This window comes from Capra hircus, chromosome 19 (assembly GCF_001704415.2).
Source record: "Capra hircus breed San Clemente chromosome 19, ASM170441v1, whole genome shotgun sequence".
NCBI classification, from domain to species: domain Eukaryota; kingdom Metazoa; phylum Chordata; class Mammalia; order Artiodactyla; family Bovidae; genus Capra; species Capra hircus.
This window is the reverse complement of record NC_030826.1, coordinates 38,202,461-38,342,748: the sequence shown is the minus strand read 5'-3', so window position 1 is coordinate 38,342,748 and position 140,288 is coordinate 38,202,461. Positions and strand designations below refer to the sequence as shown.

Sequence of the window (140,288 nt, the reverse complement as noted above, 5' to 3'; positions counted from 1 at the left end):
GTCGCTCAGTCATGTCTGACTCTTTGTGACCCAATGGACTGTAGCCTGCAAGCCTCCTCTTTCCATGGAATTCTCCAGGCAAGAGTACTGGAGTAGGTAGCTGTTGCCTTCACCATGAAATCTTCCCAACCCAGGGATTGAACCCAGGTCTCCTGCATTGCAGACGGATTATTTACTGTCTGAGCCACCAAGAAAGCTCTAGCAATACTGGCGTGGGTAGCCTCTCTTCCCCAGGGGATCTCCCCAACCCAGGAACCAAACCAGGGTCTCCTGCAATGCAGGCAGAATCTTTACCAACTGAGCTACTAGGGAAGCCCGACTCTTCGCCACCCCATAAACTCCAGCACACCAAGCTTCCCTGTCCTTAACTATTTCCCGGAATTTGCTCAAACTCATGTTTAGGTCACTTCAGCTCTGCTCTTACCCCTCTGATTCACTATTGCCTTTGCCCCCCAACTTACTGATTTTGACATTTCAGTTGTGTAGTTTTTCATTCCCCACAGATTAGACTCCTGTATTATTTTACCAAGACAGTACTTGTTTGGGCTTACTTTTATGTTACTATTCATTTGTTCATTTTTCCTTTTAGCATTTCTACCTTTTTCTGATAAAAAGTGTCAGACTTTATTTTGGGGGGCTCCAAAATCACTGCAGATGGTGACTGCAGCCATGAAATTAAAAGACGCTTACTCCTTGAAAGAAAAGTTATGACCAACCTAGATAGCATGTTGAAAAGCAGAGACATTACTTTGCCAACAAAGGTCCATCTAGTCCAGGCTATGGTTTCCAGTGGTCATGTATGGATGTGAGAGTTGGATTGTGAAGAAGGCTGAGCGCCGAAGAATTGATGCTTTTGAACTGTGGTGTTGGAGAAGATTCTTGAGAGTCCCCTGGACTCCAAGGAGGTTCCACCAGTCCATTCTGAAGGAGATCAGCCCTGGGATTTCTTTGGAAGGAATGATGCTGAGGTTGAAACTCCAGTACTTTGGCCACCTCATGAGAAGAGTTGACTCATTGGAAAAGACTCTGATGCTGGGAGGGACTGGGGGCAGGAGGAGAAGGGGAGGACAGAGGATGAGATGGCTGGATGGCATCACTGACTCGATGGACGTGAGTCTGAGTGAACTCCGGGAGTCGGTGATGGACAGGGAGGCCTGGGGTGCTGCGATTCATGGGGTCGCAAAGAGTCAGACACAACTGAGCGACTGAACTGAACTGAACTGAACCTTTTTCTGGGATTATTTTCCTACTTCTTGAGCTAAATCCTTTGTATGTTCTTTTAGAGAGAGTCTCTTTGTAAACTCCACATGTGCTCGTTTCTTATAAAAATCCTTGGTTTTACCTGCACTAATAAATGAGATTTGCTGAGAAGATGATTTTAAATGCTTAGTAATTTTCTTCTTACCATTTAATACAAGTTATTCCACCATATTCTAGCTTTTGTAGCTGTTTGTGAAATCTGATGCTATTCTAATTGCCATTCTTTCATAGGTCATCTGTCTTTTTCTTTCTGCTTTCTAGATCTTCTATTTATGTTTGATGTCCAAAATATTCACTATAATGTTACAAGTTATAAATTTATTTTTCTTGCTCATTTTTAGGATATTTTGTGCTTCTGGATCTGTGCGCTCATGGTTTTCATCAGTTCTAAAAGTTCTCAGTCAACTATAATTTTCTAGTTGAAATATAGTTGATTTATATTATTTCATTATCCCTTAAATATTGCTTCATTCCATTCTCTTTAATTTCACCCTTTGGGACTTCAATCAGATAGATGTCAGACATTTTTATTCTATTATTATTCATGCCACACAACTCTGTGTTATATTTTTCCCTTGCCTTTCTTTGCTGAATTCTGGATAAATTACTGGGATATATTTTTAAGTTGAAGTCTACTTTCAACTGTATCAAATATGCTGATTGATTAGCCCATCCATTGAGGGCTTTTTTCCCCACAGTTTACAAAAGACTTTCTGTAAGTATTTTATATCTCCATTGCTTTACTTCAAAGTTATACTTTGCATTTTTATAGTTTTTTATTTTTTCCAATCTGTACAATCCTGATGATTTTCTGTTTTATAATTTCCTTATAATTGCCTTTTTTTGTTTCTGTAAACATTCTTTACACAGTCATTCTGCATTTTATATTTGAAATTTTCCACATCTGTTGTCTTGGTGAGGGTGGTGGTAGGGATACTGCCTAGATATGTTGTTTCCTCAGGTCCTCACTCATAGTGTGTTTTTGCACGCTTGATGGTCTTTGTAAGGTCATGTTTGACTTTTAAACCATGCAAATCTAATAAGACTAACTTGGGGAAACTTTCTTCCACAGGTGTTGCCTCTCATTCAACAGATGTGGAACACCAAGTAGCGGCTGGACTTTTCTTTCCAGCAATAAAGTTCTATTTCTTGGCTAAGGGCTCCAAAAGAGTGAGACAGAAGCTTCCAGACCACTAAGAGCCAAGCCTGAGACTGGGACGGCATCACTCACACTGCATTCTATTGGTTAAGACCAGACCGTATACAAGAGCAAGGAAAACTATTTCCTCTCAGGGTGGGAAAGTAACGTGTGGTGCCTAGTTGTTCTCTTGGAATCTTTCCTTCACCATCAGTCTGAGAACTCCTTTCTTGTCTCTCTGGTGTTGGATCTCCTGTCTCCTGGATCGCGTCTTTCCATTTCATTGTTTATTCTGTTATTTTACTGAAGGGCCTTTTTTATTCTGAAGGAGTTTTATGACGCGCAGGAGGTAAACTAACATGTTCGACATGTCTGGAAACGTCTTTATTTCACTTGCATGTCTGGCTGGTGGCTTGGCTGGATATAAAAGCCTCAGTTGGGAATAGTTTTCTCTCGAAATTGCCGAGGCATGTTTCCATTTTCTTTCAGTTTTCAGTATTGCTCTAAAGAAGTCTGATGCCATTTCAATTCATGATCCTTTGTGTTGGGTTTTTGGGTCCTCTCTTTATCCCCAGGGTTTTGAACATTCTAGATTATATTTGTTGGTTGGAAGCCTTTTTTTGGTCTTTTATTCTGGGGCATTCAATGAGACCTACCAATTCAGAGACTCTGGTCTTCATTCTTAGAAAATTTCCCTTCTATCCATTCTTTTTTGGTTCTCAATGTCTTAATCATATGGTAGATGTCCAAGGTGATTCTCTAATTTTATTTCCTAACTTTGATCCTTTTTCTTTCTATTAGTATTTCAAGTGAGCTTCTAGTCTTTATCTTCTGATTCTGTTATTGACTTTAAAATTTCTCTTATCTTGTTTTGAATTCTACAAACTCTCTTGTCTTCCAAAAGTTTTTATAGCACCTTATATTTGTCTTAGGGGTAAAATATCTTTTCATATCGCTAAACATAGTGATTAGAAGATGCAGATTTTTTTCCCTTGCCTCTTGCAATGTATCTTTTTTTTTTTCTCCAAAACTCTTTTTTTCTGCTTATTTATTTTAGACTCTTTTTCATAGGGGAGGCTTGGCTCAAATATTTAGTAATCCTTGACTGTGTTTGAGAACAAAGCACTATAAAGATAATAATTTTAAAGAGAAGCAGGCACTGAAGCTTACATGAAAGCACTTGTGTGTTCATGTTGCTGTTGTTGTTTAGTAGTAGCTAAGTCATGTCTGACTCTTTTGCAACTCCATGGACTGTAGCCCACCAGGCTCCTTCTCTCCTTGGAATTTCCCAGGCAAGAATACTGGAGTGGGTTGCCATTTCGTGGAGAAGGGATTAATCAAGCCCTTTAATAAAAGGGCTTCATTTCAGGGTTAGGTTGGGGACCTGACAATGGTGTGCTGGAGCTGGCTTATCCGTTCAGTTCAGTTGCTCAGTCGTGTCCGACTCTTTGCGACCCCATGAATCACAGAACGCCAGGCTTCCCTGTCTATCACCAACTCCCGGAGTTCACTCAGACTCACGTCCATCGAGTCAGTGATGCCATCCAGCCGTCTCATCCTCTGTCGTCCCCTTCTCCTCCTGCTCCCAATCCCTCCTAGCATCAAAGTCTTTTCCAATGAGTCAACTTTTCACATGAGGTGGCCAAATTGCAAAAGCCGAATGGGTACACATATCCCAGCTCTGCATTCAGCAGCATGAAGTTGGTAACTTGAAATTGTCTATGGGAATATTTATACCCAGAAAATCAGCAAATGCTACAAGCAAGGGCACACCTCCTCCCAAATTGTTGGCTGTTGAACATTTACTGCCATATCACTAGGTTGGGAACCTCACAGTGAAACCTGAGAGGCACGTCCAGAGGTCTTTTCTCCAAAGATACCATTCAATTCTCCAAAGGAGACTCAATTTTTTGCATGGTTGACAGCATTCCAGGAGTAGAATATAAGAAGAGAAATTAGAGGTCCAATTTTTTCTTTTATAAATTTTCATTTAAACTTTCTGCTTTCAGCTTTGCCTCACTCACCCTGCCACCTACTTTAGTATCCCCAAGTCCCATGTCTCTTCTCACTTTATTCAGAGAACAACACTCTGTTCTTTCAGGTGGTGGTAGATATCTTGATACTCATGATTTCAGACTTTTAGCCCATTCACTAATTTTCAGTTCCTTGCCTTAACTCCACCTGCCTGATATACTCCCAAGTCCTGAGCTTCTTAAGGGTTGCATGCCTGCTTCAGTCGTGTCTGACTTTTTGTGACCCTATGAACTACAGTCCCACCAGGCTCCTCTGTCCATGGGATTCTCCAGGTAAGAATGCTGGAGTGGGTTGCCATGTCCTCCTCCAGGGGATTTTCTGGACCCAGGGATTGAACCTGAGTCTCTAATGCCTCCTGCATTGGCAGGCAGGCTCTTTACCACAAGTGCCACCTGGGAAGCCCTTCTTAAGCGTTGCTGGGCTGGGCTTCATCGCTCAGCTGTGTCCAACTCTTTGCTACCCCATGGACTGTAGCCTGCCAGGCTCCTCTGGCCCTGGGGATTCTTAAGGCAAGAATACTGGTGTGCGTTGCCATGCCCTCCTCCAGGGGATCTTCCCAACCCAGGGATCGAACTCAGGTCTCCCACATTGCAGGTGGGATCTTTATCATCTGAGCCACCAGGGAAGCCCTTCTTAAGGGTTATTGGTTGGTAAATCAGTTCACCCTTGTTGATTCTGTTTGGAGGCATTTCAGGTGTGGCTACATTTCAGTTTGTTGCTCCCTCTTGCTTAATCGGATACTGGACTGCAAGGAGATCAAGCCTGTCAATCAGAAAGGAAATCAGTCCTGAATATTCATTGGAAGGACTGACGCTGAAGCTGAAGCTGATGCTCCAATACTTTGGCCACCTGATGTGAAGAACTAGCTCATTGGAAAAGACCTTGACACTGTTTATAATAGCCAGGACATGGAAACAACCTAGATGTCCATCAGCAGATGAATGGATAAGAAAGCTGTGGTACATATACACAATGGAGTATTACTCAGCCGTTAAAAAGAATTCATTTGAATCAGTTCTGATGAGATGGATGAAACTGGAGCCAATTATACAGAGTGAAGTAAGCCAGAAAGAAAAACACCAATACAGTATACTAACACATATATATGGAATTTAGGAAGATGGCAATGACGACCCTGTATGCAAGACAGGAAAAAAGACACAGATGTGTATAACGGACTTTTGGACTCAGAGGGAGAGGGAGAGGGTGGGATGATTTGGTAGAATGGGAATTCTAACATGTATACTTGTCATGTAAGAATTGAATCGCCAGTCCATGTCTGACGTAGGGTGCAGCATGCTTGGGGCTGGTGCATGGGGATGACCCAGAGAGATGTTGTGGGGAGGGAGGTGGGAGGGGGGTTCATGTTTGGGAACGCATGTAAGAATTAAAGATTTTAAAATTTAAAAAATAAATAAATAAATAATAAAAAAAATAAAAAGAAAAGACCTTGATGTTGGGAAAGATTGAAGGCAGGAGGAGAAGACAACGACAGAGGACGAGATGGTTGGATGGCATCACTGACTCAATGGACATGAGTTTGGGTAAACTCTGGGAGTTGGTGATGGGCAGGGAGGCCTGGCATGCTGCAGTCCATGGTGTCACAAAGAGTTGGACATGACTGAGCGACTGAGCTGGGATGCCTCTATTTTCTATATTCCAAAAATTTGCTGAAATTTATTGTCTGCTTCCTTTACCTCTGGCGCTTCTGCGGTTTTGTACATTAGGAAGATTCTTCTATTATCATTTTGGTACTCAATAAAAAATTTAATTTAAAGATAGTTGATGTACAATATTATGTTAGTTTCAGATGGACTACAGAACAATTTGACATTTACATATATTATGAAATGATGGCCACAATAAGTCTAGTAACCATCTGTCCCTAAAGTTATTACAATTTATTGACCATATTCTGTGCTGTATATTATATTTCCATGATTTATCTGATATGTAATTGGAGATTTCTGCCTTTTAATCTCCTTCATCTATTTTCTCTACTCTCTGCCCTCTCCCTTCTGGCAACCACCTGTTTTTTGCTCTGCATCTGAATCTGTTTTTGCTTTGTTTTATTTATTTTGTCTTTTAGTTTCCACATATAAGTGAGATAATGTAACATCGTCTTTCTCTGTCTAATTTCACTTAGCACTGCTCCTGTTGTGGCTCAGTCGCTCAGTCATGTCCGACTCTGTGCTAACCTATGGACTTCAGCACGCCAGGCTTCCCTGTCCTTCACTATCTCCTGGAGCCTGCTCAAACTCATGCTTCCTGAGTCGGTGATGCCCTCCAACCATCTCATCCTCTGTTGTCCCCTTCTGCTCCTGCCTTCAATCTTTCCCAGCATCAGGGTCTTTTCCAATGAGACGATTCTTCCCATCAGGTGGCCAAACTATTGGAGTTTCAGCTTCAGCATCAGTCCTTCCAGTGAATATTCAGGACTGATTTCCTTTGATTGACTGGTTTGATTTCCTTGCAGTCCAAGGAACTCTCAAGAGTCTTCTTTAACACCACAGTTCAAAAGCATCAAGTCTTCAGTGCTCAGCTTTCTTTATGGTCCAACTGTCATATCCATATGTGACTACTGGAAAAACCATAGCTTGGACTAGATGGACATTTGTCAGCAAAATAATGTCTGTTTTATAACATGCTGTCTAGTTTGGTCATAGCTTTTCTTCAAAGGAGCAGAGTCTTTTCATTTCATGGTTGCAGTCACCATCTGCGGTGATTTTGGAGCCCAAGAAAAGAAAGTCTGCAAATTGTTTCCCCATCTATTTGCCATGAGGAGATGGGACCAGACGCCATGATCTTCATTTTTTGAATGTTGAGTTTTAAGCCAGCTTTTTCACACTCCTCTTTCATTTTCATAAGAGGCTCTTTTGTTCCTCTTCATTTTCTGCCATAAGGGTGGTGTCATATGCATATCAAGGTTATTGTTATTTCTCTCAGCAATCTTGATTCCAGCTTGTGCTTCATCCAGCCCAGCGTTTCTCATTACGTACTCTGCATATAAGTTAAATAAGCAGGGTGACAATAGACAGTCTTGACGTACTCCTTTCCCTATTTGGAACCAGTCCGTCGTTGTTTCATGTCCAGTTCTAACTGTTGCTTCTTGATCGGCATACAGAGCTCTCAGGAGGCAGGTGAGGTGGTCTGGTATTTCCATCTCTTTAAGAATTTTCTAGAATAGCATTGAAACATGTATATTATTATATGTGAAACAGGTTGCCAGTCCAGGTTCGATACATGAGACAGGGTGCTCAGGGCTGGTGCACTGGGATGACCCTGAGGGATGAGATGGTGAGGGAGGTGGGAGGGGGGTTCAGGATGGTGAACACATGTATACCCATGGCTGATTCATGTCAATGTATGGCAAAAACCACTACAATATTCCAAAGTAATTGGCCTCCAATTAAAATAAATAACTTAAAAAAATTCATGTAGCAAAAAAAAGAAGAAACAAGAATTTTTCACAGTTTGTTGTGATCCACACAGTCAAAGGTTTTGGTGTAATCAATAGAGCAGAAATAAATGTTTTTCTGGAACTCTCTTGCTTTTTCTGTGATCCAGCGGATGTTGGCAATTTGATCTCTCGTTCCTCTGCCTTTTCTAAATCCAGCCTGAACATCTGGAAGTTCTCTGTTCACATACTGTTGAAGCCTAGCTTGGAGAATTTTGAGCATTACTTTGCTAATGTATGAGATGGGTGCAACTGCACAGTAGTTTGAACATTCTTTGGCATTGCCTTTCTTTGGTATTGGAATGAAAACTGACCTTTTCCAGTCCTGTGGCCACTGCTGAGTTTTCCAAATATGCTGGCATATTGAGTGCAGCACTTTAACAGCATCAACTTTTAGGATTTGAAACAGCTCAACTGGAATTCCATCATCTCCACTAGCTTTGTTCGTAGTGATGCTTCCTAAGGCCCACTTGACTTCACACTCAGGATGTCTGGCTGTAGGTGAGTGATCACATCGTTGTGGTCATCTGGGTCATTCAGATCTTTTTTGTACAGTTCTTCTCTGTATTCTTGCCACCTCTTCTTAATATCTTCTACTTCTGTTAGGTCCATACTGTTTCTGTCCTTTATTGTGCCTATCTTTGCATGAAATGTTCCCTTGATATCTCTAATTTTCTTGAAGAGATCTCTAGTCTTTTTCCATTCTATTGTTTTCCTCTATTTCTTTTCATTGATCACTGAGGAAGACTTTCTTATCTCTCCTTGCTATTCTTTGAAACTCTGAATTCAGATGGATGTATCTTTCCTTTTCTCCTTTACTTTTAGCTTCTCTCCTTTTCTCAGCTATTTGTAAGGCCTCCTCAGACAACCATTTTGCCTTTTTGCATTTTTCTTGGCAATAGTCTTAATCAATGTCTCCTGTACATAGTTCTTCAGGCACTCTGTCTATCAGATCTAATCCCTTGAATCTATTTGTCACTTCCACTATATAATCATAGGGATTTGATTTAGGTTGTACCTGAATCGTCCAATGGTTTTCCCTACTTTCTTCAGTTTAAGTCTGAATTTCGCAATATCTGAGCCACAGTCAGCTACTGGTCTTGTTTTTGCTGACTGTATAGAGCTTTTCCATTTTCAGTTGCAAATAATATAATCAATCTGATTTCAGTATTGACCATCTGGTGATATCCATGTGTAGAGTTGTCTCTTGTGTTGGAAGAGGGTGTTTGCTATGACCAGTGTGTTCTCTTGGCAAAACTGTTAGCCTTTGCCCTGCTTCATTTTGCACTCCAAGACCAAACTTGCCTGTTACTCCTGTTACTCACTTAACTTCCTACTTTTGCATTCCAGTCCCCTATGATGAAAAGAATATCTTTTTTTGGTGTTAGTTCTAGAAGGTCTTGTAGGTCTTCATAGAACTGTTCAACTTCAGCTTCTTTGGCCTTAGTGGTTGGGGCATAGACTTGGATTACTGTGATATTGAGTGGTTTGCCTTGGAAACAAACAGAGATCATTCAGTTATTTTGGAGACTGTGCCCAAGTACTACATTTCAGACTCTCTTGTTAACTATGAGGGTTACTCCCTTTCTTCTAAGGGATTCTTGCCCACAGTAGTAGATATAATGGTCATCTGAATTAAATTCACCCTTTCTGGTCCATTTTAGTTCACTGATTCCTAAAATGTCGATGCTCACTCTTGCCATCTCCTGTCTGACCACTTCCAATTTACCTTGATTCATGGACCTAACACCACCACTAAGGTCCATCTAGTGAAGGCTATGGTTTTTCCAGTAGTCATGTACGGATGTGAGAGTTGGACTATAAAGAAAGCTGAGTGCAGAACAATTGATACTTTTGAACTGTGTTGGAGAAGACTCTTGAGAATCTGTTGGACTGCAAGGAGATCCAACCAGTCCGTCCTAAAGGAGATCAGTCCTGGGTGTTCATTGGAAGGATTGATGTTGAAGCTGAAACTCCAGTGTTTTGGCCACCTCATGCAAAGAGCTGACTCATTTGAAAAGACTCTGATGCTGGGAAAGATTGAGGGCAGGAGAAGGGGACGACAGAGGATGAGATGGTTGGATGCCATCACTGACTCAATGGACATGAGTTTGGGTAAACTCCAAGAGCTGGTGAAGGACAGGGAGGCCTGCTGTGCTGTGGTTCATAGGGTCACAAAGAGTCAGACACAACTGAGCAACTGAGCTGAACTGAATGGACCTAACATTCCAGGTTTGCATGTAACATTGTTCTTTACAGCATCAAACTTTACTAGTCACATCCACAACTGGGTGTTATTTTCACATTGGCTCAAACTCTTCATTCAATCTGGAGTTATTTTCCAGTTGCATATTGGGCATCGACCAACCTGGGGAGTTCATCTTTCAGTGTCATATCTTTTTACTTTTTCATATTGTTCATGGTCTTCTAAAGGCAAGAATACTGAAGTGGTTTGCCATTCCCTTTTCCAGTAGACCAGGTTTTGTCAGAACTCTCCACCATGACCCGTCCATCTTGGGGGGCCCTGCACAGCATGGCTCACAGTTTCATTGAGTTAGACAGGGCTGTGATCCATGTGATCAGTTTGGTTAGTTTTCTGTAATTGTACTTTGATGTACTCTGTAGAAAAGTTACATAAGCAGGGTGACAGTATACAGCCTTGACGTACTCCTTTCCCACTTTGGAACAGTCCACTGTTCTAGTTAGAACATGTCTGGTTCTAACAGTTGTTTCTTGTCCTGCATACAGGTTTCTCAAGATGCAGGTAAGGTGGTCTGGTATTCCCATCTCTTTAAGAATGTTCCACAGTTTGTTGTGATCCACAAAGTCAAAGGATTTAGTGTAATCAATGAAGCAGAAGTAGATGTTTTTCTGAAATTTTCTTGCTTTTTCTGTGATTCAGCAGGTGTTGGCAATTTGATCTTTGGTTCCTCTGCCTTTTCTAAATCCAGGTTGTACATTTGTAAGTACTCAGTTGTCATACTGTTCACTTAGCGTAATACCCTCTAGATCCATAAGTGTGGTCAGAAATGTCAAGATTTCATTTTTAATGGTCAGATAATATTCCATTGCATAAATATACCACATCTTTATTCATTCATTTATTGATGGGCACTTAGATTGCTTCCATATCTTGGTTATTGTAAATAATGTTTCAATGAAAGTGTATCTTTTCAAATGAGTATTGTTGCTTTCTTTGGGTAAATATCTAAAAATGAAATTGCTGAATCCTATGGAAGTTCTATTTTTAAAAGAGCCTCCAGTGTTTTCCATAGTGACTGCAGCAATTAACAATGTCACCAACAGTGCACAAGTTCTTTTTTCTCCACATCCTCACCAACACTTGTTATTTATTGTCTTTTTGATGAAAGCCACTCTGACATGTGTGAGATAGTATCTCACTGTGGTTTTGATTTGCATTTCTCTGATGATTAGTGATCTTTTTAATGTCTGTTGGTTGTTTGTATGCCTTCTTTGGAAAAATGTCTATTCAAATCTCTGCCAAATTTAAAATTGGCTGTTTTATTGATGTTGAGTTGTATGAGTTCTTTCCATATTTTGAGTATTATCAGATATATCATTTGTAAATATCTTCTCCCATTCTGTAGACTTCCTTTTTGTTTTGTTGATAGTTTCCTTTGCTGTGCAAAAGCTTTCTAGTTTGGTGTAGTACCATTTGTTTATTTTTGCTTTTGTTTCTCTTGCCTGAGGAAACATATCCAAAAAGGCATTTCCAAGATAGATGTCAAAAAGCATACGGTCTATATTTTCTTTTTCTTAACAGCTTTATTGAATATAACTGAAGTAAGATAAATGGCACATATTTAAATTATACAGTTTGTAAGGTTTTGACATACATATATATCCATGAAACCAATACCACAATCAAGATAAAGAACACATCCATCATCCCCAAAAGTTCTCTTGTTCCTTTTTGTGGAGGGGAAGCTTTTTGGATATATGTATCTAAAATTAATTTGTTTTTAATTGAAGGATAATTGCTTTATGATATTGTATTGGTTTCTGCCATACATCAGCATGAATCAACCATTGGTATATGTATGTCTTCTGCCTGTGTTTCTTCTACGAGCTTTATGGTTTTTAGGTTTTATATTTAAGTCTTTAACCTATTTTGAGTTTGTTTTTGTATATGGTATGAAAAATTAGTCCAGTTTGATTCTTTTGCATGTAGTTGTTCAGTTTTCCCAACGCCGTTTATTCAGGAGGTTGTCTTTTCCCTATTGTATAGTCTTGTCTCCTTTGTCATATATTAATTGGCCATATAAGTGCAAGTTTATTTCTGGACTCTCAAATCTATTCCCTTGATCTGTGTGTGTGTGAGTGTGTGTGTGTGTGTGTGTTGTGCCAGTACCATACTTTTTTGATTACTGTAGTTTTGTAATACAGTTTGAAATCAGACAGCATGATACCTCTAACTTTGTTTTTCCTTCTCAGTAGTGTCTTTTGTACTTCCATACAAATTTTAGAATTATTTATTCTGGCTTCCCTGGTAGCTTGGACGGTAAAGCATCTGCCTACAATGCAGGAGACCCGGGTTTGATCCCTGGGTCGGGAAGACGCCCCCTGGAGAAGGAAATGGCAACCCACTCCAGTATTCACGCCTGGAAAATCCCATGGACCAAGGAGCCTGGTGGGCTACAGTCCATGGGGTCGCAAAGAGTCGGACACAACTGAGCGACTTCTAATTCTGTGGAAAATGTCATTGGCATTTTGATAGGACTTGCATTGAATCTAAGATTTCCTTGGGGAGTGGCATCTTAGCAATATTACTTCTTCCAACTCATAAACATGATTTATCTTTCCACTTGTTTGTATAGTCTTCAGTTTCTTTCATCAGTGTCTTAGTACATTGTATAATTTCTCTATTAGTACAGTTTCTTTCATCAGTGTCTGAGTACAAGGTTTTTGCTTCCTGCTTGTGCTGAGTCACTTCAATCATGTTTGACTTTGACCCAATGGACTGTAGCCCAGCAGGCTCCTCTGTCCATGGGATTTCCGAGACAAGAATACTGGAGTGGGCTGCCATTTCCTCCTCCAGGGGATCTTCCCAGCCCAGGGATTGAACCTATGTCTCCTGCATTGCAAGCAGATTCTTTACCCTCTGAGCCACTTGCGAAGCCCTCTTTTAATTCCTAAGTTAGATGTACTCCTAGGTATTTTATTCTTTTTATTGCAATTATTAGTGGAGTTGTTTTCTTTATTTTGCTATTAGTGCATTGTTAATATATAAAAATACAGTAGATTTGTGTGTATTAATCTTGTATCCTGCAACCTTACTGAAATCATTTATTATTTCTAATAGCTTTTTTTTTGGTGGGGTCTTTAAGATGTTCTCTATTTGATATCATGTCATGTGCAAACAGTGACAATTTGCATTCCTTTTATTACTTTATATTGTCTGATTGCTAAGGCTATGACTTTTAATACTATATTGAATAAAAGTGGACATCTGTGTCGTATTCCTGATCTTAAAGGAAACGCTTTCAGCTCTCTACCTTTGGGTATGATGTTGGCTGTAGATTTGTCATACATGGATTTTTTATGTGAAGATGTGTTTCCTCTGAACCCACCTTGTTGAGAGTTTTAGTCGTAAATGGCTGTTGAATATTGTCAAGAGCTTTTACTTAATCTATGGAGATGGTCATATAGTTTGTTTTCTTTCATTTGTTAGTGTGGTGTCTCATATTGATTGATTTGCATATATTGAACCACTTTTGCATCATATACCATGGCCAAGTGTATAATCTCATTTAACTATGGTGTATGATCCTTTTAATGTATCATTGAATTTAGGTTGTTAATATTGGGTTGAGGACTTTTACATCTATGTTCATCAGTGATATTGGCCTGTAAATTTTTTTGTCTGTGTGTGTGTGGTATCTTTTTCTGGTTATGGTATCAGGGTGATGCTGGCCTTATAGAGTGAGTATAGAAGCATTCTTTCCTCTTCAAATTTTTCTAATAGTTTGAGAAAGATAAATGCCAACTCTTCTTTAAATGTTTTGTAGTGTTCACTTATTAACTGCCTGGTCTTGGACTTTTGTTTTTTGGGTGTTGTTTTTTAATTATTGATTCAATGTTTTATTCAATGATTCAATATGTTTTATTTCACAACTGGTAATTGGTCTGTTTGTGTTTTCTATTTCTTCTTAACTCAGTCTTGGGAGATTATTATTTTAGGAATTTATCCATTACTTCTAGATTGTCCATTTTATTGGCATATAATTGTTTGTAGTGGTCTCTTACAATCCTTTGTATTTCTGTGGTGTTGAAATGAAACTTCTCTTTCATTTCTGATTTTATCTATTTGGGTCTGTTCTCTTTTTCCCCTTGATGAGTCTCGGTAAATGCTTGTCAATTTGTATATCTTTTCAAAGAAACTGCTGTTATTTCATTGATCTTTTCTACCATTTTTTTTAAGTCTCTATTTCATTTATTTCTGCTTTGATCTTCTTTCCTTCTACTAACTTTGGGTTTTGTTTGTTCTTATTTTTCTAGTTCCTTTAGGCATAAGGTAAGGTTTTTGTTTTTTTAAAGTTTATTTCTTATTCCCTAAGGTAGGCTTGTATCATTATAAACATCCCTCTTACAAGTGCTTTTACCACGTCCCATAGATTTTGAATTGTTGTGTTTCCATTTTTATTTGTCTACAGGTATTTTTTTAAATCTTCTTTGATTTCTTCAGTGACCCATTGGTTATTTAGTAGTATATTGTGTAGCCTCCATGTGTGTGCTTTTTCTTTGCAGTTTTTTCCCTTGGTTGATTTCTAGTCTCAAGCCATTGTGAGTGGGAAAGATGCTTGGCATGATACAATTTAAATCTTCTTAAATATATTGAGACTTGTTTTGGGGCTTAGGATATATTATATATTCATATCTTTATATATTGGACTTCCCTGGTGGCTCAGACGGTTAAGTGTCTGTCTACAATGCAGGAGACCCGGGTACAAACCCTGGGTCGGGAAAATCCCCTGGAGAAGGAAATGGCAATCCACTCCAGTACTATTGCCTGGAAAATCCCATGGACAGAGGAGCCTGATAGGCTACAGTCCATGGAGTTGCAAAGAGTCGGCTCCCTGCTGCGTCTCATCATCAACTTAAACTATTCATATTTTTATATTATGATTATTTTAAGTTGATGATCTCTTCAGTTCAAACTCATTATAAGCTTGTTATTGAAACTCCAACTAAAAATTTTAATTTATCTACTTAAAAGATAATTGTAATATATAGTGGAACTATGTATAATTTTGTTCTGTAGTTTCCAAATCTCCTTAAATGTGTTATTATACTTTCATAATTTAAAAAATTAAAAAAAAATTTTTAATCACATGCTAAAACTCTGCATTTTTACCTCCCCCACCACATTGAATGTTTTGGATGTCATTTTAAAATATCTTTTTGTTTTGTATATCCCTTAACTACTTACTGTGGATATAGGTGATTTTGGACTACTTTTGTCCTTTAGTAAGTGGTTGATCTACTAGCTTTACTGTATGCTTGCCCTTACCTATGAGATTTTTCCTTCCATTATTTTCATATTTTTAGTTATGGTCTTTTCCCTTCCACTTAGAGAAGTTCTCTTAACATTTCTTATAAAACCAGTTTGCTGCTGCTGCTGCTAAGTCGCTTCAGTTGTGTCCGACTCTGTGCGACCCCATAGACGGCAGCCCACCAGGCTCCCCCGTCCCTGGGATTCTCCAGGCAAGAACACTGGAGTGGGTTGCCATTTCCTTCCCCAGTGCATGAAAATGAAAAGTGAAAGTGAAGTCCTCTGATTGTCTGTAAAACTCTTCAAATCTGGATGATAGCCTTGTCGTGTAGAGTATTCTTGGTTGTAAGTTTTTTCCTTTTATTACTTTGAAATATGTCCTGCCACTCCCTCCGGCCTGCAGAGTTTCTGCTGAAAAGTCGGATGATAGTCTTACAGTAATTCTCTTGTATGTATTATAACTAATTGCTTTTCTTTTGACAGTTTTTAGATTCTCTCTTTACCTCTAATCTTTGCCATTTTAATCATAATCTGTCTTGGTCTAAATCTCTCTGGGTTCATCTTATTTGGAACTGTCTGTGCTTTCTGGACCGAGATGTTTGTTTTCTTTTCTAGGTTAGAGAAGTTTTCAGCTATTATTTCTTCAAATAAGTGCTCTGCCTCCTTTTCTCTTTTTTTCTCCAACTGGGACCCCTCTAATGTAAATGTCAGTACATTTGATGTTATACGATTCATCTCTTAGGCTATTTTCATTTGAAAAATTTGTTTTCCTTTTTTCTGTTCAACTTGAGTGATTTCCATTGGTCTCTTCGAGTGTCCTGATCTATTCCTCTGTATCACTTAATCTACTGTCAGTTTCTTCTAGTGGAATTTTTATTTGTTACTGTAGTCTTCAGCTCTGTTTGGTTTCTCCTTGTATTTTTCAAGTCTTTGTTAAAATTCTCACTGTGTTCACCCATTCATCCATTCTTTTCCTGAGTTTGTTGAGCATCCTTACAATCATTACCTTGAACTCTCTTTTTTTATTTAAAAATTATTTATCTATTTGATTGCACTGGGTCTTAGTTGTAGCACATGGTACCTTCAATCTTCATTGCGCCTTGTGAGAACTTTAGTTGCAGCATGCAGGATCTTTCGTTGCAGCAGGTGAACTCTTAGTTACAGCATGTGGGATCTAGTTCCCTGATCAGGGACTGAACCCAGGACCCCTGCAGTGAGAATGTAGGGTCTTAACCACTGGACCACCAGGTAAGTCCTGTCTTAAACTCTTTATTGGGTAGATCACCTGTCTCCACTTCACTTAGTTCTTTGTCTCAGGTTTTGTCTTATTCATTTGGAACATATTTCTCTGTCTCCTCATTTTGCCTAAGTCTCTGTTTATTTCTATGTATTAGGTAAGTTGACTACATTTCCTGGATTTGGAGAAGTGACCCCTATAGAAGACATCCTGTGGGGCCGAGCAGCATACTCCCCTCTGGTCACCAAAGGTATAGTACTCGTTCTGTGTTCTGTGTGGTCCTTTCTGTTGTGGTGGGACTGACTACTGTGGGCAAGTTGTTAGGCAGCCCTCAGTGTGGCTGGCTGTCAGGCCCTGCCTTGTGTAGTGGCTCCAGGCATGCTGGTTGACAGGGCTGTGTCCTGGTGCAGCTGGCTGTGTATCTCAAGGGTCCTGGAGCTGGTGCCAGTCCGCTGGTGGGTGGGTTCATGTCCTAGGGTGATGAGCTTATGTCCCAAGGTGGCTGGATGTGGAGTGAGGGAATGATGAAAATCACAAAATTGGCAAAGAAGAAATATTTTTTTAAATTTTTAAATATTTTTGTTTAAAATTTTAAAATATGTATCCATTTCTGAGAAGTAAGAATAAGCTGGAATCAAGATTGCCAGGAGAAATAACAACAACCTCAGATATGCAGATGATATCACTCTAATGACAGAAAGTGAAGAGGAATTCAAGAGTGCCTTGGTGGGAGTGAAAGAGGAAGGTGAAAAAGCTGGCTTAAAACTCAACATTTAAAAAACTAAGATCATGGCATCTGGTACCATCATTTCATGGCAAATAAAAGGGGAAAAAGTGGAAGAAGTGACATTTTATTTTCTTGGACTCCAAAATCACTGCAGACTATTACTGCAGCCATGAAATTGAAAGATGCATACTCCTTGGAAGGAAAGCTATGACAAACCTAAATAGCATATTAAGAAACAGAGACGTCACTTTGCTGACAAAAGTCCCTAGAGTCAAAGCTATGGTTTTTCCAGTAGTCATGTATAGAAGTGAGAGTTGAACCATAAAGAAGGCTGAGTGCCAAAGATTTCGTGCCTTTGAATTGTGGTGCTGGAGAAGACTCTTGAGAGTCCCCTGGACAGCAAGGAGATCAAACCAGTCAATCCTAAAGGAAATCAACCCTGAACATTCACTGGAAGAACTGATGCTGAAGCTGAAGCTCCAATACTATGGCCACATGATGTGAAGAACCAACTCATTGAAAAAGACCCTGATGCTGAGAAGGACTGAAGGCAAAAGGAGAAGAGGGCAGCAGAGGATGAGGTGGTTAGAGAGCATCACCAACTCAATGGACATGAGTTTGAGCAAACTCCGGGAGATAGTGGAGGATAGGGAAGCCTGGCATGCTGCAGTCCATGGGGTTGGAAAGAATCGGACATGACTTAGAAACTGAACAACCACAACAAAGGAAACCTTATATGGGATAACTTCTCTAAGACTTTTGCTTCTCTGTTACCATCTAATGTTAGCAGAACTTCTGAAAATTACATTCAGTAGTTGCTGTCTGTGGGATGAATACATGCAATGTTTAAGGTATCAGGAAAGATATATGGAATACAAAGAATGATAAGGGGCCCCCTGGACACTACTTTAGAAACTGCTTGTATAAATGTGAAGTGGTAATAAATATTTATAAATTATTAAAATAAAATAAAATTTTAAAATATTTATTTTAAATTGATTGTGAGATGAATGGAGAGAGTAGCAAGAAATAAGTTTTTAATTCTAAAAAAATTTTTTTAATAGGCTATGAAATGAGGCCCCTCTGTCATGCCTGACATTGTTTTTATTCCCCTCACCGCCCACCCCTGCCCCTGTGGCTAGAGGTTTATAACTGGTATTAATCTGTTCAAAGAAACTTTGATTCTACTGATTTTTTATTGCTTTTTCCTATGCTTTAGTTCACTAACTTTTGTTCTAATCATTAATACATCCTTTTATTTTCCCCAGATTTTATTTTTTCCTCTCTTTTAGCTTCTGAAGGGGATAGTTAGCAACTTGATTCTGCTCCATATTTAAGGTTGTTATGTTATGTCTGTTTTAAGTATTCATTCTAAGGGAGCATTGTCACATTGGGGGCCAGAGCTAATATACAATTTTTAAACTAAATACTCTTCATTGAGTTTGAATAGAAACTTAGAAACCTTTCACTCTTAGTAAGCTGGCCTTTTATCCCCTTATTAGGAGAGTTTTATTTAATTTTGTCTCTGCCTCTCATCCAGCGAGTATTTGTTTTTCAGGAACATCTGTCATTCTTTGACTTGATCTCTACTCTCTGTTTCTCTCCCTATGACTTTATCTCATCTTTTAAAGTTTATGTTCTGTACTCTGAGAGAGATTTCCAAGTTTGTCTCAGTTGCTGTTGTTCATCACTCAGTCATGTCCAGCTCTTTGTGACCTCACGGACTGCCGCACACCAGGCTTCCCTGTCTTTCACTATCTCCTGGAGTTTGCTCAAACTCATGTCGGTTGAGTCGGTGATGCCATCCAATCATCGCATCCTGTGTCATCCCCTTCTCCTCCTGCCCTCAATTTTTCCCAGCCTCAGGTCTTCTCCAGTGAGTCAGTTCTTTGCATCAGTTGGCCAAAGTATTGGAGCTTCAGCATCAGTCCTTCCAATGAATATTCAGGGTTGATTTCCTTTAGGATTGATTGCTTTGACCTCCTTGCAGTCCAAGGGACTTTCAAGAGTCTTATCCAGAACCACAACTCGAAAGCATCAGTTCATCAGCGCCTAGCCTTCTTTATGATCCAATTCTCACATCCATAACTCTGGAAAAACCATGTCTCTGACTATATGAACCTGTACTTATAATTTACATGAATGCCTTTGTGAATGTGTGTGGTTATGGCTATGTCTTTATATGTTATTTTATGAGAGTTGATAATGGCAACACTTCTAAATAGCGGGATATAAAAGTAACTGCTGGGCTTAAGATGTGAAACTACACTAAACACTAGTCTAGTCTTTTCTCAGACTTAGCAAAGCTCAGCCTGTTTGAGTTACTTATATGTAGATTACCAATGGTTTCTCCAAGTGGGGAAACGGGACACAGGAAATGCATCAAGAAATATCTAAAAAAGTATAACTGCCTGTGCTCATATTCTTGTATGACAAGTGTCCTTCTGTGATGAAAGAGAAATTGTGGCACGGATATATGGTTGAATCACGTCCAAACACACACACCAGTGTGATCATTTACTACACTGATTCAGTTTTCCCACAGTTCAGTCGTGCTCTTTAGAGCCTCCACTGAGAGTTTAAATTCTGATATTAGATTTGTTTCCCTTTTTAATTTTGTGTTATCTATCTTCCTCTTATCCTTGGATAAAAAGTCTCTCCTACCAGATTTCTTTTACTTAATTGACGATGCTGATAATTCCCTGGAATTTTCTTTTGGACCTTGAAATGGCAAGATAATTGAGTGAGGCAACTTACTAATTAGGATTATTAGCTACAAATAAGTTAAATGAGTAGATGAACAATAAAGGTTTGGGGGAAAAAATAGGTATGTGTCTTTAGATTATACTCCTTCTTTATGCAGACTCTAACCACAGCCCCTTCCCTTCAGGGGTAAGACCCTGAAGGCCATGTTTATATAGCGTGATCCTGCCTTCCCATCATAGCTGGTTGGAAGAGGAATTGATGCATGAAGGAACTGGAGTTGAGAATTGCTAGTTACTTTGGAGTACAGCTTGATTTAGATTGTGTAGACTGCAACGCAGCCAATTATATGAAAATACAAAGAGTGCAGTTCGTAGATACAGGAGCAAAAGATGTGCAAAGAGATACAGAAATAAAGGATGAGAGAGGGAGTGAGAGCAAGAGCAAGGTGACAGTGAGAAAGAATTTCCTTGTTCCAGTTCCTTGCAAGGTCCTCTTGAACTTCCTCTCTGTCCTCTGAGCCACATCCATGTGCTAACAACAATTTCCTTTTAGTTTCCAGCAGGATTCTGGGCCTAAGAGAACATTGATTAAGACATCCCTCCCTAGTCATAACATGCAAATTGTATCATTGTGAGTAAGAGGATGAAAAAGATGTTTCACATTCTGTTTTCATAGTGGGAGGTTGTGTATCCAGTTCATCCCAAAGCGATATCAACAGGATCAGGAAACAAGATGAAAAAATGTGGGGGTGGGTTAGAATGAGGGGGCAGAGACCACATCCTCATTTACCCCTGTGGAAATTATTTGCTGGTCCCTCAGAAAGTTGACACCCTCTTGCCTAGGACTTGTGAAGTATTGAGGTACAGGTTCCATATGAGCAGCAAAAACTTGTGAAGCATAGCTAATAGCCAATTCCTGATCATGGAGTTAAAGGTGAGAGCCAGCAATGAAAACTTTTAGCTTGTTGAGGACCCCAACCATAAGCTGAAGTGTAGAGTCATACCCAAGGTCTGCCTGCTCCTCTTGTTCAATACCAGCCAGAGAAACCTAGCGCCGCAGTTCAGTGAAAAAGCAGTGGGCGTACATTTCGGATGGATGCTGTGACTTTGGAGGAACAGCAGGTTGCCTTTTAAAAAGGAAGACTGTGAGATTCATCTGGATGGGAATCAAGCCTGTGGAACTGACAGCAGGTTGGCAGGGATCAAGGGCACTCTCCAAGGTGGCCCTTGAATATCACCAGGGCCAAGGAGTTTTCTTGGATGCTATATTCTGTAACAGCTTTATTCTTTAAAAATGTTATATTATGAAAAATTCAAACATACAACAAATGCTTCAGATTCTACCATTATTGATATTTTCCCATATTTTTTCCATCTTTCCTTTTCATATGTGTTTAAAATTATGAATATTAGGATATTTCACCTCCAAATATTTCAGTTGGCATCTCTTAAAAACAAGAACACTCTCTTACATAACCAGATGCCATTATCACACTGACAAAATAAACAATAATTCCTAATAAGTTCCCATACTAAGTCCTTGTCCCCAAAATGTATTTCATGATTGATTTGCCTGCACTGCTCCCAGAATCAACATCTTTCATTTGATTGCATTCCTCTTAAAAATGTTTTAATATGGAAGAGTTCCCCCACTTTTTCTTTCATGTTGTTGACTCTCTAAGAAGCCAGATCAGCTGTTCTGTAGAGCAGTATCCCATCTTCTGGATCTGACCAGTTGATTCTCATGGTATCATTTAACTTGTTCTTCTTTCTCCTTCATTTCATGCAAATATATATTTGTATATACTACAGTAGAATATAGTATAATATATAACACAGTTACATATATGGAGAGAGAGAGAGTCTATCCCATTAGAACGCAGTCTGCTTGTCCAGCTAGAACTTTTTGACCAACTTTGAAAATGAAATTTAGGCACAGTCTGGGGTCATATCTTCGATGATTGCTGTTGTTCAGCCTCTCAGTCACGTCTGACTCTTTGTGACCCCATGGACTGCAGCACGCCAGGCTTCCCTGTCCTTCACTGTCTCCCAGAGTTTGGTCAAACTCATATCCATTGAGTTAGTGATGCCATCCAACCATCTCATCCTCTGTTGTCCTCTTCTCCTCCTGCCCTCCATATTTCCTATCATCAGGGTCTTTTCCAATGAGTTGGTTCTTCGCATCAGGTGGCCAAAGTATTGGAGCTTCAGCTTCAGCATCAACCCTTCCAATGAATATTCAGGACTGATTTCCTTTAGGATGGACTGGTTTGATCTCCTTGCAGTCCAAGGGATTCTCAAGAGTTTTCTCCAGCACCACAGTTCGAAGGCATCAATTATTCAGCACTCAGCCTTTTTGATTGTCCAGATCCCACATCCATATATGACCACTGGGAAAACCATAGCTTTGACTATATGGACCTTTGTCACCAAAATAATGTCTCTGCTTCTTAATATGCTGTCAAGGTTGGTCATGGCTTTTCTTCCAAGGAGTCAGTGTCTTTTAATTTCATGGCTGCAGTCACTGTTCACAGTGATTTTGGAGCCCAAGAAAATAAAGTTTGTCACTGTTTCCATTGTTTCCCCATCTATTTTCCAAGAAGTGATAGGACCAAATGCCATGATCTTAGTTTTTTCAATGTTGTTTTAAGCCAGCTTTTTCACTCTCTTCTTTCACCTTCATCAAGAAGCTCTTTAATTCCTTTTCACTTTCTGCCATATCTGAGGTTATTGATATTTCTCCCAGCAATCTTGATTCCAGCTTGTGCTTCATCCAGCCCAGCATTTCACATGATGTACTCTGCATGTAAGTTAAATAAGCAAGGTGTCAGTAAACAGCACTGATGTACTCCTTTCCCAATTTTGAACCAGTCCATTGTTCCATGTCTGGTTCTGTTGCTTCTTGACCAGAATACAGGTTTTTCAGCCAATAGATAAGATGGTCTAGTACTCCCATCTCTTTAAGAATTTTCCACAGATTGGGATGTGCCCTCTAATCATGCCCAGTGGTGGGCCACCTACTCACCCTAAAATTAGAGGTCTCCAAAGGAGAAGAAATATGTTGTTTTCTTTGAACCACTGAAGTTCGAGATCTCTGTTACAGCAGCTTAACCTGTCCTAATCAATACATGCTCCACTGAGTTATCAGGGGAAATACATGCATAAAAGATAGCATTCATTATCATAGAACCATTTGTTGACTAGTCCTTTAGTTCATCATTTATTTGCAATGCTGTTCTTACCATATATCACACTCAAAGGTATACATGGGTATCTTTCTGGATATTTTCTTTTTAAAAATTCATCTATTTGCCCATTACAATTAATAACCTCAGATATGCAAATGACACCACACTTATGGCAGAAAGCGAACTAAAGAGCCTCTTGAAAGTGAGAGAGGAGCGTGAAATAGTTGGCTTAAAACTCAACATTCAGGAAACTAAGATCATGGCATCTGGTCCCATCAGTTCAGTTCAGTTCAGTTGCTCAGTCGTGTCTGACTCTTTGCGACCCCATGAACCACAGCACTGTGGTTCCCATCACTTCATGGCAAACAGATGTGGAAACAATGGAAACAGTGACAGAATTTATTTTGGGGGGCTCCAAAATCACTGCAGATGGTGTCTGCAGCCGTGAAATTAAAGACGTTTGCTCCTTGGAAGAAAGGTTACGACCAATCCAGACAACACATTAAAAAGCAGAGACATTACTTTGCCAACAAAGATCCATCTAGTCAAAGCTTTGATTTTTCCAGTATGGATGGATGTATGGATGTGAGAGTTGGACTATAAAGAAAGCTGAGCGCCAAAGAATTGATGCTTTTGAACTGTTGTGCTGGAGAACACTCTTGAGAGTCCCTTGGACTGCAAGGAGATCCAACCAGTCCATCCTAGAGGAAATCAGTCCTGAATCATTGGAAGGACTGATGCTGAAGCTGAAACTCCAGTACTTTGGTGACCTGATGCGAAGAACTGACTCATTTGAAAAGACCCTGATGCTGGGAATGATTGAAGGCGAGAGGAGAAGGGGTTGACAGAAGATGAGATGGTTGGACGGCATCACCGACTCAACGGACATGAGTTTGAGTAAGCTCTGGGAGTTGGTGATGGACAGGGAAGCCTGACGTAGTGCAGTCCATGGGGTCGCAAAGAGTCGGACACGACTGAGTGAGTGAACTGATTCAATAACACACTGTAAATGACATTTTACTTTGAGATAATTGTAGATTCATATGCAGTTGTACCTGGAAGAGGGCATGGCAACCTACTCCAGTGTTCTTGCCTGGAGAATCCCCATGCACAGAGGAGCCCAGTGGGCTACACAGTCCATGGGATCACAAAGAGTTGGACATATATTTGTAATTGTTATCAAATGTTTTATCAGTATATAGTTTCCTTCTTTGTCTCTTGTAACTTTTAACAAAAATTTAAATTCTACTTTGTCTGACAATAGTATAGACACTACAGCTCTCTTCTGGTTACTGTTTGCATGGACTTATCTTTTTCATCCTTTCACCTCAACCTCTTCATTGTCCTTCTATCTAAAATTAATCTCTTGAGGATGAGCAAATAGATAGATCGTATTTTTTTTCACTCTGTCTGCCAATCTCTGTTGTGTAATTGGTGTATTTAGATCATTTAGACCATGTTTTCTTTTCTATAAATTTCTCTCTCAAGCACTGCTCTATCTCATGAATTTTGATATGTCTTTTCATTTTCATTTAGTTCAGTGCATTTTAGGAACTTCCTTTGAGATTTCCTCTTTGATTCATGGATTATTTAGACATATGTTATTTAGTTTCCAAGTGTTTGGAGATTTTCTTGTTTTCTTTCTGTTATTGATTTCACTGTGGTTTAGAACATATTCTACGTGATTTCGATTCTTAAAAAAAAAATTGACTTTGTTTTATGACCCAGGATGTGGTCTCTCTTAGTACACATTTTGTGGGCACTTGAAAAGAATATGTATCCTGCTGTTGTTGAGTAGAGTGCTCTATAAATGTCAATTAGATCCTGTTGGTAGAGGGTATACTTAAGTTCTTCTGTATACTTGGTTTTCTGTCTAGTTGTTTTATCAGTTGTAGATAAAGTGATGTTGAAGTAGCCAATTTAATCATGGATTTGTCTATTTCTTCTTTCAGTTATATAATTTTATTTCCTTCATCCACTTTTCTGCCAGTTTTATTGAGATGTAATCGACACAAAGCACTGTATAAGTTTAAGGTGCGCAGCATAATAATCTGACTTAACATACATCATGAAATGATTACCACAATAAGTGTAATGAAGTATCTGTCACCTCATATAAATATCAAATTAAAGAAGTAGGAAAAAACAGTTTTTCTTTGTGATAAGAACTCTTAGGATTTTACATTCTTAGCAACTTTCATATATAGCATCCATCTATGGGTTATGTTTATCATGACACCAGTTACATAGCTAGTCATTATTTGTCTTATGACTGAAAGTTTGTAACTTTTGACCATTCATCCAATTCCCCCTCCCCCACATCCCACTTCTGCTAATCACAAATCTGATCTCTTTTTGTATGAGCTTGATTGTCTTTGAAGTATAATTGACCTACAACACTGTGTTAGTTCCTGGTATACAACATAGTGATTTGCCGTTTCTATACATTTCAAAATGATCACCACAGTTAAGTCTCGTTACCATCTGTCACCATCCAAAGATATGACATAGTTATTAACTCTATTGGCCACATTGTGCATTTCATACCCATGACTCATTATTCTACAGCTAGAAGTTTGTGCCTCTTAATCTCCCTCACCTATCTCTCTCCTTCCCCTCCCCACCTCCACTCTCGGGCAGCCATCTGTTTGTTCTCCGTAGCCATGACTCTGCTTCTGTTTGCTGCTGTTTGTTCATTTGTTTTGCTTTGTAGATTCCACATATAAGTGAAATCATGCAGCGTTTGCCTTTCTCTATCTGCTTATTTCACTTAGAATAATACCTCTTTAGACCCATCCAAATTGGCACAAATGACAAGATTTCATTTTTTTATGCCTAGGTAATATCCCATTGTACATGGATACCATGTCTTCACTATCCATTCATCTATTGATAGGCAGTTAGGTTGCTTCCGCATCGTGGTTATTATAAATAATGCTGCAACGAACATAGAGATGCATATATCTTTTCAAATTAATATTTTTACATTCAGTTTTTGATTCATTCTGTTTTTTTATTCAGCTCTGTTCTTTGGTGCACACACATTTCCAGTAGCTATGTTTTGTGATGGATTGACCCTTTTATGTCTGCTTGGTAGTTTTCTTTGCTTTGATGTTACTGTAGCCACACCTGTTTTCTTTTGATGTTTTCATGATGTATCTTTCTTCATCCTTTTATTTTCAGCCCGTCAACAGCATTATATTTGGTGAATTTCTTATAGACAGCATATGCAGTTGACACTTGAACAATGCAGCTTGAACTGTGTGGGTCCACTTACTTGTGGATTTTTTTCAATAAATACTTATAATTAACTGAATCAATGGATGTGGAACTGCAGATATGGAGGGCTTACTATGGGACTTGAACATTCATGAATTTTGGTATTGATAGCACGTCCTGAAACCAATCCCCCACGTTGTTCAACAGTCAGTCTAGTTAGCTCATATTTTTTCATTCACTCTGCCGAACTGTCTTCTACTTGGTGTATTTATACCAGGGGTTCTAACTCCCAGGCCACTGGTCTGTGGCCCCTTAGGAACTGGGTCTCACAGTAGGAAGTGAGTGGTTGTCTTCCACAAAGCTGGTCCCTGGTGCCAAAAAGGTTGGGGACCACTGACTTATATCATTCACATTTAATGTAATAACTGATATGTTATGGATTAAATCTGCCATTTTTTCACTTGTTTTGGTTTTAGGATTGTTTTCTCTGTATTTCATTTCTTTGCTTTCTTTCTCTTGTCTCCCTGTAAGTTACTTGAACATATTTTAGAATTTTATATTGATTCGTCTGTACCTTTTTAAAATATATCTCTTTGTATATTTTGGTAGTTGCTAGTTATTGCACTATACATTATATATATCTAGTCACAATCCACTAGTGTTGTCATTTTGCCAGTTAAAATGAAAAACAGAAAACTTACCACCCTTGGTCCCTTTACCTTCCCCATATTTAGTATAATTGTCTTAGATATCTCCTCCAGGTACATTTAGTACCACATTAGACAGAGTTACAATTTTTGCTTCAAGCATCAAACATAATTCAGAAAAGCCAAGAGAAGAAGGAAAGTTTGCTGAATGCACTCATAAATTTTAAATTTATTTATTTATTTATATTTTGGCTGTCCCGTGTCTTTGCTGCTGCACCGGTTTTCCTCTAGTTGCGGCAAGCAGGTGCACCTCTCTGGTTGCAGTGTGGGGACTTGTCATTGCGGTGGCTTCTTGTTGCAGAGGACAGGCTCTAGAGTGCACAGGCTTCTGTAGTTCTCGGTAGTTGTGGCTCCCAGGCTCTAGAGCACAGGTTCAGTAGCTGTGGCCCACGGGCTTAGTTGCCCCGAGGCATGTGGAATCTTCCAAGATCAGGATCAAACCTGTGTTTTCTGCAATGGCAGGCTGATTCTTTACCACTAAGCCATCAGGGTAGCCCAAACTTACTTATATTTTTGTTTTACATGTTCTTTATTTTCTGATGCTCCAAAATTCCTTTTTTTTTTAAATTTTCGTTAATATTTAGAGAATTTTCTTCTGTCTTTTTTTTTTAAAGGGTAAGTCTGCTGGTAACAAATTCTGTTAGTTTTTCTTCATCAGAGAGTGTCTTGATTTCCTCCTCATTCCTGAAGGACATTTTTGCTAAATGTAGGATTCTGGGCTGACACTGCTTTTCTTTCAGCACTTGGAAAACATGCCACTTCTTTCTGGACTCCGTGGTTCTTGATGAGAAATCCACTGCCGTTCAAGTTGTTTTTCCCTTGTAGGAAAGATGTCATTTCTCTCTCACTGGTTTCAAGACGTTGTTTTGTTCTAGTTTTCAGAAGTTTGACTGTGAAGTACCTTGGTGCTGATTTCTTTGAGTTTTCCTATTTGGAGTTCATTCAGCTTCTTGAATCTGTAGGTTTATGTATTTTGCCAAGTTTGAGACATTTTCAGCTGTCATTTCTTTGTGTACTTTTAAAATCCTACCTTCTTTCTCCTTTCTTTGAGACTCTGATGACAGGAGTGTTAGAGATCTTTTATTATAGTCCCTCCAGTCCTTGAGACTCGATTCATTTCTATTTTGTCTGTTTTCTCTCTGTGGTAGTTATTTTTCAATCTTCTAGTTCACTTGTTTTCCCCTCTTATTCCTTCTATTTTGCTGTTGAATGCATCAGCCAAGTTTTAATATTTCCACTATCACATTTCTCAATTTTATTGGCTCTTCATGTCTCCTATTTCTTTGCTGAAACTCTGTTTCTTCGCTGAGGCTTCCTATTTATTTTGTTTGTTTCGAGCATGTTTATTGAAGCATTTTTAAACTCCTGGCAGCTTTACAATCATGGTCATATAGCATTAACATACCTGTTGTCCATGTCGGCATGATTTCCTTTTTTTTCATTCAGTTTGAGAACTTCTCGATCTTGAAAGTGACTTTTTCCTGAACCCTTTTTCCTTTTTCCTGTAGCCTTTGAGTATTATGTTATGATACTCTGGATCTTATTTAAACCTCCTGTTTTAGCTAACATTCTCTGACACTGCTCCAACAATAAGTGTTGACACCCCCTCCTTACTGCCAGGTGGAAGTGGAAGTCCAGATTCTTCACGTCGTCTCCACTGACGCTGAGGAGTAGGAGACCGCCCTCAGTGGCAATGAAAGTCCTGACCCCTTATTTAGCCTGTCCTTGACCTCAGTAGGTGAGTGGGGGAAAGAGTCAGTTGTCTCCTTACAGTCTGGCAAGCCTGGGTCTTGACTCCTCACTTGGTCTTTGCATGTACGGAGATTAGGTCAGTTTCTGTTGTTGTTCATTTGGGGGAATATTTTGGTAGTGTTTGGCTGCAGTAAAGTGGTTATTGTTCAAATTATGTCTATATTGCTAAGCTGTCCTTTTCCTGATCCTTTAGCTAGAGAGAGTAGATTTCCATAGGGTTTGCTTATTATTTTGTGGCCTGTTGGTGTTTCCAGATTGCTGGCTCAAGACCCAGTCTGGGATATATGGAGCAAAAAGGAAACCCACAGAACTCACCTCTGTGTATTTTTCAGGTCACAAGGTGCCTATGACGGTCTACCTTCTTCTCTCCACTTTTCAGAGTTTTCTTATGTTGTTTTATGTAAAAGATCCAGGGTTTTCAGTTTCGCTTAGCAGTAGGAAGAGGGGGAAATATGTCCACTACATTTCCTTGGAAACTGAACCATCCCCAAGAATATACTTTTTTTTTTGGCTGTGCTGGGTCTTCGTTGGGGCACATGGGGCTCTTTGTTGCAGCGTGGGCTTTCTCTAGTTGCCGCCAGCAGGGGCTATACACTGGTTGTGGTACACCGGCTTCTCGTTGAGCTGGCTTCTTTTATTGCGGAGCACCCATGTCCCCTGAATTGACAGGCAGATCTTAACCACTGGACCACCAGGCAAGTCCCCCCAAAAAGACATGTCTAATTACTGTAGTTTTATATTATGTTTTGATTTGATAGCAACACCTCCTTCATTAGTTTTCTCTTTAAAGAGTTGTCTTGGTTATACTCATGCTTTTATCTTCCTGATTAACTTTAGAATCAGTGCTTTCAATTCCCTTTTTAATAATCCCACTGGGATTTTTGATTGGAATTATATAAAATTATAGATTAATTGAAGATGGTATCCACTGCATTCGAATATTAACTTGTTGCATCTGAGATCAAAATCTATTTTTGCTCATGCTCTATTTTATGTTCTTCACTGAGGATCCATAGTTTTCTTGAACACTTTTCATTAAATGGATCCGTACAGTTACAGGTGCTTTTAAAGTTGTAAATGAGATGTTATTAACTAGCAAGTTCAACCGGTAAATGTGAGTGCCTGTAGAAGCATTGTTTTCTACTCAATCTTTTTATAAATTTTTTTCAGTGTTTTTCTTTTTCTCTTCTAAACATCCCCTTCCCCATTTCTTCTGGTAACAGATACTGGAGTGCATATATAATCCAGTACAAGTTGATCATAGCATCTTACACTCCTGGATGAAAGGTGTACACATGACCCAAGATAAACCAATCAAACCCCTTCCTGGTATTTTTTATGGTTGTCCTTGACAGGAAGGAGGTTTGCTTCTTTTCTGATCATGGAGTTGTCAAGTACAATCCTGGATGCCATGGGTGGCCAATGTTTTCTAATTTGCTTAGAGAAAGCCACCCTAACTTGGAAGACAATGAAGCTGAAACAGAACATGAAAGGGAGAGAAAGTATTTCTCAACTGAGAAAGAGAGAGCAGTATTCCATCCCCGTTTATAATATACCCCTGCCCTTCCCATCCCATGAGCCAAAAGCCCTCTCTTCATTAAATTGCTTTGAGTGAGGTTGCTTTACATACAACTAAAAGAATCTTGACCATGAAGAACTGGTACAAGAAGTGGGGTGTTGTATGACACAGAATTAAAAATGTGGACCTGGCCAAGAGGTGTGGAAAGCAGTAATAAACCATTCTTTCTAATCTCATTATCCTCATGGAAATGGATCAGCTTATCTAACCATCTCCTGTTATATTTTAGGGCTCAGACTATGTGCCCAATGCTGTGGGAATTATTGGAGATTTCATTAAAAATAATATTTTTATTAGATACTGAATGTGATGACTACTAGTGACCTTCATGTGGTGCTGTGTGAGTGCTAAGTTGCTTCAGTCGTGTCCCACTGTTTGTAGCCCCGTGGACTGTAGCCCACCAGGCTCCTCTGTCCATGGAATTCTTCAGGCAAGAATACTGGAGTGGGTTTCCATGCCCTGCTCCAGGGGATCTTCCCAACCCAGGGATCGAACCCCCATCGCCTGCATTGCAGGCAGATTCTTTACTGCTGAGCCACCAGGGAAGCCCTCAGATGGTGCTACAAGATGCCAAAAATCTTTCTTCTAAACTGGACCATCAGAGGAGGTTGTATAATTAAGATTTGTTAATACAGATCTAACCAATGATCTAAGTCCAATCATCTAACATCACTTAGAGACAGTTGTGAGCCACCTATAACTGTGAAAGTGGAATTGTATTTTCAGTGGTAAAGTTAAGAGTGCTCAGAAGAAACAATCCATTGTAACCATAACCTAATTTTTTTTCTTCATCTTTTTATTCTGTTTCCTCAGTGTTGGATGACTCCCCTCATAGTCCCAACAGCTCTCATGGCTGACAGCAGCTCCTGGGGCTACAAGCTTCCTTGTTTAATATCATCAAGAAAGAACACATCCATGTCCCAGCATTTTCAGCAAGAGTCCTCTGATTAGTTCTGATTGGGCTACCCATCTACGTGAGCAATCATTTTGGTGAGAGAGATGGGGACATACTTATGGCACCTGCCTAGACTTAGAGGTAGGAAACAACCCCGGATTAAATCTCTTGGCTGAGAATGAGAAGGGGAAAGCTAGTTCCCTCAAAGGAGTTTCAAGATCTCAGTCACAAAAAGGATGCTGGGCTGTGAACCCCAGATGACCATATGCCAAGGAAGACTCTTGACCTAAGGCCTAGATGGATAGTCAGAGCCCCCAAGCCTGTTGCTAAGAGACGAGCCACAAGAAGTGGGTTCAGAAACAGGTTTCATGACTGGGCAAGATATCTGACATTGGTTACTTGCACATGGCATCCCTAGGAACTGAACTGGCAGACAGCCAACTAGGATTTCCGGGAGTTATGTCACTAGAGAAATCCCAAGCCTGGCAAACAGAGGCCTCTGACTGCTTGACCCTGGGATAATTCCAACTCTGTCAGCAAGAAGTGGAGCACTTGAGCAAGACACCTCCAGAGAGGGGAATGCTCTTTACACTCCTCTCAGGTCTGGCCATGGAGGACAGTGGGCAAGATAATCCAGGCAGTGGACAAAATCAGGGGTGATCAGACTTGCGAAGAGAAACCCTATTTCACTGGCAGGAAAATAAGACCTCGCAGATCCTTCTGCCTGTGGCATTTTCCAGACTGAAGACCGCCGTCTGTTATTCCCCCCTATTGTTTTAAAAAATGCACACTAAAAGATTTTTTTTAACAAAAATAATAAGTGCTCACTTTTATAACACCACATAATATAGTAAGTTATAAAGAACGTGAAAAGTGAAAGTTAATCACTCAGTCGTGTTCTTGACTCTTTGCAACCACTTGGACTGTAGCCCACCCGGCTCCTCTGTCCATGGGATTCTCCAAGCAAGAATACTGGAGTGGATAGCCATTTCCTTCTCCAGGAGATCTTCCCCACTCAGGGATCTAACCTAGGTCTCCTGCACTATGGGCAGATTCTTTTCCATCTGAGCCACCAGGGAAGTCCCCAGTAAGTTATAAAGTGAAATTTAATCTGTCCCCAGACCCTCCTCCTTTGGGAGTGCCTACTCCCTGAGGTTTATGTCGTTAAGAGTCAGGTCTGTATCCTTCAGCTATTTCCCTGTGCACATCTACACTGTACCTAGAGAGAAAAATTGAAAACTTAAAGTCTTCCTCCATCGATCCTGAGGCCTATTCCCCAGAAGTAATCATGTTACACCATTTCTCCTTTTATCCTTCCTGATGGTTCTTCCACGGTGCCAGAAAATATGCTAATATCTCTGCGTTTAATTCATCAAGTTTAAACAGTATCTCCTGACTCCCTGCAATGAAAGGTGATGAATTTAGTTTGCTTTCACTGTTTCCTGTCTTTCCCTGATCCTTACCAGTCACCTATTTATTTACTCCTCCTATTACTTATTTTTAGGGCTTTAAATAATACATTTAAACATCTATTTCCTGACTTCTCTTTGAATTGTTGTCTGTACAAAAATGATTTCACTTTATTCTCACACTTGATTGATATGCTGGCTGTAATTCAACATCAGTCTGAATCAGGTTTAGTGCTGTAAATAAGAGACCTAAAATAGCAGTGTTTCAAACAAGTTGAAGTTTTTTTTTTTTTCCTCATGTAAAAGCCAGCAGGGGACTAGGCTCCTCCCAGTTTTCTGGCACACATTTGATGTGGTTGTTGTTCTCATGGTCCAAGATAATGGCTTCTTATTGGCTTTCCAGGCAGCAGGATGGATAGAGGAAGGAGAGGAGGAGGAAGGAAGGCACGGCTGAAATTCACTCACATGGCCAAACAGCATCAAGGGAGCCTGGAAACATAAACTGGATTCTGGGTGACTCTGTGTACAGCTAAACACCGAAGGTTCTGTCATGAAGGGAGAGTGGGGGGCAGACGCTGGAGACAACTAGCAGTCTAGCCATGCCCCCCCCTGCAGGATTTGCCCTAGCTTCTCCTTGCACGGGGGCTTGCTGAGGAGATGTCTGTTAACAATCTAGTTTTCATTCCTTTGCAGGTAATCTGTTCTTTCCCCTTGAAAGTTTCCAGTGAGAGAGAATTGCATCTGCAGAGGCCTTGGGACCTGAGAGCACAAATCATGTTCTCACCATGTGCCGCTGACCTGCTTGTCCTTTTCTCAGACATTTTCCTTCTTGCTTCCTCTGTGTCCACCCACTCAGCCAGCGTGGGTGTTCACAGCTTTCCTCTCACTCTCCCTGAGTGACAGCATCCTCCCGTGGCTTTTGCTACCACCCACTGGGATGAATTCCAAATTTATATCCACAACATAAGCCTTTTTCTCAACCTCTAGATCCAAAACAACACACTCATCTCCTGGTCTCTCCACCCGACCGGCTCACAGGCCACCAGATTCTTCATTGCCGCTTCCCTTTCTGCCCTTTGCTAATTTCTTGTTCATCTTTCCTATTTCAGTTGAGGGGCAACTTTTGGAGGCATGTGCTTTCTAGTTTATTTCTGTCTGTGTTGGGTGCTCCTCTCTTGGGTTCTCAAAGTGTCTGGTGAGTCCCTGTATCTCCTCATTATCGTGATAATTTCCAACCCTCAAACCCTTATCTGAATGGGAGTTATTTGATGGCAGAGACAAGACCTTATCTCTGAATTCCCAGCAGCTAGAGTCTTTGGCAGACAAAAATGGAAATGACTTTTTTTTCCCAGTCTGGATTATCTCCTCCTGATAACAGAATCCCCTTTTCTTTGGAAAACCTCCTCCTTTATTCCATGTGGTCCTGAGGAGCTGTGAGTGGGGGTGCTTCCTCTAGAGAGGTGAACATGTGACCCAGCCCAGGTTAATTACAGTCTCAGCAACAGTGATTAGACCAATGGGTGTTACTGACTGAGCAGGACCAATGACACCCTCCCTTGGGGTTAATATACAGACACAGGAAGGAGGTCCTCTCCATTTTGGGAGTGCTGCTTGAGATAACACAGGCATGGGGCTCTGGGTGGTCACCTTCCCTCCGTGAGAAGGGGTCTCTGCTGAGCAGAGCCAAGCAGAGATGGAGACGAGCCACAGGCGGGCAGGATGGGGCTCTGATGGCTTCCTTCTCCTCTTTAGGCTCTCACGGTGCCATCCCCAGTCATGTGAACCAACAAATCTTTTTGTTTAAGGTGGTTTGAGTGGGTCTCTACCACTTGAACCAAAAGAGTTCTGACTAATAAAGAACTTCATAAAAGTTTAATGAAAACATTAATAAACCAGTGGACCAGTGCCTCTCTCGCCCACAGGCTCCCTCTGAGCATGGCGAGTTGCCTCCTCATCTATGCTCTTTGGCAAGGTCAATACCACCCCCTGCCTGCATTTATGATGCCGGTTCTAAACTCCTCAGCCTGGCAAGTGATCTGACCCCAGCTTCCCGGGCAGGCTCCTGTCTTCCTCCGAGACAGGCTCTGTGCCAGCCAGACAAATGTTCACAGTCCTGCACTTGCTCTGCTGCTTTCAGCTGCTGCGTCTTTGCCTGAGCCTCTGAGCCTCAGCCTGGAATGCTGCCCTCCCCATGAATCCCAATGCACCCTCCGAGACCAGTCTCAAGTGGCACCTCCTTCAAATCCTTCCCGCCCCTCCCCCAAGCAGAGTCCAGCCCTCTTTGCTGCAGCAGTCGCCTCCACCGTCCACCTGTCACACTGAATTGCAGTTTACTCACCCATCCTTCCTCTACTAGACAGAGCTCCTAAAGGGGAGTGAGCTGCACTTTATCCACCTCCGTGCCCCCATCACCCATCACCCACAGCACATTGTCAAGTAACACGTGATGAGTGAGTAGAGGTCTTAGGAAGAAGGTTTATTTCCTTCTCTGTTCAATGACAGAGAGGGAGTTCCTCTGACCCCATACACCTCCAGGTTTCAGAAGAGCGGTGGGTCTTGTGATCTCTTCCTGGGACCCTCTCCATGCCAAAAGGGTAGGGAGTGGGAAGCCAGTGTGAGTGCCATCTGACTGGCCTGTGTCTACACTGGCTTCTGGTTCAGGACCATGTTGCCCTGGAGAACTCTGACTCTCCCTGAGTTTTGCAGAACTTTGAGTAGCCTGTCTCCTCCCTCACTGTCCACTTTGCAGAACCAACAAGGTCAGAGAAGGAAGGTTCTTGGGAATCTCCTGGCCCTCCATTCACGGAGCAGGACACGATCTGTGAGAGGTGTCGGGTGAGCTTTGGGGGAGTCAGAGGAGCCTGGGGACATTCTTTACTTTGCAGCACACACATCCACTGTCTGTGCCTGAGTCACTGGGTGAGGCTTCCCAAACGATGAGAGACAGCATGGTGGAGTCTGGAATTCAGAGTTGCTGGGTGACTTTAGGCAAGTTACTCAACTTCTCTATGCCACAATTTCTTCATCTGTAAAAGAAAAATTAGTACTTACTTCATGAGTAAGCTTCGAGGGATATGAGTTGATATTTGTAAAGCATATAGTAAGTGCTATGTAAACACTTGTTTAGACTATATTAGGGTTTCATGTCTTGAAGTCCAATCATAGGATTCTAGAACCCTTTTTGCCCTTAATAGAGAGACCACCCCCCCTACCCCCCCAAATGGTCTGTGAGTGCATAGGCTAGAGGGTAGACATGGCCATGAAACTATTCAATATTTGGAGAATGGAAAAGATCTAGTGAATTTCCTCAAGTATCCACAAGAGGGCACCCAATTTCCTGAAAGAGCCCACTCCATATGGAGAGCCTGACGGGGACTTACTGCCTTCACAGGCCATAGTGAAGGAAGGTTCTGCCCAGTGGTGATAAAGGACTCACAGAATCATCTCCAAACTCAGGCTGTGTGCATCTCAATACACAGCACCTCTTGCTCCTCAGAGACCCAGATATCCTCCACCTTTAGCGCTGTCCCTGAACCTGCTACCCTGAAGTCTGGATATTTGGGAAAGGGAGTGTCTGGTGCCTGGATCCACTGCTTGTCTCATCCCCACCCCCACCCCCGGAAGTCAGACCCCTCCACTAACTTCACCCACCAGGCCCTCAAAATGGTCCATAGCCTTATGCCATCACAGGCCCCTCACTCACCCCACCACCTGCCCCAGCTAACTGAGCTTGGCAGGAGTGTGGGCTGGGTCATGTGAGTCCAGCTCTGGTCCTCACAGTCCCTGGTTTTCCAGAGATGGCATAAGTGGAGGGATTGTGAGGTGGTGAGACCAGAGACTTTCTTTGGCCTGGCGCTGGCTGAGACAGTGAGGGTTGGGATGGGGAGCTTGGGTCCAGGGTCTGATTCAGCAGAGAACTCAGGACCCAGTGGGACGGCATTGCTCTTGCATCCCTCTGGTAAAGGGTAGAAAAGGTGGGATGTAGGGAAGGGAAGTCCCACAGACTCACCCTCTCCACCTCTCTTCCTCCGAACAGTTCAGGCCCAGGGCCACCTTTCCTGCAGCCACCTCTGAGGGGATGCAGCCTTCGGGTGCCCAGTCAGGGCAAAATCACTTCCAGCCCCTCCCTGCTTCACAACAAAGGAAGCCAGGGGGAGAGGAAATGACGCTGGCTTTACAGGAAAACTGGGTTCTATGCCTGACACCGTCATCGACTGCTGTCGCCTCTCCGGGTCTGCGTTTCCTCATCTGTAAGGTGGGGATAAGTGTGCCACACAGCTCAGGCGATGGGAGACTGTGGCAGACTGGCTCCTGAAGATGTAGCTCGATCTTGGAAGGCTGGAAGGAATAGGGATCCTGACAACCGCAGGCGGGAACCCGAAACACTTCCTAAAATTCCCTAACAGCTGAAACAGAGCAGGTGGTGACCTGGGGTCTCTCTCAAAAATGAGGTCCTTCACCATCAGTCCGAGAGGGAACACAGCATCCCTGTGTCTGTTAGCCTGACCCCCCTCCCCAATTAAGGAGCCTCAGGCTGTGAGGAGCTTTTGACCCACCTGCATCAGACACTCCAGGCTTAAAGGAGCCAGAAAGTCCTGGAAGGGCAGCACATCCTAGGCGGATAAAAATGAAGGTTAAGGGGGCAGAAATGGGCACCAGGCATCACCTTCACTTTCACCTTCTTCTTCACCTGTGGCACAGACGCGGGGTGGCCGGGGTGGGAGGAGGCCCCGACGCCTGTGGACACCCAGCTTCTCATGAGCACTGGTGGCAGGGCTGCGCTGCTCAGCTTGGCCGCTCGGGTGTAGCTGGGGCCATGGCCGCGGGGCGGAGCCCGAGGACGGGAGACGCCCGAACGCATGGCCCTGGCAGGGCAGGAGGGAGCGGAGCTCCGAGTCCTCGGTCGCCTCTGCGCTTCCCTGGGGGCTGCGGGGTTCTGGGCGCGGAGGATCGCGGGTCCCCGGGGCCCAACACGCTCACTGGGCGCTGCGGGACCCGGGACCGCGCCTCGGCAGGCGGCGCTCCCCCTGCAGAGAGGGCAGGCTACCAAGCAGATGCGGAGGCTGCAGGATGACGAAAAGGCACCTGGGTCCTGTGAATTAAAGGTGTACATTTGTATACTGTGGGGGACCAGCAGCTCACACAATTCTCTCACCTGCTTTTGAAAATATAATAAACCATTTTGAGGAAAAGGCACATTTACTGTAATATGACAACTAATCAAATCACAATAGGAAAGAAAGTAGAACCCGGGAAGATGAGTGCCTGTCCCTGCCTCCCTCTGTCCCCAGGCCTGCTCTGTGGTCACATGATATAAGCCTGGTGATTCCCTACGAGGGTTTGGAGGACAGACCCCTAAAGCTGGGGCGCTGGAGGGGAGACCCCAGAGCAGGCTGGTGCAGACGGAAGCCATCATCCCAGTGCCATTACCATCTGAGATTCCAGGAGGACAGGGACCCTGAGGGCCTGGGGAAAGACTGGACTCTTTCGTGGAGCCTGGAGCAAAGACTTTCAGGCCAAGCAAGCTGAAGGGTCCTGCCCAGACATGGCCACCACTGACCTAGCCACTCTGTCAGGCTGAACTGCTCTCCTCACACCCTCCCCTAGGAGTCTGAGGGCCCAAAAGGCTTCCTCCAACCTCCTCAGGCAGTAAGACACTCTTCTGTCTCCTCAAAGCTGAGGAAATTTCCAGGAACTGACCAGCAAAGCAGAGAAACCACAGGACGTGGTGAGTGTGGACAAAGTGAGATCACAGGTCACTTAAGATGACTCAATACTTCGAGTGAGAGAGCGTGTTAGGAGGGCCCCCTGGGAAGGCTGCACCAGTGAAGGGGACCCCTAGGCTACCCAAGCCTTAACCATCCTCAGGGTCTGTGGCAAGGACAGGGGATGAGAGCAGACACCCGTGGGTCAGCCAGTGTCGCCCAGACCTATGTGTTTTGGGGCTCTGAATGGTGGGCCCCTTTCAGACTGGCAAATCTGGGCTTCTGTCATGCTTTGGGTATGGCTGTGTGTGTAAGGAATGCCCATCCTCCCCCTCCCCCGTGGCATTCAGGAGAGCAGCCTCCCTCAGGCCTTTGGAAAGGTTGAGCACTCGCCTTGCAAGGTCTCAGCATTTTCAGCCCCTTGGGCCTCCAACCCTGTGTCAGCTCTAACCTGCCCTTCAAGGCAAAAATCCTTTAAGGAAGCCTCCACCGAGGATTATTATCCACCATGTTCCAGGTGCCCTGGCCTGGCCTGGCTCAGGAGAGAGCTTCAGTAAGACCTGAGTTCACTCCCTGGTTGGGAAGATCCCCTGGAGGAGGAAATGACAACCCACTCCAGTATTCTTGCCTGTAGAATCCCATGGGTAGAGGAACCTGGTGGGTTACAGGCCATGGGGACATGACTAAGCAACTAAGCAACTAAGCATGATGGTGCTTGTAGAGATGTGAATTTTTCACTCTGCACACTGATGGTAATAAGTGCAATGACATGGGCTCCCTCCTGCTCTTGTGATCTGAGGGAGGAGTTGACATCCTCCCTAGGACAGGCCCCCACTCAGTCATGGGCAGGTAAATAAGCAGATGACTGCACATCTCAGCTCACTGTTCCTAAAGTACTTAGTTCCATCTTATGTACCTGAAGTTAGACTTTAGTCAAGGATTTGAGGGGTGTTCATCTTGCCTAGTAAATCCCATGGACGGAGGAGCCTGGAAGGCTGCAGTCCATGGGGTTGCTAAGAGTCGGACATGACTGAGTGACTTCACTTTCACTTTTCCCTTTCGTGCATTGGAGAAGGAAATGGCAACCCACTCCAGTGTTCTTTCCTGGAGAATCCCAGGGACGAGGGAGCCTGGTGAGCTGCTGGGGTCGCACAGAGTCAGGACTGAAGTGACTTAGCAGCAGCAGCAGCAGCAGCAGCAGTATTATCATAACAATTATGTTCCTTTTCCCTAATTTGTTTGATTGTTCTTGCTTTTACAATGAATGAATGTATTTTTTTCTTACAATAATTTATTTTCTTAAAAAAATTTTTTTAATGATGTTTTGGTTATGTGATCTGCTGTGCCCCGTCTCTACAAATATATACCTTACGTATGTTCATCTTTCAATGCATACGGAAAAATCTTGAACCTTTACTACAAAAATGTGAGCAGGGACTTCCTTGGTGGTCCAGTGGCTGACTTCCTGCTCCCAACGTAGGGGGACTGGGTTCCATCCCTGGTCAAGAAACTGGATCCCCCACATGCTGCAACTAAGGGTTCTCATGCTGCAACTAAGACTTCCTGTGGCCAAATAAATAAATACTTTCTTAAAAATGTGAACAGTGTCATGTCTGAGGAGTTACAGTGAGAGCAGATCTTCAGTGTCTTCTTTTGTACCCTTTAGGATTGCTTACATATTTTATAAGTACTTCTTTAAGAGTTAAAATAAATTTGAGAAAAAGTATTCATAATATTTCACTCAATGATCCTAAAATAATAAGCCTCTGTTGGCACAGATTCATGTGTAAGGATGTTGGCTGCAGCATAATTTAGAGAATATTTAGAAACTAAGAACCTAATCTTCCATCAATAAAGAACTGGCTAAATAAGTTGTCATCTAGTTTTTCAATGGCAACCCACTCCAGTACTCTTGCCTGGAAAATCCCATGGATGGAGGAGCCTGGAAGGCTGCAGTCCATGGGGTTGCTGAGGGTTGGACACGACTGAGTGACTTCACTTTCACTTTTCCCTTTCATGCACTGGAGAAGGAAATGGCAACCCACTCCAGTGTTCTTGCCTGGAGAATCCCAGGGACAGAGGAGCCTGGTGGGCTACCGTCTATGGAGTCACACACAGTAGGACACGACTGAAGTGACTTAGCAGCAGCAGCAGCAGTTTTTCAATAAAATATAATACAACTTCAAAAATCCCACTTTTATAAATTACTTGATATGGGAAAATGTCCTTGATATATGCCCTTACGTTTTAAAAGCAGGATACAAATTTAAATACAATTTATAATTTTCTTAATTTTGTTGTAAATTTTCTCAAATAGATTTGCATCACTTTTATCTGCAAATGATTTAATTAAATGAATGCAAAGAGCATTTAAGCCTAGAAAACGTTCATAGACCTTCCAATCCCTCCTTCTAACGATGTGCGGGTTGGCTTTTTCCGCCTGTCCCCACCACACCTTTCCCTCCAAACTCCCCTGCCCCTAACCCAATCACCTCTTGACCCTCAGTCCTTTTCACGGGACCTGAGGTGCCTTTTCGTCATCCTGCAGCCTCCGCATCCCCTTGGTCACTAACTCTGAGGGTAGAAGATCCCAGGACTCCGTCCCCGGCCTGCCCTCTCTGCAGCGGGGAGCGCCGCAGGCGCGGGCGCGGTCCCCGGTCCCGCCGCGCCGGCTGAGCGTGTTGGGCCAGGGCATCCGCGATCGTTTCGTGTGTGCCGAGGGAGAGCGCGGAGACTCCGGCCGCCCCCTCGGACCCAGTGTCTCCCTCGCGTCCGGAGCCCTGCAGCCCCAGGGGAAAAGCAGAGGCGGCCGAGGACTCGGCGCGCCGCCGCTCCCTCCCGCCCGGCCCTGGCCGGCGCTCGGGCGTCTGCGGTCTTCGGGCTCCGCCCTCCGGACACTGGGCACTGCAGCGCAGCTCTGCCCCTGGGTCTCCACACACCCGCGAAGCTGGGTGTTCACACACGCCCGGGGTCACCTCCCACGCCGGGCATCCCGTGTCGGTGCCGCAGGTGAAGATGAGGGTGAAAGTGGAGGTGATGCCTGGGGCAGGTGCCCATTTCCGCCCCCTTAACCCTCGTCCTTGCCAGCCTGGGACTCGCTGCCCTCCCCAGATTTTCTGGCCCTCTTTAGCTGGGAGTGTCTCTCCTCTGTTTGAGGTGGGCGGGTCAGGAGCTCCTCACAGCCCGAGGATCCGTAATAATTCGAGAAGGAAGTCAGATATGAGAGATTAGAAATACAGAAGATACTGTGTTTTGTCCGCGGAGTGCACTTGACAGGAGCCAGGATTTGGGGCCCCTGCCGGACCAGCAAAAGGCGTGGGGCCTTGAGCCCAGCGTGTGGCGGGCAGCACAGCCTAAGACAGCCCAGGCTGGTGACTAGTCTGGTGACTCCCAGAGCCCCACTTACCACCGGCCCCTGGAGTTCATAGTTTATTCAGTACCACCATCCTCTTTGACTCCTCTGTCAGTTCCTGGAGGAGAGTGGGAGAAGGAGGGGCCAGATAGCCAGGGCTGAGCAATGGGTTATCCCAGGCCTACCTGGTGCCCTGCTTTGCCCGAACATGGTTACCTGAAGTATGGCAAATCCTTGCGACGACTTTGCATTGCCATGGTAGATTAAGCACACCTCTGCACCCCATTTCACCCCAAATCCCACAAAAGGACAGAAAGATGGGAGAGGGAAATAGTATGAGCAAACTGGAAATGTCGACGAGTTTCTTCAACATGGAGATCAATCTAGATCAGTCTCCCATGAGGAAGAAAATCATGACATCCCTGGTGGCTCAGATGGTAAAGAATCTGCCTGCACTGTGGGAGACCCAGGCTGGATCCCTGGGTGGGGAAGATCCCTTGGAGGAAGAAATGGCAACCCACTCCAATATGCTTGTCTGGAGAATTCCATGGACAGAGGAGTTCGGTGGGCTCCAGACCATAGGGCCACAAAGAGTCGAACACGACTGAGCGACTGATACCTTCACGCTTTACGCAGGGAATGGCTCTGGAGCTGGAACCAGGGTGATTAAATGCTGCATCCGGAAGAGTGGGCAGCACCGCATCCCTTTAGTCACTACTGCTGAGCAGCAGGCATGAGAGATGCAGAAACGGTAAAACAAGTGTGGGCCCTGTGACTGGAAAGTAGGGTCAAGGCGTCCTCACACCCAGAAGACAAACTCCCAGCTCATCCCTCTGTTATATCAGCACACTGTGTCTAATAGCCTGAGAACTGAGAAAAATGAGACATGTGAAGAGGTACAGTTAGTATCTCCAGAGAGATGGCTGGCAATCTGTCACTTGCTCAGTCTCTAAAGAGCCACAGCTCCTGCTGAGCCTGTCCATGGTAGTCCCCTCTCACGTTGGCTCTGGGCTGGCCAGGGACCTGCTCTAATCAGAGCACTATGACAGAAGTGTGCCAGTTCTGGGTTTAACCTTAAGAAGGTCTGGCATGTTCCCTGTCAGTGTTCTTGGCAGCCCTGAGCCACCATTTAAGAAGTCCAGCTACACTGCTGGAGAGATCAAGTCGAGTCACTTAAATTGCATACAGCAAGTGAGATCTGGTCATCCCCGCTTAGTGCAGCTGTACGGACCACTGGCAAGACCAATAGAAGAACCACCCATACGGCCCTGGCAAGAGGATGGAATCATGAGCAAATAGTTGTTTCAAGACACTGAGATCTGGAGTAGTTTGTCGTACTGCAGTGAATGACTGAAAACCAAAGGCAAGATATCTCATACACACACACACACACACATACAGCCAGAAATCCTAGAAATTAAATATTTGATTGCCAGGGGGAGAAAAATTCAAAATATGGTTGAATAACACTTGGAAACAGCTAATTAGTTAACTGAAATATTGAACTGAAGAATCTCCCACAATACAGTGCAAAGGAGGACGAAAGTGATGGGAAGCGTAAGTGAAAAGCTTAAGGTATTTGTAGAATTTCCACATCCATCTAATAGAAGTTCTATAAGAAGAGAACAGAGGGTCGAGGGTGGGAGAAGCAATAAAGAAATACAACAGCATTTCTTCTACATCTTCAATTTGAGAAAGTCCACCAAGTCTAGTGGAGGAAGAATTAAAAGGTCAACCCATATACACGCTGGGTTGGCATTTAGAGTCCAGTGATGTTGAGAATATTCTAAAACCAAAAGAGTGGGGAAAGCTAAGGAGCTAACAGAGGTGGGAGGAGAGTTGGCCTCAGAGGGGCAACCCAGGGACTTTTTGAAGTGATGAATCTTACATGTCTACACTGCTGTAGTGATTAATGACTTATACATTTGTTAAAATTCAGACATGTTTACCAAAAAGGGTGATTTTTACTCTACGTAAATTTTTTAAATAAATAATTTTTAAAGACTATGTAGATAGATCATGAATCAGAATGACTTGCGTCATGAACACAACACAAAGCTGGAAGACAAGAGAGAGAAATAGCCTAAAAGTTCTAAGGGAGATTTTAAACTTGAAATCTTAAATGCACCCAAATAACTTTCAAATGAGGAGGCAAAGTAAAGAAGTTCTTGGGTATGCAAACCTGAATAAAGTTTAACACGCATGAAGCGCTCAGTTGTTCAGTCTGCCCCACTCTTTTGTGACCCCATGGACTGTAGCCCGCCAGGCTCCTCTTGTCTGTGGGATTTCCCAGGCAAGAACACTGGAGTGAGTTGCCATTTCCTCTTCCAGGGGATATTCCCAACCCAGGGATCAAACCTGACTCTCCTGCCGCTCCTGCATTGGCAGGCAGATTCTCTTACCACTGAGTCGCCTGGGAAGCTTACATACTCTCTAAAAGAATGGTTTGAGGATGCACCCAAGAAGAAAAGGCAATGAATCCAAAAAAGAGGACGATGTGGGGTAAATAAAGGGCAGGGGACAAAGAAATTAGTGTCCTTAAGTCTAATTAATTGTTGATAAACAAAAAGGGAAAGAAATAACAAGCTGAGAAGCACATCTCAGGCTATCTCACTGTGGGAGTTGGCAGCAGTACTGGTTGGGCTCTTGGGACAGGATGCTTCTGGGGGTCTTATTTAGCCCAGGAAATTATGTATCTGTTGAGATGACTGATGTAGTCCTCCTCATATGCAAATAGAAAGATACCCGAAATATACTATTAGGTTCAAAAAGAAACAAAAGTTATAGAAGGATATTTATAGAATGATTGCTATTTTAAATACAAACACACAAATACATACACATATGTAGTTTGCATGTGTAAAAACATCTGGACGATGCAACTGACATATGACTCAACAATTGCACTCCTGGGCAGTTATCCCAGTGGAAAAAAAAAAACAACATGTTTACACCAACACAGGTATGTACATGAATGTTCATAGCAACTTTGTTTATAATACAAATAAATAGAATGTAAGTCAAATGCTGGAGGAGGGCATGGCAACCCACTCCAGTATTCTTGCCAGGAAGATCCCATGGACAGAGGAGCCTGTCAGGCTGCAGTCCATAGGGTTGCTTTTGAACTGTGGTATTGGAGAAGACTCTTGAGAGTCCATTGGACGGCAAGGAGATCAAACCCGTCAGTCCTAAAGGAAATCAGTCCTGAATATTCATTAGAAGGACTGACACTGAAGCTGAAGCTCCAATACTTCGGCTACCTGATGCGAAGAACTGACTTGTTAGAAAAAATCCTGATACTGGGAAAGATTGAAGGCAGGAGGAGAAGGGGACAACAGAGGATGAGATGGTTGGATGGCATCACCGACTCAATGTACATGAATTTCAGCAAGCTCCAGGAGTTGATGATGGACAGGGAAGCCTGGCATGCTGCAGTTCATGGGGTCCCAAAGAGTCGAACACGACCGAGTGACTGAACTGACTGACTAAAGCCAAATATTGGAATCAGCTCAGATGTACTTCAACAGATAAATGGTTAAACAATTGTGATACATACATACCATAGAAAACTACTCAGCAGTAAGAAGGAATGAACTATTGCCACGGACAACAACTTGGATGAATCTCCGGTGAATTTAAAAAAAAAAAAAAAGAGCCTTTCTCAAGTGGTTGTATATTGTATTATTCCAATTATAAAATATTTAAAAATGACAAACATTTGGAAATGGCAGTCAGATTGTTGTTTGCCAGGGGGTTAGGGATGGTGGGGAGAAGGGATGGAGGGAGGGAGATGTGGTTATAAAAGGGCGGCGGGAGAGGATCATTGCAATATTGGGACTGTTCAGCATCTTGACTGTACTGGTGAATACACAATCCTGCACAGGTGGTAAAATGGTACAGAACTAAACACAAACACACACAAATGACGAGAACAAGTAAAACTAAAGGATTCTGGAAAAATTGCATGGATGGTATCAATATTAACATCTTGGTTGTAATACTATGACACTATAGTTTTGCAAAATGTTACCAGTGGGGGAGACTGGACCAAATATCAGATCTCTCCATTATTTCTTTTAACTGTAAAATGAACCTATGATTATCTCAATAAAAATTGAAAAAAAAAAAAACAACCTTGAACACGTTTACTGCAAAATGATAAGACTGATGACCTTGAAAAGTGGGGATAGGAGGAAGAGTCACTTATACATTTTATTTTGTATGCCTGTAGTGTTTCAATATATTCTACGTCAAGAAAGCATCACTTCTGTAACAAAACAAAAACAAAAACAAATCTTTGTCTAAATTGCTTTAAAGATGGATATATAAACATGAATATGTTAATTTTATTTGTTGCATTGACAACATATTTGCAGTTTATCTTAGTGTATCGTGTTTGGTAAAAATCTGACTTTATTTTTGACCAAAATGGTTCATAAACTACTGTAGTATTGTTTGTCAAACTCTTCTTTCTTTCCCATTGATTTATGATGCTGCCTTTAGTACAGGCTAAATTCTTACATGTGCTCCTGTCTCCTCTGCTCTGTGTTATTTTTCATAATCCATTTGATGATTAGTAAAAAATACATTTGACCTAATTAATTTAGAAAATATTTTAATATCTGATGAAAATTACTTAATTTTAACATCTATTTCTCAAAATTTTTTTCTTAAGTGGTCTCATGTTTATTCTTTCAGACATCTAGAAAATCAATAGGATTTAGAATCACATCGGCATGTTGCAAAGAAGAGGCCATTCTTAATGTTTTATTACAAAATAATTTATGTTCATAATAACAATTCAAACAATGCAAAAGGCGTAAAAACCATGATATCATTTCTCTCTCTCCCCACCCTATTCCATCCCTCTGACATAACTACTGTTTAGAGTTTAATGTGTATCCCTACACACCATTCTTTATGCTCATGTGAAAATGAAAGTTAGTTCGCTCAGTCTAACTCTCTCAGTCTACTCTCTGGGACCTCATAGACTGTAGCCCACCAGGCTCCTCTGTCCATGGAATTCTCCAGGCAAGAATACTGGAGTGGGTACCCATTCCCTTCTCCAAGGGATCCTCCCGACCCAAGAATCGAACCCAGGTCTCCTAAATTGCAGGCAGATTCTTTACTATCTGAGCTATTTTATGCTTATATAAACAATTAAATATACATACATATTGATTACTTTTTTATTTTCATTTAAAAAATGGATCATATCATTTACATTACTCTGAATTTGCTTATCTTATTCAAGAGTAAATAATAGAAGTGTTTCCTGGTCAACAAACAAATCTTATTCCTCATTTAATTTTATAATCTAGCTTTTCTATCTTTTTGTCATACAGTAGTTTAAAGAACTGAATTGTTCTGGCAGATTTGTTATGAAAGCTTTAGCCTCTCACATCCCCTATTCTTTTTTCCTTGGAGGCAACTGCCTTAACTCTCTTAACTGAAAATAATATATTCATATAGCTACTAATTTGTTTTTCAATTTTGATACATTATCTATTTACTTCCCAGGATGGAAAATAAGGATTTACCTTCCTCACCTCCAACCCTACTCATACATCCTCACTTCTCCACATAATTATATCATAATGTGGCTGAAACCTGATTGACTAGATCAGTTGTCCGTGTTTACATCACTGGGACCATGTAAAGCCCTATTTACAGCTGAAATTCACAGAAGTCCTATGAGTACTTTTCCTTTTCTGAGCAACTCTTTTTGCCCTCCAAAGTCAGTCATTGTTTTTGTTTGCTTTTTTCCTAGAAATATATCACTACTTCAACTCCAAACCTTCTGCCAGGTGTCCAAATTGTTTCTCAGTATTTTCAGTTGCATCGGGTAATCTGATCCTTACATCTTATGGAAGAATCTTTCCTGAGCAGAATATTTGCTTCTGCTCCAGTCTGGGCTGGCCACTCCCCCAAGTCATCCTTCTGCTTCTCCCTTGGGTTGAGTTCCTGGTGCCCGTTTCCCCTTTCTTAACTTCCACCCTCATTTTGGTAGAATATATCCTCTAGTAACTTCCTGAGAAGGAGGACATGGCTTGTATTTTCAGAATTTGTACATCTTGAATTCTTGGTTTCAATTCATGTTAAATTGGTAGTTTTTGTGGGTACAAAATTCTAAGAATTAACTCACCCTCAGAGAAGTAATGGTTCATTTTCTTCTGACTTCCGGTGTTATCTTTGGGGTTTAAAGCTTTTCTGGTTTACATTTCATATGGTAAAAAATTTTCTTCTTTCTCAGGAAACTTGTAGGATCTTTTCCCGGTATTTGGGAATTTTGAGATCATGTGCTTTTTTCACGTGAATCTGTTTCAGATTTTTTAGTCGGTTTATAGTTTTTGCTACATGGACTTTTCTCTAGCTTGGTGAGCGGGGGCTACCCTCTAGTTGCAGTCGGTGGGCTCTCATCGCGGAGGCTCCTCTTGATGAGGAGAACAGGCTCTAGGGCACTCAGGCTCAGTAGCTGTGACACACAGGCTTAGTTGCTCCGAGACATGTGGGATCTTTCCGGATGAGAGATCGGACACGTGTCTCCTACACTGGCAGGTGGATTCTTTCCTGAGCCACCGGGAAGCCCTGATTTTTTAATCAGCTTTATCTTCTTTGAAGAAATCTCTTCTGGGAATTCCCTGACGGTCCAGTGGTTAGGACTCCTCACTTTCACTGCCATGGGCCTGGGTTCATGGCACCTCTCCACTACCTAAAAGAGAAATCCCTTGTAAAACCTTCTGGTCGAAACTCACACCTGGGAAAGCCTTGTCACCAGACTTTTCCAAGAGCAAGTGACCCTTTTGTCTGCTTATGTTTGAGAATAGGACACGAAACACTTATTGGAGTAGCTGAGTTAGAGGAGTAGCTGAGCTTCATCTACTGTGGGCTCATGTAGTGATCTAGCTGGACCTTTTGAATATTTCCTCATAAGCTAGTCAGATTCTCTAAGAACGTCCCCTGGACCCCTTGCCTATAAAGTTTAAACCTTGAGGCCAGTGTCTGGGTGCTGAGTAGAAGAAGAGGTCCAGGAAGGGGGTCTCAAAATTTATCATATCTCTTGTTTCCTGAATCATAATTCCATTCTCAGCTACATCTGGGACCTCACAGGGCAGAAACTATTTATTTTAATCTCTCCACACAATAAAACTCCATTTTTCTTTTGGGAACTGGAAGAGGAAGTTGTTCATCTGTGTTGAGTATGAAGAAAATCAGAGGATGCAAATGTCTCTTAAACAGGGTTTTAAACAATCTTCCTTTTCCTTTTTTGAATCTTACCTTCTACCTCACTTCCAGAAGCACCTGGTGCCTGCTATGCCAGAGCCGTTGGGAAAATGTAGAAATCAGGTTCCTTACTAGGCTTTTCCCACTGCTAGCTGTATGGTCATTACCAGTCACCATTTCTTCCCAGTTGCCAAAATTTTGTTGATGCTGTCTCCTATCTCAATTACTATGTTTTTCTTTTAATATCTATAAATAGCTGTTAAAGATAACCCATGAATGTGACAAGCAGACTGAAGTTTTGCTCCATTGAAGAAATGGAGAATGGTAAAAATGGTAAAAACTAAAGTAACAATAGGATTATTTTTCCTTATTTTTAATCACTCTAAAAGAGAATTTACTTTAAAAAATAGTTCAATAAAGATCACAAACCTCAATATAAAACTGTAAAACTTCTAGAAAATATAGGAAAAATTATTTTTTAACATTAAGTTAGGCAAAAATCTGCTGAATATTATACCAAAAGCAGAAAAAAAAGAAAAAAAAACTGATAAAATTGAACTTCCCTGGTGACGTAGTAGATAAGAATTTGCCTGCCCCTGCAGGGGACACAGGTTTGATCCCTGGTCCAGGAAGACTCCACCTGCCACAGAGCAACTAAGCCTGTGCACTGCACCACAAGCAAGCCAGTGCTCCAGGGCCCACCAGCTGCAACTATCAGGCCTGCATGCTGCAGCCACTGAGCCCGTGCTTCACAAGAGAAGTCACCGCAGTGAGAAGCCCATGCACCGCAACGAAGAGTAGCCCCCGCTCCCCTTCACTAGAGGAAGCCCGAGAAAAAAGCAAGGAAGACCCAGCACAGTCAAAAGTGAATATATAAATAAACAAAATAGATAAAATTGGACTTTATTCAAATTAAGAACTTATGCTCTTCAAATAATACCTTTAAGAGAACAAGAAGACAAGCTACAGACTAAGAGAAAATATTTGCAAGATAAATATCTGATGAAGGACTTGACCCTAAATATATAAAGAGCTCTTAGAATGCAATAATAAAAAAACAGCCTGGTGATAAAGGGTCAAAAGATTCAATGAGATGCTTCAATAAAGGAGATATATTAATGACAGGCATATGAAATGCTAGGATCACTACTCTTTAGAGAAATGCAAATTAAAACCACAATGAGATAACACTACACACCTATTATAATAGCTCAAAAATGGGAATTCCCTGGAGGTCTGGTGGTTAGGACTTGGCGCTTTCACTGCTGTGACCCAGGTTCAATCCCTGGTCGGCAAACTGAAATCCTATGAGCCATACAGCTAGGCCAAAAATAAATAAAATAGCTAAAAACAAACAAAATTTAAAATTCCTAATAATACAAGTGGTGTTGAGAATGTGGAGCAAGTAGTGATCTCATCCATTCTGAGTGGGGATGCAAAATGGTACAGCCACTTTGAGAAACAGTTTGTAGTCTCTAATAAAGTTAAAGATATGACTCAGCAGTTCTACCCCTTCATATCTATCCAAGGGAAAAGAAAACTTTAGTTCACACAAAAATCTGTACATGGATATTTATAGTGACTTTATTCATGATTGTCAAGAACTGGAAATAATCCAAATGTCCGTCAACTGGTGAGTGGATAAACTATGATACATCCATACAATGGAAAACTACTCAGCAATGGAAAGAAATGAACTATTGATACACCCAACCACATGAATCTCAGATGCATTATGGTAAGTGAAAGAAGTCAATTCAAAAGGCTATATATGTTATACTATTATTCTGTTTATATGACATGTTGGAACAGGCAAAACTATGAGACAGAAAACAGATCTAAGGTTGCCCAGAATAGGGTAGGGGAAGGAGCTGACAACCCAAGGGCACGAGAGAACCTGTATGTGAGGGTAACAATATGCATTTGTTGAAAATATGTAAAGTAAAAATGCATAGAGAAAATTTAAAATGAAACTGTACTTCTAAAAGGGTGAACTTTACTGTATGACTATACTTCAATTATTAATAAATATTGCCCAAATGATTAAATTTGATTTATTTAGTGGTGATTGGCAGAGAGAAACATCATGCACACGTGTACAATCTGTCTTTACTGAAAGCCATTTCATACACATGTGAAAAGCAGCCTTTCAATTTCTATTTTGCTGGACTAATCCATTTGGGCCCATGTGGGATAGTAAGGTTTTCACCATCAAAACCAAAGCTGTAATAAATATCTGCTTCTTGTTTGTGCTTTTACTATATGGGACGTGACTTTAAAATTAAAAAGTCAGAGGGCACTTCTCTCTCTGAGTGGATGAAAGCATACAGGGAAGCTTCTAAACCTGAGTAAGGGGCCTGGAGTCTGCTCTCTGACACAGCAGAGCTCTGCGTCACTGCCCAGCCCACCCACCTAGGAGGACATCAAGCCTCTTTCCCAGCGACTGCCAGCCCTACGCTACACAGGCTCAGAAGTTTTGGTAACAGTCAAACAATTAGTCCACTGCTGCAACTAAATTGATGTGTATGAAGTTTTAATAACACCTGTAAAATCTTTAGTGGTATTATAAAAATGTACATTAATACGAACACAGCAAGGAAACGTGAATGCATAACATGGAAAGAAATGATCTAAAAAATAGCATTTATCATTGCCTTTGGAGGCAGGAACATGAGTGATTATTTCCTCCTTTCTGTATTTCTGCATTTTTTCTATATATTAAGTGTTAGTCAATCGGCTGTGTCCACTCTTTGCGACCCCTATGGACTGCAGTTTGCCAGGCTCCTCTGTCCATGGAATTCTCCAGGCAAGAATACTGGAGTGGGTTGCCATTCCCTTCTGTAGGGGATCTTCCCTATCCAGGGATCGATCCCAGGTGTCCTGCATTGTAGGCAGATTATTTATTGTCTGAGTCACCAGGGAAGCCCGTATATTAAGAGGATCAGGTTAATTTGAAGAAGTTTCTTTCCATTTAGAGTAGTCCATCCACCCTGTCCTTACCCTTCTACTATTAAAATTATGTTGTTGAAGAAACCAGGCCAGTTATCTTGTAGAATATCCCATATTCCAGATTTCTCTGTGCTTTGGGGATGGCATTTAACTTTTCCTTTATCCTCTGTTTTCTATGAACTTGAAATTAGGTCTAAAGGCTTGATTCGATTCAGGTGCAACTTTTCTCTTGGATAAGAACATTTTAAAGGTGATACTAAGTCATTCACATCACATGTCCCCAGAAGGTACATAAGGCACTTTTCGTATGAAAGGCTGATGAGCCACTTTACAGTGAAGGCTTCAAGCTGTTACCTCCTGAAGCCACAGGTCAATATTGGCACCATGAAGAATGGATCAACCTGACATTATGAGCCTTCTGGGGACATACGATGTCCAGGACATAATATTAACAACATATTCAACAACATAGTATTAATAGTAGAAGGGTGAGGATAGGGTGGACTACTCCAGATGGAGAGATAATAAGAGGCATCATCAAGTACCGTGTGTGGACCTTGACTGAATCCAGATTCAAACGGCCCAACTGTAAAAAACATTTTGGAACCCTTGGAAAATTTGAAAATGGACTAGATGTTACATGACACCAAAGAATTATTATTTTTTAAGGCATGATAACGACACTGGAGTTTTGAAGAAAACATCTATGTATTAAGGACTTCCCTGGTGACTCGGTGGCAAAGAATCTGCTTGCCAATGTAGGAGACTCAGGTTTGATCCCTAGATTGGAAAGATCCCCTGGAGAAGAAAATGGCAACCCACTTCAGTATTCTTGTTGGGAAATCCCGTGGACAGAGGAATCTGGAGGGCTACAGTCCATGGGGTTGCAAAGAGTCGGATATGACTTAGCGACTAAACAACAATCCATACATTAATGATACAGACTGAAATTTATAGAATTGAAAAGAGTTTAAAACAATAATAGGAAGAATAGATTATGCAAGTGTGGGAAAAATTGATAATTGCTAGTTCTGAAGGATGAGAATATGGGGGTTCATTTTATGTTCCTTCTACATTGTTTCATAATGCTTCTGTAATAAAAATTAAACATTTATAAAATACTTGGTTATATTGTAAAGATCATGAATGGTGAGTGGATATCTTGGGATAACATTTCCAGGGACAACATCATACATGAGGCAAACATTGCTTCTCCTCAAGTAGCTCGGATAGAAGTGCTCAAACAGTCCCAGTAGTGAAAATAAGTACAATGATACCAAAGGAGCAATTTGGATCAAAAAGTTTCATGAAATGAGAATGACAAAGAAATAGTTCTATTCTAGTCTACAATAATTTTATATAATGACACTTTCAATATAAAAGTGTAAAATTAGCAATTTAAATGTTTTTGATAGTAAAAAACAGTGTTAGAAATGAAAAAATAAAAGCTTTCATTTCTTTCAGTACGAAGTAAATACATCCCTAGGCTTAATTTTTTTCAAGATTCTTTTAAGGAATATTCTTAATTTTCATATCTTTTATATTGCATTTTTGGTTCATGTAAAAAAAATACATGTGACATATGCCTTGGACTTAAAGTGTAATATTAAAATAAATGCCTATGAATCAAACACTCAATTAAGAACCAAAACAATACCAATATCTTTGCATCTATCTGTGTCTTCCTTCCCTACCTATATGCCTGAGTCTCCTCCAGAGCTTACCATTCTCCTGAGTCGTGAGTTTATTACTTTTTTGCTTAAAAAATTTTAATCCAATGTTCATATATTCTTAAATTATTATTTATTTGTATTTCTTTTTGAGCTTTCTAACTCTTAGAAGTTCCTTGGGGTTCTAGTCTATTTGGTCTAAGACATGATGCCTTAAACTTTATTTTCACCAGGGTAAGGGAGGAGTTTGGACCCTTCTTGAGACAGGGAGCCATAAAGCCACTGGAGCTAATTTCATAATTCGCCTCAAATCTTTCCAACCTGTTCGGTAGCATGGCTTGTGAGTTGTCAGCACCCTGGACAGATCAGAGTCATCTCAAGTGCTCTGTTGCCTTCCCTTCTTCTGAAAAAAAAAAAAAAAAAAAATTTTTTTCCTCCTCGTTTCACCCCTCGGGTTTTTGCAACATTATCCTAAATCATCAGTGTTCTGAATGAGGGACCCATTGACTCTTCTGGTTCTGGATTTTGCCCAAGTTGGGAGCCAAAGGATTTGTACTGAGTCTAGGCTTGGAGATAAGATGTCTAAGGCTTCCACCTCTCCTCCACCTGATATTTTTCTCATATGTAAAAACATGCAAGAAAGTATTTCCCTTTTAATGTTGACAATATGATTTTCTAGTGTCTGAAAACGTACTTTCCGTCCATGTAATGTTTACATCACATTTCAGGCAAAAATTGACCTCTTCAAAATCCTGTGAAATCACAGTGAGCAAAATTAACCCCCTTCAAAAATATTACTATTTGCTAACCTCACACCCATTAAAAATGGCTATCATAAAACCACAAGTGTTGGGGAGAAGAGAAAAACCTTGTACACTGTGGGAGTATAAACTGGTGCAGCCAATGTGGAAACATCCTCACCGACATTTATCTGTGATCTTTTCGGTGATAGCCTTTCTGACAGGTGTGAGGTGATATCTCTCTGTGGTTTTGATCTGCATTTCCCTGCTGATTTATCATGCTCAGCCTCTTTTCATGTGTATATTGGTCATCTGTATGTCTTCTTCAGAAAAAAATGTCTATTCACATCTTCTGCGGATTTTTAAATCTTTTTCTGCCTATTTAAAAATCTGTTTATTTGGTTTTGAAATTGAGCTGTATGAGCTGTTTAATATATTTTGGATATTAACTCTTTGTCAGTCATTTCATTTATAAATATTGTCTTCCATTCAGTCACTCGTCTTTTCCTTTTGTGGATGGGTTCCTTTGCTATGCAAAAGCTTTTAGGTTTAATTAGGTCCCATTTGTTTATTTTTGATTTGTTTCCTTTGCTTTGGGAGACATACCTTATTTGTATGTTTCTAACTGTCCAAGGATGAACATGCGTTATTTTTAACGGGCGGGTAGGGGTAAAACACAACCAACCAACCAACCAAAAACCAAGGAAAACCCAACAATCTAGAAAGGGAACTTGGTCACTACCTCCTCTTCTGACAGGGGTCTCTAAATTATCCTGCCTTCAGGCATCTCCGCCTCCATGCCTCTTATCCTCACCCCTTGCGGGCTCTTCCAGCCCACGCAGCTCCTTCTCTGTCCTCCCCTCGGTCAGGACTTCCTTTTCCAGATGGTCATCTATGGGACACATTTCATACCTATGAGATGGAGAGGATGAGTGGTCCAGGCTGTCGGGGGAGACTGTCCAGAACTGGGTCCCCAGGCCCCTTGCCCTCTCTGCAGCGGGAGCGCAGCAGACGGAGGCGCGGTCCCGTGTCCCGCAGCGCCGGGTGAACCTGTTGGACCAGGGGACCCGCGATCGTCTGCGCGGAGGAAGAGCGCGGAGACTGCCGCTGTTCAGCGGTTCCCTGGTCTCTCCCGCACCCGGAGCCCCGCAGCCCGCGGGGAAACGCAGAGGCCGCTGAGGACTCGGCGCGCCGCTCCCTCCCTCCTGGCTGGCGCCCTAGATCGGGCGTCTGCGGTCCTCGGGCTCCACCCCGTGGCCACGGGGCCAGCTGCACCCGGGCTGCACGGTTCGGGCCCCCAAGGCTACTGCGAATCTGGGTGTCCACACGCGCCAGGGCCACCTCCCACCCCGGCCACCCTGTATCGGTGCCACAGGTGAAGATGAAGGTTAAAATGAAGATGATGCCTGGTGCAGGTGCCCATTTCTGCCCCCTTAACCTTCATCTTCATCAGCCTACGACGTGTTGCCCTTTCAGGACTTTCTGACCACTTTAGCCTGGAGTGTTTGATGCAGGTGGTTCAGGAGTTCCTCACAGCCTGAGGCTCCTTAACTGGGGAGGGGGTCAGGCTAACAGACACAGAGGTGCTGTGTTCCCTCTTGGGGACTGATGGTGAGGGGCCCACAGAGTGGGGGGTGTCACCCTTTGCCCGCCACCAGTACTTGAACCTCACATCTTTGGGGGAAGATGCTTTGTATCCTTTTCTTGGCAAAAGTATTGGGAAACTAAAGGATGGACTGGCGTCTGCGTGCCCACACTTGGCCTCTGCTTCCTTCTCTCTCAGGAGGTCTTGTGCTACACTGGGAGGCAGCAGAGCTAGCGGTGACTCTGGTCAAGGTCATCTGAAGCCACCCTTGTCCCGAGTCCCACTGCTTAGAGAACGCTGGGTCCCACAATCTCTTTTGAAAAGGAGAGAAACTGGCCCATTATCATCATACCCACCCTGGTGGTGGTTTAGTTGCTAAGTCCTGTCTGACTCTTGAGGCCCCATTGACTGTAGCCCGCCAGGCTCCTCTGTCCATGGGATGTCCCAGGCAAGGATGTTGGAGTGGGTTGCCATTTCCTTCTCCAGGGGATCTTCCCAAGCCAGGGGTCAAACCTAGGTTTCCTGCACTGTGGGCAGATGCTTTACCAACTGAGCCACCAGGGAATCTCTGAAACCCACTCTACAGAAGGAGAACTGGAGAAGGGCAGCAATGGCAGAGCCAGAGCCAGAACTTAGACCTCCTGGTGCGAAGTCCAGCGTTCTCACCTGCCCCCTATGCCTTGAAGGTGGTGGACGGGGAGTGTTCTGGCTTCTGATGACCTCGCTTGGAGGAGAGAGGCTGCCCTGGGCCTCTCTTGCTAGTATTGCTGGTGGAGGTGGGAAGGACTCCCTGTCTCCCACTTCTCTAGCTCCCTCCAGGGTCCTAGGCCAGAGGACTTCCCACAGCAGCCAAGACTTCTCTGCTAAACGGGCACTGGCCTAGCTTCCTTCTCATCCCCAATCTCATCCTTCCCAGGAGGCACAATGACACCCCTTGACACCCCCCCCCACACACACACCGTGCATACACCTTTGAGAAACACAGCACATAGAGTCTTCCCAGGCCCAGGACAGGAGTACAAATGCAGACCCTTATGTGTGTGTACTAAGTCGCTTCAGTCGTGTCTGACTCTTTGTGACCCTATGGGCTGTAGCCCACCAGGGATCATCTGTCCATGGGATTCTCCAGGCAAGAATACTGAAGTGTGTTGCCATGCCCCGCTCCAGGGGATCTTCCCGGCCCAGGGATCGAACCCTCATCTCCTGCATTGGCCGGTGCGTTCTTTACCACTAGCACCGCGTGGGAAGCCCCTCGTGTATTAAATACTATAAACCAAGCTAACAAATAAAATATGTTCTATTGTCCAAACTTGACAAAAGGTAACTTCATTATGACCTGAAAGGTCAGGTTCCAATTTAGAATTTCCAGACTCCTCCAAGTTCCTCACCAGTGAGGGGAGACCTGGCGCTAGGCCAGTGGCAGACCCCCATTTCTGTCATGGGTTGGAACTGCTCATGCCAGCAGGCAGTTGACCCTGGACACGGTGCGCCTGGGAAAGATCCCTGCACTGTGGTCTAGAAGCCAGTTGGTCAGGAATTCCGGCCACCGTACAGATCCCTTTCCCCGTGGGAGGGGCGCTGTCAGAGGAAAGCCAGGACCAGACCTTTCAAAGCTGAGGACGCTGGCAGGGGCACCTCCTGTCTGGACTGAAGGGTGGCCCTCTTCCTACTCTGCCTTCTACCTGCCTTTCTCTTTGAAAGTTCGAAGTTAGGGGACAAGACTAATTCAGAGTTTCCTGCCCCAGTGTGTGATGGATCTAAGGGCTACAGAAGCAGGAAAGGTGTTAATAGAAACTTAGTGGAAACTTAGGGGCAAATTCTCTTATGAGGGCTCTGCATGGGGGGGGGGGTTGTCTTAAAACAGCCCCTGGGGCAGTTGTCTGACAGTGAGGAGGCACCAGCAGGCAAGGTTTGGTCACGCCCCCAGACCTGCAGGGCAGTTTCTGGGTGTGGTTGGGGACACTTGGGTTTCCCAGGAAAGGGGGTTTCCTGGCCCAGTGAGTGTTTTCTGAAGAATAAAGTGGGGACTTCCCTGGTGGTCCAGCGGCTAAGACTGTGCTCCTAATGCAGGGGGCTCGGGTTTGATCCCTGGTCAGGGAACTAGATCCCATATGCCACAACTAAGAGTTCGCATGCAATAACTAAGACCTGGTGTGGCCAAATAAATAAATATTAAAAAAGAAAAAACAGTGAAGGTGGACAGGTATTGAGGGCACTGTTGATAAATGGTGTCTGTGTTGTGAGCTGGGCGCCAGCCACTGAAAATTGTAGGGTTCTGATACTCTGAGCCAACAGTGGGTGCAGCCAGCTACTCAGGATGTGCCTGCTACTGCTGCTAAGTCACTTCAGTTGTGTCTGACTCTGTGCAACCCCACAGATGGCAGCCCACCAGGCTCCACCATCCCTGGGATTCTTCAGGCAAGAACACTGGAGTGGGTTGCCATTTCCTTCTCCAATGCTTGAAAGTGAAAAGTGAAAGTGAAGTCGCTCAGTAAGTGTCCGACTCTTCCTGACCCCATGGACTGCAGCCTACCAGGCTCCTCCGTCCATGGCATTTTCCAGGCAAAGGTACTGGAGTGGGTTGCCATTACCTTCTCCGCAGGATGTGACTGAATCGGTCCTTTCAAGACACCCAGACGCCCTCCAGAGGATGCTTGAAGAATCTCACTGCCTCCGTCCTGGATATAGGGCCAGCTGTATCTGAGGCCAGCTCTTTGAATTCTCTCTCCTTCTGGCTCCTGTCCAGACCCTTCCAATTTCTTCTTCCACCTACGACCTCTGCCATAGTCCAAACCCACCTGAGAGGCCTCTCCTATTAGGTACCAGCAAGGCCCAGCATCCCCAGCATCCTGGCATCATGGGGCATAGTGCCAACAGTCTAGATTTATCCATAGGAAAGCACCCCTCCAAATACATTAGGTCCCAAAAGCATCTTCCAGCAACCTGAAGATTTTGTACTACATGATGACATATGTTCATGAGACATGGATAGTCTCATTAACTCCAATTTTCACCGCCAAGATTCTCTCAGCCCCCAGGGGCACCCTGCCCAGAGCCCCATGCCCAGCTGACCCTGTTGTAGTGGGGATCTTGAGAGCTCTCAATAATCACTCTTTACATAGGCTCTTAATGAGCAGGTGAGGGGAGGATGGCAAGAAGCAGGGTGGATCAGTCCCTGAACTTTTAGGTCAATTGGCCAGGTGAAGAGTCTGAACAAGGAAGAGGTAAGCAAGAGTCAGCTCAGGCCAGCCTGTGAGGGTCCCTGTAGAGTCGTCCTGCCCTCCCTGATCTCCTAAGGGGCACAGAGTCAGCCCCAGAGGGGAGAGCACTAAGCCCCATCTCCTCCTCTGCCCATGCTGGAACCAGAGGGCCTCTGAAGGGGAAAGTCAGTTGATCAGCGAGTCCTTTCCAGGAAGCGGGTATCATTAAACTAATGACCAGCCACATGGGGCCCCGTGAACTTTCCCTAAAAAGGATCCCAGGAAATGTGACCCAGGATCTCTAAGGTGCTTGTGGAGAACGGGACTAGAATGAGAGCACCGAGGACAGGAGAGCTGTGTACCCTTTTGGGAACAGACTGAAACCTGCGGACGTGGAGTCAGGCACCAGGACCTCTGCATCCTGAGTGGGCATCGGTCCGACCCTGAGGGCATCCCCACCGCCGCCCGATGTGGTGCTCCTCCTCCCAGCCGTGGGGCGGGTGGGAAAGCCCCTCTCATGACCACGTGGGCTGCATGATGTCGGGGAGCAAGGAGGGGCTGCCTCCAGCTTGAGGGGATCAGATCCACACTCTGTTCTCCAGACGGGAATGTGAAGTGCCCCCTGAGAGCTACAGATCAGCACACAATGACTCCACCCAAACACCTGCACTAGGAGGTGCTCAAACCCAGGCCCTGCGCCCCTAGGCTGACCCCAGCCACCCTCAGGATGCCTGTCTGGGAGAGCTCAGTGCTGCCAGCAGAATTCACTGCTTGTTCTCGCCAACACCTGACCCAGGCCCCTGACCTCCCTTTCCTAGAGCATTTGCTAAACAGGGCTTGTCATCGTGATTCCTTCCTCTGTCCCTCCTCCTCCAACAAGAGTGTTTTTCACAAGAACCTGGAGGCCACTTCTTGAAGTCACTCATCAGGAAGGATGGAGGCCATGTCTCCTGGTCTCTCTCAGAGGACAGAATCCTGAGATAATTGCCGCTCGTGGGCACCCTGGCCTCATCACACTGACACTCCTAACGCTGTAGTTTTCTCTTTTCCGAAGCTGCTTGAGACCCCGCTGCCCTTCCCCACTCCTTCATGCTCCCCTTAACCGCCCAGGGTCCTCTGCACAGATCAGAACGGAGCTCAGCTCTTTCCCCTTCTGTCGGTAGTCAGTGAGGAAAATCTGTTTTCACCACTTTATATATTTTTAAATATAAATTTATTTAATTTAATTGGAGGTTAATTACTTTACAATATTGTATTGGTTTTGCCATACATCAACATGAATCTGCCACAGGTATACACATGTTCCCCATCCTGAATCCCCCTCCCTCCTCGTACCATCCCTCTGGGTCATCTCAGTGCACCAGCCCCAAGCATCCAGTATCATGCTTCGAACCTGGACTGGCAATTCGTTTCATATATGATATTATACATGTTTCCACTTTAAAGTTCGACTATGTTTACTTTTGACACAGGCTCCTGGCCTAACCCTGATTCAGCACTCCCTCCCCTCTGCGGTTCACTACAAACACACACACACACACACACACACACACCAAACCACCCTTTATTCAGAAGATATAGGGAATGGGGCGTGGGGGCAAGTTTTAAGTGTTTCTGGCCTTTTTTTGCCCCTTGCTACCTGGGTATCCCCAACAGCAACTCAGTCATTACGGTTTTTTTTTTTTTTTTTTAAAGATTAAACCACTGATTTGCAACTTTGATTAACAAATTTCATCTATATCTATGAAAACCAAGATAATTGATAACTTGATTTCAACTCAAGTTTTGACAGCCGTTGAAGTTTTGCATTAAAAAAAACTGCAAAATGTCAACTGAAAAAACAGACAAAATGCTGGGACATGAGTTTGTACTTAAATGCTACCAACTTCAACAAATAGAGAACGGTGCCTATCAATTCACATCAGTCTGGTTCGAAACACACTTTCCACTGGACACGTCTTATTCACTCTTCTGGGCGGGCGCGCAGGTGGCTTCTTCAGTCAAAAGACAACTTTAATCTCTCTAGGTGGAGCGATTTGGGGTTGGAGGGTCCAGGCAGGTGAGCTGAAGACTGACAGCTCTTGCCTGCCTCCCTCACCCTCTGCCACCATCCTTGGGCCGTGGTTTTCCTCTGCTGTTCAAGCTCTGATCTTTGCTCATCCGGGGAAACAGGCCCCTGGCTTTACAAACTGGTGTGTCCCATCTTGCCTCTTTCCCAAGCTGAGTCAAAATATGGGCCGTTGAGCCCATATCCTCCCCTCTGCCTGGGACTGCCGCATCCTCTGAACAAGGCCCGGGGTCTGGGCTGGGCTGCCCTGAGGCCCACAAGGAGCAGACTCCCTGTGCCTCCATCCTCAGACTGGATGGAGAGGGCTTAAGAAGGAGGCCTGGCCTGCCTTCCTCAGAGCAGACTAGAGCACCATCCAGGCCTGTCTTCCTGGTGCCCAGGACGTGGCCACTGCTGTCTGTACCCACAGTTGCTTCCTCCCCTTCTGCAGCCTATAGTCAGAAATCCAGGCACCCCTCTGCCTGGCCTGAGCGCCCGCATCAGCAGCCGCACACCAGACCCTGACTGGGTGGGGAGGGCTTCTGAGAGACAAGGGTCCTCCAGTAGGAATGCCACAGCAGGAGCAAAACCAACTTGAGCACCTTCCCTCCCTCCGTTGAGCTGGCACTGGGGAGGAGAGAGGATACTGGTCTCCATGGCAAAAGCCACAGACGACCTGGTTCCTGTGGGCAGAGGAGTTGCGCCTAGTCTCCTGTCTCCATTAGAAAAATACCTTTGGAATTCTGTCTATTTGAAACTCTAGTTCTTAAAACACGTGGGAGTAGAGCACAGGCTGGTCGGTCAGGCTGTGTGTGATTCTGGGTAGAAAGGTCGGGGAGGAAGAGAGCACACCTTGTTTTAAAAAGATCCTGAATGTGTGCGGGCTTCGGCTTTTTCTGGAATGGGTTGAGGTTATTTCTGGTGCGTGGTGTCAGGACAAATTTCTTCCTTTTAGCACCTTCTGTAAATAAACTGTGGAAATGTGGACCACACTCCAGGGGTGGCGGTGGGCGGGGTGGGGAGGGGCTGGGGGCGAGGGAAGAAGAAAGGGATAGCACTGGAAAGGCTGTTTTAGCTCAGGGGACACCCTCTGTTCCTGCTGTTCCCCTGAAAGAGCATGACCTCCTCTTGGGACACCGCTTACACCAGAGCAGAGCCTGTGGGGGCAGTGGGGTGGGCTGAGGGGCTAGGAGACCACTAATGAAATCAGAAGGCTGCACATATGTTCTCTTCTAAGACACAAAGGAAGCCAAATGAGGGAACAGAGTCTCTGAACAGAAAGGTGAAGCGCTTGGTCAAGGTCAGAACAACTCTGGAGTAACAGCGCTGGGGTTTGAACTTGGGAGGTGGTTGGGGGTGCGGTGGAGAAACGCAGCTTGCCCTGTCCTCCCAACCCTTCCAGTACCTCCCCTCGCTGCATCCTTTCCTTGAAAAGTCACTGAGGGAGTGAGAGGGTGAGCACAGACCTGACTAAGGATGCTGGGGGTTGGGGACAGGGACCACACAGGTTTCTGCCTGGTTGAAGAGTCTGGGTTTTCCCTGAGGCACTCAGAAGCAATGGATGTATTTGAAATTTATTTCTCTTTTAAAATATCAGCCCAAAAGCCAGCATTAAAATGGAAGTGACTGGAGGTTCTGAAAGTGAAAGAAAGTAAAGTCACTCAGTCGCATCCCTCTTTGTGACCCCATGGGCTATAGCCTACCAGGCTCCTCAGTCCATGGGATTTTCCAGGCAAGAATACTTGGAGGATACTGCAACAGTCCAGGTGAAAGTTGATGAGGGCCCAGTCTAAGCCGGGTATCACTGGGGAAGGGGCCAGAGCTGAGAGCCACTGAGGCACAATCGAGGTGAGGCTTAGGGAGAGAGATGACACTGGGCCTTTAGCCCAGTGAGTGGGGAGCTATGGACTTCCACTGAGCTTGAGCCTGCCTGCCTACTGCCTGCTTGGTTGAGTCTGACTCTTTGTGACCCCATGGACTATAGCTCCAGGCTCCTCCGTCCATGAAATTCTCCAGGCAAGAATACTGGAGTGGGTTGCCATTTCCTTCTCCAGGGGATCTTCCCACCCAAGGGATTGAACCCGAGTCTCTGTGCCTCCTGCATTAGCAGGCAGGTTTTTTACCAGCTGAGCCTCGAGGAAAGCCTGAGCTTGAGCACACATGTTTTTAAAGGAATGGTCACAGGCCAAAGTTTGAGACAGTCTTTATTGGAGCTTGGAATGTCATAGCAATTCACCTTTAACAGAGGCAGACTGGTAAGATGAGCAGCAACAGCAGCAGGACGTCCAGCCTACATGAGGAATCCTGCTCGCCCGCAAGCAGGACACAGACACACACACAGCACACACACACACACACACACACATCTACACAGACACGCACACATGCTCGCTCACTCCTGGTGGGTCAGAGGCCAGGTACCCTTCCTGCCCTGCCTGCTCTGGGGGGATCCGCTGAGCTGAGACTGAAGGAAGCCACTTGAGGACCAGGGACGAAGGAGCTGGTGGCTGCAGGCGTTTGTGGTTTGGGAGAAGGGGATCCGGGAGGACGGGGGAGACTGCCAGGGCCAAGCAAAGGGAGTCCCCCTGGGCCAGGACATGGAGAGAAGATGCTGGAGATGGGGCATGGGAGGGACGGGGGTGGGAGAAAAGGCCATCCCCTCTCCTTCACTCACTCCAACCGCACAGCCTCACAGCGGGGGCCAGAGTCCTGGGCCGAGGAAGCCTGGGGAGCATCAGGGGGCCCCCTGTGTCCTAGGAAGGCACTGAAATGGGGAAGATCTTGAGGGCCTGGAGACTCCCCCAGGAACCCCAGGAGGGAAGGAAGGCGGATGGCAGAGCAAGGAGGGTCTTACATGCCGGTTGTCTGGGGGCAACAAGACTGGGGAAGCATGAATCCTGCTTCCCACCCCAAGCAAGGGGTGGGTGGTGGGCTGAGAGGAAGCCCCTCTGGCCGGCAGAGGGGAGAGGGCCAGAGCCAGGGCTGCCCCTTCGGGGTCCAGGGCAGCGAGTGGGAGAGCCTGGCCTCGTCCATGTGTCCGTGGGGGCAGGAGGGAGGGACCGAGGCCTCCTGCCCCCGGGGCCGGGGCTACCAGAGCACGGCCCCATCCAGGTTCCCGTAGCCCGGCTCTGCCCGCAGCCGCCAGTACGTGTTGTTAGTCACCCACCACTCCTTCCCGCTGCTGTCCGTCTGCCGCCTGGGGGAAAGGGGCCGGGAAAGGGGAGGGGTGAGCGTCCAGCACTGAGGACGCTGCCTCACACCACAGGCCCCACTCGAAGCAGCAAGGGACTAGTGGGGAGGGGGAGAGAAAGCAGGGGGTGGTGGTCGAGGGGGCATGGAGGCACCTGAAGAAGCGCGCCTGGTGGACAATGTTGTTCTCCTCCATCACTTTGCGCCTGTCTCGCTGAAGCTGCTCGATCCTTCTCTTCTGGGCCTCGGCCGCCTGTATGTTCCCCTCCTCCAGGTATCTGGGCACCCAGACTGCCATCAGTGGAACCGCCCCACCCTCAGGGGCCCCCCAGATCAATCCAAGGCTTCTGTCCCTGCCCAGTTCTGCCCTCAGACAGGTCCCATCTCCCTGAGGCAACACCAAGAAGGAAGGATACAGTCCCAGGTCTGTGCACAAACCCCCATGGGGTGGGAGAAGCCTGGCGCTTCCAGAGTGGCTCCCACCTGGCACTGACCTCTGGTCTGGCCGGAGCCGCGTGTCCGTGGAAGGCAGGGACCGTTTCAGCTCTGCGGTCAGCTCATTCAGCTCCAAGGCAAACTGAGTGAAGCCGAAGTTTCGCTCATAGTTTGGGGGCATTGAGTCTAGGGGGAAGGCAGGGGGCTGGGGCAGGTGGACTGTGCGCAGCTGCCCTCACCCCTGCCCAGCCCGCCCCGAGCACCTCACTTACTGGGCTTCCAGATGCACTGACCGCCCGGCTGGGGTCCACGGTACAGCCCCTCATGCCACTTTCCGAAGAGTCGGTGGAGGACACGGCCACTCCGGCTAAACACGGCCCCCTGTACCTCGTGGACATTGGAGCTCCAGTACTTGGCCTGGGGTGGGGTGTGGCAGGGGGCTTAGAAAGAGGTCCCCTCCCCTCCTAGTGGAGGGGCTGCTGGGGCGGAGAGTGGGGGCAGGCGGTCACCCACCTTGCAGAAGGTGAGCTTGCAGTGGCAGGAGCTGTCCTGCGTGTTTCGGATGAGCACCTCCCCGTAGTGCTCGATCCAGCGCTGGCCACTGAGGATGTTGTGAATGCAGGACGTCACCTTATTCCACTCAAAGTGGTCCCCAAACCTGAGAGAGAGAGAGCAGGGCGGGTGAGGGGCAGCTGGCTGGCCCTGGGGAACAAGTGCTACCCTGACCCGGGGAATGTCTCTCTCATCGGAGCAGGTCATGTGGGTCTGGGGAAGGAACCCTGGCATCCTGGTTCCAGCTTGTGGCCCTTCCATGAAGGATGACATATTTATTAAGTAGAGCAGCCTTCCCAGAGAGTACTCAAGTAACACATCTCCATTTGCTGAAAAAGCTCCTAAGCGCCTAACTCATGGGAGTGAAAACATAGACAGGGTCCCTGCTCTTGGATGCCAGGGACCTTGGTGGGCTGATCATATACAACAACCTGTTTACTACCCACTTCTGCTGGTTATTACTTATTACTCTTCTTTTATAGATGAGCAGACTCAAGTATTTTTGCTGCTGCCTAACTGTTAAGTGGCAGAACTAAGACTCCCACCCAGGCCTCTTGACCCTGAAGCCCAGGGTCTCCTGCGCCCCTCGTGCTGGCCTCTGGTTGCAGTTCCCCACCTGTAACATGAGCTAGATGCGGATGCTTCAAATATAGTTAGTGACTTGTCCTAAAACGACTTTAGGTTTCTGTGTGTGTGTGTGTTTGTTACAGTGCACTAGCTTCAAGTCTCAGATGCATTTCTTGCTGTGAGTCATAGTCAAAAATTGTGAAAGCTCTTGGTCAGATGGCCTTGACGAGCCCTTCCAGCTCTAAGACTTCCCCTTTCTTTACTAACAACTGCTGTAAACATGGGTGTAAAGTGTACAGACACTGCCCCACCCCGAGCAGCTTCAGGATACCTCCCCATCCCAGCCCGGAGGATGGCCTGTGGGCTGGGCCTGGCTGCCCAGCACTTAGGAACACTCACCTGGGCAGGCTCACGTTGACTGTCCCAACAGGCACAATCTCCAGGGATTTGCCCCAGAACTTGTTCTTCCACTTCATGTCTGGAGTTGGGTTGGGGGAGGGAGAGCGACAGCAGAGGTAAGACCAGAGGGTGTTCCAGCCCCTCCCCATCTGCCCTTCACTCCCAGCTCCAACTTTCACCTTGCCAGAAGATGAAGTTCTCAGATTCTGCATGGCACGCTGAGATGGGGGGGTGATGGGAGACCTTGAGGAGCAAAGAAGTTCTCTGGAGGCTGCTCCTGAGGACTGCGGGGTCTTGCTCCTGACCCCAGGCCCCCAACACCCCTCACTCTCACCCCCAGTTCCCCTGTGAACCAGAAGACCAGCTAGTTCCAGGTCTCTTGTCCCTGTCATACTTGGCCACCACCCAAATTCCATCATCCTCTCCTTTCCCACAAGCCCCAACTTTCTCTCTTCTCATTCACTCCCCTCCAGGGCTCTCCTTGCCTCTCCCCATCCCCTGGCGCCCACCACCGCCTGAGTGTTCTCTACAGAGTGCAATTCTAAGAATGTCGCTCTACTGCTTAAAACCCTCCCATGACTTCCTGTGACCTTCAGGATTCAAAAACCAACCAATCAACCAATCAACTGTTCCTTATCTTCACCCACAGGGCTTCTCAAGGTTTGGTCCTGCCTTGTCTTCCAGCCTTGTCTCTAACTCTTTCCAAATGTGCTCCATCCATCCCTTTACACTGCCTGGAACAGCCTGGTCTCCCACCTCCTTGCACACTTGGCCAACTCCAATCCATTCTTCAAGACTGAGCTCAAGAATAACCTTCTATGAGGTTCCTCGACCCAGAACACGATGCAGGTGTTTCAAGGAGTGAGGACCTCCTTTCCTGACTACCCATCAGCGGGGTGTTCTCACCCCTGCCCTGGCCCCTTGAAGCCTGGATCCTCCCTGGCCTCATCCACACGGCTCCCCCGCCAGCCCTCTTCTTCCTGGCCTGCACCTGCTCACTGATGAAGCGGAAGCCTCGGTCAGGGCGCTCACACTCATAGGTCTCCCCCAGGACAGGGTTGAAGGGCTTGCAGCCCGCCCGGTGGTACGTGGAGGAGTAGGCAGACACTGCGAAGGCTGCAATGTACACCTAAAGGGGGCGGAGCACCAGGGGATCAAAGGAGATGTTACCCCACGGCCACTGACCTGGGCGAGAATGGGGGCTGGGAGACGGGGTCGTGGGAGGTGGCAGCAGCCGGGGCGGGGCTGGGGCTGGGGCCGGCGTACCATGCGCTCGCAGGGGTCGGCGGTGCGGCTGGCCCGGTCTAGGAGGCTGCTGTACTCCAGCTCCTCGCAGAGCCGCTGCAGGGTGTTGAGCGGCTCGTTGAGCTGCACTGGCATCGACACCTTGGACAGGTCCTTGCCGATGTTGTTCCGCAGGATGTTCCACAAGCTCACGTCAGTGCCGGGCCCGCTGGCGGCCGGCAGGCATCGGCGGCGGGGCGGCCCCACGGCTCCTCCTGGAACACAACCCGCCTGTCCCTCTCCGCACACCACATCAAGGCCCCTCCTAAGCTCCTGCAGCGCCCGGAGGTGTGTTCACTCCCAGGCTCCAGGCTCGACTCACTACAAGGAGCCGGGGCAGGTGGGTGGGGGCTAACTCTTGAGGCGCTCCCGGGGATTTAGGTGGGCACAGGGCTAAGAATCAGAGGACGCTTCCCACTGTTGGAAACGGAAACTCTGCGCCCAGAACCTCTTCCTGAGTCCCATCCTTGGCTTCTACTCCCTTTCATAAACACAGAAACCGAGGTCAGGATGCAGACTGTCCAGCCCATTGTATAGACAAGGAAACAGGCGCCTGGGAGTAAAATGACTCTACAAAGCCAGGCTGCTATAATAAAAGGTGGCAAAGTGGGCTCTTCTGCCTCACGGAGGCCCACATGAGCCTCCTCAGAAGCCCAGCGTGGAGGCCGGCCCCAAGCTGAGCCAGCCCCACCCCCCAGAGCCACCGCTGGAACCCAGCTCACAGCTGAGCCTTCTTCACTTCCAGTCACCCCGGAGTCAACGTCCAAAGCCATCAGCCCACCAGACCTACAAGGGACAACTTCCCAAGGGGCCTGGGCCCAGACATTCTCCGTTTCTGGGCCCACCTCTAGCCCTCCCTCCTGCTCGCCGGGTGGGCACCTTTCTGACAGCGCTCGGCTCCCCGGAGATCCAGCACCTCCTCGGACAGGCTGGTGGTGACTTCACTGGTGCACGATTCCTCCTCCTCCGAGCCCTGGGCCGGGACAGATGACAGGCCGGGCAGACTGGGCCTCCCTGGGCAGCTGGGCAGTGCCCAGGGCCTGGCGAGAATCTGCCCAGCTAGCCCTTTGGTGGGAAGGGGAAGAGAACATATTTGGGGGGTCTGAACCCTAGGACACTGCCCCAGGAGGCCTGATGTCACGGTGTGCCCTGTCACCTTGGGAGGGAGAGGGCCCCCAGCTCAGGGACCTGCTGGTCATGAAGGGAGGGAAGAAAGGGATTCCTGGGATCCAGGGTTGGGAAGGCAAGGGTCAAGGGAGTGCAGAGGCTGAAATGGGGTCACAGAAAGATGACTGGTGGTGGAGCTGAGGCAGCATTTTCAGGAGAACCCGTGAAGATAGAGCACGTCAAACTGGAAGAAGGGTCCTCAGCAGAGATTTCTAAGCAGAGCCACACAAACCCAGCAGGTCTGGCCATGTTCCCAGAGAGAGCGGCCGAGCTGATTAGAAAGGACTTGGGGATGTACTGATTCTAGCCTCCCGGAATCCCAGCCCTCTATTCCCAGGGTCCCTCCCCTCTCATGGGCAACGTCCCCCCTCCCTCACCTCATTCTCAGAAGAGCTGGCAGAGAGGAGAACCTCACAGGCATCAAAGAACTCTGTGTGGGAGTCAGCAAGGGATAGGACGCTGCTCTGGGACAGCTGGGGGGTCAGCTCTCGCCCCTTCATGTACAGAGCTTCTTGCTGTTGGGAGCAAGACTGGTGTCGGCCTGAGGCCCAGCCAGGAGAGTCGGGCCAGGCTCCCCTGGCCTGACAGTTCCCTTGAGAGGAAGTGTGACTGGGGACTTTTACTGTCTGAGCTGTGCAGAGCAGGAGGAGATGTGGAGGGGAGTGAGCATCGTGCGGTGCGAGGCCTGGGGAAAGATCCTGGCCTGGGAGTGAGGAGACACAGGCTCCACAGTAACTGCCTGCGCTTCCCGCACTGGCTCTGAGCCCAGCTCCACGCCCTTGGCATGTGTAGGTGCCATTATCACCCGCCCTCGGTGGCTTAGGAGCCTCTGGGTCACGAGGCCGGCATGCAGTGCAGCCAAATGCAAACATATAGTGCAGGAGCCTGGGCCCATCATTAGATCCATTAAGGCTCAGTCTCCTTATCTGTGAGCTTGAGGGCAAGAATCGGCTTCCACACGAGGTCCTGACTTAAAAGCGCTCTACACACTATTAAGAAATGATCCGGATATGGCTGCTGCCTGTATTCTGTGACAGGGGCTGGAGTTTCGGGGCTGGAGTTTCAGGTCTGAAAGCGAACCCTGCCTTCGCTCCTGCTGAGAAAGGAGGGCCCCACTGCCCACCCAGCTCCCACCTCCTCGGGGTTGAGGGAGCTGAAGGAGTCTGCAGTGGTGTCGGAGGAGACGGACAATGAGTGGAGGCGCCTCGGGCCGGCTGAGGTCTCAGAGACCTGCGGGGAGAGAGTGAGGGAGCAGGTACGGGGTGGGGATGGGGGAGCCCCCCCAACACATTGAAGGCCTGTCAGGCAGGGCCTGCCTCAACCAACCCCCTTCCCGGTCCAGCCCTGCGACCACCCCCACGCCTGCCCGGAGCCTGCCATCTTCAGGCCGCTCCTCCCACTAACCGCCCCGTCCCCAGGCTCACCCCCAGCCTGGATGGCTCCGAACCCGAGTGCAGGTCCCTCAGTCGGTCCCGTTCAGCAGTGAGGGCAGCCAGGACGCTGCTGAGCGAGCTGTGCACTGTGGGGGCAGGGCCGGCCATCAGACTCCCTTCCTCTCTCTCGCCCTCCCGCAACCTACTCCCAGCCACCCCTCCAGCTCACACTTACCCTTCTGGGCCAGGGCCCAGAAGCTGCGCTGCAGGTGGGCATAGTCTGGGGGCGGCAGTCCTCGGGGGCCCGAGGGGTCTCGGGACTCCAGGTAGCGAGACAGGTTGGGAACTGAGCCATGGAGACGACCCACCTGTGGGTGAAGGGGAAGGGTGGAAGGGCCCAGCCTCCTTCAGCGCCTCCCACCCAGTGTCTCAGGGACCACCTCACCCGCCCGATGGTGTCGTCCTTGGCAAAGCTCTGCGTGCACCACATGCGGCTGGTCCGCTTCCCCTTCTTGGGTCTCTCCGTTGTCACCGAGGCCTGGCAAGTCGAGGTGGGTGAGTTTCGGTCTCAGGGTGGAGAAGACCGCCAAAGCCAAGAGAGAGGCGGACAGCCGTGGAGGAGGAAGACCGACAGCCTGGCAGCTGCCTGGGCACAGGGGGAAGGGGTCGCTCCAAAGGGGCAGAGAGACAGCCCGGAGGTGGTCTGGACACGGTGGGAGGGGCAACTGGGAGACGGTGGCTCTCCAGCAAGTGGCAGCGTGTAAGGGGGCAGGGGACCTGTCTGGGGAGGCGATGGAGATTAATATGGCAAGAGGGGAGAAGCCCGGGCGGGCCCCTGTCTCCGTCTGGACCTCACCTGGTGCGTGGGGATGACAGGGGCCGAGGGAATCCGGTGCAGAGACTCCAGGCTCTGGAGGAGTCTGTGCAGTTCCTGGAGCTTGCCCTGACACTCCGAGAGCTCTGCGGGAAGGATGGATGAGGAAGGCCCTCTCCCATCACTGGCCGGGCTCCCCTCCCTCCTCCAAAGACTTCACCAGCAGCCTGGGGAATCCCGACACTGCCTCCCTCTCCCGCTCACGAGCCCACAGCCGCTCCCGGCTCCCACCCTTTGGTTTGGCCTCCAGGGAGCATGTGCACCCCAGTCTGCACTCTGTCCCCAGACCACACTTCACCTCCGCTGCCTCCACACAGGCCAGGCGGCCCTCACCCTTGCTCTCCCGCCTTGGTCTGCATTTCCCTCTCCCGGGCCAGCATCACAGCACCCAGCTCTAGGAACCTGATGCCAAAACACACCCCTTCCCTGGCACTCCTCCCCAGACCCCTCCCTGTGGTGGCGCCCAGGACCTTTGTCAGGAGTCCCAGCCCTGTGCCCAGCTTTATGGCTTAGAGCACAGGCCCTGCCTTCTCTGTGAGCCTGAGGCTCTGGGGGTGGGGCCTGAGGAGACCTGATCAGCTAGAGGTAGAGGCTGTCACCCCCACTAGACAGGGGCTCCCAGAGCAGGAAAAGAGGCCGCATTTTCTCCTCCCTGTGACTGCTGATGCCACCGAGACACAAGAGCATGGGCCCTCCCCATGGAGGCTCAGGGCCAGGGATCCCTCACCGTGAGAGCAGCGGTCCAGCCCATCACTGTCCCTCAGCCAGGAAGACACCTTCTCCCGAGGTCCAACCCCTGGCAGAGCCGAGGCACTACCCACTGCGGGAGGCTGGGCACCAGCAACCTGTGGGACGAGTCAAAGGTCAGGAAGGCGCCTCCTCTGAATCCTCACGTGACTGGGTCCTGCCCTGGGGCCCATCTTACCTTCCGGTGGGTGGTGCTGGGCAGCAGGCTTCGGGGCACATCCAGGTGCTGGGCTGAGCGGTGGGCACGCAGCTGGGCCACCCAGCTCTGGAACAGGTCCTGGGACTTGATCTGCAGAGGTGATGGAGAACGAAAGGGACGCGTGAAGGGAAGGATTGCTTTCTAGGGGCAAGAAGTTGGGGCTCTGGACCCCAGGCAGGCAGGATCTCTCCCTACAGTACACAGATGGTGCAAAGGCCCCTCTCTGTGCCTGTTCACATAAGAACCAGCATGGCCAGTTTGCCATTGGCTCTTGTACATGGTGGGAACTCCCCTCTGGTCAAACTCAGATGGCCCTTCAGCCTCTGCCCCTCTCTCCTGCGTGACCCAGTGCCTCTGCCAGGCTGGGGGGACAAGCCCCCCCCGCCTCCCACGGATGTCACCTTGAGGTGGTAGATGTTGTCTTCAGTGTCAAGGTCAATGCGCTGGGCCTTTTTGTTGATGGACATGACCGACAGTCGGACATCAATGGAGCCATGGAGCTTCCCCTTTGTGATCTGGGATGGAGAGACCAAAGAGGGAAAGGGACATGAGTTGAGGCCACCGGGGCCACCACCCCCTTGAGGTCATGCTAGGTTCAAAGGTCAGGCAGCAGGTTCACCCTCAGGCTCAAGTGACAGTGTCAGCAGGACATGTCAGTCATCCTCCCATGCACTGGACAGCCTGCTATGTCACGTCACAACCAGAGCTCCAGGGAGTCACAGAGCGAGGAACACTTCCCACCCTCGGGAGTCTGCAGGCAGGGCTGAGGACGATGAACCTCCTGCAGACAGCCTGGGTGTCTAGGCCTTTAGTTTCTTGTACTTGCCTGAGCATGGTACGAGGATAAGGATGATAAAGCCCCTCGGTCTTGGGCACTAATCTGAGCCTGGCACTGTCCCGAGAGGCCTCACCAAACAAAGACTCTACAAGTGGGTGATCACTCTCTCTCCACCTTAGGGGTGAGGAGTTGAGACCCAGGGAAGTAACCTGCCCAAAACCCCACATCCAGAAAATGGCATACCTGGGATTTGGACCTTGCTCTGGGGGATTCCAGAAGCCCCCTGCCTGCCCAGGGCCCCCTTCTCTCACACCCACAGCTGAGGCCCCAACTCACATCTTGCCGAGTTGTCGCGTAGTGAAGAATCCCATCCTCAAGCACGAAGTATCTCTGTGAGGGTGCCCAGAGGGAACAGGACCAGGGTGTGGGGTGCGGAGAGGAAAGGGTGTGGAGCAGAGCAACCACGCGGAAGTCTCTCCTCACACACAGATAGCCTGTGCTGCCCAGGAGCCCCACATCCCTTCCGGCCCCGGCATCTGGCCCCTCCCTCTGCCCTGCCACCCTACCTTGTGCCAGCCCTTCAGAGGCCACTTCCTCTTCTTGAGCAGGTGGCCTTCCTGCCTCTCGGGCATGATACCCTCTGCCCCCAGCCGGTCCCGAGGCTCCTCCACCACCTCCCACAGCTCGGTGGCCTGCAGTCCAGGACAAAGGGCGAGGGGGTGGGGAGCGGTGAGGCCACCACATCTGTCTGTCCCCTGAGGGCCAGCCCCCCTGCCCTCCGCTCCCGCCCGCTTCCCACCCTCAGACCTGCTGGGCACTGCTGGGCTTTGCAGACTGAGTGCTCTCGGCCAGGGAGGGAGGGTCCCACTCTTGGAAGTCCATGGGGAAGGGAGTGACCACTCCCTGCTGTGGACGGAGAGCACAAGGGGAGGGACGTCACCTTGTCCTGAGGGGGCCCTTCAAGCAGAGAGAGAACCTGTTAGCACAGACCCCACCTCCACCCCCTCCTGCTCCCTCTGAGTCTTGAGAGCCCCAGCACATGTTCTGCTCACCTGCCAAGCCCATCCCGAGCCCATCCCCACCCAGGGCAGGTCTCCCTGCCCACACCCTCCGGCTGCGGCCACTGCCCAGAGAGGCAGAAAGCGCAGCAGGCAGGCCGGTGCCAAGAGAAAACCTCGAAAAGTCCGCTCCGCCCCACCTTAGGCACACACATTCTCTGGCTCTAGGACACACTGGGTGCTTTCTCTGGAGGATTCCCTGGGGGTAATCAGAGGTGAGCCGGGCAGTGAAGGAAGAGGCTCCAAAATAGGGCAGAGGGATTCAGGGACTGGGCAGGCGAGATCTCACCCCAGCTCCTCTTCCTCGGGATCCCGACCCCACTACCACCACCACAGAAGTGCAGACGCCCCTGCCATCAACCTTTTACAGAGCACCCCCCCAACCCTTGACCCCAGCTCCATAGAGGCCCCCAGCTGCCTGACCAACGGGCCTCCGTATCTTCTAGTTCACGGGCTCCCATTGTCCTGCCTGGAGAGACCCCTGATACAGCCTCCATTTTCCCCTGGGCCCCCCATCAATCATCCTCTTAGGATGCCCACTTCGGACCCTCGGCCCACCACCACCCCCTCCCCCCACCCCCACCCAACCTCCTTTTTTCCATCCCAGTCCTTGGGGCTCCTGAGATACACCATCCACATGGAGAGTGCTGGGGACAGGCTGATGGAGACACATGCTGAGGTCCACACTGGTCCCTCAGCCGTGCCCACAGGCGCCCTGGGCACCAGTCCTGGCCATCCTGACTTCACGAGGAGATCAATAATGCATGAGACTCTGTGTGTGAGAGATGGGGGAGGGGACTGGAGGGGGCAAGGTTGGCCTGAGGCCGGGGAAACAGCTCACATCTTCCGATGGAGCTAGCAAGCACCTGAGGAGCTGAGGTCAGGAGGGACAGGGATATGCGGGGTGCGGGTGGCGGGAAGGTCAGGGCAGAGGGGTCCATGCTACACTATGAGAGGCTGATCTGGGGGAAACTCCTGCATTTAGCCATTGGAAGTTCCCAAACTCTTCCAGTATTGGGACATCCCTGTACCCTCACTGGCCCCTCACTGCTTGTGTGTGGAGAACCAGACTCTGTTACGGAGGGCGCAGGTCGAGGTGAGCCAGGTGGGTGCCCTCTTTCCAGCTCCATTCCCGCCCTCATCTCCGGAGCAGTGATCCACCAGCTTCAGGTGGAAGGAAGCCCTCTCAGGGAATGTCAGCTGATGCCAGAGCAGCCCCCTTACCCCAGGGTCCATGGACGCCAGTGCTTCTTGGCCCGAGCACCGCTCCGCCTCTGAGTCACCGTCTCCAAGCCACCGGCTCCCTGCTCTCAGAGCTGAGCAGTGGCGGCAGCTGCAGCAGGAACCAGGAAGGAAGGAGACGTCGGAGCCTCCCCTCTAGCCGGATCTCCTCACCTCCCCCTCCTCGGCCCCTCCTCCTGCCGAGCTCCAGGCGGCCGCTCAGCTCTGCCCCCCTGCTCCCCGGAGGACTCAGGGCTGAGCTGACTCCCCAGTGTCCAGGCTTGGGAGTGAGGACAGAGTCCCCTTTGGGCACAGTTCCAGATAGATCACAGAGTACTGAGGAGTTGCTGGCCTCAAGCCAACGGTGGTAAAGAATTTACTCATACCAGCATGGCCTTGACCCGTTAGTACCCAAGGCCGTTTCCTTGTTAACCCCCGCTTCTCGTTTTACAACTGAAAATAGGTGGCTAGATTTGGAGCCAGCAGAGCTATCAGGTTGACAGGAGGGGAGGGATGGCCCTAGGGGACACAGTCGATGGTGCCAAGGGCACAGTCAGCAGGGCAGTCAAGGTTAAGAGGGCCACAGTGAGGCTGTCACTGGGGTGATGCGCCGCCAGGTCAGGACTCAAGGGGGCCGGAAGCACCTAGGTGGTAGGACACCCCCACCCACTCCCGGCCTACCAAGTCTGGATCAGGAGCAGGTCCAGGGCAGTAACCAGCTGGCTGGTAAAGGGCTAGCCCAGCCTCCCTCTCTGAGCGCCTTTACCCTTCTGCTAGAATAGTGTCCAGCTGCTCAATTCTAATTAAAAACTTGCTCTTGCTGAAGTCTGGAATTTATTCAAATGGATGTGAACTGGACTGACAGCTTTAAGTGCAGTACAGCCCCTTTCTAGAAAGTAGGTTTTGAATGGTGTGGCCTCAGGCACCGCCAGTGGGTGAAGGGTGCAGTCTGAGGTTCTTTGATTCCCAGTATGATGTGGGCCACTTTCCCATCCAGCTGTTGCCGCCTGGGTCTCGGCTTACCCTTCAGGGTCTTACATTGCTCAGAAGATGCGTGCTCTGTGTTCCATTCAGAACCTCAGCACAGTTCCTGCCACCCCAGGAGGGCGCTGTTGGCACCTGGCAGGGCTCTGGAGCCAGGGAGAGCACTGGGCAGCGCTGGCCAGACTAGCTCTGGCACCCAGGCACCTCAAGGGCCTTTTACTTCACCTTATGTTGACTGAGCATCCCTGGGCGAAGGGCAGAGCTGGGCACCGTGGGAAGCTGATCCCGGACCAGGGAAGGAAAAGCTGCCGCAGATAGCCACTGCCAGAGCAGCGTCTGCCCAGGACTGAGGAAGCTGCGGCACTGCTCCAAGTCCCAGAAACGGTCCATGGCCAACTCCGTGCATCGCCCGTGTCCACATGGAACGTGCTCCCATCAAGGACAAGGGCGGGCTCCAAGTTAAACATCCTCCATGAGAAACTTTCAGTTCCCTGAGACCTGGATGAGGCCTCTACTAAGAGCCTTCAGACCCTGTCATTAAAACAGAATCCTGGTTTCCCCCCGGCTCAGCTCTTTTTTTGAACCACCTGAGACATGTCAGCTACTTGGTAAAGCGGGCGGCTGCCTTCAAAAGGACATGCATGTAAGCAGTGTCATTTGTGAGAGCAGGTACAGGGAAGTGGCAGGCTTGGACACGGGAAGAGGAAGGGAAGTGAGTCAGAGATGACCCTGGGAATATGTCTACAGGGAGGATAAGCTTATAAACAGCAAAACACAGTTAAGAAATATGTATTTCACTTTATCATAAAGCAGTACTCCGAACTTTCCCATGACATGACACACCCCAAGGGTACAGCATTAACTCTCAAAGCACTCTTGGGACCCCAATGAGAAAGCTCTAGTGTAGAAAACCAGGGGAGCATCTTCACAGCTGAAAAGAGCCTGCTTCAGTCCCTGTGCTGCCTCTTACTAACAGCATGACCTTTCACAGGCCATTTAACTTCTTTTCCCCACAGTCTTCCTGTCTGTGAAATGGGGATAATTATGTGAGAAATCAAGGAACTAGCACATGTAAAGTGGTTAGCAGTGAGCCTGGCACAGCAGGCTCTCAACAGATGCCATTCTCAGCACAATTAACTACTCAGCTGAGCTATTCTGGCACGTAGGAGCCACAAGGGGCTAGGCTGGGAGGCGTGTGCAGCAAGGCACAGTGAAAGCAGAAGACAGGGCTTCTCCACCTCGGACCTGGAAAACGGAGAGAGATGGCTCCTATCAGGTCCCAAGTCAGGAAAACTAGGAACAAAGACAGTGATTACAAGCCTCTGTTCTGAAATGAAATTCCCCTACATCTCTGGGTGGCCATGTACTGGGAGAGATCATTGTCAGTAAAAGCCAGGTAACACCACCACTCCCTACCCTAAGTTCCCCATGTCTCCGACAGCCAACAGGGCAGAATGCATTTATGGGCAGGCTGGGTACAGGAGGCTGGCTATGAGTCCTGAACAGAGTTGGGAAGATCCGGCTGCGCGCTGACTGGCACGACGGGGTCCCCCTCATGCTGCTGTCTGGCGTACTGATCCAGCAGGGCAGTTAGCTGCAGGGGGTGGTGCTGAAGCAGGGAGTGGGTCCGGGCTGTGAGGAGGGTGAGCCCTCCTACCAGCTCCCCCTGTGCCAGGGCCAGGCTAGGGAGCTTGGAGTAGTTGATGAAGCCCTGCCTGCTGAGGATGGTGTCGTCAATGCAGCCACCTAGAAGAACACAGATCAGAGAGGCTCCCACACATGATTTTCCTCTTCAAAGACAATGGTTCCACCCTAGGAATTTGCTCTCCACCGCCCTTTTCTACCTCCCAGTCTTCCCCCAGGTCCAGTCCCCACCTGTGTCCCACCCCACTCCCAATGTTTCAGATCAGTCCCCTCCTCTCCTTCCTAACTCTTCCATGGAAAACCCTTCCATGTATTATGTAACCTCCACCACATCAGTGTTTCCTCCTAAATTTCCTTGAAGAACCATGGTGTGTGTACTGATGGAGGTGGGGGCAGGGGTGGAATTTGTATTATCTGTATTATATACACAGATTCCTGCCCCACCAACAGATAACTGTGAAATCAGCATTCTCTAAAAGAAGCGCCTCCAGGGTTTCTCAGCATCAGAGGAATCCTGTCCCTCAGCACCCTTCCCTTGGCTTGTTTAAGAATCTTCATCTGTGTAGGTTTCAACACCCACTACCCCCTTACTGGACTTCCCTGGTGGCTCAGTGGTAAAGAATCCACCTGCTAATGCAGGAGACCCGGGTTCAACCCCTGGGTCTGGAAGATCCCCTGGAGGCGGAAATGGCAACCCACTGCAGTATTCTTGCCTGGGAATTCCCATAGACAGGGGAGCCAGGTGGGCTATACTCTGTAAGGTCACGAAATAGTCAGACACAACTTAGTGACTAAACCAACAACAAAACATCCCCTGACCAGACTCAAGGTGTCTGAACTGCCCCTCCCCAGAGTGACACAGGCAGGCCCCATTGTGAGGAAGGGGTACCCTCCAAGCATGGCCACAGTTTTACCCACATGAGCCTTGAAGGTGACACCAGGCTGCTGGAGTACCCCCTCCACTTCAGCCCCACCCCCAACTGGCTGCTCACCCAGCAGCGGCAGGAAAGGCACACTCTTCAAGATTCGCACCATCTCCTTGACCTTGGGTTCTTCACTGACCAGCAGCAAGTTGTGCCCCACGAAAAGGGGCAGCAAGTTTTGGTATTTGGAATCCTCCAGGAAGGGCTTTAGGATCTGGACCGGCAGGAGAGAAGGGCTTACTGAGGTTGAATAGGAGGAAGAGTCACCCACCTTGGTCACAGGCCATACCAGGCTGTGGGCTCAAGCTAATGAAGGCCTCCTCAACCCCTAACACAATTCAGGCCCCGGACTAGAGAGCTGCCATGGAAGGGAGCTGGGAATGCCACTTCTTGGGAGAGATGCTGCGGTCTGACACGGGGGTGGAGTGGGTGGGGAACAAGGTGAGGAATGAAGGTCCGCTCGCTACCTGGTTGGGGAAGACCTTCGTCAGGATCTTGTGCTTCCGCAGCTGGTGCCGCATGAGAAGCTTGTCCTCTGCGCTCATAGCCACGTTCTGGCAGACAGCTATCATTCGGTTGTCTCGGAAAACTGCGGCTATCTCCCGACGGAGGAGCCGGATGAGGCCTGTCTCCTGAGGTCAAGAAGGGAGGACCAAGGGGCCATAAGCTGCCCCTTCTAGTACTCCTTACTCCCTCAGGGATGGGTGCCAGAGCTCCCAGTGATGCCCAAGTGAAGATTAGGGCACAGGAAGGAGAACCAGGCCCCCGACTCTCAGAAACATGTTCTCTCACTCCACCCTTTCATTTCCATTTGGTAACTACAGGCTTCAGAGCAGTATTTTTATTATTTTAAAATTTTATACTATCATCTTTTTATGGCGCCATGCAGCTTGTGGGATCTTAGTGCCCCGACCAAGGACTGAATGCAAGCCTTTGGCAGTTAAAGCGCAGAGTTCTAACCACTGGACTGCCAGGAAATCCCCTGGAACAGCATTTTTTCCCCCTCAAACGTTAAACTTTTTATTTTGTATTGGAGTGCAGCTGATTAACACTGTTGTGGTAGTTTCAGATGAAAAGCGAATAGACTCACCCATACATATATATGTAGCCACTCTTCCCCAAACCCCTCTTCCATCCAGGCTGGCACATAACATTGAACAGAGTTCCATGAGCCTAGAGCAGTGTTTTTAAAACCTGAGAACACTCAGTCCTTTTGAAATGGACAACAGTCTGACCCAGCTAATGTTATTTTGATAATAATATTGTCAAAATTACTTAATTAGCCCTCTGACACTGTATTCATGTTGAATTCTTTTACCAATTTAAATACTAGACTACTCTTTTGCAGTGTTGATTCAAAATTGAGGTATTTTCACAGAACAAGACTTCATTTTCTCAAGACAGTGTTTCTCAAAGTTGAGAACTTGGGGAACTGAGAACCACCATCAAGTTAATATTCTACTGATCTTTCTGCCCTTTTTCAAGGACCAAATACTTTGTATTGTTCCTCTAAGAAAACCTGGAAGCTTCAAGATCAGTGGGATGTTCTCTCCTATGTGGAGAGTTTCAAGCACACATTTTTGGAGACAAGAGTGAAGGAAACCCACACCTGTCTAATCCACTGAGTCCAAGAGGCCAACCAAGAATCAAGGGTAGATTTCATTTTAAAGGATCTGAACTCTGGGATCAAAGTGGGGAAGTAACAATGTGGATGACCATGTCCTGGAGTGCTACTTCATTATGGCCACAGAGACAAGATCACTTTAATCCACCATCCCACCACGGGGGACATGCCCAGCATCCTCCTTACCTCCTTCGGGGGGCTGGGAGGGGGCGGCAGGCATCTTGGGTTGACAACAGGTTTGGGGGCAATATACTCAGTCACAGCCATCAGCTTCTGCCGCTCAAAGTGCATCACACGACGGTGACGAGTAACAGCCTTGGAGCCATAGCGGATAATCTGGTGGGTGGGCAGCCGGCCTGGAAGGAGACAAGGGCCATGTGGTGAGATGTAGCATCCTGGAAGGCTTAGTCTGCCCCAGAGACAAAGAGCCTTAGTCTGCTCCAGAGACAAAGAATCTACCCTCTATGAACGGAGCTCACAAAGCTTGGCATTGAATGGAACAAGAACTGTCTGCTGGAAAGCCTGAATCCCCAGACCTTTTCTTCTCTTTAATGGGTGACCGTAGCTCAGGTGTTTCATCCTGGAGGAGCCCACTCCTCCAGCTCTTCTTTGTGCACAGAGATGAGGAAAAACAGGAACAAAGGAGAAAGATTTCAAACACATTTTTAAAAGGAAAGAGTTGAACGAACTTTTTCTTAAGTGACTAAACACAGATTTTATGTTTGAGAGCCATATGGTTTGTTGCTACTACTAAATTCTGCCACTGTATCGTGGAAGTAGCCATAGTCACTATGTAAACAAACAGATGTAGCTTGTTTCTAATACAACTATGGAGAAAAGACAGTGACCTGCCCTGCCATAATCTGCCAACTTTAAGCCAGTGGTTCTCAAAGTATGCGCTACCACCAACTCCCAACCCAACAGCATCACCCAGGAACTTGTTAGAAATATAACTTCTCAGGGCCTGTCCTCGATCTCCTGAGTCAGTAGCTCTGAAGAGGAGCCCAGCGAACAGTGTGTTAACAAGCCCCCCAAGTGATACTGATGATGGTGAAGTTTGAGGATCACTGCCCTAAGCACTACTCCTTCCCCCAGGATTTGAAGCAGGAGGGAAAAGTTACACTGTTCTCACATCTCCCCCCAAACAAGCTTTTCTCCTCTCTACTTTTCTTTTTTACAGGCATTGCTGCGGAGCACCCCTCAGAAGACAAGGGAGACATTCGAGATACCAAGGCCAAAGAAACCCCTTCATTCTCAATAAAAGGACTCAGGTTACAGCTTCCCATTTTCAGCCCTCCCCAAGCCTAGGATGGGATGTCAGGGAAAGTTTCAGTCAGAAGGTGGCTCTAATAATCAGAGAGCATGGAGATTTTGCTGAAGTAAGAGGTTTTCTTGCTAGTGGCCACAAATCCTAATGGTTGAGAGCACAAGCTCTCTATCAGATGGAACCAAATTTTTTCAGTTTTATTGAGATAGAATTGACACACATGGAGCCAATTTTCAATCTTTCTTCTGCCACTTACTGGCTGTGACCTTGACCATTCAACGAGTTTCTTCACCTGTAAAGAGGGGAAGAGAATGTCTTCTTCATAGGATGCTTTACGATTTAAATGAAATACATGTACTTATCACTGTGCCTGGTCTATATAAGGTACTCAAAATCATTCATTAAACAAATATCTATAGCATGCCTACTAATATCAAGCACCATGCCACCTGCTGGCTATGCTGAACGAATAGGGTTCTGCCTTGATGGAGTTAAAAGTCTAATTGCCTGGAAAATCCCATGGATGGAGGAGCCTGGAAGGCTGCAGTCCATGGGGTCACTGAGGGTCAGACACGACTGAGCAACTTCACTTTCACTTTTCACTTTCATGCATTGGAGAAGGAAATGGCAACCCACTCCAGTGTTCTTGCCTGGAGAATCCCAGGAATGGGGGAGCCTCGTGGGCTGCGGTCTATGGGGTCGCACAGAGTCGGACATGACTGAAGCGACTTAGCAGCAGCAGAGAGAACAAACTAATGCAAAATTACAGTTTGTGATGAGGCGAAGGGGTCAATAAACAGGGTGACAGATACAGACTTAACAGGGGAGACCTTCTTTGCAGAGGGTGGCTACGGGAGGCCTGAGATCTTCACTTCTGGAGGCAGAAAAAACTAGGTAATGGGTTAAAACCCTAAACAAGGCAGGGGGACTAGGGGATAGAGAATAAGTACTGTGGTTGTCCCCGACGCTTCTGCTGTGTTGCTGTTACTACTAGAATCTGGAATCACAGGAAATTAGATCAGGCCAGCGATCTTCATAGGATGCTTTAAGGTTTAGGCGAAATAATATATGTAAAGTACTTATCACTGTGCCTGGTCTATATAAGGTACTCAAAAATCACTCATTAAATCTACAGTCAGCGGGAGCTGTCTGGGATCAGAACTTTGGGGAGAGGACCAGCAGCAGAGGAGGAAGACGAGTCGAGAGCATCGGCCAGAACGCGCCACGAAGACGCGGGCCGCTCCTTACCCGCCTGGGGTAGGAGACCCCCTCGCAACATCCCAGCCACGGCCGCAGCCATCACCACCGGAAGAAGGACCGGGAGACGAGCGCGACGGAAATAGCTAAGTATTGTGGGTAGTACCAGGACCGGAAGCGGAGGGAGGAACCGCCGGCTGGAGCAGCAATCCGCATGCGCCAAACCCGGCACCTGAGAGCCTGCCCTCGCCAGGGCGTCGTCAGGCGTCCGGTCTCCTAGCAACGACGCCTCGAGTAGCTCTTTCCATCCGTCCGCACCGCTATCTACCTACAATCCCCCTGTAGGCGGCCTGGAAAGCCCCTATACACCCCTCAAATTCCAGATCCTCCACTTCGATTTACTTTCGTCTTCTGCCCCACCCCAACAGTTAGCTCTGAACCAACCCCTTTCCATTATCCCCCAATTCTCTGAGCTTCTCTCTCCTCATACCATCCTGGGTTCTTCCATTCTCAGGGGCTGTCCAAGCCGCTCTACTTTTCGTTCCAATCGCTCCGCAAGCCAGCAACTTTTAGATCATGCCTGGAGGTGAGTAAGGAGGTGGGATGGTAGGTAGAACAGTTGGTTAACAGTAGTAGAGTCAGGCCTCCAAGAACAAGGAAATGTAACAATTGGACTCATCTTTTGACAGCTAAACTTGCCCAGAGTCCAGAGGAAGTCAATGGCGTGTGCATTACTGAAGCCCTCATCACTAGGCGGAACTTGGCCTTCCCTGAGGATAAGGATCTGTCAGAGAAGATGTAAGTGCACCGGAGAGGAAAGGGGTGCTGGAACGTTGAAACACACAGAATGACCAGCAACCTGAGCTCTACTGATTTGTCAACTTACTTTTGTCTCTCTCTTTACTCACTCTACACATTCATTCAGTGGCAATGTCCAACTGATTCTTCCTCCTTAAAAATCATTCTATCTTTTTTTCACCATGCCCACTCAGTTGCTTTAAATAAGGGTCTAAAGTCATCACTTCTCAACAAACTCCTCATTAGTCTGTCTGCCTCCAGTCCAGGCACCCCATACTGTTGCCAAAATGATCCTTTTAAATAACAAATCTGATCAGACATTCCCTGGTAGGACCTTCCTTAACTTCCTAGCACCTCCAGAATAAAATCCAAACACTTTAGCCTGGTGCCTTTTCAACCTTATTTTTTGCCGCTCTCCATAAGTGTGATTCCTCTAAGACCCCATGTTCTCACAGCTTAGCACTTACTACTCAGGCCCACTTACTGAATCAAAATCTGCACTTTAACAAGACTCCCTAAGGGATTCATGGGCACATTGCAATTGAAGAAAGGCTGGAATCACACATACTATTCCTTCTGCTTGAAATGCTTTCTCAACCCCCCTCTCCTTCCAGTCTCACTCCTACTTATGTGTTATCTCCCCCAGGAAGCATTCCTGAATCCTCTGGATTCAATGTATAGTCCATGTACTCCCTTAGTCCTCTGCACATGCTTCTGTCATCCACTTGTCATAGATGTTTGGCCAGCTTCCCTAATAGTGATGGGCAGGGACTCTCTCATTTGTCTCTAATGGGCATTCAGTAAGTGTTGCGGGATTAACGAATGGGTGGGTGGAACAAGTGATTTTCCTTCCATGGACCACTCAGAAGGGATATGAGGAAGGATCTCCTCTCTGTCCCAGCCCCTGCCTCCCCAACCCAAGCTGGCTGGGGGAAGTCTGCCCCCACATCTGCAGGAACCATAAGCTGCCATCACCCAGTTGCCCAGTCTAAGGAGTCTCACTCCCCTCTCACCCTTATCCCTCCCAGTGCTACTGATAGATACTGAGGTCTCCAAGTCAACCCAGGTTCCCAATCTAGACCCCACCTCATGAGTCAAGCAGGTGTCCCTGACATCTGATCAGAGTCACTGAGCCATCCATCCCTCCTTAAAACACCCTCCCCTCCATCTTCCTGCTAAGAGACCACAGAAGTGGCACTCCGTCACAGCACCCGTTTGCCCAGGTTCCACACGCTTGCTGAACTGCAGACTGTTCGCCTGGACCGAGAGGGAATTACCACTATCAGGAACTTAGAGGGCCTCCAGAATCTTCACAGCCTCTATCTGCAAGGGGTAATGTCCTGCCTCCTGCCCTCCCTTCTCCCTGGGGAGGGGACTCCAGCCCCTGTGAGCCATGTCTGTTTAATCTGAAAGACGCCAAGCAGGTCATCTTGCCCATTTACTGGTGTTCAGGCAGGCAGACCTTCATTGAAACGGTTCCAGATGAATCAGGAATTCTGTTGAATTCAAAGACCGGTACACCCGAAAGAGATCAGAATTCTGCTGAATTGAAAGACCAATGCACCCAAAAGAGTTCCTGACCGTGCTCTTAAATCACTGTTTTTCTATCAGACACTTTTCTTGTTCTAGAAGTCCTAGATGGTGTCTGTCCTAAATCTCTCATGTTATACAGCTCAAGTTCATTTCCTGTTTTGAAGGAAAGGAAGAGGGAAGCATAAGATTCCTCTGCATCCTTCAGAACCTCGAAGGCTTTTTGGTGGGGGTGGGAGGGGGCGCGGTTAATCTCTAGGCTCCCTCAGGTTGAATACACCCAGATCCCACCCAGTTTCCCCCACAGACACTGGGCAGATCAAAGTAGTATAGGTTTGCACTTCCCTTGGTGTGTGCAGGCCACCACCAAGGCCTTTCCGTTTCCTGGCCCCCACCTTGGTTTCCTTTCTCTGATGTCCAGGTTGTGGGGCAATCAGGGTACTTAAATCAAGTTTAGCCAGCCCCAAATTTATGTCCTCAGCCATCGACTTGGAGAAAGCAAATCATCCCAAGGCACTCACGACTTGTTCAAGGGGAGGGGTGATCATTCCCAAAGGGCCAGGTCTCCAGCCTCAAGAGTAGACATGGTCTTAGGGCTTTGTCCCTTTAAAGGGACCCCACTCAACTGACCTTAGCTTGGTTTCCCCACTTTGGTCTCTTCCTGCAGAACAAGATTCAGCGAATTGAGAACCTGGCCTGCGTCCCCTCCTTACGGTACATGGTGCCAGGGCTCCGGCAGGGTTGGGGGAGGGGAGAAGAGCTAGAATGAAGGGGAGAAAACCTGGTAATACTCCAGAAAACTGGCTCAGATGTCCCCAAGCCTGGCTGCTGGTCAGCCAAGGACCCTACAAGCCTAGCTCTGCTTCCCTGATCCCAGGAGGCCCTGTGTCCCCACTCATCCAGCTGCTGAGCCAGGGGGGCCCTGGGCACCTGGGGCCCCATCCCTTCCTCCAACTGTCCTGTGATTCAGCTGTCTTTTCCCCTCCCTTCCCCTACAGCTTCCTGTCTCTGGCAGGAAACCAAATTAGGCAAGTGGAAAACCTCCGTGACCTCCCCCACCTCCAGTTTCTGGACCTTTCTGAGAACCTGATAGAAACACTCAAGCTGGGTAGGAACGCCCTTGCCCTGGCTCATGGAATAGGTCCTGGGGTGCCCTCCCTCCTCTCTGCCCTCCCTCCTCTCTGCCCTCCTCCCTGTGCTTGCATCAGCAGCACATCCTCCAGGGGGCCAGGACCTGTGCAAAGGGGCAGTGGCTTTGGACTGGAAAGTGGGGGTGCGAACCTCATCCCCCTTCTTTGCTGTTTGCAGATGAATTCCCCGAGAGCCTTCTCATCCTCAACCTGACTGGAAACAGCTGCACCAACCAGGATGGCTACAGGTGAGAGGAACTGAAGGTTCCCGTGTTGACCTGACCACAGGCCCATCTTCTAGCTCAAGAACACCACCCCTCCCGGTGTGGTTGCTGTGGCTTGTGTCTGCACATCCTCCCAGCTCCACACCCGGGGTGCCCTCCTAGGTAACCTCTGCTCTTTCTGCCGCACAGGAAGCTGTTGACAGAAGCCCTGCCACTGCTCCTAGACCTGGACGGGCAGCCTGTGGCAGAGCGCTGGACCTCGGATGAGGAGGATACAGCCTTGAGTGATGAGGATGAGGAGTTCCCAGAGCTGAGAGGCCCATTCTGCTCAGAACGAGGTGACCCTGCTTTCCAAAGGGTGCAGCTGCCCTGTGGGGTCCGGGAGACGCTAAGACAGGCGGTGGTGTCTGGGGAAGTGGTCCCAGGGCTGGAATAGTCCTTCCCAATCTGCCTTGTCTCCTCCCCTCTAGGGATGGTAGGGGAGAGTGTGCTTCTGCCAAGCCCGGGGCTCTATCCACCACCCACCATCCCACCCCTCACAGGCTTCCTCAAGGAGCTGGAGCAGGAAATGAGCAAGCACCGGGAGCTCAGGCAGCAGACAGCCCTGCTGGAGCACCAGCTGAGGGTGGAGACGCAGCCCACCCTCACAGACCTGCCCCCGCTGCCGGGGGCGCCCATGGCTGGGGACAGCAGCCCTTCCGTCACTCCCACGCAAGAGAAAGAGACACCCCCAGAGCCTGCTTCCTCGCCACAGGCCTCCTCTACCACCAAGAGACTGTGCCCTCTGGCTCCCAGGGGCCAGCAAAGCACTGTTCAGGCAAGGAAGGGGGCCAGAGTAGCCGCAGCCCCCAGGGCCTCTCTGGCTGGGGGCCCCAGCACAACCAAAACTGTGACCAAAAGAATCAAGAAGTGAAATGCAGCCCACTGCTATCAGCAAAGCCCCAGGCACATGGAGGAACGAGGAGTGGGCCTCTCCTCGGCCTGAGAGCCCTGGCCTGTGGCAGGAGCCTGTCCCCAATAAAGCATCTCTAGGCCCTGCGTGTGTCTTCCGCATCACCTGGGGCATCTCAGGGGAAGCTGTCAGTAAAAAGCACCCAGAAACCATAGCAGGAATACAGAGACTGATTCTAAAGAACAGGATCTTTCAGGAACTGCCCAAGGGACTGGCACCCCACCTCAGGGCCCCCACCTGGCTTCTGAGCCGGCAGGAGGCGGGCACTGCCTGATGGAGATGCCATCTCACAGTAGACACATCGCATACCACCGCTCCCCACCACCAGGACTGCCCTTCCAAGGTTCAAGCCAAGAACCAAAAACGTGTGGTTGTAATTCTCCCCATGAGCAGCCACCTGCTGTACCAGCCATGCCCCTCCATGTTCCCACACCCACATGCTGGGGCCCCCCATCTCCTCACAGGTTCCTCCACCACCTAAGTCAGAAGAATGTGCTGCCCAGCAAGGCTCCCAGAGGCCCTGCAGCCACCGCAGTGCTGCCCTTTGTCCTCTCTTGGCCCTCCCACCCCCACTGAACCTGGACACTGAACAAGAAAATAAAACACATTTATTAGGGCTAAGGCCGACCTGGCCACTCAGAACAAGGCTGGGGTGGGGGATGATGTGAGGGGATTGCTCTGGCCCTCTACCCCAGGGGTCCTGTGCCCACCGCAGCCCCCTGCACCCCAGACCAAGTCAGGAGGGGCCGGGCTCAGGCATATGCCTGGCTCTCCTTCTCCACAAAGGCCTGGAAGAGGCCGCCCAGCTCCTGGGTGGGTGGAGCACACTCCCTGGTCAGCAGCCCCCGCACAGCCGCCAGGCCTTCCTGCTCCAGGTCTCGCTGCTTCTGCCGAAGCTGCTGCCCCTGAGCCTGCCCAGGAAAGGCGGCAATGACTCCCCAGGACAGGCTTCCCTCCGGATTACGGGGTAGGAGCAGATGGCTGCTGTCTCACATAAGCAGGAGAAAGGATATACACCCAACATTCTCCAGGGCTGACTTTGAAGGGAGAGACTCCTCTCCTCAGCTCTAGAGTCTCCTTCGCTCCCAGTTCCCCTCATATTTCGAGAGTCCCAGTTGGGGTGGGGGAAATGCATCATCCCTCCAGGGTAGCCCCTCTTCCCCGGGGTTACCTGTTCACTCTCCATCAGTCCCAGGGCCACCTGGTGTCCACGGTAGAGGGGGTGCCGGCGATCGACCTGAGTCTGGAATCGAGGCAGGGTCCGAACAGGGTCCTGTGCTCCAAAAGTGGGAGACAGCACCTGGGGGGGCTGGGCTGCCCCCACCCCAAAGATGAAAGGTTTGAACACTGACCTAGTGGGACAAGGATGGAAGATAAGGGCTCTAGTACCCTTCCGTCTCCCCTGCCTGGGGTGCTCCCCCCCAGCTTCCCCACCCTCTCACCGGGATGGGTCTGGTGTGGCAGTGAGGAAGTGCACGCAGGGCTGGGTGGGGTCCTGGGGCAGCACGGACACCATGCTGGCCGTGGTGCGGAAGCCCCCAGAGTCCATACAGATGCCGCTCTCCTTGTCCCTGAGGATGCCCATCATCACCTCTGCCGTGATACCCCCTGCCAAGGAGGATCCAGTGAGGACCCCCGGGGGGCAGAAGGGGGCCCTCCGGCCTCAGAGTAAGCCCCCGAGGCTGTGGGAGGGAGGAGGGCTGGGCCCCACGCTGTCTGCTCACTGACCTTGTTGCTGCTGCAGCAGCTCCCGCCCGGCCCGGAAGCGGGCCTTGGCAGCCTCCATGCGCACAGGCTGCTGGCTCAGGGAGAAGACCCGGGCAAAGTCGAAGGTGCCCTGCCCGTCCCACCAGCCCTGGGCCCGGGCGTGGGGCCGGAGCTCAGGGTGTTCTGCTGAGATGTCCGAGCCGATGCTCAGCTGGTTGGAGATGTTGTGGACTCCCTCTGCAGAGGAGATGGGGGGTCGCTCATATATTCTTGAGCCCCTGTCCTGTGCCAGGCACTCAGCTAGGCGCTGAGAACACAGTGGTGAAGAGAACAAGACAACCCTTGTGGAGGAGACAGATAAACCGATCACACGAATAAACGAGAGCCGGCAGCTGCAGGGAGCATCATCATGAAGGGACCCCGGCTTGTGTATAAGGGAGAAGCCTGGCCACCAGGAAGTCCAGGAAGGCTCCCCAGAGGAAGCTGCAGGCTGAAGCACAAAAGGACTCAACCAAGTGAAGGGGGAGGTGAGGTACCTGAGAGGGCTCATCTCCCATGTCCCTGGACATCCCCACCATCTGAGACATTTGCACCTGGATCGGGCCTTCCTTGCCCCCAACACCATTCCCACCCCCAAAGGAGAACACTTCTGGGAGGCAGGCCCCAGTGCCAGGCCCCTCACCCTGGATCCTCTGTGCAGCCCACAGCCTCCCCGCCGTCTCCAGCACCCAGGCCTCAGTCCGGTCAGCCAGCAGGAAGGTGTTGTGGTAGCAGAATGGTGTGGGGTCCTCCCGGCAGCTGCCCCCCTGCCCGTAGTGCTCCAGCAAGCCTGTGATCACGTGCAAGGCCTCCCGGGCAGAGCTGCCCCGTTCCAAAGCCAGCCTGGCACAAAGAGTCCAGGGAACAGAAGGGCGATGGGGTATCAGTGCTGATGGCAGAGCTTCAGTAGACACAAGAGTCCCAGAGAGGTTTGATGAGCCCAAGTCACAGAGAAAATCGCCACCATCTGTAGGCTTGTGGTTTTCAAGCTGTGCTCTGAGGGTTCATGAAATGGACTGAAACACATTCTTGGAGGAAGACATGCCCTGAGCCCTCCATCTCTTCTATCAGAGCTGCTCCACGTTTACTGGTTTTACAAACCAAAATTCTTCATGAGATTTCACTTGAAAACAAAATTTCCTTCTATTGAAAAAAAAGTTAAACCACTGCCCTATTTCTGGGCCAGGAGATACCCAAAGCTGGCTACATTTGGGAGCTCCTCACCAGACTGTGGAGATGGGGCCAGAAGAGGGGAGGGGAGGGGGCAGCCTACCTGGGGAGGACGACAAAGTGGGCAGAAAAGGGGAGGTGCTTGGGGGCAGGAAGCGTGGCCTGGGTCAGTATTCAGCCCCAGATTTCTGGTGTATTGAGGGGATGAAGGAGGGCAGGTTCGCACCTGAGTAAGTCCATTCCCAGCAGGGCTTCCCCTTCCCCGACTGGCTCCTTGGTCCACACTGCCTCATTGCCAATGCAGACACCATGCTCGTTGGCGCCCATCTCAGCCCCCCACAGCCAAGAAGGGCGGCTCAGGATCACAGCATGGGTCTTTGACACCTGTTCCACCTCAATGTAGGTGCACTGGAGATGAGGGGGGAGAAAAAGGGGAAGGTACCTGTAAAGTGGTGGCGCTGTACCCATCACCCAACACAGCCCTTTGAGGAAGATCTTATTATCCCTATTATACAGATGAGAAAACTGAGGTCGACAGCGGCGAAATAACAGGTTAGGTCCCAGTCAGTAGACTCAAAGCTCGTGTTCTTTTCACCACATCTGATAGCTTCTCAGCTCGGGGCAACAGAGGAGGAAGGTTTTAGAAGAATACCTAGTACTGCCACACCTCCCAGCACTCTAGAAGGCCTAACCCACCTGGAGGCGGCTCCCAGGGGCGTGCGTGCGTGCCGGTACAAACACCACTTCCTGCACCTCATCCCGGGGCCGGTCAGAGTTCTTGGCAAAGATCACGGCTGGGAGAGCCGAGGCAGGGGGCACCGAGACAAAGCAGTCACAGGAACATGGGGTGTCAGGGCTCCACGACGCCATCTGGGGAGAGATGGGGATGCGTGTGTCCCTCTCAAGCCACCTCTGACCGGGGAGCGGTCCTAGGGAGCACCCCTCCCAACACGTGCTGACACTAGGGGAAGACACTGCGACGGGTTTGCGACGCACAGCACCGCACGCATGCTCGTTGCTCGGCGACTCTCTCCACAGGCTCCAGGTTTGGGAATCGGCAGACCGGCTTAGACCGCACGCTCCGAGGGCCCTGCTCTACTCGGGAACGTGACTCTTCAGGGCAGTCGCAGGAGCGCCTCCCTCGCTACCCAACCTCTCTCCAAGAGTCCCAGGCCCCTCTTCTGTCGGCCCTTTTCTCGCTCCCCCCACACTTTATGCTCCTCACCCTCTCTCCGTGCAAATCCCCAGCTTAGTCCGCAGTCTACAGCCTCCGCTTCAGGTAAGGTCTGTCCCAGGGGCGAAGGCTCCTGGAAGTGACCTGGAAGACTTTGGCCTCGGGGGCGGAGTCGAAATCGAGCGCCTGCAGTTCTTCCGTTTTCCAGCAGAGCGCGCGCCAGCACCACTTCTTGGAGCGAAGCGGCCTTCGGAGTCCGCTTGCTGCCTGTCCTACCCGGGTACAGCTTTTAGGCCTGATGAAGGCTGCGACGAATCCGCTAGTTTCTCCAGCGGGGTCACTGTCGGGAGAGAGAGCCGGAGGTGGAAAGAAGCCCACGTGAAAAGGGAAGAAAGGAAAACTTGGCTGATTCGTTAGAGAATGTGGACAGCTAGGGGCATCTGGAGATTAAGGAAGAACCTCAGCTACCTGTGACCTAATTTGAATTCCAAAGGCCCAATTCCAGGCTGGTGCACTCTCCTTCGCATCCCCGGCATACCCTGTTCCCCCGGCTCTTCCCCATCTCCCACCTCCCCCTCCCCAACCCCTCAGATATAAGATCGAAAAGAGAAAGATCGACAGGAGTGGTCACAGGCCAGGAGGCCTGGGAATAACTTAAATGAATTCCTTAAAAATTTTAAGGCATATATACCTGGTGGCTCGAATGGTAAAGAATCTGCCAATAATGAGGGAGACCAGGGTTCAGTCCCTGGGTGGGGAAGATCCCCTGAAGAAGGGAATGGCTACCCATTCCAATGTTCTTGCCTGGAGAATCCGTGGACAGAGAAGCCTGAAGGGCTACAATCCATGGGACCACAACGAGTCAGACACAGCTGAGCAACTAACTCATATGAACAAAATCCATTCTGAGTTCCCAAAGGCCAATTCTGCCCCACAGTGCTCAAACTCATTGGAAGTTAGCTTGGAAAGAAAATTTGGAAATTTCTAGTCCAAAGATTTGTAACTGAAACAGCAAAGGAGAAATCTTGGCCAAGGGGGCATATATCCATATGGAGGTAGACTCTGATCTCAAATATTCTGCTTTCCAGGTCATTTTCCTGTATAAATCATCTCCATAACCAGCATTTAAGTGAATGCATCTCACTCCCGTTTGCTTTATGGAGCCCTCTGGAATGTGGGGAGAGGAGACAGTGCAGGTTATATACTTGGCCCACGTCCACCCTGCCAACCAATCAGTGCTGCTGCTCAGAGCTCTGGCCGCAGCATCCCAGCCTTTTGTCATTCCTGGGATAGGAATGAAGGTGGAGGTTGAGGTTTTCCCGGGGGGCAGGCTGCGGGAGTGATGGCTGGGGAAAACCTCCAAGATAAGGCTGTTGGGACATCTGAAATCTGAGACATTTTCTTTTTTAAAAAGATTATTTATTTGTTTCTATTTTGTTGTTCTGGGTCTTCGTTTCTGTGTGTGGGCTTTCTCTAGTTGCAGCGAGCGGGGGCTGCTCTCTAGTTGGGGTGCCTGGTCTTCTCACTGCGGTGGTTCCTCTTATGCGTGGTGCAGCTCTAGAGTTCAGGTGGGCTCAGTAGTTGTGGCGCAAGCGCTTAGTTGCCCGGAGGCATGTGGAGTCTTCCCCGACCAGGGATCGAACCGTGTCCCCTGAATTGACAGGTGAATTCTTAACCACTGCAAAGTCCTGAGACATTTTCTGATTGTCTCCAGATAAACAAGGTTGGTTCCCAAGAGGGTGCTGTTTCCAGGAAAATGGGTGTCACTTTCAGAAAAGGGACTGCCACTTGAACAGAAGGTTGACCTAGAAGCTAGGCTGGAGGGAGAAGAGCATTACCTCGAACTGGGCAGACCAGCATCTCATCCTGCTCCTTTTTCCTGCTATAACAGCGCCTCGGGCCTCTTTGGGCAGGTCACTTTACCTGCAAGGGCTTCAGTGTTTCCAGTAACGAAGAAGGCATTGGACTAGATCAGTGGTTCTGAATCATGGATGGGGTGAGGAGGGATTATATTTCAACCACACAACTCCCATTGCATAGGACAATACTTTAATACTCTGCTTCTCAAAGTGTCCGAGGATTGCCAGCATCAGCATTATCTGGGAGCGTGTTAAAAATGCAGAATCTCCGGCCCCACCTCAAACCTACTGAATGGGAATCTGCCTGTTAACAGGACCCCCAGGTGTAAAGTTTGCAAAGCGCTGCTCTACTGCACCCTCAAGGGACATAATTTGGTGGGATGTTGGGGCGTGAATCGGGGTATCTGGAAAAACTCCATGGATGGTTCTAATATGCCCTCTTCCAGGTGGGAACAACTGGACTACTTGGTTCCTGAGATTCTTTTCAAACCCACACTGCTCAGATGCTGAGCAGTCAGACTCGCTAGGATTAATGGGAAGTGAAGGATGCTTCTGGTGTGATGTACAGGGTGGGGGTGGGGTCTTGAGGTTGCCACTGGACGTCCTTCCAGAAGCAAACATCAAGGCTGTGTGGTGATCAACATTGAATAGCCGCCTCGCTGGGCTGGAAAGCCAGTTCACGTCGTGCACTTCCCCAGGTGCCCGCTGGGGGGCAGGAACAGGCAGGAGAAGAGGCCTGGGGCCGCGCAGCACAGCCTCCAGCTGCAGTTCCCAGGCTACTGGTTCCCTTGTCACTTTCCCGTTCCTGACTCCACTCCCCCACCCTAGAGGGCTTCTACTCCCACTTCCCAGGAGAGAAGAGTGGCTCAGAGACGTTGCCCAGAGGGGTCAGACCCATGTTCTTATTTCCCAAACTTGCTCTCAACCCCTCTAGGACTGTCCTGCCTGGGACTACAGAACTGAGGGGTCAGAGGTGGCCCCGGGCCCCATTGAGGGGGGAGGGGGCAGCCAGGCAGCATTGCTGCCAGGGCCAGCAACTAATCATCAGAGCCCCACCAAAGGCCCCCGCTAAGAATGCAGGTCAGCGGGAGGAGCTGCAAGCGGAGGAGGGGCGGCCCCAGCCCTGCCCAGACAGGCCCAGCCGGCCCCACAGCTGCCCTCCTGTCCCCTGGGGGCAGCGATGGGGGACAGGAGGAGAGGATTCACCAGTTTGCTGGGGTCTGAGTCCCCAGAACCGGGAAAACAAAAAGAAGAGTTGCAGGGAGTGGAGTGGGCCTGAGGTCAGAGGAATGCGCCTCCACCCAGGCGTCTAAGTCCAGCAGGATATGAAAATAAACATTTGGCCCCCTCACCAGTCTGCTCTCCACTGTAATCCCTAAATCATACTGATGCCATTTAAGAAACTTTGGAACATCAGACTCTCCCAAACAAGTGATGGAATTGGCCAATCTGGGTACCAGACTTGGCTCTGAGAAAGTTGGTTAGGGTTAAAGTGAGGGGAATAGGAGTCCCACTAGGGTAGGTAATTTTGGCCATCATGTAGGATGAGAAGGTGGAAGAATACAGTAACCTACTCTGCACCCTTGGAGCTAAAAACTGATCCCTATCAACCTTCCTAGGTTTGGCACTCTGGAGTCATGACGCTTTTACTCTGACATGTGTCAGGCACCGACTGTGCACCAGGCACGGAGCAGCCTGGAAAAAGTATGCATTCACACATATCTGGAGGTGCCCCATGGACCCAGTGAAGCACTTCTGTGCACACTGCGATTGTGTAACTGTGCCGGGTCTCTAGCTGGGAGCTGCAGTAGGAACCTTCCCTTCATACTTTCCCGCTGGGCGGGAGCCCATCAGATAGCTGGCCTGCCTTTCATCACCTTGTCCCTGATAGGGATCATCCTGAGTGAAGAAATCGCTGTCAGTCACCCCCACCTCACTCACAACCAGAAGGCCTGATTGACAGGCACACCCCCACAGGGGTGGGGAGAGGGGACCAAGAGGCTGGCCATCACTGGGAAGGCAGGGAACCAGCATTCTTGGTGGGGGAGGCTAAAGAAGGGGCTTGCATGTGGAAGAGGAAGGAAATATCTAGAATCTTTCCATCTCCACAGGTGAAGACCAGGGAAGGACAGTCGGCCCAGCTATCAACCCGAGGGAACCCCACCCTCCTCCTGCACCAACAACCTCCAGGCAGGGCAGGATCAGACCCTTCAATCAGCTCAGCTCTGCCCCCAAACAAAAGGAGGGGAGGCTGCCCAGGGCTGCAGGATCAAAGAGAAGTGTCCACCCTACCCTGCAGCCAGCCTGGTCCTCACTGCTGAGGGACCCTGAGTCAAAAAGGAAGCCAGAGCTGGAAGACAAATGAAGCAGTGATGTGGTTGATGACTTTATTATGGCATAAAAAACACAGGCCACTTCTTCCTCCTCCTCCCCCCACCCCCCCTAAAGTGGGTTCACAGCAGTTAAAGAAAAAAAAAATCCTACATTTCTCCTCTAGGGGGCTGCCTAGAAGAGGGCAGACAGCCAAGCAACCTCGGTCTATAAAAGAGGGGAGCAGAAGAAAATCTATCCAAAGCCCTCACCCGCACACCTTAGAGCTTGGGGCCTCCATGGGGGGAACATCCACACCCCCCTTCCCAACCCCCACTAGGGAGTTCCCCTGAGAATGGTCACTGGGAAAGACTGTCCTGGTGGCACAGGGAGAGGGTGACTGGTTTCGATGGGTGGAGGAAAACAGCATCTCACGCCCACGGAACCCTCTCTCCCTCCCCCTTGCCCACCAGGCCAGGCAACCTGCAGACACTGCCCATTCTCTTCTGCCCCCAACTCTCTCCACAAGGGACCTCTGGTCAGATAAGCAGGAGGTAGGGACAGAGGGAGCATAAAGAAAGGACGTGACTTCTTAACCTACCCCATGGGTCCTTCAGGGAGAGTCACCCTATCCCTCGTAAGAAGGGCTCTCTTCTAGACAAACATATGCCCCTCCCTCTCAGATTCCAGCCCCACTTCCCAAAAAGCACCCAGTCCTTGGACTGGGCTCCAGCATCCCCAAGGAAAAGATGCTATGGGCCTTAGGCCAGAGGACCTTGGCTGGGTTGAACAAGACGGGGTCTCCCTGGCTGGAGACCCCAGGCTCAGTAGAGAAACACACATACACACAGAAACACACACATACATAGGTACACACAACATGCACACACATGTCCTAATATTAAATAAAATACCCTTTGCTTATAACTTAAAAAATCAATACACAACTAACCCTTGCATAGGGCTCTGGGTGGAGAAAGAAGGGCAGGGAAAAAGGAGGTCAGGGGAAACCTTAAGACCGCTATCTGGAGCCTGGGAAAGCCCACTAGCTCCAGGGTCCTATGGCCCACCAGACCCTTCCCCTCATCAGCTTCCTTCCAAGTGCCTGGCTCAGCCTCTGCTGGCTTCCCCCGGCCCCACGTTCCCCACTCCAGGATCACCATCAGGATGCATTTTTAGCATCTAAAGAAGGGAACAGGGATGCTTCCTGGACATCACCTCAGAAGGCAGACCCCTTCCAACGAGAGAACCTCTTCATTTGGAAGGGGAGCCTCCTAACACACTCTACAGGAGGGGCAAGACTGGTAGGCAGCAGGAAAGGGGAGGGTTGAGCTAAAGAAAGAGTGGGGCTTAGCTTCTCCGCTAAGAAGCAAAGAAGAGAAGATGGCCAGACAGGAACAGACTTCTCCACTCAGAGCCAAACAGTTGGAGGTGGACATTCCCACCTAACCCCACGAAGCTGAGATAACCCTCTTCCTTCTATCCCTAAGGGGAAGGCAAATGCCAGGGACTTAGGGTGAGGAACTACATCAATTCTGGAGCAGGGGCTCCTGGCTGCCTTGAAGTCCTGCCTGGGGTGACAGACCAGAGTGGGCTACTGAACTTTATTTCTATAAAGACCAAAAGCGAAGGGCTGAATCAGAGTTAGAGAGGGAAAGGCTTAGTTCCACTCCCTGACCAAATTCCTTTCTCCCATTTTTTTAGAAGAGATGTCCTTGCTCAACCCCCGCATCTAGCTCTCTCCTCCACCCCACCCGTCTTGCTGGAAGCTGTCGCGGGATTCTGGCCCTCTTCCCCTCTTCCTTCATGCCTCCATCAGACTGGGTCTGGAAGGCTTAATAAGGAGGCACATCAAAGGCGTTACTTCTGTGGCGACAACCCTCCCAGCCAGATAGAATCTCCTCCCTTAGGGGGACCCCCAGCCTCTGATACCCCATCTCAGCTCTTCCTCCGGAAACCCTGGGGTAAAAGCAATCTAAGGGGGATGAAAGGGACCCGGGGCGCAGGGCGGCTTTGGAGGCCCTTTTATGTCCCGGTTCCCAGGCGCTAAGGACGTGTCCAGACAGCTACCCCCAGCGCCCGGGGCGGCCCCACTCCCCTCTGCTCCTGGGACACGCTGTCTCCTCCAACCTGTGCCCTCCGCCCTCCACCCGCCACAGGGGTATCCCTCCCCAACTCCCAGCCCAGGGGCGTGAGTGAAATAGAGAGAGGAAGGGGAGAACTGACCGGCATGCCCAGCTCCTCCCTGCCCAGTCAAAACAGTCAAACGCATCTGTCCCGTCCAGCTCCAGAGACTACGAAACCCCTAGCGCCCCGGTTCCCTGACCCCCACACCACTTTTCCTCCCTCTCAATAAATAACCACTTTCTCCTCTTACTCAAGCCACCCCCCGACCAGGGCATCCGGCCCGAGGGCTCCCTTCTGATGGCCCCAGGGAAGACCAGCGGGGAGGCAGGACGGAGGAGCTCAGTTGGAGGGAGCCGCGCTGCCCTCAGCCTCGCGCTTGCCTTTGCCGCCGGGGGGCTCCACCCCGCCAGCCTTGCCCTCGCCCGCCGCTGCCCCGGCTGCCTCCTCTTTGGTGCCCTCGTGGGTTTTCATGTGTTTGGCCAGGTGGTCGCTGCGCATGAAGACCCGGCTGCAGACGGCGCAGGGGAACTTCTTGGTGCCGGTGTGGGTCTGGAGATGGCGCTGCAGCTCGTCAGAGCGCGTGAAGCGCTTGCCGCAGAAGAGCCAGTTGCACACGAAGGGACGGTCACCGCTATGCCAGCGCAGATGCGCCTTCAGGTGTGACGTCTTGGCGTAAGCTTTCCCACAGCCTGGGATGTGGCAGTTGTGCAAATGCTTCTTCTTGCCCCCATCGGGCCCGCATGGAGCCCCCAGTCGCTCCGCCTCCAAGCAGTTGGGACAGCGGCAAACGGTCTGGCCTGAGCTGCGGGGCACCGACCGCCGGGAGCCTTTGGGCCGGGCCGCCCCGTCCAGACTGGTATCCAGGCCCTGGGACTCTGGGGCTGCTGCTTCCAACGCCTTCGCCCCGTCGGGAGGCACCAGGAGGTGCTGCCCTCCGGCGGCTGGGAGGAGGTGGTGCGGATGTGGGTGGGGCGGCGGGGCGCAGAGCTGGTGGTCTCCAACATAGCCCCCCAAGCCAGCCTGAAGCGCCCCGGGGTGGCCCGGTGAGGTCAGCGCGCTCTGAGCGTGGGGGAGGTCCATCCAGCTGGTACCCGGATGAAGGTCCCACCACGAGCCATCCTCGGTGCCTGGGTGTGTCGGCCGGAACCAGGATTCGTAATGGTGGGACATGTCCGGCTGCAGGAGCTTGGAAAAGGGTCCCGGGACCAAGGGGCTGTCGTTTTCCAGGTCCTCGCAGGTTACCCGAGAGGAGGCCCCCGGCAGCTCATAGCCCTGTGAGAAGTCCACCTCGGGGCCCAGCGGGAGGCTCTGCAGCTCTCCAGGCTGCAGCGGGGAGGGGTAGTCCCCGGCCTCCGGGCTCGTGTGGCCCTGGTATGTTTGGAGAGGCTGCAGGTCGAGGCGCGGCGGGGAGGCGGCAGGCGCGTCCGTGTGCTGGCTGCCCAGAGAGCCGCAGACGGCGGTTAGCATTGCCGGGATCCGGGGTGGAATGGGGGACAGGGATAGTCAAGGGCACCTCAGGTGGGACCTGAAGGAGGCAAAGAAGAGACAAAGTGAGGAAAGTAACTGGCTCATTTTCCTTCCCAGCCCAGATCCCCTCCCGGGCCAAGTACTTCTTTCCCACCCCTAGGTGAAAAGAGGGGAAAGAACCTTTGGTTGTGGACTAAAGACCAGTTAAGAGCGCTAGGAAGGATTGAGGGTGAGAGGCCCTCCACCGACGGCAGACGCTGATAGAAATTCACCTTCTCCTAGGTGATCCTTCCTACAGGACCCAGCTCATCCAGGGAGTTGGGCTGGTCCCAGGTGAGCAGGTCAGATTTACCTAGATTACCGTTCTAGAACCGTCCTAGCTGCCCAGCTGGGTGTCAGGGGCAGTGGCATTGCTCCCATATCCCTCCCCCCAAATTCCCACCCCCACCCCCACAGATCTGCTGCCAGCCGGAATGGAGAATCTAGGCTCATCTCTAGTTTAAGTCCCCACCTTAACTCAGGACTCACCTGGGTAGAGGGAGGTGTTCTAACACAAAACTTAAGGTGACCTGACTTCCCAAAGCCACAAGCAGGTTCTGAGGTTTTAGAAAAAGAGCCCTCTTTCCATCCCTGAGGCATGTTCAGTGAAGAAGAGCATTTCTCTGCCCTACACCACTCCCCCCAGCTCCCTGCTGGCTGGATTGCCCCAGCCCCATCAAACCCACTCCCGTACCTGGCCCCCATTCCCTTTCTCTCTAGCGGGGACTTCACCTTCCCAGGGTATAGCTACAGTGCCAGTTTCCAGAGGATGTCTCTCCACCAGAGAAAGCTAAGCCCCCCTCTCTGGCCTGACAGCGCCCAGCCAGTTTTCTGGCTGCCACCTCTGCCCTCCTCCAATCTGGGGGAGACCCAGATATGAAGCCTGGAGGGGTCTGCTTCCCCAGAGAAGAGGTCAGCCAGAGAAGAGCTTACCAGCAAGCTCAGGAAGATAAAACTGCCACCTCCATAAGGGATTTGGGGACAGAGTGGGGGAAGCAACAGGAAAAGCCAGAATAGCACAGAAATTAAGAGGAAGAATTACCCAGAGATATTATACAGGGAGTGCATAATCTAGACTTGGATCGTTTTTAGGAGCTCTCCACATGATTCTAACATGCGACCAAGTGTTAAGAACCACTGCTCCTGGCCAATCCTCTTATTTTATTTTTCAATCCTCATTTTAAAGACGAGGAAACAGCCATAATTGGAAAAGTCACTTGAAAAAAGATATTCAATCTGTTCATTCAATCAACTAGTATGTATCTTCGTGAACCAGGTCACTCCATTCCTGGTCTGTTTCTCTTTCCTTTAACCGTTGGGAACCTAAAGACCACCCCCTCCAGAAAGAGTGGGCCCCTTTCTGGAACACATACTTGTCACTTGAAGGTCCCCCTCATCTCATCACCTCTTAGTAAGATCTGGGAGCCCTGCCCTGATGCCTGGAGTGTGTGAGTTCGGGTGCCTGGACCTTCGCTGATTGTGGCGGGAGGAGACAGTGGTTTAGGGCAGGGATTTTTCCCTCCCAAATAAGTATTTGGATGACCTTACTATCTTCTGCTTCTGGGGGACCAGGGAGGTCGCTTAGGTTGTCTAGGAGAGGGAGGGAGTAGGGAACTAGGGCGCCTACTCAAGCTCCTGCTGCCTCACCACAAAAAAGGAACTGGGTGAAACGGCAGGAACAGAGCCTCAGGCCCAGGCGGGGCAGCCCAGTAGGGGCTGGGTAGGAGCAGTGAGGTCTGGGACCCTAATAGCTTTTGGCGCCTGGGAACTGCCCCAGGGGTTGGAGTGGGGGTTGGGGAACAAGCTAACGATCCAGGCTCCAGAGTGGCCTCTCCAGCCACAGGGCCAGGGAGCCCAATCCTGGGATGCACTAGCCTGCTATCGAGATCTCGGTAAGGGAGACAGCCGGGCGCGTACCCGGGCTTGCGGCTCCCCAGGCGCGAAGGCGGGTAGAGACACCCTTCTTCCCTCTTCCGCCGGCTGCCTCTCCCATCACCGGCGCTCAGGTGGTTAGGACTTCCGTACTCCCGGTCCTCAAGTTTCCAGTCCTCCAGCTGTCCCAGTCGCTCCACTTTCCCCAGTCTCCAGCCTCTCCCTTCCGCCCCGTTTTCACTCCGCCGGGGCTCTAAACCCCTCAGATTCTTTAGGACCACCTCCCCCGAGGCCAGAGGAAGCTGCAGCGCGTTCCGGGCACGTCTTTCCGAGAAGATCCCTGGTGCGCGCGCCCCTTGCCGCCCAGATCCGGGCGGGCTCCTACCTCGAGTGTGCGCTCGGGCTCCGGGCACGGCAGGCTGGCGCGCTCCCGAAGGGCGCTCTTGAACCCGCGCGCCAGCGGGCTCTCCAGCGGCGAGCGGCAGGAGCCGAGGGCTAGCGAGAGCAGCGAGCAGACCCGGCAGCGGGCGGCGGAGGAGGGGCGGAGAGAGGCGGCGGGAGGGCGGAGGGCGGGCGGGAGCCGGCGAGCGAGCGAGCGAGGCCAGCTCCGCCCGTGACTCACCGCGCTCTCTGCCTTCATCCTCTGCCCTGCGCTCCTTTTTCCCCCAATTCACGGCCCCGCCCACCTCACCTGCGGCCGCCTTTAACCCTTGCGGGCTCAGCCGGACCGGGCCGGGCCCGGGGGAGAGGGAGGGCGGGCGGAGGGGGGGGGCGGCGGTGATCTCTAACTAGGTCGCACTCCGCCCCCTCCCTTGCTCCTTCTTGGCCCCTCCACTGCTGGGGCGAGGGGCCTGGGCGGGGTGTCTCCCGGGTTCTGGGGCCCGCCCCATCGAGCGGAGTACTGCCCTCGAGCTGGCTCGGTTTGGCGGGCACGCAGGACTCAGACCCTGCGGGAATGGAGGAGGAGGCGGGTCCTGAGGGTGATACCGAGTCACCCTAGGGCGCCGTTTGCCTCGACGCCCCTCCACCCACCCGCCCACCCCGGCTAGGCAGAGCTGCCACAGAACGGAGAGGAAAGAAACAGGATTGAGCGCCGAGTATGTGTCCGGTCTACCCCAGGCCTGGGCCGTGAGAAGTTGGTCTTGGCCGCTTCCCTCTTTCACCATTCCCCCAGCCGCTTCTCTCCGTGACCACCACCTTTCCAAGTTCTTTGCGCTCTCTCTTGCTTCCCGGCTCTCTGGCTACTCACCGTTTTTTGAGTGACCTCCTCCTCTCCTCTTCCCACCCGTCTGGTCGGTCTCTACCTGCCCCCTCAGCTCTCACTCTCCATCTACCCCTGGGCAGCAACCCCAGCGCCTCCCAGGTCCGCGTCTCAAATACAGTCGCGTTCCCCTCGGACCCGAAGGTTCTCAGCCTGCGCCCAGCCCCTCTCGTCCTCTGGCGCACCCGACTGTGAAAGTTGGGTTAGGCGCCGGGATAGCCTGGGAAAACGACACTTCTGCAAAGATTTGCGCGACCCTTTGCCCCACTCCTTCCCAATTCTCATCTGAATGTCTAAACCCAAGGTTCATAACTTTGGGGAAAGGTCTTGGATTCCTCTGAGAAAAACAAATGCACAGTGCAGCCCTCTGCAAAGTTTCAGGGCGTTTGCGACGCCCACCTACAAACTTCTCTCCAGATGGGAGTTGATTGAGATAACCAGGGCGGATGAGTTGGGGAGTTCCCTTCTCCTCCCCGCCAGCCTGGCCTGGGCGCCGGGCTAGGAGGCTCCCTTCCCAGTGGGTGCCTCCCCGTACTTGCCGCTTCGACCTCCTGAAGTAACTCTTCTGTTGCAAGGGGAATTCTGATCAACTTCCTAATATTTTTCGTTGCCCCGGCTGGCTTTCCCTATGCACTCTGCCATCTGCTTTTTAAATTTCGTTTTTGTCTTTACATCTATTTCATACAACCTGAGTGAAATTTAGGCTGATTCATTTTCACAGATAGAGCCTCGGTTCCACCGCAGTTGGTTTACCTGTCCTGAATAGTAAGTGCAACTATTAAACTGCCAAACTGAGTCCACAAGGCACTTGAAAATCGATCTTTTTGTGTATGGTTCTCCACCACGAAACATACACATTCTCATATCCAGAATCAGTGTTTGATTCATCTGTGCAAATCCCTCGTTTGTAAGACCCAGTTTCCTCATCTGGACAACCTGGGTGCAAGTCGGGAGGGTTTCCTGGGGCTTAGAAAAATTGATGTTCCTAAAGCATTTAACCCGTGGGGCCCCTGGTAAGCTCATAGTAAAGGGAAGTTATCGTTTATAGTGTTATAATTATTAAATAAGTTGGTTCCCAGCAAATGTTTGTTGGATTAAGGTATATTCACAAAGATCTTAGGACTGGAAGTTGACAGACCTAAATTCTGTCTCTGGCCCTGCATTTGCTATGCTGATCTGGTGAATCAGGTTGCTCTGAGACTCAGTTTCCTCATGAGTGAAATGCGGTTAGAGCAGCCGCCCTGTGGGGTAAAGGACGGGCGGGCACTTAGGAAGCCGAGAGGCGCCACCCAGATGTCAGGGATTGCACTTTCTGATTGGGATTTAATTCCTGACTCTTGGGCCCCTGAGATGTCGAGTCTCAAGAACGGCTCTGGGTCTTTGTGGCCACAGCTAAATGGACACCCCCTTTCTGTCCACATGGTTTTATTTCCATGCATTCAGCCTGCAAATCTTGACTTGGATTTGCACTTGAGTTCATAACCACATCTGGAACGGAGTTACAGGCTCACATCGAAGAGCCTGCTACTCGAATTTCTGGGTTAAGTCTGATTCGACCCCTAGGAATTCTCTTCCTCCTCCTCGTTGTCCTCCCAGCAGCCCACTGACCTCTGGTTTAACGCCTGAGCACAGATCTAACTCTTGGTGGAAAACCCGAGCCCCTCTCTCATTTATGTCTTGTCTTCCTGTTTCCATCTTTCCCTGGAAAGAACACAGAAAGGTATACTGCCCCTGGATGGTAGACATCCCACCGGGCTTTCACCCTGCCCCCCTTTAACCCCGCCAGGTCCTGACCCACAGCCACCTGGGTTTCCCAGAAGCAAAGACCCTCCATCTGCCTGGAGCTCATTGTCATTGTGAAATTCAGCAGTGCAGTTGTCTCAGAAAAGTCAGCCTTCCTCACTTCCTGCCCTCCCTGGGTTTCTGCCTCTGACTCAGGACAATTTCTTTCTTCCAGATCCCCCTCTGCTTTTGTTCCTTTGGTTCCAGCCCTTTCGATTTCCCACTTGTTGTGAGTTTCCTTACTTAAAGATGCTCATAGTCTAATCTGACTGCCAAGATCGCCTCTGCCTGCTGCCTCGATATCTCACCTCAAAGTTGAAGCACGCTGCCCACCGAGATCTGTCCAGGACTTGGGCCATTTCTTGTCCCTCTAAAGGGGTAAACAGATTTTGCCAAAAGTGTCTGTCTCCCATTCTTGCCACTCCTCTCCTTCTCATGCCTCATTTATAGTCAGCAATCCACTTTGTAGCTGGAGCAGCCTTGATGGTCTCCATGTTCATCATAACCAGCATTTATTTATTGGGCACCAACATCTCTAATTCTCATGAGCATGCAGCAAGGTAGTTGTTATTATCCCCCCATTGTACAGATGAGGAAGCTGAAGTTAAACGGCCTGCCCAAAATTACAGAGCTGTTAAGAGACAGAGAAGGAAACCAACTCCAGATCTGTCAGGCTCTAAAGCACATATTCTGCCCCCTGTTCAATCTAGCCTCAGCAGTAGTGATGGCCCTGGAAGTCTGGCTCCCCTAGATCCTGAAGGTGGAAAGGACAAAATTCTTAAAATATTCCCCAGCACAGAGCCATTAAGATCCTGATGTTCAGACAGGACAAACTGGTCCCATCTTGGATTGGTTTGCTGTGGTCCCTTCCAAACCTCAAGTGTCCCTCTGTAGAGATTGTACTATGAGAATATCAAAGCTGTTCAGTCCATAAAAATTGTCCAGTGCAAACCCTCATTTTGAAATTAAATCTCAGAATGGGGAGGCAAGTAGCTCAAAGTCATACAACAAGCTAGAAGCAGAGCAGGGGCCAGAACCCCAGTCTCCTGATTCTTGGTCTCCTAGCTGCTTGCTCTTCTCTACTCCCAACCCCCACTTCCAGGTTGCACTCAGCAAGCTGGTGATCACAGACACTAATACCTTCCTCATATCCCCTCCTGCCCACCCCCTCACCTCCCCCAAGCTCCTGAGAAACTGGACAGAGTCCAGAGCTGGAGTCAAATGTTATTCTTTCATTCATCCTTTATTCACTGAACTAACACTTACTGAGAGCCTACCCAGGGCCAAGCACTTAGCATTCAGCGTTAGTTGCTTGGTTGTGTCCGACTCTTTGCGACCCCATGCACTGTAGCCCACCAGGTTCCTCCATCCATCCCTGGGATTTTCTAGGCAAGAATACTGGAGTGGGTTGTTATTTCTTTCTCCTTCCCTATTTGGGGGGTCTTCCCAAAGCACTACTTGTGCACTATTCTATTATAAACCCAAATGTCCCTAGCATCACACTTACTCTCAATCTAAAAGATGAACCCAACTGAGGCTAGTACATCTCTATATGTGTGTGTGTGTGTCTAAAAATGTGTGTGTACTCACCACACCTGTGTGTACCTTTAGGGCTGGAATATGGGGTGCTGGTCCTCTCTCCTCCATCATTAAGGATGGTCCTCACAGGACATGAACGGTTGTTTCCCCCTTACGACTTTTGCAGATATGCTATCATGTATGGACTTCCATGTGGTTGAGTGTGTGCCCTGCATGTCTGTTATATTAGCCCTTCTATTTTCTCAGAATGAAATCCTCTGTCAGATCTCAGCACAGTACGGAGACCTCCAAGAATCCTCTTTTGTTCTCCATGCAGACCCCTCTAAGATCTCCCTCTTATGTTCCCCTCCCCAGTTCAGAGAGAATCAAACTTTTTAACCCCTTCTCAGTGAGCCCAACTTTGGAGTGGAGATCTGGTCCTCCTGTCCCCTAAACTGGACAAAGAACAGCCCCTCTTACCAGTCCATGGAGCCCAGAGTTGGCAGCAGCAGTGAGGGGCAAGTGGGGGTGATGGAAGAGTCAGGCTTTATAAAGGGTGCAACAGTCAGAGCCAGAGGGGGAGGTGAGAGACTCGGGCAGGGATGCTGCCAAGTCCTCACGGCCTCGGAAGCTTTTAGGATAATCCAGGAAACAGTGGCCCCCGGCTGTCCTGGGGGAGTGGTGGGGCTGAGATCTGAGTCTCTGATGTCTGCCAAGAAAGGAGGATTTCAGCTGGAAGAGGCAGCTGTGTGTGGGGGTGCTGGACATCCTTCCCTCCCCAGAGGTTGGACAGGTGATGGGAGAGGGACAAGGTGGTTCTCCCAGGATGGAGAAAATGAGAGCATCATCAGAGGAAAGAGCAGGCATGGCAGGAGCTCTCCAACTCCATCCCCCTCCTTTTGTTTTCTCCATGGACATGGGAAAGAAAGAAGGCACTTTTAAGACGTCACACACACACACACACACACACACACACACACACCTTCACGTGGTCCCTCCCTGAAGAGCTCCCAGCAGTGTTCCTGGCTGTTCTGGCAGCTGAGGTGGGTCTCTCATTCTCTGCTGGGGTCTTGTTCCTTCTCCCTTTTTTTTGTCCCCCTTTCAGTTACTTTTCAACTACGAACTGCCAGGAGGGTCCAATGTAATTCACATTTTTAGATCTAGGATCTCTCATTGTCAAATAGGAAGGGAAGACATTCTCCCTGAGTTAGGATAGGGTGGGGCAGCTTGGGATGGACAAGAGTTCACCAAGGACCAGAGGCAGAGCCCAGCCAAAAGCTTTTTATAAGGAGGTCGGCCATCCTGGAATGCCAGGAGAGTGAAGAGGCTGGGAACACAGGCTACAAAGGGAGAAGGGGCCTAGGGGTGGGTTTAGGTGGACCCGAATGGTCCCCAACCACATAAACTGAATGGTAGAGTGGTTGTGTATTTAGGCATGCTGACTAACAGGAGCATGTCCTGGAGGAGAGAGGGACAGAAGATCAGGAAGGGGAAAGCAGATGAAACAGGCTAAGACCAGTTTCCCAAAGCTCTCTTAAGCTAGGAATTCTAACCCACATAGAATAGCCTGGAGACTTTTCATGTGACCACATCCCATTCTTGACCATTGCCCAGTGCCCTCGGCACTGGGGACAGGAGCTGCCTTGCACCCCCTACACATGCACAGATTCCAATAGCCCAGGGCTTGCCTGCCACCTCCCCCACCAAGTCTCCCACAGGGTGAGTCAGGGCGTCTGCACCCTGAACTCTTGTCCTGCTCCTCCCCCTACACCCCCAGAAATCTCTAGACTGGGGATTCCCAGTCCCTTCATTAGCTTTTCAGTAATTATCCTGTAAAGGCCCCGACAGGTCCTTCTTCTACCCATTTCAGAGATGAGAACATTGAGGCCCTTAAGAGTGCAAAAAAGCTTAGCAGAAAGCCACCCATCAGGCAGGAGAGAATAGAGTGGTAAGGGGCTTAGGAGTCACGGCTGCACCCTCTCCCTTAATCCCAGGCAAAATTAAGAGGACAGGGCTCATGTACAACTCCCTGGGGGAGCCCAGGCGTCAGGATGGAGGCAGGCTCCAGGGAGGGGCTTCCCTGGCCCTCCCCACCTTCCAGCCCAGAAAATCAGAGTGAGGGGGGAAACAAGCCTAGGAGACCACACAGGTGGAGTAAATAATGTTAATACGGGAGCATTATCACTAGGGCATTTCCTCATGGATAAATGTCTCAAATACCAAAGGATGCCTCCAAATTATAGTTAATTACAGAGTTGATTTGCATAAATTATAAGGTGAGCATACAAATTCTTTCAATCGGTTCCATATGCTTAGGTAGCAGGTCCAGTCCAAAATGGGAGAATCTTGGGGTGGGGGATTTGGGAGGAGGAAAAGGATGAAGCCCTTGGCTTGGACCTACTGGCCCACACCCCTCCCCAGCCCTCTGATCAGTAGAGAGTGCCTGGAGACCCTGACTGGTTTGCGGGGAGGGGTTTTACCCAGATCCTGGTTTACCTGGACCCTAGCTGACTGGAGACCCCCTTCCTCCTCTCTATTCGAACCTTGGAACAAAGTGCTTTCCCACCAATAATGAGGTAGGACAGTGGGGGTGGGTGTTGCGAAGGGGCCTCAAGCTGCATGGGGGGGTGGGACTCCGGAGCCCAGGCTTCCGGGTGTTCAGAGGAAAGAGGGGTGCTGGATGAAGCTGAAGACCCAGCAGAGTTCATCGCAGATTCAAGCCCCCCTCTTGCTCTCAGCTCCCCCTCCAGCCACCCCCCGCCCAGTTCCAGCTCACTCCCAGAGCCAACCCTCCGATCCCAAGTTTGATGTTGCCGCTGCCTGCACCTTCCAGGTGGCTCCTCAGAGGCTCAGACGCGCAGACTTTTGTCTCCAGTGCCTGGGCCCATTTCCTCTGCCCTCGCCTCCCAGTCCCCACCTCCTCCCTCACCCACCTCTAGCTGCTAAGACTCTACTTCCTTCTCCAGCTCTCTAATTTGTCCCTCCTCTCTCCTGGCCCCCATCCTCACCCAGAGGCCTGTCTCCCACTCTTCTCTCCACCTCTGTCCTCATTGCCCAGCCTCCTTCCCCCAGACATCCCGGGTCTCCTCTACACTCAGCTCTCAACTTTGCTTTTCCCTCCCATCAAGAGCTTTCTGCTGCCCAAGCTGCTTACCCTCCTGCCCTCAGATTATCCTACCTCATGCCATCCTCCAAATCCTTACGGTGGTTATTTCTCTCATTTTCCCCCTATAAACCTGCTCCAAAGGCAAGAGCTACTGGGTTAGCTTGGGTGTAGGGGGAGTGGGGAGGGGCTGAGGAGGAGGCTGGACTAAGGTCCCCAGACGTGTGTGGGTGAAAGTTTACCTTTGTCTTCAAAGCCGAAAGTAAGTGAGGGAGACGGAGATAGAGACAGAGAGGAGAAAGGAATGAAGAAACAGTTTTTGGTACTTAGTAAGCAGCACTCTTGACTGGAAAATCCCATGGACGAAGGAGCCTGGTGGGCCGCAGTCCACGGAGTCGCTAAGAGTCGGACAGGACTGAGCAACTTCACTTTCACTTTTCACTTTCATGCATTGGAGAGGGAAACGGCAACCCACTCCAGTGTTCTTGCCTGGAGAATCCCAGGGACGGGGGAGCCTGGTAGGAGGCCGTCTGTGGGGTAGCACAGAGTCGGACACGACTGAAGTGACTTAGCAGCAGCAGCAGCAGCAGCAAGCACTGCTTAAAGGCTTCCCAGGTGGCACAGTGGTAAAGAATCCACCTGCCAATGCACGAGATGTGGGTTCAATCCCTGGGTCGAAAGATCCCTTGGAGGAGGGCATGGCAACCCACTCCAGTGCTCTTGCCTGTAAAATTGGGGTAGATAAAGGAGCCTGGCCAGCTACAGTCCATGGGGCCACAGAGTCAGACATGACTGAGCACAGTAACAGCAAATTTTGCTTAAATATTTACTGAATGAATGAATGAACAACCGAATGAATGAGCACTGATCTGTGAAAGTTCTAGAGAAGTGCCAATTTGGTGATAGGAGTTACTTTTATTTTTTCCCCCAAGAAAGCACAGCAAGTGTTTATTAAGTGGTAGGAGGTTCTGAGGGGGATAGCAGGCCAACTGGGGTGAATAGCTGCCAGGAATTACTTCTCATTTGGATTCGTTTTTAGGTCTCCTAGGGGGTTTCCTCGGAGAAGGCAATGGCACCCCATTCCAGTACTCTTGCCTGGAAAATCCCATGGACGGAGGAGCCTGGTAGGCTGCAGTCCATGGGGTCGCGAAGTCAGACACAACTGAGCGACTTCACTTTCACTTTTCACTTTCATGCATTGGAGAAGGAAACGGCAACCCACTCCAGTGTTCTTGCCTGGAGAATCCCAGGGACGGGAGAATCTGGTGGGCTGCCATCTATGGGGTCGCACAGAGTCGGACACGACTAAAGCGACTTAGCAGCAGCAGCAGGGGTTTTCTGCCACTTCTGTGTCCACTCACCCAAACTGTCCTGCAGACCAATAACAGATTAATTATTATGAAATGCCACCCCGTCTTTCATCTCAAACATGTCCAGTGACTCCTCAGTGCTGACTGTGACATTTAAGACCCTCCTTAAAAAAAAAAGAAAAAGACTTTCTACTTGGCCTCCATCACCTTCACAGTCTTCACTTGTACTAGTCCTTGTTTAAACCCTCCAGCCCAGCCCCTGCTGGACTTAATCTTCACCAAACATGTCTAGCCTTCCTGCTTTTGCTCCAATTATTTCCACCCATCACCCCGCCTATGCCCTCAAGAAAGCTTCTCATGCTCACGCTCCCGGCTCGTGCTTTCTCTGTGGAATCACCTCCTAGCAACATGTTACTGCCTCAGTCCTCTGAACTTCCATAGCATTGATTTCCACACGCTTTTTCCATGGAGTTGTCTTATCTTCCCTGCTGGGCAGTAGATTCCTGGAGGGCAGGAACCATGTCCTTTTCATGCCACAGGGTGTTCAGCACAGCACCTTTCTCTGAGAAGAGCACATAAGCCGCAGCTGAGGGAACTGGAAAACTACTTCCCTGTAATCGATGCTTCCAGAAGCTCCTTAGTTGAGGAGGATAGTGGTGAAGGCAGAAACTTGCATCAGGAAGGAAGGTACAACAGACGCCTGGATACCTGAAAATCCATGAAGGAAATGAACCCAGCTTCCCCATCGGCTGTCCCACCCCCTCCCCAGTTGTGTGATGGAGGTGGAAGGACATGAAGGGTTGGAGTGAGAGCTAGAGGAGTGAAATGCGCTGCCCTGTTAGCCTGCTTGGAACAAACAGTTGGAGGTTTGGGACAAAAAGGGCAAAGATAGTGAGTGGAAGCTGGGAGAAAGGGCTGGCTACACAGCAGCCATGGAGAAAAGCAGAGGCAGAAAAAGCAGAATCCCCTTTGTCCCTCTGTGAGCAGCTACAGTTCTTACCAGATGCTGATCGTGTCATGCCTCAGTTTAAAAACATTCAATAGCTCCCTATTCCCTATAAGAGGAAGTCTAACAGAGAACCTGCAGCCAGGGTCACTCGGACAACCTCCAGCTGGATCCCATGAGAGGAGAATTAGAGGGGAAGGTTGGGTTTCAGGACCTGGCAGGCGAAATCTGACCAGGTATACACTTTGGCCTGGAATTTAAGCCCCATTTCCCCATTGGGTCTTGGCCTACCTTTTCACCTCACCCCTCTCACTTCGCAGGGTCCAGCCACAAGAGGCTGCTTCTCATCCTTATTGTCCATACATTTTTACACCCCATAGTCTTCTTTGTTTGAAATGCTCTTCCTCATTTCTCTGTCTGTGAGCTTCTATTTGATCCTTTGAAGCCCAACTCATGTATTCCCCTCATCTATGAAGCCTTTCCAGTTCTCTAAGTTACCCTTTTTTTTCCCAGAGTCCTAAAATACAGAGGGCTGAACACGGCCTGATGGGTGATACAGTTAAAGGTGTGTGTGTGTGAGCACATGAGCCCCTTGAGGGACTGGAGTTTTTCTGATCCTCTTTGTATCCCTGCAGCATCTCATACAACGACTAGTGCTGAGTGTGCAATAAACTGATGGTGCACTGAACTGAACTGTGCCCTTTGCAGAGGAGAAGGGGTTGTCAGGCCAGGGACTGTGGGTTATCTATAAATCCTATTGTCTCAGCCACCCGGGGTTTGCCTTGCGGGGCATCAAGATGGAGCACCAAAATCACAAAAGCATGCCCTGACCCTTCCTCTTTCACCCCCAACTATGCCCAGGGCCCTGTCAGGAACCCAAGATCAGGCTGGCAGATGTGGCTCATTGAGAGGCCCAGTGTCCTGTGTTGTGGCCAGCTGGGCACTGCCACCAACCTGCAGCCAGGGTCATCCAGACAACCTCCAGTTGGATTGCACGAGAGGAGAATTAGAGGGGAGGGCTGGGCGAAATCTGACAGGGAAGGGGGAAGGCAGGCAGTGCCCTGGAAAAGGGGCCGGTCTCATTGTTGTGGTCTGTCTGGGAGATTCCTCCCCTTTTTAATTTGCTTCCTGATTGAGGGGTTGGCTCTGCCTGCCCAGCTCCCCAGTCATTATCTGCTGCCGGTGGCTCAGGTGCTGGCGAGCCTGGCGTGGCCCCTAGGTTATTACCTGGAGCTCTGGGGGTGGCAGAGGCTGCCCCTCTGGCCGAGGTGGGGGCCTGTCTGGAATTTGCCCTGATTCTACCACCCACGGGGCCGCCATCTTGATGCCTAACATGGTGGACACACTCACACAGTGGGGGACTGCTTTTATGGGAGACAGCTGGTCCCAGCAGGATTTTAAAGTCTAGAAGAAGCTTCGTCTGTAAAGAACCTACAATATTGATTCAGGAACCTGAGACACGTAAGACGTAGGGGTTAAAGCACCCAAAGTCAGAGTCATTCCCCAAAGGCTAGTGAAGGCGGTCAAGTTAGACATCGAGAACTTCCCAGCCACGTTGAAAATGAAGGAGGCCAGTGAATCGCAGTGATTTCCACCATGAATTCCCCCTGTTTTGCAGTGTCCAGAAAACCAAGAGTCATAGAGGGGAAGGTGTATCATTGCTCCAAGAACCTGCGACAGTCAGAACCCAGAATCTAGAAACTTCCTCTAGAGTGGACAGGGAGGGGTTCAGGCTCCTCACTGAGGGCCCTGGAACATGAGACCACTAACCTCTGCCTGGTGCCACTGGAAACAGCCTAGAAACCTCCAGGAGAGGGTCCCCTAGCCTCTGCCTCTTTCGGAGTCCCCAGAGCTCTAGCCCTTTACCCCATTCCCGATTGGGCCTGTGGGCTTCAAGGACAGGAGATAATATCAAGACAAACAGGAAGCGCTGAATTAGAGACATGAAGTTTGTTGTTTTAGAGGGCGCCCAGCGCCAAGCAGCGGTGCCAGGTTGGCAGCCTGGAGCCTGGCGTCTGCATGCTTGCTACACAGCAGCTCCCGCTTCACACCCTCAGTCAGGACCTCTGCAGGAGGACTCCCTGGAGAGGAAGGGAGTCTGGAGGTGGAGATGGCAGGGAAGGGGTTAAACAAGGGGTTTCTTTTTTTTCCTTCACCAGCTGAACTTTTGTAGCGTCACCTCTGATGCAGATTGGGCAAGTATTTATAAGTGTCTGCTCTGTCCCAGGCCCAGGCTGGGCACAGTCCCTCTCCTCTGTAGCTAAACAAACCCCTTGTTGGAGAGCAAGCTTCATGGACGCAGGGGGTTTGTGTATCATTTCCCTCCCAGTTCTTGGAAAGGTGCCTGGCACTCTATGAAGGCTTTATGAGTTTGCTGAATGGATGAATGGAAGGATGGATAGGTGGAAGGAAGGAAGGAAGGGCCCCCTTAGAATGCGTCTAGGAGGGTCCCATGATTTTTCGGCCCACTGGACTTCTTAGTGGGAGCGCTGGTGATCCACTGGTGTTCTCCTCCCCATCCTGGCTGCCCACAAATGAATCTTTGAGTCTTGATACCAGTAGGTGGCCATGGTCCATTCACTTGCCCAGATGCCACCAGGGAGTTCAACTTCTAGGCTGCAATCAGAGAGGATGAGGAGGAGGGGTGATCAGGAAACACAGGTGGTCCATAAGGCAAAGCCCACCAGGCCATGACAGACCCCTCCCTGGACATTATGGTGCTAGTGGTCTCCCAAGCCTGGAATTGTTGGCCCTCCTGGGCCCTAGCAAGCTGCCCTCTGCCCTGGCCCGCCTCCTTCCTCCATGGCGGTGCCAGTCTTGGGGTATGGCAGAAGCTGAACTGAGAGCCACCTCACCTTCTTCCCGTGGCTCCATCCCCCTGTCCACACCCAAGAGGTGAGATCCTGGGGCAGTTGGCATCTGACAGCCTGGCATCAACTCATGCCCACAGCTTGGAAGCTGCAGTAATTAGAAGGGAAGAGGGAGCGAGGGGGAGAAGGAGTGTGAAGACAAGCTCGGGAGAAACCTTCACTGCCTGCCGCAGGGCAAACTACTTCAAACGAATTCGTTTCGCTCTTGTGAAACTGAAGACAATTTCCTTTTCTGTCATAAAACAAATTATTGCTCATCAAGAGTGCTGGGCTAGTCTCTCTCCCAGAGGGTTTCTCCTGCTCCCGTGCAGGGCCCCAGGTGGGCAGGAAGATGGGCGTGTCAGGGGAGGGGGCCCAGGGCCCAGGAGACACCTGAGGAGGAGCAGGGAGGAGGTGTGGAGAGAGTAACGTCCCCATTAGGAGGAAAACAGGGCTATGTCCTCCTTGTCAACCTCCTCCCCTGACCAGGGACAAGCTCTGACCACCGGCAGCAAAAAGACTCTGGGGAGGTCATCTCACTCATCCCCCTGCCTCAGAGCCGGGTTGGAGAGAGGCTCCACCTCCTCCCTCAGGCACCTGTTCATGGGCTGGAGAGGTGGGGAGAGGAAAGGGAAGCACAGAGAAGTGGAGGAACTTGCCAGAGATCACTCGGCAAACTAATTAATGGCAGATCCAGGATTAGAACCCAGTGGGTTCTCTTCCAGGCCAGAACTGGAGGATGCCTGGAGACTTCATTTAGAACTTTTTGACTTGGCACGGCCGCAGTGAGCCCACGGCATCCAAATACTACTGCCAGGTTTATAGGGCTCAAGAAAGAGGGACCAGTTACACAGGTTCCCTCCATCTCAACAACTGACCCCCAAGGCTGGCTCCCCCAGGAAACCTCACCTCTCTGGGCCTTCACTTTGGTAAACTCTTCCAGGGACCCTTCTGTCAGACCTGCCAGAGGAGCCACCAGGACTGTCTTTCTTTCCACCCCGCCACTCCCCTCTCAACTTTCAAGACTCTGCCTTCTTCTCTGCCCTGCTCCCGGGCCAGGGCTCAGGGCGACTCCGTGCTTATCTGTGCCTCAGCTCCTGTCGATTCTTTCCCATCACCTCCTGATAATTCCCTCTAATTCCCTCCCTCACTTTTCCCAGCCCTGCCCTCATGGAGTTTTTTTTGGAAATTAGGAAAATATCAAGGTTCCTATCCGTGGTGTGTTTCTTATCAGGGAGGCGGGAGGTACAGGCCCCATCCTCAGGGAGCTCCTGCCTACTTATGCAAGACCCAGTGCACACCCTGGCAGACTCTGGCTGAGAAAACAGGGGCACCAGGATGGGGAGAAGGGGCAGGGGAGGAAGGAGGAAGCACGGTCGAGTGAGGACTCCCTGGAAAGGAAGGGGAAGAACGATGTGAGGAGATGCCTGGAGTGGAAGATCCAAGCCACAGAATCCTTGGAGACTTGGAGACGAGGAAGAAGTCAGGCTGAGGCTGGGGCAGCATCGTGACGCCTGGGAGGGAGCTGGGAGCCAGGACAACTATGGGGTCAGACAGGCCGCTGGCAGGGTCCAATGTGAATAACCATTTCTAGGGTGTGGAAACCCAGTTTTATGCTGGGGTGAATAGAGAAATCTTTGGGGATTGGCTGTCAGACTGGAGCAGCCATACATCTGTGGTGAACGGTGCCGGGGACAGCATGAAGGGCAGAAGGGAGAAGTCCCCCATCCACTCTTTGCCCAGGCACACGCGTTCCCTTCCCTCCCAACCCGCTGACCAGCGCTCCTTTGCTCCCAAGGGAAGTGGGGCCTTGCCACATGATACTCCTGATAAAAATTCCTAGTGGAAAAAAAAACAAAAAACAAAAAACTTCCTTGTGTCTGACCACAGTTCCCCTGGTGGCCAGTGGGGGCTTGGTAAGGAGAGGGGCGATGGCGAAGGTGGCAGGGGCAGACTGCAAGCAAGTGCCCCCACCCCTCCACCCTGAAAGTGGCTGGAAGAGAGACAGGGAGGAGGAGATGAGCAGAGGGCAGGGCCTGGAAAGGATCATGTCCGGGCGAAGACTCTGGCTCATCGGACATGCCACGCTGGGAATCCAAGAATCCGTGGTGGGAATGGGCCGGGCAGGCAGAACAAAGGATGAAAGAAGGCTGTGTGGCCAGCTGGGACATACACACCCTCCGCTGACGTACTTCAGTGGCCGGTGACCTCAGCCAGCCGTCAGATCCCGTCTCATCATGCTGTTCCAGTGGGGTCCCCCTGGAGCCCGCCCCCAAACGTCCTGAGAACATAAAGAAAGTCAGTTAGACTCCCAGCCGGACCTGCTGTCAGGATGAGCCTGGGCAATTGCGTTTCCTGAGATGCATACAGTCAGAGGAGGGGACATGGGGAGGTGAAGAGCAATGATGAAGCTTAGAAGGAAAGGGGCAAAGATGTGATGTCAATGGTGCCCCTTGACTTGAGCATCCAGGGTACCCACCATCAGTGGTTTGTGTCCATGTAAAGATGCTGACAAGGGGAGGGCAGTGCGTGGGTGGGCCTGGCATATAGAAAATTTGGGTTAGACCCCAAGAAATCCCTTTCTTTGGGGTAGTAGGACCAATAAGGCTCTGAGTATAGAGCCCCCCGCCAACACTAGGAGTGTGGAATCAGGGCTCCGTGCAAGGGCAGATCACTGCTTGGTTCTACAGCCAGGCAGGGCGAGGGCAGGGCAGGAGGGGGCTCTGACCCTCCCCCTCACCCCTCCCCTGGAGCCACAGAACTCCCAAGGCCTCCCAAGGAAACTCGCCACCAGCACCTCACCTTTTCCCAGGGACCAGGACAGGGTCTTAGGGAGTGGGCTCCATGGTGTTTCCCTCCCAGCCCTGAGGTGAGCGGCCTGGGAAGGAAGAAGCCCCCTGGTTGGGGACCTTTTCTGCTCCCCTAAAGACCTCATCACCACTGGAAACCCTAAACCAACCCTCAGGCTCAGTCAGACTTGTATGCGGCCCCCACCACCCTCAGACTCCAGACACAGCTTCACACACAATCACGTCCATCCTCTGCCATCGCACCCACACACACCTGCACTCATCCACACACACTCATAGGTCATCACTCACTGAGCGGCTCATTCAGAACCAAACACAGACAGATACCAAGGAGTCACGCCACTCCCTGTCGGCCCACAGTGACCACGCGTGCGGGTGCCGACGGACACATCCCCTCATGGTGTCGCTGTGACCTGCAGTGGTCACATGCACGCTCACGCAGAGACCCTCACTCCAGAGGGGCCCTGCACACATGTGCCTCCATCACACACTCCCTCTCCCTCACTGGTAGACCCTATAGTGAGCACCTGCTGTGTTCTGGGCACTGGGCTGGAGGCAGATCCAATATGGTGCCTCAGGGAATTTGCAAGGTGACGGGATAGGCGACTCGGACCAATAAACAGATTGTTGCCAAGCATGCACTAAGGGCTTCAGAGGACTAGACATCAAGTACTATGGGGACTTACTCAGTCTTGGGGGTCCCAAGAGTCTTCCCACATAGAGTGGCATCTTTCCCTTTCTAAAGATGCATTCCTCCTAAAGGCTCAGGGCTTCACAATCATTGTGAGGTAGGTATAAATATCCCCATTTTACAGGAGAGAAAACTGAGGCTTGAATAAATGAGAGGAAAGTCTTGCAGCTGATAAGGTAATGGAACACAGACTCCAACCCAGAGCTTCCTGAGTCAGGTGCTCATGGACACCATTAAACTGCCTCCACTGGGGACTCAACTTTCACACTCTCAGGACCTACTCTCTAGAGCCATTCACCAACCCTTCTAATGCCACCCAGACCCCCCAAGCCCCAACGTTCTTGTACACACACAGGCCCACCCTCCAGCCAGCTGACCTCACGGGTCCTCCCTCCCAGGAGACAGGGCCACTTGTCACTAGAGGAGCCATAATTGGCAGGTGCTGAGGCTGCTGCTGGAGCTTTAGAACAGGCAGATGGGAGGGAGGAGAAAGGCTCCTGAGGCAGGGGGCTTGGGAGCTGGGACGGGGGAAGAGGGAGGGGGCTGGCTCCAGTGCCCTCTCCTCCTCTCTGCAGGTGTAATTAGCCCTGGCAGATGAAAGGGCGTCTTTGAAAGCGGGTGAGATCCTTGTCTGTCAGCAGGGCGCTCTGGGTGGCATCGGCAGCTTATCCTGAAACCACACACGGCACCAGAGCCGGGCTGTCTGGGCGCTGCCCGGGAGGCAGGGAGGCAGACCCCAGGGGCGTGGGCCCTTGAATCCCCTCTCCCCAGTCTCTTGGCCCTGGGCTTCCTGCCTCCTTGGGCAGGAGCTTCTCAGAGCGGAGAATCCTCCAGAACCTGGTGGTGCCAACCCCAGTAGTCTGATGCCCCATCCCTGGGCCTGAGGGGGTAGCGTACTTCCTCCCCTCCCCTGCCAAGCTGGACAGCAGGCCAAGGACAATGGCCCTAGGCAGTCCTTTCATCCTGAGATCTCAAAGCGCCATCTAATTAACCCTGCCCAGGTTGGGGACTTCCTCTGAGTCCCTTTAGAGGGGTGTGGTCTGGGACCAGCAGTTCCCAGATCCCTGCTTGGATAGGAGCCCCGAGAGAACAAGGTCTCCCAGAGTGTTCTTCCTGTTTGGGAACTGGGGATACAGAAAGGGATCTCAGGGGAACCTGAGTTTGAAACCCAAAGGCAATAATATCTGATACATCCCATCCATCTCCTCACAGATGGGTTCCAACTCTAGCAAAGGATGAATCTCGCAAACGCCTGTGGTGAAAGAGTCCAGATACAAAGAGCACGTTACATGACAGTCGAAAAGTCGGCAAAAAAGCCACAACTATACGCTCTTCGAAGTCAGAATATTCTGTTACTCTTGGGTAGGGGTTAATAACTGGAGGGGACACAGTGAGGGCTTTGGGGTGCTGGTCAAATTCTGTTCCTTGAGCTGAGTGCTGGTTACCCAAGTGTGTTCACTTTGTGAATTTTCACTTCATGTTTTAATTTACTTCTATCACGTACTTGTGGCACCTTTCGCTTTTTGTGTGTTTTAATTTATTGTTTAATAGAAAGAAAATTGCTTTACAATGTTGTGCTGGTTTCTGTCTTACAACAAGACGAATCAGCCACATTTCCTATCTCCCTCTTGAGCCACCTTTCTATATGCATCTCATAGTTCAATAAATGTTTGTATTAAAAGATTTTTACATATCAAGCCAAAACTATGCTTTATGAATCCTTGAAGGACCTCTCATATCGGTCTCTTTCCTCGGCTAGAAGATCATAGTGATCACTCCAGAATGAAGACCTAGTGGGGCCAGATTCCTGGAGAATTTCTGGACTGTATGTGTGTGTGTGGATAAGAAGGCGGATAAGAAACCGTACAGAGTCGGCACACTGGGGGAGGCTCTTGCACCCCCTATCCTGCCACCTCCCCTAATATTCATACTAACACGCTAACCAGTGCTATTTTGCTGAAAGCCAGTGGATGCTTTGATGCCCAGGGAACCAATGAGATCGTCAGAATCTCTGTTTTCCTCTGCCCCGCCCCCTCTATCTGCTCCTGAAATCCATTTCCAGTCAGCTCCCAACTTCTCCACCCCCCCCATCCCCTAAGGTCAGCTCTGTCCCTTTCATCTTCCTCCTCTGCTTCAGGGCCTAAAGAGGTATCCGGGGAGAGGTGGAGGGGTGTTCGTGGAGGAGCCTTTGGTCTCCACCTCATCAAATGACATCCTTGTTTCTTTGTCTTTCCTCTACCCTGGAAAAGGGTAGGAGGCATTGCTTTCTTCTACTGCCACTGAGGGAGAGGGTTTTGAGCTGGACCTTTGGGACAACTTCCTGACAACTGAGGTGGGAAGACGTGTGTGAAGGGACTGAGGAAAGAACCAGGAGAGAAAGGCATGAACACAGTGATGGTGCTTCCTCCGATATTGTCTGTCTGGTCGGGATAAATGTCTGGGTTTCTCAGTGGGTAGCCCAGGACCCACAGTCATATCAGACACTGAGCCTCTGCCTGTGCTATGTGACCTCAGGCGGGACCCACTCTTTCCTGCTCTGAACTTAGTGGGGAGACCTGGTGCCCACTGGTTTGATTGACGGTCTCCATAACCGGGAGCCGAGAGCCACCTTCCCTAGTTTTCTGGCAAATCTCAGCACCTGTTGAACTCATCCTCTCGAAGCAGCTCCGCTAAAACACACTAAGAGGGATTTGTACTTTTCTGAGCTTCCTTCCAGCAGGCAGAGTCCTTGACCTTCTGAAGTATTCTCAAGGATCCTTGCAGAACAGTGATTGGCCCATAGTAGGAGCTCTATAAATATTTGCTCAATGACAAATGGTTCTTATGCTTGAAAAGTCCCCCTCAAGTCCATCCTACGTCTCTATAAACGCCATTCAAATTTTCAGTTGTTGGAGCTTCAGAAGAGAGAGGTCATCTGCCATCAACAATGCTGGATTAAACACCTACTGTGAGCAAACCTTTGTGATATGTGACTGTCTTTTCATAATTTAAGAGTTTTTGTACATCACGGGGAAATATAGACATTATTTGGAGTGACTTTAATTGGAGTATAATCTATAAAAATATTGAGTCTCTATGTTGTACACCTGAAATTAACATGATGTTGTAAATCAACTACACTTCAATTAAAAAAAAAAGTCTTGGCTCATTTCAGTGCTTCTTACTACCTCCCTTCATCCGCCAAGTCCAACTTTCATTCAACCTCAATGATCTATGCTCCAAGAGTTACCCAGGGTTTAAAAGAATACAAGAAATAAGGAGCTTGTTTTCTCTAATTTTATTTGTTCTTTCTGTTTCTTCTTGTGTCACCGTTTTAAGCGAAGGCCTCTGCATTTCTGTCCTTTGCCTCTGTAGCCTTCTCTATAGTCTCTGCTTCTTTATGTGTGTGTCTGTTTCTTCCTTTGTCTTTGGGTGTGCCTCAGGCCCTCTCTCTCAATCTCTCTCTCTCTTTTCCTCCTTTCCTTTACAGCAAATGGGTAAACAGGTGGTTGAGAAATGGCAAATGGGAGGGGAAAGAAAAAAAATCCAGAAGAAGCTAGAGTGGAGTGTTTTCTTCCAGGTATCAGGGTCGCAGGTAGCTCCAGCCCTCCCCAGGAGCGAGTCCGGACAGGTGCAGCGCCTGTCCAGATGTTGCGCAAAGCGAGGCACGTGCCCACAGCCCAGGCCTGGATCAGGTTGCGGGGCAGGGACAGGGCTGGGGGTTTGTCCAGACCAGAAATAGCCTTTCAGGTCCCTGTCCCGGACAAAGACCCCGGCCACCGCCGGGACTGCTCCTCCCCACTCTGGCTTGCGGGCGTGGAAGGCGGGGAAGGGTGGGTGGGGGGAGGCCGAGAGATAGTTTGCCGGGAAAGGACACTTGGGGACCAGGGAGGGGAGTTCCCTGTGTCTGGGCCGCGGGGGGAGCTGCAGGCCGGCGGGGGTGAGTAAGGCCCAGCGGACGCAGGAGGCTCAGTGGCGGCGGCGGCGGCGATGGGGAGGAGGGTAATTACGCTGGGAGGCTCTCGCCACAGCACGTCCCCACAAATGAGAGGCCCCGGGCCCCAGACACCACACAACAAAGCAGGAGGCAATTATTTGGCTCCAGTGGGAGGGGACAGCCCTTCGCCGGCCCACTGCCGCTGAGCACCCGGCCTCGCCGAGGGCGCGGGGGCTGAGAGAGCAGGGACCGCTCTCCCCGGCCCCGCGGGCAGGGGGGCCCGAGGGACTCCCGCTGGGTTACCCTCAGAGGGGGTCCCGGTTGGGGCAGGCAGAGCTGTAGGAGGCCCTCAGCATGATTAGAGCCATCGCTCAGCCAGCCCGGAGCCTCCCACAAGGCCTCGGGGAGGCCTCCTGGGCACCCAGGAGAGCGAGGCGAGCAGGACCCAGGGCGGGGCTGGGGCGCGGACGACTTTGTGCGAGTCCTAGGGAAGCCAGTGGCCAGCATCTGAACCCCCCCCCTCACCCCTCTTCCCCAGCTGTGGCCACACAACTGGCAACCGGGAGGCTCCCAGGCAGGTGGGAAACCACAGAGGAGGGAGCAGGAGCCAGGGAGATTCCAGAGCACGTGGCCAGACCTGGAATTCACACAGTTGATATGCAAATCAAATGCAAATTTGTCTTCTTTTATTGCCCCCCTCAAAAATCTTCGGATCAGGCCCTTTTGGAAGTGAGGTATGCCTGATGAGCTGGGAGTACCTCAGCCTCTGCTGACCCTACCCGTCCCCACACCCCCACCCTGGACTCTCCATCCACCCATGTTTGCTACAGGAAAACTGTTAGAAAGTCCTGTTAATACCTTGGATTCATTTAGGACCTTCCTGCAAAGGACTTTCCCCTCTTTAGATGAAAGAGCCCAAAGTACAGATGGGTAAAAAGGGGCCTCAAGAAATTCAGGTACTTTCCCCTGCACTAAGAGCCCACCTGGAGGATGGCAGGGCTCCTGAAGCCTTCTGACAACAACCCTAGGTTTTCCATGCGCCAACTGTGGGAGGGGAAAGAGTTCAGACTAGGAGCCCTAAAATCTGGTCTCTGGTCTCAGCTCTGCCCCTAACTTGCTGGGTTATCTTGTTCAAGTCACTTCTCTAGGTTCACGCCCTTCTCTAGGGCTTGGTTCCTCTGAATGTCAAACGACCACCTCTGGAAAAAAGCTCTTCCAGATGTATCAGGGCCATCTGGTGGTGTTGCTCAGAGACCTCTGAGACCACCACCCCCATCTTCGTCCCCATCAGCTCCCACCCTTCCCTACTCCAGTTCCACGGAGAGTGAACCCCTAACCCCTGACTGTCTCTTCAAAATCTCACTCAGAATCTGCTTCAGGAAGCCTCCCCTGATTAACCCTGCTGAACTGATTGCTCCCTTATGTTGGGGCCCCTCCGTCTGTGAAAGGCATTGTTTGTCCCCTAAGTTTGGCTGTGTTGTTATTGTTGCTGAAAGAACTAAGTAATTTTGAGAATGTGTGTAATATCCCCTTCTGCCCCCGCCCCCTGCCCCCAGCACAGGCTGCAGGCAAGGACTGTGTCTCTTCCATTGGACTAGGGCCTTCCTAAGGGCCTGGACAGTGTCCTTGGGACAGAGGCCCCCACCTGGGTGGAACTGTGTCTCTACCATCAGATTAGAACCTTCCCCTAGGGTTGAGGACTCTACCTCCCCCGACTTGCCTAGAGCCTTGTTCAGCAGGGGTCCTTCTCGGGAGGAGGGACCCAGACAGTGTGCCTCTCCCAGCTCTTCACTGGCTGATTTCTCAACTTCTCCTTCAACTTCGTGCCATGGCCAGGTGCCTGATTTTGCCATCTCCCTCTCCTGCCTGGGGGTCGTTCTGCCTCTTCCTCAGGAAACTGGCCTGGAATCTGCCTCCTCCTCCCCCTCCTCCCCTCCTAGCCTCCTGCCTCCCTCATCCCTCTCTAAGACCTCAGGGCAAATATTTGCCATCTGCCTTGTTAGTGGGATCCTGGGGCTGGCTCCCAGTCTCTCTGCTGCCCTGGGGGGGTCTGAGAACACTTCTCATCAGAACTGCCCTCACCACTGCCAGAATGCTTGGAGGTCCCTCGCTCACCGCCCTCCTAGGCTTCCTGGGGCCGGCGGTGTCTGGGATCCAAAAGTCCTAGTCTATCCTCTACTCAGGGGCTAAAAAACCTGTCAGAGTAAGCCTGAGGGGGTGGGGGGCCACTGACACTGCATGCATCTTCCTGAGTGTTGCTCATTCACATCTTCTCTGCCTTCACCTCAGAGAGACTCCTTGCCTGGGAACCTGCCACTTGGTATTAATTCGTATACTACATTTATTGGTCCAGCCCAAGAAAATTAATGCAAATGCAATGCAAACCTGATACAGAGGCTCCACATCTGAAGGAGGAGACTTGCCTCTCTTTCCAGAGGTGGTGATTTGCAATTCAGAGAAACTGAGGCTTAGATAGAATGCTTTCCTGGCTGGGATGCTGGGGCCTTTGGAAGATTCCAGAGGCCACTGACCTGAGTTGTGTAACAGGTATGCTCTCTTCTTCCTTGGACCTCATCTAGCCTGTGGGGCTTCTTTCACACAGTTTCTATTAATCCGCTTTTCCTTCTCTATGACTTGCTCCTTCTCTGGCTCCTGCCACTCCTTGCCCTCTGCACAGGAGCCCCAAACCCCATCATACTCCCTGTAGCTGAGTGACAGAGATGGTTCACCACGTCGACTCTGAGGGGCCTCACCTGCCCCAGTGGGTCCTCCCCACCAATCTGCCCATGAACCTAAAATCTCTGCTATTAGAGTGTTTCTGTGAGTGCCAGTGATAAATGCAGGCAGCATCTATTTAAAGACCTGTGACACTGAGGGGTCTGGCTGATGGGTTACCACCTCAACAGAAAGCAGGAAGTGTAGATTTGGGATTGTTGGAGAGGGCCAGGGAAGAAAGCTGGAGTGAAAGAAGGAGTAATCGCTAGAAATACATTCACTTGACGGGCGTTGTTTATTGAACATTTACCGTGTCCCAAGAACTGAGCTGGGCCTGCAGGTGTGGTGAAGAGTGCCCGCCCTCATTTAGCACAAGGGGGTTGTTCTCAAGCTTGAATTACACCAGCATCACCTGGGATGCTCATTAAAACAAAAGGTTCCAAGCCCCTGTTGATTTAGTAAGTCTCTGAGGTCCCGGGAATGTGCATTTAGACAAGCATTTCTCCTTCCCTTGCCCAGTGATATCCATGCAAGTGGTCTGGGGATAGAAAACCTTGGTAGGGACTTCCCTGGTAGCCCAGTGGTTAAGACTCTCCCCTTCCAATTCAGGGAGTACAGGTTCAATCCCTGGTTGAGGAAGTTCCATAGAGTGTGGCCAAAAATATATAAATAAATTTTTTAAAAAGGAGGGTTTCCCTGGTGGTCCAGGGGTGAAGAATCTGCCTTGTAATGCAGGAGATACTGGCTCCCACATGCCTCAGGGCAGCTAAGCCCGTGCGCCACAACTACTGAACCCATGTACAACAACTACTGAAGCCTGAGGTCCTAGAGCTCATGCTCCACAACAAAAGGAGCCACGGCTAGAGAGTAGCTCCCAGTCTCCACAACTAGAGAAACCTGTGCAGCAACGAAGACAAAGTACAGCCATCAAATAAATAAATAAATAAATATTTAAAGAATTTTTAAAAAAGAAGAAGAAGAATCTGCCTTGCAATGCAGGGGACGTGGGCTCGATCCCTGGTTGGGGAATGAAATCCTACCTGCCATGAGGCAGCTAAGCCTGCACTGCAACTACTGAACCTGTGCGCCACAGCTAAGACCCCAGCAGCCAAATAAGTAAATAAGTATTAAAAAAAAAAGATTAATGTTTCAAAAGTCTTTAATAAATCCCTGGTGGTATGTTTTGAATTCTAAGAACATCCTGGAGTTTCGAGGCCTCCGGGAGGCAGAAAGAGGGGAGGAGGGTGCTGAGAGGAGGAATGAGCGGGAGGGGAGGCACAGGGTCTCGTCAGGGCAGCTCGCTGGCCCCTCACTGTCCCTGTCTCCTAAGGAGCAGGCCTGGCTCCCTCTCCTGAGGAGGGCCTTGCTCCACCGCAGCCTGTTGATTCCTGCCCTTCACCTCCCACGGGGAGCGGGGCACCTTCTCTGGAGTCCATGGAGGGTCAGCACCAACCGGGCGGGATAGCAGAGCCGTCTGGCCGAGACCCCAGGCCATACTCCCCACCCCACCTGCTCCTTCCTCCTGCTCTCAAAGAGGTCCTCCTGGAGTCCGTGACCAGGCTAAAGAGACAGGGGCTGAGAGGAAGGGCTTGAGGAAGCAGAAATGGTAGAGGTAGAGAGCGGAGGGAAGAAGCTGCCCCCCTCCTCTCTGCGCCTGGCGTTTGATGCTGGGGGTGCGGAGACATCTCCTCTCCCGGAAACTTAAGGCCAGACAGATAAACACAGATGGAGGGAGAGACTCAGCTGCTTTATTTATGGGCCCGGTGACAGGCCCTCTCCTGTCTCAGAGTCACTAATCTACCAGGCGGAAGAGACATCCCACCCCCTCGCCGCCACTGTCTTCCCTCCCTCCTAAGACTGGGGCTCAGCCAGGCTCCAAGCCTCCCCCGCCAGTCGGGCGCAGGCCTGTGGTGCCAGCTCCTGGAGCCTGGGGGAGAGCGTCCAGGGCTCAGGGTCTACCTCCAACAAAGTGGAGGACTTCGTGTCCTGCTCCCCTATGCCCCACCCTGCCCTGAATGGGACATAGAGAACATTTGACTCTGGCAAGGAGACCCACTCCTATGAACATGCCTGGGGACAGGGGGATGGTTTAGATACCACCTCAGGAGGTCCTTCCCACAGAGAGGCCACACAGTTCAAGTGTCTGGATTTGGAAGTGTCTGCGGAGCCCCCTGGGCTGGCCTGGCTTAGGCCTCCCTAGAGCAGGGACTTATGGGAGATTCCTGATGTCCCCAAGGGGTCAGACTCAGAGCCAAAAGGTCTGGTTCCCTACAGTATTTCTTCCTCCTTCTCCTTCTTTTTTTTTTTTTCCCCTTTTTTTCACACTGCTTGTGGGGTCTTAGTTCCCCTACCAGCGATCTTACCCAGGCCCCTGCAGTGGAAGCGCAGAGTCCTGGACAGCCTAACCACTGGACCGCCAGGAAAGTCCCTGCAGTGTTTGTTTCTAATGATCTCCCTCTAATGGTGATTAATACCCACACAGAGGGGCTCTGGGGACCCCTGTGAACTCTTCCTTCTCTCCCGTGACATACTCCCACCCCTGGCACCCTCTTAAATAGGGTAAATTCCACTGGAATTTACTGGAGCGGGATCCAGCAGTCACCCGGTCTCTCAGCAGCTGGACAACACAAATTTTTCTGGCCTCCCTTGCCCTGTGCCCATCTGCATGGCCTCTTCATCCTGACATTTTCATCCAGATCTACCCTAAATCTGGGCAGGAGGAGAAGTAACTCAGACTGCCAGAGAGAACTGGTCCCTCAGGCCCTAGGCTTGAAGGTCAGAGAGCAGCCAGAGAGCAGGAAGAGGAGGGGGTCAGGGAGGGGGCAGATTCCTACGTGGTGGTCAAAACTGGACACGGGGAGTCTTTAAAATCCCAGCGATTTGGGGATTTAGTTCATAGGATCAGACGGCCAGCCGGCTCCCTGACTCACCAGACAGGGACCTGTTCAACTTGCCTCTGTCTGTCATTTCAGTGACTTTGGGTCATCCATGGGCCAGGGAGGAACTTCACCAAATGACACACTCCCCTACCCTCTCCCCTTCGGGTCTGTCCTGCTCTCTGCCACTTCCCCTCCTCTGTACCTGATCTTTGCAACCTCCCCCAGCCTGGGAAAACGGGGGGAACTGGAATCCTAGCTTACACTTACCTTGAAGTCTCAGGCAGTTTCTTCTAAAGATAAATGGGCATAGCTTAAGGATAAATGACACCACTTGCCTCTCCCCCTAATCTCCTTCACCTTCTCTTGGAAGCCCTCTGCTAGATTTTCTCTCCATCCTTCCAGCACCACCTCAAGATTTCATTCATTTGCTGTGTTTCCTTGTTTCTGGACTCTGATGATGAATCAGGGATGTGTTCTGTCTTTCCCCTCAGACTAGGAAATCTTTGTGGTCTAGAACCATGTCTCTCCTATCTAACCAAGAGCTCCCTGAAACAGTCTCCTTCTGGACCTATTCCCAGTGCTGGGCACAGGACCCTGCCCACTGGCAGGCAGAGCCAACAGCCAGCCCTGGGGAGGGAGGAGGGTGAAGGAAGACAGGCACACTCATTTCTCCAGTCCTGTAAACAGATCACCCCAAAGTTAAACCCAGGGAGTGATAGGAGCTTATGAGAAAGGCTTCCTTCCAGTAGGGGAGACTTTTAATTTGAAAAGAAGGAAAAAGAAAAAGCATTTTCCCCCAAGAGTTTCAAAAGCACCTCATCCCACCCTGCCTTCCCCTTCCCACTTGCTTCTTCCTTGGAGGCCCAAGACAGAGGGTAGAGGGTCTGCCCCATCTCATTTGGACTGTCATGGTTCTCCCTTCTCCTCCCACTGGCCTGTCCTGCCCGCCTGAGGGCCCTGGCTCCAAGCCAAGTGTCAACCCGCCCAGTCCCACCCAAGGTCCTTTACTCAGGGCAGAACCAGCTGGGGAGGCAGTGCCTCCTTTTCCTCCTGACATCTGTCAACCTGTCAACCCCAAGGCCCCCTTCCACGTGACAAGATGCAGTATTAATATGTGAAGCAGCCTGTGGACCACTACGAACTCAGGGGCATTTCTCGATCCACAACAGAGAAGGTGTGTGTGTTCAGCTTGGGTGCATTTTCACCTCCTTCAAGTGATTTTCGAATCCATGGTCTCGGAGAGGTCATTGTGTCCATCCTCCTGCCCATGCTGAATGAGCATCTCTGTTGGGTTTGAGACCACCACCACCCTAGCAAAGAAACCATCATATGCCTGAGAATTCCCTGGCAGCCCAGTGGTTAGGACTCGTGCTTTTACTGTGTTGGTCTGGGCTCAATCCCTGGTCAGAGAATTAAGATCCAAAAGCCATTCAGGGTGGCTAAAAAAGAAAAAGAAACCACCACACCTCTCCCCAGTATTCTGAAGCAATGAAATGCAGAGACCCACATAGAACCAACAGGCTGGTTGGTGTTGGCTGCTCCCATCTAAACCTAGGGGACTGGGGTCCCATCTAGTTTCTGATGGGCAGAAAGCTGCTGCCCAGGCGTCTCTTCCCTTTTGCCAGCTGCCCAAAGAGCTAATGAGAGCTCTCATTTACTGAGCTCTTATCGTGGATCGAGCACACACAGTTTCGGGTTCAATCTTCACAACAAACCCTAAGGTTGGTCTTATTATTACTCCATTTTATAGATGAGGAAGTGAAGGTTATGGCTACATTTCCCAGCCTCCCTTTAGGCCAAAGGCAGAATCATTGTTTGATAGACAGCAGGGGGTGCCCACTGTAGACAAGGCTCTGGGCACTTGAGGGAAGGGTCAGTGGACAAACGCCTGGCCCTCTCTGAGGATGACATCTCTTTTTAAAAGTGTTTTATTTATTTACTGATTTATTTGATCACAAAGTATGTGGAATCTTAGTTCCCCAACTAGGGATCAAACCCACACTCCCTGCTTTGAAAGTGTGAGGTCTTAGCCACTGGACCACCAGAAGTCCCCAAACACCTGTCTCAAGGAACGTTCAGTCTGGAGGAGGGCACTGATGATCTGAGAGACGAGTCAAATTGTACTTGAAAAAACAGCGATTTCCTGATCCCTAATGCCAACATCCCACTGGTACCAGCCAGAGGCTTCCATGTCTGTGTCCAGGTCCCAGGTGTGAGCCTAGGTCCCTGCCGACCCTATCCCCAGAATAAACAGACTTGGGATTCATCTTCTCCGAGGACAAGAGAAAACCCCTTTCCAAGGCTGAAGAATTCTTCAGAAGACCTTCTGACTTCCATGGCTGCAGGCCTCTCTTTAAGGAAGAACATTCTCCCACCTGAAAGAAGGGAGATGGCTAGGATGAACTCTGAAGGCATCTTGGACTTCCGTCCCATCCCATTTCCTCTTCTTCGTCCTGGCCAAGCTCTGGGGATTATGACAGTCTTCAGTGTGGGCAATAAAAAGTGCCTAATTGGTTGTTGTCCAGCTGAGGCTGCTCCCTCTTCCCCTGGTTGGGGCGGGAAACCGGCTGAGTTAGTTTCACTTTTGTTATTGCAGCCTCCCATGGTTGCTGGGTGCTAGCGGAAGCAGGGCATCCAGTGGGAGTCAGCTGCTAGTACAGGATACTGCTTCTGCAATAGGCATCCCCGGGGAGGCAAAGGGCCCCAGAGAGGACCAGAATGTTAGGTAGGCCACATTGCTCCTAACCTGGGAAAGAGGATACCACCCCCTGGCTTCTGTGGGAGTCAGGAGGAGTGCAGGCATGCTCTCTGCTCTGGCCTCAGCCGCAGCACTTTTGCTTCTGCAGTAGAGGGCAGGGGAGGAGAACACGGGCTCCAAAGCCAGGCTGCACCTGACTGTGCCATTATCCAGCTGCTGACTCTGGGCAGGTTACTTAAGCTCACTGTGCCACAGCTTTCTCATCTGTAAAGTGGGGCTAAGCACATACAAAGCATTTAGAGCAGTGCCTGGCATGTAATAAGTGTTGAATGATTGTAGCCACTAGGACTTTCCTAGCTTGGCAATGGGAGTGAAGAGATGGGATGTAAGTCAGTCTGAATTTCCCCATGGGGGGAAGGGGATGGATGAGATGATTTCTGGGGCAGAGAAGCTGGGTTTCCCATGGGTTTCTCTGAGATTGCCCATGCTGAACACAGCTCTCCTTGTTTCCTCTTGGGGATAATGGACCTGACCTGTCTACCTGCATCTTAGCCAGAGACTGCACAGTCACCACTCTGGATGGCTTCTTCCCTTCCCATTTTGAGGACACCCTTATAAGCTTAGGACTTCCCTGTGGCTCAGATGGTAAAGAATCCGTCTGCAGTGCGGGAGACCCAGGTTTGATCCCTGGGTCAGGAACATCCCCTGGAGTAGGAAATGGCAACCTACTTCAGTATTCTTGAAAGAATAATCCCTATGCACAGAGGAGCCTGGCAGGCTACAGTCCATGCGGTTGCAAAGAGTCGGACACTGAATGACTAACACTTGCACTTACTTGCTTCTAACCTTGGGCCAGAGAGCCCTGAAAGCCAGGAGGGCCAGTGAGACCCCAGGATGGGAGATCCTCTGCCGTAGAGGCTGTGTTCAGCTCCCCCAAGCCCTCTCTCCCACCGTCCACCTTGCCTCTCCTGACCTTCAGCAGGAAAGCTATTCCTCTCTTCCTACCTCTGATTCCAGGAAGGGCAGAGCCAAGCACAGGCTCTTCACATTCCTGGCAAACCTGCTGCCCAGGCTGCGTCCTCTCCCCTGGGAGTCTTTGAACAGACTGTTCCCTCCTCTGGGAAACACGCTGCACCCTCTGCAGCTCTCATCTGGTCCTTCCTGAGCCCCTCCTGTACCGGACACCAGCCCATCCCTTCCTTGCCTGTCCCCACCCTGAGACTCCACAGGGCCTGCAACCTGAGACCCTCTGTCTCTCCCCTTGGTCCTGGGTGAGTGTCCAGCCTCCCCCATCAGCCTTCGAAGCTGCGACCTGTGTCTTACTACTGATCCCCCTGGACCATGCAGGTCATCCCTCTGGGTCTCAGCCATGATAACCTTTTCCCATTCTTCAGGCTCCCCATTTTTGATCCAGGAAAGCGGCATAGTCACTGGGCTGCCTGCCACCTCTGACTGCACCTGGGGGCTTGGCAGACAGACAGCCACCTGTCTCAGGAGGCTCAGGTGGATGCCGGCAGGCAGTGGAGGCCAGGGGTTCCCCATCAGGGACTCCCTAGAAGCCTGTCCAGTGCTGGAGGCTGCCGTAACAGATCACCCAGTGACAGGGTCAGGACCCAGCTAGGCTGCAGCAAGAGAGGAAAACCCCTCACCCAACTGTTGCCCTGCTCAGAACTTTTTCTGCCCCCTCCCCATCACCTGCCGCTGCTCTGTGTCTGCTGTCTCTTGGGGCGGGGTGGGGGGGGATGCTTGTAGGTAGTGGGTGGAGTGGGAGCAACGCTGCTAGCCCCTGGGGGGCAGCTGAGATTTATAGGACTGGATTTTTACAGGCTGGGGAGAGGCCCCAGGCGGGAACTGTGGAGCCTGACTGAGGAGCAAATGCATAAAACCTCCAAACATGAAAGTCTCAGCTGCAGCCTCCCCCAACCCCCCAGGCCTGTGGGTGGTGAGAGATTTACAGCTCTTGCACAAGGCCTGGAGGGGACCTGGGGAAGTTGTGAGGACACTTCAGAGCCAGAGTAACTCCCCACCAAAGCCTTCACCTTTCTCCTCTAGGAAAAAAAAATTACTCACCACGAGAACAGGTTGGAGCTGCCAGAAAGATGGTTATCACTGCGGGGACCCCGCCCAACCAGGTGACTCCAAACTTCCTCCCCTACCCTGGACTCTTCTCTGCCCGCAGGTCAGGGAGAGGTGCCTGGGGCTGTGTGGTTGGGAGGAAGAGGGGACAACCTCCAGGAGGGCCTCCCTCTGGGGACAGTGGGGCTCAAGCTCCCAGGGTCCCTTTTCCCAGACAAGGAAAGGGCAACAGTGGCCTGGAAGTGGGGGCAGGAGTGTGGGTGGATTCCCGACAATTCTGGAAGAGTCTCAACATTTAGGGAGCACTTTCAGAGTGTGTCCGTGGGGTAGGAGTCTTACCTGAAGGGAGATAAGGATGGCCCAATAATGACACAAAAACAATGAAAACCCCGGAGCTCAGTGGCCGTCTCTCAGATCAGCCAATGAGCCAAAAAGCTGAGCTGGGACTCTCAGGAGTGGAAGGCACTTGACTCAGCCCCACACCCTCAGTTCTTGCCCACTCAACTCAGCTACCAGTTTTCCCCTGGGCCAAACCTCTGGCTCCTTCCTACCCGTGGCAGAATTATCTGTGCTAGGGCTCCACACCGGGGGCAGTTTAGTCGGTTCAAGGGTATATTTTGGTCTCCTCCCTGACTCTGGACTCAGGGGCACCCCATCATCCTGGTCCCCCACATCCCCTGCACCTGTATTGAGAAGCCCTAAATTTCAGCTGGGTGGGGGAGGGGTACACTGCAAACCACTTGAAAGGGGCCAGATGAGCATCGTGGGACAGGTGGAGATCCAGAGCCTTTGAACTGGGAGGGGGCGGGGCTGCTGCCAGAAGATGGAAATCCTGGGCCAGGCTGGCAGCGCCACAGGGAGAGGGCCGGGGAGAAAGCCCCATAAAAGGCTGACCCACCCTCTCTCCAGCCTAGCCTTCCGTTCCACGCCCCTTAGTCCAGCCTCCCAAGACAAGAGCTGGCACTGAGACAGCTAACTGAGTAATGTCTCGGGTGCCCAGCCAGGTGGACAGACTCACTCACTGCCAGGCCCCACCCTGAGTGGTGGGTCAGCACCCCCAGGACCAGGCCAGGGCACGGTACGGAGGAGATAGAGGCACTGCCAGTCTAAGCAGGGCACCACTTGAATCCAGCCCACCAGGGAAGAGGTTGGGGTGGGGAGCCCCATATTCAGGAGAAGGTGGGGTGCAGCTGTACTGTCCCTCTTGGTCTTTCTCTGACTGGCAGGCAGGTGGGCAGGGCAGGGAAGGAGGACAAACTCAAGGTCAGCGCTCCAGAAGGGAGGGGGCAGTCAAAGAGGAGAGAGGGCTTTCTGCCTCCTTGGCTCCTAGCCCCCTTCAGATGACAGGCCCAAGGAGGAGTGGGTTGGGCTGGTCAGGACCTGCCTCCAGCCTGCCTTCCTTCCCAGCAGGTCGGCAAAATTACTCTCCTGGTACTGCTTTTTTTTTTTTTTAATTTTTTGAAGCCAGATCAAAGGTGGGATCCAGCTGGGCGCTCTAGTAAAATCTCAGCAATGCGGAGCCTCGGTTTCAGTCGGGGAACCAGGAGCTGGGGGAGGCACTGTCCCTGAGGGCTCAGGGATGCGACGAGAGTCAGGAGTGGAGCTGGTGGGTGGGGGCCCCGTCAGGAAGGATCAGTGACTGGAAGGATCCAGGCCAGGCTGCGGTCACCCTTGTCTCCACTGCTCTACTCTCCAAGGAGGGACCCACCCACGTGTGACTCTCCCAGTCCCAGCATCCAAGCTAACTGGAACCTGTGTTCACACTGGCCACATGTCACCGCTCTCATCCTTGCCACTGGCTCCAGGGCATTCCTTTGTAAACCAGGAAGCTCTTAGATTAGATAAACTTACTCCCTCTTGCTGCAAAAGAGAGCACATTCCCCCTTTCCATTCTGAGCTCAGACTAGGAAAACTCATCTCCTTACTTCTCTGTACTCTCCTGGTGAAGCTGAGATTCAGTCAGCCGTGCCAGCAGCAGCTCTCCCTTCCCTCCTTGCTGCTGACCACAGTGTCTTCCTATGTAGGCCAAATAACTGCCATTCTTGTTTGGGAGACTTTTTCCTTCCCCCTAAGGACTACCATATCTCTTCTTCTTCCTGGAGCCGCACTGCCATCCTTAATATTGTGACTGGATGGGGTTAATGGAATCCTGCATCCATACTGGTTTTCCGAGTGAACACGTCCTTGACACTGTCAGTGCGGGACTTGTGCAAGCAGCCCACCCTTCTTTCCTCACGACTCCTGAAGTCTGTAAAGGCCTGGTTGCTGCTAGACACAAGGTGCGTCCAACAGGACAGAGACAGATATCCCCAGAACCTTGGCTGACCCTGAGAGGCCCTCCCTGGTCATGACAAGGATGGCCCTCCTTGTTGCCCTAGGCAACAATCCTTTACTCAGGTTCCGGCTTCTCCCAGACATTGAGGTCCCTGGCAAGTGCGTTCCTGGGCACACACACTTAGGTGGGTCTTGATGTAAAAGAAAGGACGGCGAGAGCACTCCTTTCACAAATTCTGCCATCACTAATGCCCTGTGTCACCTCGGCCAACTCCTTCACCTTCTCAGGGCTTCAGTTTCTCCAACCATAAAATAAGGGGTTAATTGTCCCTCCTAGGGAAGCTGGCAGAGTTTGTTGGGCAATGGCTCTGAAGTGTCTGGGAGGAAGATTTATAAATATAAGGGATCATTAGAGAGGATTTCACAGCCATTTTGTGGGCCCCAATGTTATGATTAATATTATTATGGTTATTGTTATCACCACTTCCCGAGTCTCTGCCAGCTGGGTCGGAGCTCCCAAGTGAAGAAGTCATGCTCTTGAGCCCAGTGTCCCAGATAATGGCCTCACTCAATGCCCACTCTCCACACTCAGGGGGTCTGGGGGACTCTCAGGAGGCTAGTGACGAAGAAGGAGATGGAGTTTTGACAGAAGGGCGTTGGGGATCCAGAAGAGAAAGTGCCTGCCCAGGGAACTTCACAACTGCTCTGCGTGCCTAGGGATGTTTCCAGTCTGCTGTGGGGAGTCTGGGCTCTGAGAAGCAGACATGGAGCTGTGTTCCCAAGGTCAGGAACGGTGGGGAGGGGCTGAGCGCAGGCAAGAGGCCGAGGGGGAGAGAGGATGCTGTTACCACAGGCAGTAAGAGGAGCTGGTTGGTAGAAAATGATTCCTTGGAGAGGCAAATGGTTCTTTTCAAGGAGTCTTTGTAGAGGCTGGAACGTGCTCTGTGTTTAAGCGAATCAGGGCACAAGCCTGGCAACCAGTGGGTACTCAATGAATGCTTGTTAAATTGAATTTTCAAGCTTGTCTTTCTGCTCCAATATTAAAAAAAAAAAAAACACAAAACACCCAGCATCCGCTGTTTGGAAACGCCTTGGCCGCCCCCTGGTGGCGACACACAAAGGCTGGGGAGCCACCAGTGCCTTCCATCCTAAAAGAATCCTGTAGGGGCTGCCTTTTGGAGGTTTCACAGATATCATCCCAAGGGGACTGGGAGTAGGGAGAAGCTGGGGAAGGGGAAGAACTCTGTGGGGAAGGATGAGTGGAATGTCCTCGCTGGAAGATTCCATGGCAGTTGGTGGAGGATAGCCATAGGTCTGGGCAGGGGAAACACGGGACAGAGGGAGTTGATGAGTCAGTATTAGGCTAGGCATCTCTGGGTAGTGGAGAAAGAAGGGTTGCTGTGTGTGTGCCCTTGGAGTGAGGATGGGGTAGCTGCCAAAGTAAAATCTGGGAGATACATTTTACAGCTTCTGTTAAATTCTTCGTGCTCAGAAAAGACTAAGGAAACCTGGATAATTGAAACCATAGATGGACCTGGGAGAAAAAAAAAACAATGGTTCATTTAAATTAGGTCTATGTCCCATCAAATCTTTCTCTTGGCATGTAAGAGTGTCAGTAATGGTTTGAAAAGTCTGCAACTTTGATTTTTCTGTAGGTGGCAAGAGGAGAGATGAGAATGTAGAAAACCAGAGGAGGGAAAGAGAGGCAGAGGCTACTGGGGAAATCCTTAAGGCAGAACGAGCAGCCTGTAGAAGGCTGAGTTGGCTGCGACTCTTCAAAAATAACAATAAAGCTTGGGTTGTAGTGATGAGTGAGGATCAACAGAAAGTCAAGCGCTGGGACATTGATATTCTCCTAATTTCTGGACCTCCAACAGCAACTGCACCAGCTGGTTCCTTTCATAAGAGGTCCCAGAAGGAATGTGGAGCTTCTAGAGGGCAAAGACTGTGGTTCTGCAGCCATTCCTCCCTCCCTCTGGTGCCCTCGGCATCCTCAGGGATAGATGCTCACTATCTGGTACTGATGAATCAGATGGGGGCAACCACATGCAGAAAAGAAGAAAAAGGAAAATGTCAGGAAGCAGGAAAAACATGGGAAAATGAAGAGGGAAAGGGGTTAAGAGACAGACAGGGAAGGAAAAGTGAAGTGGAGGTGGAGGAAGCCGGGACTGGAAGAGAAGGAGATAAGTACATGAAAAATGTTAAAAGGATGCTGGAAGGTACAGTTCTGGTAGAGGCAGAAAAGGAGAGACGGCCTCAACGGAGGTAGGTTACCTTGATTCAGGCAAGGAGGGGCGACAGTCGGCCTAACGACCAGGCTGAGAGGGATCAGGGAGGCTTCATATTTAAAGGGAGGTTTGTGGAAGCGATAAGGGAAACGTTATCAGGTGGGACGTTTTGGGTAATCTTTTGTTGAGATGGTATTTGTAGTTGAACAAGGGGTGGAGGTTTCTGGGCAGGGGGTGATAAGTCCCAGGTAGATGCAATCGGCCCAGAGCACCAGGGTGGGACTTAAAAGTTCAGTTTTGTTTTCCCCGCAGTTAGATGATTCAGCAAGGGCCTTTGAGACCATTGTTTTCTTTTCTAGGCCCAAGGACTCCTTCATTCCAGACCCTGAAATTATAAGAAATGGGAAAAAGGGTGCTATATCTCTCTGGCTACTTCCTGCTGGATAGCGACGATGGTTCTGTGTCTGGAACGGAGGATTGTCCTAGGGCCCAGGGTCTCCTTTTCCTGAGGTCAGGGTGAGGCTCTTGAGAAGAATGGTCTTGACCTGGTCTCTAGAGGTGACCCAAATTCATTCTTGGAGAAACCTTTGAAAGAGATTGAAGAGACAGGGTCCAAATAAGAGGAATATAATGAGAAGTACCAATGGTCCCAAGAAAGGGAGCAACCAAGGGAGGGCCAGTTGGAACAGGTTTTGGGGAGTGTAAAGGTTTCGTAACTCTTTTCTGTGGCATTCGATTCTGTCTCTAAGTTCTTTGACTCTGCCCTAGACTATGCCCATTTCATTAACAAAATAGCAGCAGTCCTCTCCTAGGAAAAGGCAGGTCCCTCCCTTTCCCTCAGTGAGAAGCTCCAGGGCTTGCCTATTTTGTAGGGCCACAGAAGCTAATGAGTTAATTTGTCTTTGGACCGAAACAAAAGACTCCTCTACCTGCTACACATCTTCATTAAGTTCTTGGGACAGCTTGTAGCAGAAATGGGCCGAGGTCGAGATGCCCCCGGTCCTGGCGCCTAGGGCTGCTGCTATGCCGGTCCCAGTCAGCAGTGGGGCTATGACAGCTCGTTTTTTTCTGTGGGAAAGTTCCCCTTGGGGGTAGACTATCTGTTCTATATCTCTTCTTCTTTGAGGATGGTTATACCTGGGGTCAGGAAGACCAAGATGCAAGGTCCAGCAGGGTCAAGGGGGAGACATGAATACGCATAGGTCCCGCAGAGAATGAAGATCCCCAGGTTAGTGCAATTATTTGTGCTGTTCCAGAGAACCCAAGTGGAACAGAAGGAGGGAGCGGAGTTTGTGAGACCAGTGTAGTTGGGACCAAAGTAGTTGATACAGGTTAGGTTTGAAGAGGCTGAGAGGACATTGTCAGAGCCTGGCCCAGTGAGTTGTGTAGTTTTTTGCTGGGGATGGTAGGTATAGTTGCCCTGTGACAGCCAGGTTGAGGGTAAGGGCATTGCTCTGTGCGGTGAGGGAGACAGCGACATGCATGTCCAGCACTGGCATGTGAGTCGTGTGCGCTGGAAGAATTGGAAGGAAGAGTTGAGAAGGCGGGTAAGGTCTTGGTTGTCAGAGGGAGGTTTTAGGAAATGCCGTAATCAGGAAAGGAGGTCTAGGCGTTTATAAGGCTCTGGGGTCGCCTGTCACTGGGAAATTATGTTCTCTATGACTTGTTCTTGTTTTCTTTTCCCAATATTAATCTTTTACCCCACTCCCGTCGGAGAAGGCAATGGCACCCCACTCCAGTACTCTTGCCTGGAGAATCCCAGAGACGGGGGAGCCTGCTGGGCTGCCTTCTATGGGGTTGCACAGAGTCGGACACGACTGAAGCGGCTTAGCAGCAGCAGCCACTCCGGTCTGAGTACCCCCAGTGGGTAATGGGATAGAAACATATGGTTCTTCCATTTGGCTAATGGCAGGTGCTCACGAAATTCCCTCTCTTCTGTACTTTAACAGTGAGTAAGGATTTGGACTTCCGCCCCCGCAAGGTTCATGGTCTTGGAGCCATATTATAACATGAGGAATGAATATAGGAATAAATGTCTGAGCAGGGGCAGGGACTAGCCAGAAGGCAAGGGAGTGCAGCAAGGATAAGGAACAGGGGGAGTCACGGGTCTGTTAGGCAGTGTGGAGGAAATAGCACCCTAGGAGTAGAATACAGCTAACACCGTAGGCGATACCGACGAAGAGATGAAGGATAGGTGACCAGTCCTGAGGGGAGACAGTTACTGGGCCTATAGCAAGGACTAAATTAAGAGTGCAGTTACAGTTAGAGAGACGAGGAGAGCCCAGTCAGGGCGAGGGGCGGAAGGCTCCAAGTTGGTGGTTGCTTGAATCTGAGGAGGAACAGTGTTCATGTATGAGAGTAAAGAAATTACTTTCTTCTGGACTTAGGTTGTAGAAGGTCCCCTGGAGCCACGATGAGACACCAGGGTGGTCAGATCTTTGAAGGAGGTTCTGGTCGGGTTGCTGGTCCAGAGGTCTTGTAGTAGTTGGGTCAGGAACAGTTGTAGGTTAAGGAGTGTCGAGGTCATTCAGTGTCCTCTCGGATGGTTGACAGGGGTTGTCACTGGGTGATTTTTAAGGAGGTGGGTCCTGTGAGGGAGACCTAATAGGGGTCAGTTAAGGAGGGCAGCGCAGGGTCGGAGGTGACCCATTTTAGGCGAGAGAGGTGTACCCAGGAGGTGACCTTCTGAGTTTAGCTGCAGTCGGTGTGAGGAAGAGGATTTTGATTGGTCCCTGCCACTTTGGGGTTAGGTCACCCTGGGGATTATCAGACGGATAGACCATGTCCCCAGTTTGTAAAGGGGGCAAGGGGGCTTGGGGGTCAAGGGCGGGCAAGTTGTGGTTGACGTATTTCCAGAGGGTATTGTGGAGTTCCATCAGCAGAGGGGAGTGTAGGAAGCTTGGTATTGGAGGAGGTTCAGGGGGGAGTCGAGGAGGGAGCATGGGCCTTCCGTACAACACCTCAAAGGGGCTGAGCCCCAGGGGCTTTCTGGGCAAAGCCAGTACTTTGAGGAGAACAATCAGCAAAAGTTTGGTCCAATCCAGATGTACCTCGAGGGATAGTTTAGGAAGAATTTGATTATTCTATCCATCCTTTCTACCTTTCCTGAGGACTGGGGACGATATGGAATGTGAAATTTCCAGGGTATCTGTAAGAATTGGACAAGTTGTTGGGTGACCTTGCACGTAAATTCTGGGTCATTATCAGACGGTAGGGATGAAGGTAGGCCAAACCTGGGGATAATTTCTGTGAGGAGGATTTGGGCCACGGTGTGGACCCTTTTGTTTGTGGTAGGAAATGCTTCTACCCATCCCCAAAAGGTGTCCACATGGACCAGGAGGTATCTGAATCTCCGAACCAGGGGCATATGAGTAAATTCTGTCTGCCAATCCTGTGCTGGGAGGCTGCCTCGCATTTGATGGGTTGGAAAGGGTGTAGGTTTAATGTTGGAACTGGGATTACATTGACATGTCTGATAGGAGCGGGTAAGGTTATCTAAATATTGTTGGTCAGCAGTCGACATGGGGAAGTGGTTACTGAGGAGGAACTGTTGGAGTGTCTTGGACGAGGGATGAAAGAGTGAGTATAGATAAGAGGACTTCTCTGGTGGTGGGAGGTTGGATGGAGTCAGGGCTAAGATGACAGGGGACTGGAGGGAAGGATGGGACAGGGCTATCTCCTTTGCCTTCCGGTCTGTGGCATTGATATGAGACTTCCCTTTTGATGTCCCCTACGGTAGAGGATGGTGGCTTTGTTTGGTAAGAGTGTGCCTTTAGGAAGTTTGTGGATCAGGTCTGAATTAATAGTGGGGGATCACTTGGGTTAGGAAACCTCTTTCTCTCCATATTAGGATATTTGAGTGAAGTATGTTATAGGCATATTTGGAGTCTGTGTGGATGTTAACCCTTAGATTTTTAGCCAGAGTTAAAGCTCTGGTGAGAGCTATCAGTTCTGCCTGTTGGAAGGTGGTGTGAGGTGGCAGAGGTGAAGCTTCAATTGTCTGGGTCCCGTGATTGTGACGAAGGTCCTCCTGGATGATGGCATATTCTTCTGCAAAGGG

At 49.4% G+C, this 140,288-nt stretch overlaps 5 protein-coding genes and 1 long non-coding RNA gene across 12 annotated transcripts; 1 reads left to right on the top strand and 5 right to left on the bottom strand.

Moving 5' to 3' along the window:
• Positions 35,347-37,670, bottom strand: LOC106503239. Its single transcript, XR_001296862.2, has 3 exons — positions 37,511-37,670; positions 37,377-37,433; positions 35,347-35,846 (listed from the first exon to the last, which is right to left on the bottom strand). It is a non-coding gene; the product is annotated as an uncharacterized LOC106503239 (long non-coding RNA).
• OSBPL7 (oxysterol binding protein like 7) lies at positions 63,479-75,284 on the bottom strand. 3 transcript variants are annotated; one of them, XM_018064956.1, is made up of 23 exons: positions 75,139-75,280; positions 73,664-73,762; positions 73,423-73,548; positions 73,193-73,246; positions 72,480-72,593; positions 72,058-72,168; positions 71,860-71,977; positions 71,115-71,218; positions 70,704-70,796; positions 70,494-70,626; positions 70,310-70,404; positions 70,020-70,115; positions 69,263-69,400; positions 68,598-68,691; positions 67,701-67,933; positions 67,426-67,563; positions 66,614-66,677; positions 66,435-66,513; positions 65,430-65,574; positions 65,189-65,333; positions 64,976-65,102; positions 64,637-64,759; positions 63,479-64,488 (listed from the first exon to the last, which is right to left on the bottom strand). In XM_018064956.1, exons 1-23 carry the CDS (start codon positions 75,148-75,150, stop codon positions 64,380-64,382), a joined length of 2,550 nt encoding a protein of 849 aa, XP_017920445.1. In that variant the 5' UTR covers positions 75,151-75,280; the 3' UTR covers positions 63,479-64,379. The 3 variants fall into 3 exon arrangements, 2 of the variants coding, with proteins under 2 accessions (XP_017920445.1, XP_017920446.1); XM_018064957.1 differs by having other exon boundaries at positions 73,664-73,813; positions 75,139-75,279; XR_001919739.1 differs by having other exon boundaries at positions 64,369-64,488; positions 64,976-65,058; positions 75,139-75,284.
• On the bottom strand, positions 76,893-82,938 carry MRPL10 (mitochondrial ribosomal protein L10). Its single transcript, XM_005693717.3, has 5 exons — positions 82,826-82,938; positions 80,497-80,666; positions 79,154-79,318; positions 78,756-78,900; positions 76,893-77,865 (listed from the first exon to the last, which is right to left on the bottom strand). Exons 1-5 carry the CDS (start codon positions 82,875-82,877, stop codon positions 77,609-77,611), a joined length of 789 nt encoding a protein of 262 aa, XP_005693774.2. The 5' UTR covers positions 82,878-82,938; the 3' UTR covers positions 76,893-77,608.
• LRRC46 (leucine rich repeat containing 46) lies at positions 82,964-87,527 on the top strand. Of its 2 annotated transcripts, XM_013972478.2 has the most exons (9): positions 82,964-83,115; positions 83,289-83,360; positions 83,464-83,572; positions 84,796-84,904; positions 85,770-85,816; positions 86,101-86,210; positions 86,411-86,480; positions 86,646-86,794; positions 86,999-87,527. In XM_013972478.2, exons 2-9 carry the CDS (start codon positions 83,351-83,353, stop codon positions 87,367-87,369), a joined length of 975 nt encoding a protein of 324 aa, XP_013827932.2. In that variant the 5' UTR covers positions 82,964-83,115; positions 83,289-83,350; the 3' UTR covers positions 87,370-87,527. The 2 variants fall into 2 exon arrangements, with proteins under 2 accessions (XP_013827932.2, XP_005693773.2); XM_005693716.3 differs by having other exon boundaries at positions 82,964-83,360; positions 86,999-87,494.
• SCRN2 (secernin 2) lies at positions 87,995-91,687 on the bottom strand. 3 transcript variants are annotated; one of them, XM_005693715.3, is made up of 8 exons: positions 91,550-91,684; positions 91,021-91,194; positions 90,551-90,732; positions 89,798-89,997; positions 89,137-89,352; positions 88,851-89,016; positions 88,580-88,760; positions 87,998-88,319 (listed from the first exon to the last, which is right to left on the bottom strand). In XM_005693715.3, the coding sequence occupies exons 2-8, from the start codon at positions 91,192-91,194 to the stop codon at positions 88,161-88,163; spliced, it is 1,278 nt and encodes a 425-aa protein (XP_005693772.1). In that variant the 5' UTR covers positions 91,550-91,684; the 3' UTR covers positions 87,998-88,160. The 3 variants fall into 3 exon arrangements, with proteins under 3 accessions (XP_005693771.1, XP_005693772.1, XP_013827930.1); XM_013972476.2 differs by having other exon boundaries at positions 88,271-88,392; positions 91,550-91,685; XM_005693714.3 differs by having other exon boundaries at positions 87,995-88,760; positions 91,550-91,687.
• Positions 95,731-101,715, bottom strand: SP6 (Sp6 transcription factor). 2 transcript variants are annotated; one of them, XM_018064954.1, is made up of 2 exons: positions 101,558-101,715; positions 95,731-99,319 (listed from the first exon to the last, which is right to left on the bottom strand). In XM_018064954.1, the coding sequence occupies exon 2, from the start codon at positions 99,259-99,261 to the stop codon at positions 98,134-98,136; it is 1,128 nt and encodes a 375-aa protein (XP_017920443.1). In that variant the 5' UTR covers positions 99,262-99,319; positions 101,558-101,715; the 3' UTR covers positions 95,731-98,133. The 2 variants fall into 2 exon arrangements, with proteins under 2 accessions (XP_017920443.1, XP_017920444.1); XM_018064955.1 differs by lacking the exon at positions 101,558-101,715 and adding an exon at positions 101,218-101,495.

Coding starts and splice junctions, on each gene's coding strand:
- OSBPL7 (XM_018064956.1), bottom strand. Junction 70,797..71,114: donor CTGTCATCCCCACGCACCAG/GTGAGGTCCAGA, acceptor TCGACTTGCCAG/GCCTCGGTGACAACGGAGAG. Junction 65,103..65,188: donor TCAGTGCATCTGGAAGCCCA/GTAAGTGAGGTG, acceptor CCTTCCCCCTAG/ACTCAATGCCCCCAAACTAT.
- MRPL10 (XM_005693717.3), bottom strand. CDS start 82,877: ATGGCTGCGGCCGTGGCTGGGATGTTGCGAGGGGGTCTCCTACCCCAG. Junction 80,667..82,825: donor GGGTCTCCTACCCCAGGCGG/GTAAGGAGCGGC, acceptor GTCTCCTTCCAG/GCCGGCTGCCCACCCACCAG. Junction 78,901..79,153: donor CGAAGGTCTTCCCCAACCAG/GTAGCGAGCGGA, acceptor CTGCCGGTCCAG/ATCCTAAAGCCCTTCCTGGA.
- LRRC46 (XM_013972478.2), top strand. Junction 83,573..84,795: donor AAGGATCTGTCAGAGAAGAT/GTAAGTGCACCG, acceptor CCGTTTGCCCAG/GTTCCACACGCTTGCTGAAC. Junction 85,817..86,100: donor GCCTGCGTCCCCTCCTTACG/GTACATGGTGCC, acceptor CTTCCCCTACAG/CTTCCTGTCTCTGGCAGGAA.
- SCRN2 (XM_005693714.3), bottom strand. CDS start 91,194: ATGGCGTCGTGGAGCCCTGACACCCCATGTTCCTGTGACTGCTTTGTC. Junction 89,998..90,550: donor CTGGGAATGGACTTACTCAG/GTGCGAACCTGC, acceptor TCTTTGTGCCAG/GCTGGCTTTGGAACGGGGCA. Junction 88,761..88,850: donor GCCACACCAGACCCATCCCG/GTGAGAGGGTGG, acceptor TTGTCCCACTAG/GTCAGTGTTCAAACCTTTCA.
- SP6 (XM_018064954.1), bottom strand. CDS start 99,261: ATGCTAACCGCCGTCTGCGGCTCTCTGGGCAGCCAGCACACGGACGCG.